General features: G+C 38.9%; 5 protein-coding genes and 1 long non-coding RNA gene across 11 annotated transcripts; 5 read left to right on the top strand and 1 right to left on the bottom strand.

Moving 5' to 3' along the window:
* The first annotated feature begins 19,341 nt into the window (after nt 1-19,341).
* On the top strand, nt 19,342-63,012 carry LOC122651351 (E3 SUMO-protein ligase SIZ1-like). 2 transcript variants are annotated; one of them, XM_043844715.1, is made up of 17 exons: nt 19,342-19,537; nt 20,665-20,745; nt 21,444-21,486; nt 28,264-28,339; nt 29,140-29,293; nt 35,086-35,216; nt 36,398-36,466; nt 42,542-42,629; nt 42,730-42,805; nt 43,825-43,898; nt 44,172-44,279; nt 46,625-46,786; nt 60,184-60,288; nt 60,376-60,456; nt 60,532-61,705; nt 62,256-62,643; nt 62,727-63,012. In XM_043844715.1, exons 1-16 carry the CDS (start codon nt 19,514-19,516, stop codon nt 62,399-62,401), a joined length of 2,592 nt encoding a protein of 863 aa, XP_043700650.1. In that variant the 5' UTR covers nt 19,342-19,513; the 3' UTR covers nt 62,402-62,643; nt 62,727-63,012. The 2 variants fall into 2 exon arrangements, with proteins under 2 accessions (XP_043700650.1, XP_043700649.1); XM_043844714.1 differs by having other exon boundaries at nt 19,344-19,537; nt 60,532-61,732.
* Nucleotides 63,013-71,248: 8,236 nt separating this feature from the next.
* LOC122653244 lies at nt 71,249-76,283 on the top strand. Of its 3 annotated transcripts, XM_043847210.1 has the most exons (5): nt 71,249-71,263; nt 71,628-72,237; nt 74,117-74,580; nt 75,608-75,905; nt 76,006-76,283. In XM_043847210.1, the coding sequence occupies exons 2-5, from the start codon at nt 71,685-71,687 to the stop codon at nt 76,215-76,217; spliced, it is 1,527 nt and encodes a 508-aa protein (XP_043703145.1). In that variant the 5' UTR covers nt 71,249-71,263; nt 71,628-71,684; the 3' UTR covers nt 76,218-76,283. The 3 variants fall into 3 exon arrangements, with proteins under 3 accessions (XP_043703145.1, XP_043703146.1, XP_043703144.1); XM_043847211.1 differs by lacking the exon at nt 71,249-71,263 and having other exon boundaries at nt 71,551-72,237; nt 75,608-75,910; XM_043847209.1 differs by lacking the exon at nt 71,249-71,263 and having other exon boundaries at nt 71,552-72,237.
* A 4,632-nt stretch (nt 76,284-80,915) lies between these two features.
* Nucleotides 80,916-82,151, top strand: LOC122649892. Its single transcript, XM_043843148.1, has one exon. The coding sequence runs from the start codon at nt 80,998-81,000 to the stop codon at nt 82,033-82,035; it is 1,038 nt and encodes a 345-aa protein (XP_043699083.1). The 5' UTR covers nt 80,916-80,997; the 3' UTR covers nt 82,036-82,151.
* Nucleotides 82,152-86,745: 4,594 nt separating this feature from the next.
* Nucleotides 86,746-135,088, top strand: LOC122651324 (alpha-taxilin). Of its 3 annotated transcripts, XM_043844676.1 has the most exons (12): nt 86,746-86,861; nt 86,895-87,274; nt 90,350-90,438; nt 105,570-105,684; nt 111,379-111,446; nt 127,959-128,036; nt 128,114-128,178; nt 128,808-128,874; nt 128,978-129,160; nt 132,867-132,923; nt 133,048-133,143; nt 134,871-135,088. In XM_043844676.1, the coding sequence occupies exons 1-12, from the start codon at nt 86,767-86,769 to the stop codon at nt 135,036-135,038; spliced, it is 1,461 nt and encodes a 486-aa protein (XP_043700611.1). In that variant the 5' UTR covers nt 86,746-86,766; the 3' UTR covers nt 135,039-135,088. The 3 variants fall into 3 exon arrangements, with proteins under 3 accessions (XP_043700611.1, XP_043700609.1, XP_043700610.1); XM_043844674.1 differs by having other exon boundaries at nt 86,774-87,274; XM_043844675.1 differs by having other exon boundaries at nt 86,775-87,274; nt 105,576-105,684.
* Nucleotides 126,313-126,793, top strand: LOC122651326. The gene is made up of 2 exons (XR_006331436.1): nt 126,313-126,475; nt 126,725-126,793. It is a non-coding gene; the product is annotated as an uncharacterized LOC122651326 (long non-coding RNA).
* A 4,037-nt stretch (nt 135,089-139,125) lies between the features above and the next one.
* Nucleotides 139,126-142,824, bottom strand: LOC122651325 (general transcription factor IIH subunit 2-like). Its single transcript, XM_043844677.1, has 4 exons — nt 142,357-142,824; nt 140,947-141,408; nt 140,482-140,857; nt 139,126-139,623 (listed from the first exon to the last, which is right to left on the bottom strand). The coding sequence occupies exons 1-4, from the start codon at nt 142,690-142,692 to the stop codon at nt 139,475-139,477; spliced, it is 1,323 nt and encodes a 440-aa protein (XP_043700612.1). The 5' UTR covers nt 142,693-142,824; the 3' UTR covers nt 139,126-139,474.
* Nucleotides 142,825-144,179: the final 1,355 nt, after the last annotated feature.

The raw sequence follows: 144,179 nt of genomic DNA, 5'->3' as shown, positions 1-144,179 counted from the left end.
GGTGGCCAATATTGGCCCTTGAAGCAAAATATTTTCTTGTAGAACTCTGATTGAATTGATTTCGGTGTCATCGGACCTCCCTTTCAAAACTATGTGGTTTAGACCTGGGAGTTTGTAATTTTCCATTGTCCCCTCACAATTTTCTTGTTAAACAATGATGACACTTGAAACGAAATCTTTTCTTGTAGGACTTTGATTGACCTAATTTTAATGTCATTGGATCTCCCTTTCAAAATTAGGTAGTTTAGACTTAGGATTTTCAATTTTCCAGGGTCCTGAGAACTTTAATCGACTGTTCTAGAATGGTCGGAATTGTGATCAGTCATAATCAATTCCGATATGAATTGATCAAATCAACCGAGGATTTTAAATTTGAAATTGGAGATCAAATCGGTCCCAAAGACCTTAGGATTGACCCTCAAATAAAAAACCCATGTCCAGTCCCAAAAACCCTAGAATCAGTTGAATTGGAACAAATAAATCGGGATCGATCACGACCAGTTCCAATCCCAATTGAACAATTCGACGAAGGATTTTAAACTCAAATTAGATATTGAATTAGCAACTACCCATACCAATCCAAAAATCAGATTGGAATTGGCTGGAATTGGCGCCAAAAACCCCTTGACCCTTAATTTATAATATAATTATAAAAAATCCACGTGTAATCATTATAATTCTACCAAATCTATAATACTTGCCACTTGTCATTGTTCTAGAATTTATCTTTCTTAAAAACACTAGCATGCTTAATACAATTGATTTCTTTAAAGAAAATAAGAAATCTGTCATAATTAATAACTTGTAAATAATTAATTTTATCTAATTTAATACTTTATATATTTTATTTTCCTGACTTCAAAACCAATATTGGATGAACAATAGTATTCTTTTTATGTAATTTAGGTGTTTTTTAATACATATGAGACATTTTGCCCATTTTTTTTAAAATTTTTTATGATGTAATCTGCATGACCATTGTCATTTGCACTTTTTGTCCATAATTGCCTTAATTAACTTTTGTATGAATCTATCAAAAAAAATAAAAAATTTGTATGAACAGTTTAATCAAAAGGATGGGTTCGAATCACCATCTCCTTGGAATATGTTTTAGTCATGCTCATGTTCCAAGTGTTCTACTAATTTAAGTTAAAAACCCATAAAGTAGAGTTTTAACTTCTACAAGTAATCATGAGGAATGCTGATTAAAAGTCTTCCTCCAAACCCCCCCCCCCACCGCACCCCAAACCCCAAACCCCCTTTTTCTATCTCATCCTATGACATGCTCTTTGGTGATATGCTTAGTAAACAATTTCAATAGCATTTTGTTGATTGTTGTCTATGGATAAGAGATCTAGTTTGACTCATAACCTTTATGAATCAATTTGAGATAAACAAAGGTTTTGTCTAGGATGATATGCTTAAGTTGGGCTGTGGTTTTAAAGGGAAGAGAACAGGGGTAGTGAATAATTATCCCCTTCAATTCGTGGGCACCTCCAATTCGTTTAATAGCAAGGGAGTGGACCCCACCTTGGACAGTGTGTTCGGGCAGAAGGTAGGGTGGTCATTTCTACCCCCATATGAAGAATTGGAGGAATCGAAAGAGGCAGCAAATTGGCAGGGATAACATTCAGGGGTGGTTGCCTTCTGACTCCACTAAGTTTTTTTTTTTTTTTTTTGGGGAATAATAGTTTCATCTGACCATTTGAACACTAAAGCCACAAATTCACTTCCCCCCCCCCCCCCCTCCAAAAAAAAAAAAAACCCCAGAAAACAAAAGGCACCTTAGAACAGGGAACATCTATACTTAAGGAAGTTCACACTGAGTACTTTCAATCGTCTTCACTACTTGCTATGTTTGAATCCTTCTTATGTAGTCCCCATCTTTTGCGACCTGATAAAATGAGATTGCTACCCCCTTCTGCTATAACTTTGTATTATATTTGGGTTTTTCGTAATAAAGTGCGACTTTCAGCATATTGATCCTAACACTTGTCTGACTGTCCAAACCATTTTCAAGTGGATAAAGGATTTATCTCTTTTGTGATCACCTACTTCTCTTGAAGATCCTATCACAAATTGTTGTGTCTTTGTCTGAATACCAAACACTGTCATCTATGGAACTTCCTATTTTAATTTGTGATAGATGCATGATCAAGCTATAGATAGAGTGGATTGGGCTTCTTTTATGATGTTAAACTCTCAATTTTCTTTTTGTTACTATGGGTTTTGGTTTTTCAAGGAGCGTTCCTCGATACAACGATAAGATTACTCCATTGCAACCTAGTGGTCGTGGGTTCGAAAGTGGTGGTAAGGCTGCAAATATTATGGTCCTCCCCAGACCCCGCAGTGGCGGGAGCCTCATACACTGGGTACATCCTTTTTTTCTTCCAAGAATTGAAATTCGTATAAGACTTGCAAAGGGTCCAGGACAAGGGATATAAGGGACTAGAGATTTGGGTTGATATATGTTAGAACAAACACCAAAGAAAACACAAACAGAAACAAAAAAAAAGAGCAAGATGACACAGAGATATAATGTGGTTCACATACTAATGTGATTTGCTACTATCACAGGTCTCAAAAAAAAAATCTCATTTGGGTCACTACCAAAATATGTCAGATCGGGTCTATCTTCAAAACGGGTACAAGAATTCGAAACACACATAACAATATAGTGTTTGTATATAACAATGTGACTTACTCAGGGACCTCAATCTGCATGGCCATGGGAGTTGTTTCAGTATCCAATGAACATATCATCTCTTTTGCATTCTCATGTTGCTGTAAATATTATAATGAAAGATAAACATTTTATTTCAGTAGCAAATAGTTTAACTAATCAGGCTAGAATTGATAGACAAGATCTGTTTTTCTCCCACAATGTAGCCCATAATTTATTTCCTAGAAAAGAAAAACAAAACAAGCAAAGATACAGTGTAAATTTAGAGTATTAAGCCCGAACCATGCAATTTTTGCTCTGTGATGCGGTAAAGCTGATCCATCATCTCAGGTGTGAGGTAATTTGCTGAATCTCCAACTTTACCTTCCCTGAATAAGGCACTGTTTGGGAAAACAGGGTAACTTGTTCCAGTTTTATTCACTTCCAAATTGCTTAAATTCCCAAAACTGCAAAGCTTTATTATTTGATGAACAACCCCTTCCTTCTCTTCCATTGAAGAGAAGGGACACCCCATAAACTCTGCCATTCTTTTTAAGTGAAGATCTGGTTCAGCCACCATCTCTTCATACTTGAGGAAGAGCACATTTTTAGGCCTTTCTAAGCTTTCCTTCCAGTACCCCAACACATGATCCCAAAATGGCCCAAATGCAGATATCCCTTTACAAAACAACTCAAAAATGTATTCAAGTTTTACAGGCTCCAAGGAAACATTATTGCACCTTATCTGGTTGACAAAATGCCACCATGAAACTATATCCTGGGTGTTCCTGCAAATATAAACAATCCTGGATTCTGAAGCCACAGTTTGTGGTAGCGATGTGTAAGGCATGTGTGTTCCAAACAGTCTAGGCGACCAAAGGATTTCGAGGTTGGGAATATGGTTGCCATTGAATTGGTTGTTATATAGCCTTGTCTCCATTGTTGGTACAAGATCATGTGAGTTGAATGTGAGCAAAGGGTGCTGTTGTGCTGAAGGAGGATGGGTTTTGCGATTCATGACAGCAAAGGCTAGCGATTGCATCCAGGTTGAACCACACTTGGGGGAGCTAGCAATAAGAATGTCACTGGGTTGTGGCTTAAAGTGATCTTGAACTGCCATTGGTCCAACACAAAGTTCAGAACTGTACTAAAAGCCTTGGTACTGGTAGACTGGTTTACCTAACCAACCTTCTGTTGTGGGAAGTGTAGCAACAATCTCTTCATATCTTTTGTAGATTTTCTCATCTTCTTCCTCTTCTTCTCTGCTCTTGGGTACAAAAAATCTTTTGTAAGGACCATTTTGAGCCATGAGTGAAACTGTGAAAGTAAGAAGATAAGTTCTGTAGGGGAGGATATATAGGGGAAGACTGAAGAGTTACCTGGTTGTTGACAAGGCTAAGCTATAGGAAGATTTGGGGCTAGATTAGGTAAAATATCTCCTTGGTTTTGTGGCCAGCTCATTAAACATTGTAGATTCTACCCAATACATATCCGTATAAGATCATATGGAGAAACTCTGGAAGGTAAGGGCTTAGCATTTAATTTGAGTTTTATTTCCAATCCTAAGAAGTTATTGCATTCAAATATGGGTCAATAAACGGTTTATGAGTTGGGGGGTATGAGTAAGGGTCTAAATCAGTTTGGAACCGTGTATTCGGTCTGGATTCGATTCAGTTTCAGAGAATGTTGTTATGATCCAGAACCGAACCAAGAACCGTATCAATTCTGAAACTCCATACTTGAGCCAAACCTGCGTGGTTCAGTTTGATTCCAGGATTCAGTTCTTATACGGTTCAGTTATGGTTGTTGTACTCGGTTCATATATTATAATATAGTAATATTATACAATATAATACTACTATATCTCACACACTCATACAATGGAGAAGGAGGAGCTCTAACGGTGGATTTCTAAGGAGAAAAGGAGAGTTAATTGATGTGGAATAAATTCTCTAAAGAGAGAGAATATTTCTTACTTTTTGGCAAGACTCAAGAGAGTTGTCACTCCCTATTTGCACAATACAATCTTTATGAAAATCTTTTAGAAAATTGGGGTTTTTATAATTACCATCTCAAAAACTTTGATATCTATTATTACCCCCTTAAAAATTTTCAAACAATTATTACCCTTCCTTGGTGCATATTAATAACTAACTGGCTCCCACTATTACATTTTTGTAACGGAGAGAGTTAGTTGTGATAATGTGCCATTGTTACAAAATTTTTAAGACCAAAATGTCCTTTTGGGATGGTAATTGTAAAAAACCCCACTCCATCACCGTCCCTTCTCCTCCTCCTCTTCCTCCTTCTTCTTCTTCCTCCTCTGCTACCCAAAACAGACTCAGACAAATGGCCAAATTGATCAAGGTTTAAAAAACCAGATTTGTCAGATCTGAATCGGCACAGAATCGGCTTAAACCCTAGAAATTAGAATCACGAAGAAGCAAAGATTTGCTCAGATCTGTGATTGAGTCAAAATACTTGCAGATCTTGCTACATGAGGTAAGTTTCATTGACTTTGTGCTGTTCTACTCGCTAATAAAAGGGGGGAAAATGGACACAAATGAGGACCCAAATGCATTCATGGGTGATACGAAAGAGGATTGGGAAATTGAATGGAATCAGGATGAGGACCAGCCGATTAGATTCACCCGATTTGATGTCGAGTTTTGAAACTATTAGCGACTTTAGTTGCTCCAATGTACATTTTCAAATAACCTTTGGGACTCATTCTTCCCGAAACCCATTATAATTAAAGTAACTCAAAAACATATTAACTTACTTACAAGGTTGAGACCACAAATGGACATCGCCAGAAGACTACATACTGGCAACAACAGAAGGGAGCTCTGGTTCCTCTTCCGACTCTCTATCAGATTCTTCCACAGTTCTCTGAAACGCCAAACCCATGTTATCATCTCATAATATCTTCAGGAACAATACGAAGGAAAAGGAAACAGAATATATTTATTAAGATATTTAAGATATGTAGTGATTTTTAAAGACATTAAACTGAATAAGACTACAATAAAGCAATATAATCAGGTTTGGGGTTGCAGAGGAGGAAGAAGAAGAAAGAGGAGCAGGGACGTTGATGGGGTGGGGTTTTTTTTACAATTACCACCCCAAAAGGGCATTTTGGTCTTAAAAAATTCATGACAACGGCACACTGTCACGACTAACCCTCTCCATTACAGAAATGTAACAGTGGGGGCCAGTTAATTATTAGTATGCAACAGGCGAAGGTAATAGTTGTTTGAAAATTTTTAGACGAGTAATAATAGATATTAAAGTTTTTGGGACAGTAATAATAAAAAGCCCTAGAAAATTCAGTGAGTTTGCTTTCCAAATTGGAACCAATGACAAATCTCCTCTAAATCATATCATTATGGATCTAATTCAAAACCCTTTTTTTTTTGGGTAAACATTTATGATATAACTTAATAGCAATTGAATTCATACTTCAAAAAAGTGTAGCGAAAAGATTCTCTTTCGCATCATCTCCCCCTATCTCCCCCTATCTTGATGTGAGATCTAATCTCTCATCAAGATGTTCATCCAATGGGTTATAACCAAAACACCATGGCCAATAATAAACCTACTATATAATAGGGAAAGGATAGGATCTCATTGAGATTCCACTTAGCTTGCCACATTCCCAATGTGGTATTAAACAACGTGTACACAGCCAAGTAGGTGTAACCAATAATTTTCAAATTAAGTAGATAATTATGCGTCATTTCCTGTGATGCAATATTGCATAATAAATTATAGGGCATGTGTGAAATTTAAGGGTGCCAATTGGGACAGGTCCATAGCGGCATCGGTATCACAGGTGCCAATCCGAGTACCGTCCCATTTAGTAAACAGGACCAAACCTAGGTCCCAGTACCGATTATTAATGAGACAGGACGGTATCGATTCCTAAATGGTTCTAGGCCCAACAAAGAAGAGAGAACAACTTTAATGGTTCAGAGATTATTCAATTATTAGAAAACAACTTAAAATATGAAAACAATATGAATTTCATGGTTTATTTCTTCAAACTCCCTAAGATCAGATGTAAGCTTCTCAAAACAATGTCTACAAATTAAAGAGGATAAAATAAAGAATGGTTCTATTACTATCACAAAACAATTTTATAAAAATAGAACTATAGATCCATTAGCTGAAACCTCCATAAGAGAAAAAAACTAAAATACATCTAAGTAAAACTATAAAACTTCGACACAAGAATATGAAATATACCCTTTGAAAAGGGTACTAATAGTTCCGATACCAAACCAATATTTCGGTATTGGTACCATTGGGAATCCCATCCAAGTACTGTCCCGTCCCATTTATTATTTGGTACCAGAATCAGATCCCAAATCCATCCGGTTTATTAATGGGACGATCTGATATTGGGTTTTAACGGGACAATATGGGGGCAATTTCGGTTCTAGTCCCAAATTGACACCCTTAGTGAAATAACTGTCATAACCCTAGTCTATTGACTTGTAGATGATTTTCCTTTTATGAAATTTTTGTTAATAGTTTCAATTTTGAGAGGTTTGTTTGTGTATGTTAGGCTATTGAAAAACCCATGAATTTTAGTTCAATAAAAATCAAAGGGAGGCTAAAGATGTTCCTAGATATAAGAATGTCCAAGAAATATGTGCTGATATGAGGTTGATATTCAAGAATATGATGACATATAATGATGAAAAAAGTGATGTTCATGTGATGGTCAAAACTTTATTGGCAAATTTGAGGAGAATTGGCTTCAACACCAATTTGGATCCTCTATGGTCGGGCAGGTAGCAGCCATTGTGCTGCTTACACCCAAACAGGGGCGTGGAATCCACCCGGGAAGGGTGCTTGGGTAGTGGGTAGGACAGTCAATTCACCCCTATCTGGGTGTAGGCAGCACAGTGGTCACTACCTGCCCGGCCGTAGAGGATCATATGCCTAATTTACTAAAGAGATAAAACTACAATAGAACTTTCACCGGGATTCACATATGGGAATTCTCTTGGTCATTTTCTAATAAATTCTGTTATTCACTACTCATTTGTTGACCCAGATTTGCATGATAACTTCCAAAATTGATTACTTATAGGAAACATAGCGAAAAGAGGAGGAAGCAGAGGCAGAGTTAGATATGCAGCTTGCCCAAGAAGCTGCTAAGATGTAAGTGCTGAGGTTTGATGAAGCTTAAGTGCCTTTTTATGAAGCAAACTTGAATGTGAAGAAATTTCTTCTTAGAGAATATAAAAGTTGATTTGGAATCGTTATTGAAATGGTGGTATGTGATTCTACAAAGGAATTGAGCTTTTGTGGGGAAATCAAAGCGAAACAAACATGATGTGAAGAAATTTCTTCTTAAAGAATACAAATGTTGATTTGGAATCCTCATTGAAATGGTGGTATTTTATCCTACAAAGGAATTGAGCTTTTTGGGGAAATCTTAAGTGCCTTTTTATGAAGCAAACATGAATGTGAAGAAATTTCTTCTTAGAGAATACAAAAGTTGATTTGGAATCGTTATTAAAATGGTGGTATTTTATCTTACAAAGGAATTGCGCTTTGTGGGGAAATCTTAAGTGCCTTTTTATGAAGCAAACATGAATGTGAAGAAGTTTCTTCTTATAGAATACAAAAGTTAATTTGGAATCGTTGTTGATATAGTGGTATTTTATCCTACAAAGGAATTGAGCTTTTGTGGGGAATGATGAGGGCTCTGACAATGTTTTTATTTTTTATTTTTATTTTTTTATGAGTAAAGAGAAATATATTACTGAAACGATAAGAGAGTCTATACAATATTATGACGAATGACAATATGTTTATTCCTAACAGCTACATAGGTTGTCAAAAAATTTGCAAGACCATTGATATATATGTTTTGAGAAGAGATGATTGGGATGCCTTTAGCTTTGTCAGCCGCTTGTAACAAAATAGGGATCAGGTGCCAGGGCAGCACCGAAGTAGTTGGGTCTTGGATCATAATGGGTATCTCCTTGTTGCAACACCATATCTCTTGGATGTTGTAATCCATCTGAGACACATGTTGAAGACCCTGAGAAAGTCTGAAAAGTTTTGTCTCCAAAAAATTGTTAGTACCCAAAAAACCTACAGCTATCAATAAAGATTGCTCTTCCAAAAAAATGTAACACATTCATCTTGATCTCTTTAGGAGAGATTAATTGAGTTGTTCCTACGCAAATCAAAATAGGATAATGTAATATGGGCATAGAGTTCAAACACACTAGTAAAGAGTTATCACTTAGACCACAAATAGACATATCAGGGGGCAAAGTGGGGTTGGGGAGTGGGGAAATATTTAAGTCACTTAACCATTTAAGGATGTTTGTAAGAACCCCATAGGATCCGATTGACAATGTTACTCTAGATGGTTTTCAGCTGTATAGGGTTGATGTGAATTTGAAGGAACTCAGAGAATAGTGATTCAATTATGTACATCCATTTGGCTCTCTCTCTCATTAAGTTATTCTTTGCTATCATAATGTCTCTGTCTCCTAAAGACTGTAGGTAATTTGCTAATTTTAGTGCACATGACATTTCAGATGCAAACATACACTTTATTTGAGGAAGTTTATAAGGCTTCTACTTATGGGATTTAAAAAACCACTATGAGGCGGGACCAATCTGATGTGTTGGTTTAGAATTTTTATTGTGTCCCAACTCCCACCCGTGAAGGAATCGTTATCCTCTCCTGTAACCGCATGGTGCAGTACTGCATCGTGCGGTGCAGCAAAGGCCATGTGGCATAGTGGACCCCACATGATGCACATGGCCTCTGCAGCCATCGCACAATGCAGTACTACACCGTGCAATAACTGCATAAGATAAAAATTCACCCGTGAAGCCCGTACTTCTTTGCTTCTCAGGCTGGAAGGTTAAAAAGATTTCAAACCGACACATTCTATCGGATTCAAACCCCTCCACCCAGCCCTCTCTTGTTAAGTAAGTTGGGCCATATCTTTTCAGCATTATGTTACAGAAGTGTTTCTTTTGCAAGTTGCTTGTGCATACGAACAAAGACCGGTCCGAAAGTGTTCATTCTAAAAATGGGTTTTCTTCCGGGTCTGTATGCCTAGTGAAGTAGGCTTAAAACAGGCTGTAAACATGTCGGGTTGAGTAAATGGGCTCTAAAAGTGTTTTAAACATGTCGGGCTAGTAGTTGGTTGGTCCTGGTCTGGCACCCGTTGAGTAGCACTCTTGTACCAACATGATCGAATGTTAGTCAGGCCAGGGTTGAGCCTGACACGTTTAATAAACGGATTGGGCCGATTTCAGGTTTTGGCAGTCAGGCTTGGCAGTGCGGGCCTGGAATTGATATCTCTAATCCCCCTTACCCCCACGCCCCACCCCCTGTGCTCCCCGCACGGGCTGCCCCATTGGACGTCCAATTAAATAAATTTGACCCCAGAGTGGGCATAGAAGTGGAAGAAACAAATAACATGGTTCCATACTGATCTTTGACATTTATTAAAAATAAGGGGAACAGAACGCTATATGGTCGTGTGTGATGCACAGCTCTTGCGCTTAGACACTGGGTCACGCGAAATGACTATCGCTCTCCATGGAAAGACAGAAATCCCTAAGGGCACCCTATCATCTATAATCCACATGAACCCGTCCAATTAACAAATGGGCTATCATCGGATCATCTTAGCCCACTTTAACCAGCTCTAGCACTGACGTATAAAAGAGATTAAAAGTTTGCACTTTGCACGCCTTCTCAGTGCTCGCTTGTCCTCTTCATACTTATGTCCATAAATTCTATTATCACTTTCTTTCTCTTTTCTTTTCAAAATGAGATTATCACTTTCTCTTTTGTTTAAAACATTTTTCAATTCATTGGTTCAGACAGTGTGATTAAGAAAGGGTTTCCAATGGGTTGGATTAAGTTGACTTATTCAGCCCATTTATTAATTGGGCGTTTCATGTTGGGCTCAAGTTATGTTATCGCTTGCTCTCTTTCTCTTTCTCTCTTTGGTGGTTTTGCTTTTCTAATCAATCAGAATCGGCAGTGATTGATCCCGATTTTGATCTATTAGATAGGATGATTCATAAACCGATTTTAGGGTTCTTGGGGATTAATTCCGGCTGATACAAATCCGAATCAGATCGGAATCAACATCGACCGATTCCACATTTAAAAACCCAGTTCTTAACCCACTCGAAGCTACCTAGATGATATCCTTGGCATGGCCTCTTCTAGGGCTATGAATATAGAGGATAGCATAGTTAGGGTTGAAGGATATCCATATTCATACCCTACTAATTGATGTGAAAACAAATAAACAACCTTAACATATCAAATACACACCCCATAAAATCTCATGGAAATATTCTTCTGCATAAATCAATATTCACCTCTTTATGAATGGATTTAAGTGATAGACCTAGGTTGCCAATATCAAATGCATTATTGATTTTTCTTTATGGGAAAAAGAAGGCTGCTTGGTTGCGGCCCTATGCCCCCCATGTTGGATGCTTGGACGTGCACTCCCATTGGTCCCCACGCTGGTAGAGGGGCCACACGACCAAGTATTATTCTTTCTCCCTTTCTTTATTTGGTTAAGGGTATCTTTGGTATAGTTTTTATTTTTTATTTTCACCTTTAAAAACGTTTTTTGGTTGCGTTTGGTATCGTTTATGGAGCTTATTACTATTTAAAAAAGATTGAAAAAACCAAAAACAAAAAATAAATGGAAAGCTGTTTATGGTTTTTGGTTAAAAAACTGTTTTCCACTATTTGTGTGGACACTTAATGAGCATATGCTCATATACCCCCAAAATTGAAGGTTAAAATAGTAAATTGCTTTTGTTTTTTAAAAAGGCAAGCCTCTGACCCGTTCTCCACTTCTCCTCCTTCTTCATCGATCAATAGAGAGAACGAGGAGACCATGATCACAGCTAATGCGACCAGGTAAAACCCATTCAGCGGTCCTAGGGTTTTCAAGCGGCTTCAGGCATCTGGCATGAATTGACAGAGATTGAAGAGTGTTCCGACTGAAGACTTGTTCGAAACCGAGAGATGCAGAGGAGGGTCGTCCAAGGAAATGCAATCGGTGATTCTTGTCGTAGCAGGAAGGAGGCGATTGAAGGGCAAATTTCAGCAAAAGAGAGAATCGTTCATCGCAGATCGCAGTAGGGTGGAAATTGCTAGATTTGGGACAGGCTGACATAAATTAATTGAAGAGGGTTTTGTTGGTTTCTGATTTTTCTTCTGTTGTTGGTTCTTTGTCTCCATCAACTGCTTCTTGTCTGGACTCTTGGATTTGGATTCTCTGGTTTGTTTCTTTGACCTAGAAGGTGAAGAGATTTTGGATTTTGACTCATTGGTGGTTTGATTCTTGTCTGAGGCTTTGGTCCTAGACTCGCTGGTTTTCTTGGTGATAATGAGTTGGGAAGTTTTGTTCTTGTGAGCACTGGAGTTGTAATCTTTAGGGCAGAACGAAGTCAAGATTGTTCGTTTTGTAGGGTTTTCTGAGGAATAATTCAAACTATCGACGGAAGCCTTATTCGGCCTTCTTGGCTGCTCCTCCCCAGGTTAGGGAGGGCCGGCCACCATACCCTATTCCTCAAGCCGGTGAATTGTCAGCTTCTTTTGCAAGCGTGGTTTCTAGATGTCTTGCGATCCTTCCTGCCTCGGTGGAGTTGAAGAGGCCAGTTTTGCACTCGGGCTCACCAGCGAACTTTTTCTCCTCAAAAGAGATCGCAAGATTTGAAATCCCTTTTCAATTCGCACTTGTGTGTCTTTCCCATTAATTTGAGCTTCTTGTCATCCCTTTCCCTTTTCCAGGAAGGAAGATGGGTGAAGAGGGAATATCTTCACAGACCATTTCTTCAAAAAACTATTCTACACATGACTATACCAAACCATTTTTCACTTTTATATTCCATTATGTCTAATGTTTACCAAACGATTTTTAGGTTTTGATAAAAAAAAATGGTTTACATTAATGATTTTTGTTAAATAGACAAAAATAAAAAATAAAAACTATACCAAAGATACCCTAAGTCATAAATAAAAGTTGGGAAACGGCTGGACACGCTGCCATGGTGCCTAGCATGTGTCTTCCATTCTCCACCCCCTTTGAAAAAGACCCTCTTTCATTCTTGTGTCCAGTCTAGTGATTGGTGTATGCCGCTAGGTTACCAAAAGTTGGTGCCATGCCCAATCCTTGATAGAGGGGCAAACAAGTTTGGCGGGTATTAGTGGGGTGAGAATGAACAGTGAGGGAGGTTGTCAGAGTGATATTGTTTGGATACATGGAGTGGGAGAACTGTGAGACCAAGCTCAAACGAAACAACAGGTCTTCCTGTTAGGAATGTGTCATCTCCGCCACATCCATTTCAAAGTCATGCCGATTTTGGTGGGACTCTTGTTGTTAAGATGGGGGGATAGCAATTGCCATCTCATTATCTCTCACTTCTCATTAAGTCATTCCCTTCTTCTCCCAAAGGTATAGGATATTTTAGTAGTTATTGGATGCTTAGGTAATTTTGTAGGATATTTTGGTAATTTTATAGGATATTTTGGTACTTATCATATTTTATAAGATATTTTGGAATTTTATAGCAAAGTTTCATATTTATCGGATATTTGAGTCATTTGTAGGATATTTTGGTATTTATTGGTTATTTTTTAATTTTGTAAGATACTTTGGTAATTTTGTAGGATATTTTGGTATTTATCAATTTTTTTGGCATTTATCAGATATTTTTATAATTTATATGATATGTGGGTAATTTTATAGGATATAATGGCATTTATTGGATATTTTGACAATTTTATAGGATACTTTAATACCTATCGAATATTTTGATAATTATATAGGATATTTTGGCATTTATCAAATATTTTTTTGTAATTTTATAAGATATTTTGACATTTATTGGATATTTTGGTATTTATCAGATTTTTTGGTAATTTTATTGGGTATATGGTGCTTATTGGATATATTGGTAGTCTTATAGTTTTATAGGTATTTATCTGATTTTTTTATATTTATTAGATATTCTAAAAATTTAATAGGATATTTAAGTATTTATCAAATATTTGGATAACTTTATATGATATTTTGCTATTTATAAGATATTTTAGTACTTATTGGATTTTTTGGGATTTATCTGATATTTTAAGAACATTTTGGTACTTATCGAATACCAAAAGAGTTTGAGGAAGAAGCCGGTGATGGGGAAGGGTCCTCTATGATTTGGTGGTTGACACAAGGACTGGGGCTTTGCGATCATGGGCTTGTTTAAGGAGGGAGGTTAGTTAGCAATGGCATGGTTTTGTAAATTTGAATAAACAAATTGTATATTAATAAATGTGGGAAAAAATTTTGTTTAGGGGTATTATGTCTTTTTTTTTTTTTTTTAAATGAAAAACAAACACATTATTAAAAAAGAAACTTACAAACATTATCTACGACCACGACAGACAGCTTATCAGTACGAGCCTTATATGTGGGCAATATGTATAATATCCTTGGTTTTCTTTACAATATTCACCGATTGAAAAAAGATCTCAACATGTAAGAGGTAACAGAAGAAGATTGAACACCTCCCAAGGCCACCTTTATGATGTTCCCTAAGTAAGCCATGTTACGACCTGCTCACGATCCATCCATACCATTAACGACATCCACCCATTCTCCTTTGCTTGCTACAACCCTTAAAACATTCCACAAATTGATTTTTTATTATTGTGGTAATCGTATGAAACCATTATTCATTGCAGCCATGAAAATTTAAGAATCATGTAGGAAAACAGTTGACCATCCGACCATACCTGAGTCTGGCTCCAAACTACAATCACAAATAAGCAAGCACTCTATCCTTGCAGAAAATATTTGGTAACTTCTAAGGATAAAAGGACATTAGAGACTTGGGGAACTAAGTTTTATTTAGGGGGGAAGAAGAACATTTAACTCATAGGTTCACTTATAAATAATTTGAACAATGTTGACAAGGTTAGGCTTTTCTATCCTAAAAAGAATATAATTCTAAATTCTAAAGCATCCATATGAAATAAAAGATGATGGTTAAACTGTTAAAGTAGAAATAATACATTTCCCCTCAAATTTACCAGAGGTAGGGTCAAATATAAGTGAAGCAACCAAGCCATAGATTGAAGGTGATGGAAAGAATTCCATCCTCAATCCCAGAGGTCCAGTTGCAAAGATTTTTTAGAAACCTCACAGGACAAGAACAAATGCCACCCACTTTCGACTTTCTTATTACAAAAACTACAACAGCGATCAATTGATAAGAAAGACTGGAGCAGACACTTGGTTGAAACAACATCCACAAGAACTTTCCACAGAAACATGCAAAACTTTGGGTGAATATTCAATTGTCAAACAAAATTCCAAACCTTTCTACACCTAAGGCCCCGTTTGTTTAGAGGGGTTTTAGTGGGGTAGAAAAATACAACTTTTGCAAAAATAAGGAAAAATTTATGTGTTTAGTTTTATGTGGGGTGAGGGAGTTCCTAGATAACATTGGGAAAAGAGCTTTCCCTGTTTGGTGACATGAACTCTACTCCATCTCCTCTTGCGGATGGAAAAGTTGTAATGACTAACATTTCCATGCCCTCACACTTGTCTCTCCTCTCTTGACCACCTCTTCTGCAACCCCACCCTGACCCACGACCTGCAACTCCCGCCCCAACCTTCCTCCTGCAAATACCCAACCCCTTTTGCAACCTCCACCCAAAAACCCTTCTTCTGCAATCCTTCCACCCCAAACTTCCATGTTGCGGCAGCCATCTCTGTACACAACGATGCATAGACAGAATCGAACTTCGCATCGTTGTGATGGGAGATTAATGTCCACAACAACACCTCCATCCACTGCTACAATCCACCTTTCTCTCTCTCACGCCAAGCAGTTTTTTCTACGCATCTTTTCGTCGTTTCCCACTCACTCTCCCTCAGTCCTCACTTTACCTCTCCCCGACCAACCAAACCAAACATACGTGTGGAATGATAAAGTTAAGAGTAAACATCTAGTACACCCCATGAGGTTTGTTCACTTATTCTGTAGCCCCCCATCATTTAAAACCTTACTTACGGACCCCTGGGATTGACGGAATACCCATTTCGTTAGAGTGAACCTGTTAACTGATGATGTCAACAGGCCATAATTCTTAAAAGGCCAAAATACCCTTATGGTGATAGGAGTTTACCATAATACCCTTTTGGATAAATTAGAATCTATTGGAAGAAAAAATAGAGTTTCAGAGTGTTTGGGGTGGTTGCAGTGGCCGAAAAAGAGGGCGGCGATGCCTTCAGTTTGGACGATATTGACGCCAACGGCGATGGAATCTATTCTTGGCGGTGGAACATTTATGATGCCTGGAGCGGTGGTTGCATATGAGGCGTTAAAAAATCTAGAACATCTCCGACCTCTGCAAACTGCCACGTTCTTTTCCGGCTTCTACAAATCGCGAAACAAAGAGGGAGACTCAGATGGTGAAGTTGATCTCCCTAAGCCAAGGGACCATCATAGAACAACATCCACAACAGCATTACTTCTAATGCTTCTTTCTCAGGTGGTCTCTACCATCCCTATTTTCTCCGATGAAACCCTCTCCATTTCCCATTTAACCAAACCTGAAATCACCAACAACCCATCTTGTTCATTCCTGATTTTCTCCATGCGATAATCGCACCCTATCTCCATCAACCCCTCAGCCTAAACCCACCGACAGAAACCATTTCCATCTCCCAAATCCCTAACCATTTCCATGGCCGAATACCCCTCCGACTCTTCTTCTTCTTCTTCTCATAGTTCTTATTTTATTTCGGTCATTAAACCCCCAGTGGCCATGATTGAGCTCTCCAAACCCAAACCCTATCTCTGATTCTGCCATCTTTGAAACCAATCTCACCATGCCATCTCTCCTTCAGTCTCTCTTCGGTACAATACAAAATCTTGAGAAGTCAAATTGGGCCCAGAAATTTGCCTGAAAACTAGCATTGAAGCTTCATTCAGATGGCATTTAAAGTACATATCCAAAAGTGAATTTAACACAAAAATATATTGAGAAACAGTACTGTTCTTAATCAAGTAGCCATGGATTTGCTGCCTGAGGTGGGTGGAACACATGGCAACACAAGCCTTGAGGATATAAGGGAAGGTGAAGTGGTCTGGAATGAATTCCCCTAGAATAAATCGAACATAGAAGAGGATAACTAGCTCAAAGTGACCGTTTCTGGTATAACCCCTTAGCATGGAATTATAGAGGATGGGATCAGGTTCTTCGACATAGTTGAAGAGACAACCTGCATAGTCCGAAGAAGCTTGAGAAGTGCTCACAGTTTCTAGTTTCGAATTTGAATGCGATGTTTCACAAGACAAACTGGATAAGGATAAGATTAGAAGAACTCTAGAGTTGAAGATTCAGTGGGCCCAAGACAAAACCATAGTTTACCCCATGAGCATTACAGGTGAGAGAGAAATAATTTCATTATCTATAGATCTGCTACAAGCCAGCGACGGAGGTTGCAGGGCCACGGAGAAGAGAGATCTGAAGTTGGGAGAAATCGATTTGCAGAGCCCTTTCACAGAGAGGGAGGAAAATCGCCAAAAATGGTTGCAGAGCTTGTGATTTTGGTCCTATTGCAGATCCATGGAGAAGGGAGGAAGAAGACGACGAGATTTGGTTTCAAAAGGCCCTCTCCTTCACTTAGGGGTTTTTTTTTTTTTTTCGGTGAAGATATACAAAGGCTATTTTGATCTTTTACGTTGTATAACTAACACCTAACTAACACCGTGAGGTTTATGAGTCTGCAAGTAAGGTTTTAAATAATAGGGAGGCTACAAGATAGGTGAACCAACCTCAGGGGGTGTCCCAGATGTTTACTCTAAAGTTAATGGTAAAGTAACTTTTCCACTTCTTTCCCATCTCGGTCCTTCACCCCACCTACTGGAATCTTAGTGTCGAAATTGCCAACTTACTAAAGGGACAAATCCAAGCATCACGTAGATTATGAGTACCAAGAGGAATATGACAGATGTAGGGGTGTCAAAATCGGGACTGAATTGGGTAAACCGTCTCGAAACGGATCGAAATATCCTAAATTGAACTGAACCAATGCCTTATTGGGCATGTTTTGGATTGGGGTGTTACGAACCGAAATTGAACTGAACCACATTAAAAACCAAAAGAACCCAACATCGAAACTAAAGCTGGCTCATAACTCCAACCGAAACTTAACCGATCTACCTAGATAAGAGACTGATAACAGCCAGAAACCCATAAAAAAAGTTTTTTCAGAGTTTTGCATAAATATGTATATTAAAATGAACCCAAATCGGGCCGAAACCAAAGTCGACCCGATAAACCGTTACGAATCCAAAACCAAATTGAACAAAAAACAACACTAAATCAAAGCCGAACTTTTCTTATTGGATTGGTTTCAGAATCCTCACTCTCATACAAAAATCAATTGAACTCCACTGAGACTGGCTCGAACTAATCGATGACACCCCTAGGCAAATGGCATTAACTATATCAATGGGATTGGAGAACGTTCATAGTCCAAGACTCCAAAACCATTCACAATTAACTCGTTAACATTATTAAACAAGGGGTTGGGCTGAATAGAATCAAGATTACCTTGTCATTCTTTTGTGTTTTTTTTTTTTGGTAGAAGATTACCTTGTCATTCACCCAGCAACATGTGGACCCTATTCCTCAACTTCCCACTAAACAAACGGGGCACTTCTCTCGTAAGGAGGTAACCTAAATTATTCTAGTCCATTATCGCTAAACAAATGGGGGGTAGAGTATGGATCATTATCGTTTCCTGTTTTCTGCCTGGTACAATGGTCTAGTTCCTCTCATAAGGATAGAAAATGATGACCTAACCCCCTGTCTGAACACACTGCCCAAGAAAGGTTAAAACGTCATTTCCACCTCCCCATGAGAGGAACAGGACCAGGACCAGTGTACGGGGCAGGGAACAACCAGGACTGGAAAAAAAATTCATATGAGTATTCCTCGTAACAAAGTATACTCTTCTGTCCAGTTACAAACGTTTTCCACGCTGGCAACTGAAAGATTCCTTAAGGCCTGATCTCACGTAAAAGCAAACACAAAACACGGAAAGAAAGTTCCAGTTAAAGTGGCCCATATGAGATTGACCTTGGTGCGTATCTGACTCCAATAAAGTACGGTTCTCATATGAGATCGGCACCATGGAATCGGTTCTCCCAAAAAACGGTCCGGACTTGTTTTACAATTAAAGCTGATTGTATAACTGTCGACATGTCCGCTCCATCGTAATTGGACGAGTTCCAAAAAATAAAAAAAATTAAATTAAAAAAAAAAAGAGAAAATCCGGAAACGCGAGGAATGGGAGAAAGTCGGCGTGAAGGATAGGCACTGGAAAGTTGAAACCCTTGTAAATTGATCATCCTTCACATATTCCATTCCTTTCCTAGCTCCAGAATTCGTTTTGATTTCATCAATTTTGCTTGACGCAGTACGTGTGTAAGGATTTCATCTCCAATTTTTTTTTTCTTTCAGAATTCTATGCGATTTAGGGTTTCGACTTAATTGGTTCTTTCTCATAGGGTTTCTCCGTTGTTTGTGATAGTATTTGATTTGTTTCGTGTTATGTTTATCGTTTCGAATTCGAGTAGTAAACCCTTCCTGATTGGGTTATTGGTGTTTTGTTTCTGAATTTTGAGTAGATCAATCGTTGTTTTTGGCTGTTATCACTTGCTTCGGATTCTTGTCTACTGTGGGAAGCTGGGAGCTTCCGTTGCTTTGCCGTTCTATATTTGGTGGCCATTTTTGGTGCTTAGATACGTGAGCGGATGGACTTGGTATCTAGTTGCAAGGTAATATCGTTATTATGTTTTACTTGTTCATTGTTTTCGTGATGACATAAAGTCCTACTTTTTTTTTTTTTTGTTCTTTTTGATTTTTGATTATGTGAGCCGACTTATTGATACTGTCTACGTTCGATGCTGATATAGTTCATCCTCCCTCCTTTTAACAACTTGATTTTTGCAGTATCTTAGGATGGAGGCCCAGTTTAGTTGTCATTAATTAAGTTTTGTATCACTTACCTGACTGAAGCATGTCAGCTTGGGCCATGGAACTAGTTGCAGGGTGTTAATTGGGAAGAGCCATAGTTCCATTATCTGCCTATGCTTTTTATGTTAGCTTCATTCACAATTTCACGCTTAGCTATCCGCATTGCCTCCGTTTTTTTCTTCTTATTTTAATTTTATTTCATGCTTTAATATTGTTTCAGCTCGGATTTTGGATTTACTTCAATGATTTTTTGACTATTCTTGTAATGGAGAACTTTTATGACTTGAGTCGGTTAAATTTGATTTACCACTGGTTATAACTTTCATGCCATGTTCGCTCTTGTAAATGAAAGGATATTTTAAAACCTCTAACGGTGTTGTCTCAGTTATATTCAGACGTGATGAATAGACGATGTTCTATTGTCAGTGAGTGTTCCCAATATAAGTGTGAAGAATAGACAGTATTATGCTGATGGTTTTTATATTAATGGGAGAGTACCTTGACCTTTATCCTCAGTGAGAGTTCTGAGTTTGGGAAGGCAATGGTCTATTGCCAGTGAGTGCTCTCAATTTAAGCCTGATGTATAGGCAATATTATGCTGATGGTCTATCATGTTATGGAAGAGGACTTGACCTTTCATTATTGTCAGTGGGTGTTCCCCATTTTATGCTCCTACTGTTCTCTTTGTCGAGGTTTTCCGGTTCCATAGTACATACTTTTTTAGTTTTTTATTTTTTTATTTTATGGTCAACATATTAGTGTGATGGCTTTGTTCTCCCCGATTCGAAATGATTAGGTTTGGGTGGACAACATATTTGTGTGATGACTTCATGTTCCATGATATTAAATAATTAGGGTTAGCGCTTATTATTAATGTTGTTGATATGTACTTATGTAAACTGTTATGGTCAACACATTTGCTTTTCAGGATAAATTGGCATACTTTCGGATAAAAGAGCTTAAGGATGTGCTCACTCAGTTAGGCCTTGCTAAGCAAGGAAAAAAACAGGTATTCTCTCAGAATTACAGTGTTTTTTTGTATGCCCCAAAAGCCCCAAAAAATTGCAAGGAATATTTAGATATTATCTTTGGATGCTTCTTCCAAAATTGAATAGACTGTTGTTCCCTAAAGGAAACAACCAATTGACTCTTGAAAGAAAATCCTTATTGAACGAAGATAGGCTAAAACCCCATGTTGCTCTAACAAAATCATCATGATCCACTTCCAAAATTGAATAGGCTGCTGCTCCCCAATGGAAAAAACAAATATACTCTTGAAAGAAAATTCTTATTGAATGAAGATAGGCGAAAACCCCATGTTGCTTAACAAAATCACCATGATCCACTTACATTATTTTTGAACATCATTTCTCCAGCCTGGAGAATATGTATATTTTGCCTTTTTCATTGTCTCCAGAAAATCTCCTATACCTTCAAATCTGTTTCTCTAGACAGTAGACAATGAACAGTGAAGCTTGATAGGTTCTTTGCACCATAAAGGACACCGCTTAATTTCAATTGTTTGCATGGTTTTCACTATTAGGACTATAGTAGCTTTTGGTTCTAGATATAGATCTTTGGTTTTTTCGTTTTTCTCTATATATACCTGCTTCAGACTTGGCATGCTGAACTTCAAGAACTGTTTAGGATTCTGCAGTTTTGTCTGCTTACTTGTGGATTCTAAGTTGTTTTACTTGCATCCTGCAGGATCTTGTGGATAGAATCTTAGCTGTGCTTTCTGATGAACAAGGTAATTCCAACTGTAGGTGATGTTGCTTAGTGCATAGCTTTTATTTTTTCTTGGGCAACATGATTTAGCTCGGCAATAAAGTAGAGCCACTCAACGAGACATCATAGTGTAGGCCAATCAACCATGTCCAGGTGGTTGTTATGGAGGAGAAATTTTATTAGATTAATAATATACTGAGCCGTTTTTCCTAAAACTCTTGAGTTTAGGGAGACTTGAAGACCAGGGTATCCAAAGTAAATCCAGATCAGCTGAGAGATGATCGATGCTTCAACGCAAAAGAAACAAAAATCGGATGCCAAAATCACAATGAGACTGCGAAACAAGATACTAATCAAGCTTTCTCTTTTCTTTAATAATAGAGCAGAGAAGAAGAAACGAAAAGACCCCAGAAGATATTGATTTCTTTTTCTATCCTCTTTTCTTTAATAATAGCTGAGTGGAGAAGTTTTAAAGAAAAAATTAAAGATTATCCTGATCTGCAACATCTTTCAGTGCATGAAGAAGATATGAAAAGAACCCAGAAGATATTGATTTCTTTTTCTCTCCTCTCTTCTTTAATAATAGCCGAGTGGAGAAGTTTTAAAGAAAAAATTAAAGATTATTCTGATCTGTAACATCTTTCAGTTCATGTGAAGTTAACTTGATGAGTCCACTTGATTTTATGTGCTTTTAACTAAATTTTATTTCTTATTTGAAGTTGTTTCTTAGGATTGCTAGATCATCTGTCTTGGTTCAGGTCGCTATTTGACTCGAGCCTGATGTTATACTGGAAAAGTGTGAAAATAAAAGAGAGAAAATAAGTCTTGAGCACTTTGCAATACTCGAGCAGTGTGTTTCTGGGAGTGATTCTCATATAAGAAACATATTATTTAATGACTTGTTTGAGTGAATTCACAAGCCATTGAGCGCAATCAAATTAAATGGATTTTTAAGTTGGGTTTTGTATTAAAATCACACTACAACAAACTCATTCTATTTGAGCAGGGCGGGCCTTGGTGTAACGGTAAGGTTGCTCCATTGTGACCAAGTGGTCACTGGTTCGAGTCTGGAAACAGCCTCTCTGCGAAAGCAGTGGTAAGGCTGCGTACATTATGACCATCCCCAGACTCCGCAGTGGCAGGAGCCTCGTGCACTGGGTACGCCCCCTCCCTCCCCCCCCCCTTTTTTTAATAAACTGAGGAGCATGCAGTGCTTTCTTATCATTTCCTGATGTCTATGGGCATGCATCTGTGTTTTGTTACTAAGTGGTCTTGTTATTTTTTACATGTGATTTCAGTTACGGTTCACAAGTGGTGGAAATAGTTAGCCACATAGACATACAACAACAACTGAGCCTTATCCCAACTAAATGGAGTCGGCTACATGGATCCTTACAAAGCAAAGTAGGGAAAACAGAGGAATGAAAAATAAAAAAGAAGAAATGAGATAAGAAAAGTGATAGATGGAAAAATGAAAAATGGGAGTAAGAGGAAAGAGGCAAGCCCAGAAAATTAGGAAAATCTCAGCTACCTGGTGTCTACAACGTGGATCCTTGCCTTATAGGCTCTATCTGCTGTCATACTTGGCACAAGACCCAGATTCTGCGTGTCATTCTTCACAACCTCACCTATGGTCATTTTAGGCCTATCCCTAGTTCTTTTAGCTCCATCATTCGGAATCAGGTCGCTCCTCTTTACTGGGGCATCTGCAGGCCTTTGTTGCACATGGCCAAACCACCTCAGACAACATTCTTGGAGCTTGTCGTTGATCGGGGCAACTCCCACATTGGTTCTAATCCTTCCGTTCCTCACTTTATCCTTCCTAGTTTTGCCGCACATCCATCTTAACATCCTCATCTTTGCAACACATAGCTTCACTATATGGCACTTCTTAATTGCCCCATATGTCATAGCAGGTCAGACCACAGTCCTGTAAAACTTTCCTTTAAGCTTTAAAGGAAGTTAGCCACATAGGCAAAATTTTTGGTAAATAATTCCTTTTAGATGTAGAGAGGGGAAAAAGACTAGGAGGACGCTGCCCTTCGAAAGGGAAAAACAGCTCAATGGCTACCCGCCTAACCTCCTCCCTCCCCCAAAAAAATTCAAAGAATCCAGAATGGGAAATTAATAATGGAGGCCTAGTCCAAAATCGTCCTATTTTTATTTTATTTGGTATGGGTCTTTAATTTTTTTGGTTTTATTCATAATAGGCTGAATTATAAACCCCAAAAGCAGGGGGTATAAAGGGTTGTACGAAAATATATATTTTATTAGTATTGTGGTCCATCAGATAGTGTAGTTGGTGTTAGTTTAGTCGTTTAAGAGTCCTCTTTTGGTTTAGTTGTGTGGGGCCCAAATTATCTACAAGTTATCTAGAAGATTTAGACTTCAACGATTTGAAGTAATTTAGTATTTTAGAGTCTTTGTTAGTTTAGTCTAGCTGCGTAAGAGTTTTAGAGTTAGGAGACTTTCTTTTGTTTTCCTTATAAATATTTAACCATCCCCTGTCAATTAGAGTAAAATTAAAAAAATTTATTTGAAGAGTGTGCCAAGTGAGGGCCCCTCCATTCCCCCTTCTCTCTTTTCCCTCTAGCAGGTCGTTCTTTTATCTCTCTCTCTTTTTCTTCTTAGTTATTATTTTTGGTTACTGTTCCATAGTCCCAAAACAGTAGACTTTTCCTTACACTTCCCATATTTCTCTTCTGTTCCTTAAAACTGTAATCCATTCTACCCTTTTCCCACTACCTTTCTGTTGTAGTTCAGCCCTAGTTTTGAAAAAATAGGCTGTCCTATGTCAAGGCACTAGGCAGGTAAACCATCTATCTATGTTTGTTTGTGTGAATACCTAGGGTGTTGTTTGGGCTAGATATCTACTGTACTGTAATGGTTGGGCACATATTCAGCTAATTTTCTCTTCTCCATGATGCAGAAGAGAGAGAATAGATGGATCTTTTCCATATGTGTGTATCTCTGTCCGTTGTCAGGGTAATTTGGTCCCATTACCTGTATAGCCTCAACCTTCTTTTTTGTCCGTGTACCCTGCTGCATCTGGTTCAGAGGTAAATTTCCTTTAAATACGTCTTTGGAGAGACTGGGATTTATGGGTGAATGGAACAAGAGTATTTCCAATAGAGCAAATGGTTCGCGTTGGTTGCTCACCCTGTGCTCATTGTTGGTCTGTGCTACATAGGGGATCTTGGTCCTCTTGCATCATATGCATCTTCAAAAAACTTGAACTGAAATTCATCCTGGCATTTTAAATTGTTGCATCTCTCTCTCATGCTCAGGCGCAGCTTTGGTGGAGGAGGTTTATTGGAACTGAAACCAATGTTTGGACAGTTGGAGAAATTTTAGGAACTGTTGCGACTCTGACTGCCTGCGGTTTCACATTCCTATTCCTTTTGAAAGGAATTCCATGTCACTTGAAAAGCATTTGACCCTTGGTTTGGGTGCTTCAAATTTTCTGGTTTTGACTTCCGTTTCCCCCTCTTTTTCCTTTTTTGTAGGGAGGGAATGGTCCCTCATAAGTTGGTGTGGTCCTCTTTTTCATATTAATATGGATGCAAAAAGATGTAAAATACAGGTGTTTTTTTTCTTCGGTAAGTTAAGAAGCTTTTTATTGAAGGTACACTAAGCTAATACTCAAGACCTGATAGAAAGAGGTTTACAAAAAGACAAAAAGACTTGAAAATTACGAAAAGCGACCTCCAATATCTTCTGATTTTGGATATGAACATGTTAGAAAATTCTCTACAAGTTGAAGCCCAGAGAAGAATCTTATCTTTAGCCCTGGCAGCAACCCTATATGCTGGTTCTGTATGGTTTTGAAATGCTCTTTCATTTCTCTGAAGCCACACACTCCAATTTATTGTCTGGGAATAAAGACCACATTACTTCTTTTCCCTCCAGTTTGTCTCTCATCTTTCCAATGAGAGAAGGATGAAAGAAGACATGACCAGCTCGTTATTATAAGTTATAACTTCCTTTAAAGTGCGCCCCAAACCTTAAAACAGTATGGGCAGTGGATTAATAAGTTAGATTCAGCAGATCATAGATGAAAAAGGTAGGCCTGTGGAAGGCAGAAACCTCTAGAAGTTAGTTGATTGATAGTAAGAATGCAGTCCTTGCAGCAGTCCATAAAAAGAATTGGATTTTTGTGGGGACTGCCTTTACCCAAATCACATTAGGAGAAAAACCAGTGCACCTGATCCTTCAAGAGCTTAAAAGCAAGACTTCACAGATAAAAGTATCCAAGTTATTACGGTCCTCATCCTTTATTTTGCTATCCCTGATGTAATGGAGTGTCATGGAGAAGCAATTCCATCTTTGCAGTTCCCGAGCATTAAAATTTCTCTGAGTGGGAGTTCTTATGGACAAGGTTCCATCCATCTGAGCATAATCAGCTACTAGTGCCTGTTTGTTCTGAGCCATCCCATATGTATGAGGTAATATACTTTTCAGATGGACATTAGTGCACCAGATTGGATGGAATATGATGAGAGGTCGTTTCACAACTAAGCAATTCCGTGCCTGGTGAAGATTTTTATTTTCTTTCTGGAGATGTGGTGTTTTTTTCCTGCTAGCTGGTGGATCTCTTCTCTCTCTCTTAAAACCGTGCAAGGGACTAAGGGGCCCAATATTGGATTATTCTATTTTAAATGTAATCTTGTTATAGCCAATGAAAAAAAGAGAGACAAGCATGGTGATGCAGATTCATCATCGAAATGGGCTTATTTCTTTAGAAATAAGTCTAGGGTTGGGATATATATATGTTGGGTCTTTGATCCCAAGGATTTTCTATGTAATAGGCTACTTTAATGGGCCTAAACTAGGGATACATAGGTTACATACGGGATTAGTCCAATACTTAGTTTATTTTTCGTGTTTTAGTGTTTTAAATTGAACCGGTTGAACCACTGGTCTATTCCTATTGGCTAATAGGGTCTTATATTCTATTGGTTACTTCGGAATCTTCTTAGTTGAAGTGTTTTAATTGGTTTTAAGTTGTTTATTCCTACCCTTCCATGATTTAAGTGAGGGAAGTGTTTAGATTGTATTAGGATTTGGCTATTAGCCTTTTATTATAAATATTAAATCGTGGGAGGCTCACCCACAAGTTTTTTGAATTAAAAAAATCGTGATTGCTGCCATTGTTGCTGCTGCTCCTTGTGAGTGTTGCCTTGTGGTTCTATCAAGGAAGAAGGGTAGGTAGATCTCCTACGACTCCTTACGCCGTGACGGTTGGGAGGGTCCCTAAGATTGAAGGTGGTTCTATCCTTCTCTGCTGTCCAAGCTTGCTGCCAGTAGATTCTACCGTAAGTTTGAGACCCGATTCTGTTTCTAACCCTCTACTTCCCTCCCCCCCCAATCGATACCCCTTTGTTTTTGGTTTGAATTTCATAAACCCTAATCACCCTCAATCCTGTCCAGCATTAACCCCTCATGAGAATTTCTTAAGATTTGGATCATAGCATCCCCAACACTTTCCCTCCACTCGATGTTCATCTCAGCCCTACCGAACCACCCAAACCCTAAATCTCCATTAACCCCCATTGAAACCTAAGAATCTAAAACCTGCTCGGACCTAACCAGACAACTCCCATATTTGGATTGAACATCCCCCTCCCTACTTGGAAAACTCGATCCCAATCCTAGCCCTAAACTCCCATTAAAAACCCTAATTTTAACTTAAATTCTAAAACCCGAAACCCTAACCCTAAATTTTCTGAAATTTAAATTCTTGTTTAAATCTAACCAAACCTAGCTCATTAAATTCCCTAAAGCCTGCCTAGTTTTATCATATAAACCATATTCTCATTACCCTACCCTAACCCTAGAAATTGACCTAAAACCCTAATTCTGCCCATTCGAACCAGCAGCCCCCTTTTAGATCCTGTTGCTTGGCCTCTAGTAGGATCCTTCCCCTATCTAGAGCTACATTACATGGATTGTTAATATTTGGGCTTTTTCTGTTTTAACAGAATTATTTATTGTTTTCTGCTAATACAAAGAAAGTCTAATTCCAATGATTAGAAATATACTGATGGCATGTGATCCAACTTTAACTTGTACAAATGCATTCTAAACTCTTTCTAGTACTTATTTCCCCCCCTTGAACTTGATTATTCAGAGTTCCCCCCCTCCATTGCTGTGGCACTGGATTTAGATTTTACTGCACCTGCTCATGTTATTGGTAATCAGTGCTTTGATAATTCTGTGCTTCTATTTAAGGCTCGTTAACACAAGCTTTTTCTATAATCTATATAATATTTGTTTTGTTATTGTATGACTTAGGAGCTAATGTATATATGATGAAGGAAATATGGCTCTAACCTTTTGAAATGTAGTGTTTACCTAGCTGATTGTATTATGTGTATTATAACTCTGGATATGGCCTTTTGAACTTTTTTTTGGGAACATGCATTATAGCACCCAACTATTTATAATAATGTTAATGTTTTCATGGTGTATGCTCTTGCTAGCATGCCTATCATCATTATTATCAGGGGTTGCTTGTATGTACATGCCAATATATCTTCCTATATTTAGTGATTATCCATTGCTCTGGCTCAAGATGTTTTAGATTATGCTGATTATCCTTTGTATGCTATTGTGAAGTTTTCTTGATTATTTTAATTTTCCAGTTTATGCTGTACTCCAGCTGAAGTGACTATTTTCTGGCTGATTGGTTAGATAATTCTGTATTTTGTACTTCTCTTTGATCCACAAGGACTTGAAATTGGGAACTGATGGAACTTGTAGCAAACATTTCAATTTTTTTCTTCTTCTTGTTTTACAGTTTCCAAGATGCATTGGGCAAAAAGAAATCCTGTTGGGAAGGATGGAGTGGCGAAAGTTATCGATGATATTTATAGGTGATTTCTCTTATTGTGTTTTTAGGTCTTTGCATTAGCTAGTACAACTAGATAAAGTGTCTTGATATTCGTGCATATCTTTTGTAGCAGCAGATGGGCCGAAACGCCTAGCCCAGTCTGAACCACAAGTGAACCTTGTATGAATAACCCAAACCTAACTGTGAAAATGCTGTGGGTCTGGGCCAATTTAGTGGGTTGTTTGATAATTCACTTTTTTTTTTAATTATATTTTATTTTTATAATAAGCTTGGCATGTTACTTTAGCTATTGTTCTGTATATATTTTTATATGGGGATTTGATGCAGTGAATGCGCTCCATGGTCAGGAATGGGAGGGGAGTTTAGTCCCACATCGGTCGGGTAATGTGCGGCAGTTTGACTCATGACCTTAGAAGGGCCTCTCCACCCTGAAGCTAGGGCTTTTGGGTTGGACGCCATCAGGATTTCAGACTACAAATTCATGATCCAAAGCTTTTTTTCTGCTCACTTGTTTTGTTTGCCACTATGTGTATTTTTAAATAGTGGCAAGCCTTGGCACAACGGTTAAGTTGCGCATTTGCAACCTGTTGGTTGCCTGTTCAAAACTTGGAAACAGCCGCTCTTGCATAGTAGGGGGTAAGGTTGTGTACATTTGCCCCTCCTAGACCCTGCAGTAGCGGGAGCCTTGTGCACTGGAATGCTCTTTTATGTATATTTTTAGATCTTTTGTATTGTTGCACATGCTTTTATCTCATGCTTAGATATCATGTTTTCAACTTATTATGCTACTTCTAGATTGATACCATTTATTTTTCTTGCCAGAAAAATGCAAATTCATGGTGCTACTGATTTAGCTTCAAAGGGACAAAGTTGTTCAGATGTGAAGCTTAAAGAGGAGGAGGTTGATTCTTTTCAATTGGAAATGAAGATCCGCTGTCCATGTGGAAGTTCATTGGCCACTGAGTCAATGATTCAGGTTAGACCATGTCTGTGACCGTCAGAAGGGTGCAAATGTGCTGTGTGAACATGCATGTCTATTCATAAATCCCTTTCCTTTTTTATATTGACACATCATGTCTATTTATACTCCTTACTAGTGTAGTCCTAGATAGACAAAGGATCTACTAAGAGCCAAATAACAAGGACCTTTCAAACTGCTGGCCAATTGGACAGGTTTGAGGATTTAGGTCAAATTTAGGGTAATGGGGCAAGTCTTATATGGTAAAGTTAGGCTGGTTTAGGGGAGTCTAATGAGCTAGGATTATTGAGGTTTGAGTGAGAATTTAAAAATCAGAAAATTAGGGTTTCGGGGTTTGGGTTTTGGGAAATTGGAAAATAGGTGAAAGTGTGAAACTAGGGTTTAGGATAGGAATTCTGAGATGGGCTTTGGATCGAATGCTTGGGGCAGTAGGGAGGTTGTTCGATTGTAATATGGGTGGGTTTTGATGGTTGGATTAGTCTAGGTGGAATTTTAGGGTTTTGGGGTTTTGTGGAGATGAGGGGGATTAGGGTTTCAATGTTGGGATGGGTCTGAAACTAAGGTCAAGTGGAGGGGATGATCCATAGTTCGAGAACTGGTGAGATCTCGCCGAGATCTCGCTGAGTTTCTCGGTTTATCGAAATCCCGAGACGAGATGGGGGTCGAGTCATAAAAGTACAATATCTCTCCGAGATCTCGGATCTCGGTCGAGATCTGTTTGAGATCTCGGTTTGACATAGGAAAATGCCCATCTAGGTCCTTTATATGAGTGACAGATCTTGAGATCTTGCTGGAAAATCTTGGTAGACAGACACCTATCTATGCCAGGAACCAAGACAGACAAGACAGACACTTATTTATGCCTAATATCATTTAAGTAAATGGTTTTGTATTTCATTTACTTAAGATATTATTCATAAATAAGCAAATACCCCCCTATTTGAATCCAATAAAAATAGTTAAAAAATCAAATTCCAAAAGGAAAAAAAGTCAACCCCCCAGTTCAAGAACAAAACTGGATTTTCGACGGTAGGTGCAATTTTCAACTTTCTAATGCTAGGGTTTTTCTCAAATAAAAAAATTTCAGAAATCTTATTATGGTAAAACATTGCTAAAAATCAAAAGTGCGGTAAAATATTCATTTGTTTTGATGTCCAAAAAACTATTTTCATTCAGAGCGATTTTGACAGCATTCGCGCACACCGAATTAAGTTTGACCGGTACATAACTCTTTCAATATAAATCAAATTTTAGCAATCTTGGACTTGTTGGAAAGCTTTGTGTTGAAAGCTTTCCAACAAGTCCAAAATTGCTTAAATCTGATTTATATTGAAGGAGTTATGTATCGGTCAAACTTAATTCGGTCTGTGTGAATGCTGTCAAAATCGCTCTGAATGAAAATATATTTTTGGACATCAAAACAAATGAATATTTTACCGCACTTATGGTTTTTAGCAATATTTTACCATATTAAGATTTATGGAATTTTTAGATTTGAGAAAAACCCCAGCATTAGAAAGTTGAAAATTGCACCTACCGCCGAAAATCCAGTTTTTGTTCTTGAACTGGAGGGTTGACTTTTTTCTTTTTGGAATTTGATTTTTTAACTATTTTTACTGGATTCAAATAGGGGGGTATTTCCTTATTTATGAATAATATCTTAAGTAAATGAAATACAAAAGCATTTACTTAAATGATATTAGGCATAAATAAGACTGTTTGTCCTGTGTCTGTCCTGGTTTTTAGCAGAAGTGTCTGTCTTGCTTTCTCACTAACTGAAACTCCTATTTGGACTTTGTTTATGCAAAATCTGATAGTGTCATTGTGTTTAAATGGCCTAAAATAGGCTAAATACCAACTTTCAGACCCAAAAGAGGTCTAAAACCCACCGAGATGGGCTTCCGAGTCGGAAAAAAAAAAAGTGCACAAACTCGCTGAGATCTCGCCCAACTCGGTTTGGGGCTGGGCCGAGATGGCTCTGAGACCCGAGTTTTCGAACCTTGCCTGTGTCTATCCTGGTTTCTAGCATAAGTAAGTGTCTGTCCTGCTTTCCCACTAAGTGAAACTCCTATTTGGACTTTGTTTTGGAAAAATCTGATAGTGCCATTGTGTTTAAATGGCCTAAAATAGGTTGAATACCAAGTTTCAGACCCAAACTAGGTCTAAAACCCACCGAGATGAGGCTTTGACTCGAGAAAAAAAGAAGTGCACCAACTCAGCGAGGTCTCGACTCGACTTGGTTTTTCAAGGGTCCGAGTTGGCACCGAGACCCGAGTTTTTGAACCTTGGGATGATCTAGGAAGGCTGTGGTGTGAATCTGAAGTGATTCTAATGATGGAATTGTACTGGACAGATTATAGATGGTCTAGGGTTTGAAGGATCGATTGGGTTTAATGGAGGAAGGATAATGGGGATGGATGGAGCTTAGGTTAGAGGATTAGAAGAAGGAGGATGAATGCTGAGACAGTAAACTACTTACTTGAATAACAAATCTTCAATGGCAGCAGCTTGAAGATAGAAAAGAGATCCTCCCGATCTACAAGATGCAAGGAGTCGATTGGAGGTCCACCAATCGCTTCACCTTGATAGAGTCCACAAGGTAACACTCACGATGGAGCAAGGCTGTAGCAGCACTAGCAGTAATAGCAGGAAGCTAAGTTAATTTTTAAAATCTGAATTGTGGGGGAGCCTCCCACGTTGAACTTTATTTATAATATGAAGGCCAAAGGCCTAAAACCTATTCAGCCTTGGAATTTGAATCCTAGGCTGAATTCCTATTACAAAACAACTCACACCCTCTTTAGAAATCATGGAGGGGTGGACAACTTAATTAAAAGCTAAAAATCTTAAAAAATTCCCTAACTACCAATAGAAAATATTCACCTAACAACCAATAGGAATTAATCACTTAAATTGGACCACGGTCTGAGCCGGTTCAATTTAAGTTTACAATTAACTGAAAAATAAACTAAGTATGCAAAACTAAGGCTCCTAACACTTAGCCCTAATCTTAGGGCTGCTTCTTCTTCTTGTGGATGCTTGGACCCGCATCACTTACCCACGTCACGACTTAACAGACGGACACTAACGGCCTGATTGTAATAGATTATACACTCTAGGGGGGGGAGTAATAATTGAAAATAGAGGGGAGGAATTTATAATTGGTGCAAAGTACAGGGGAAGGGGATGTAATTTTCTCAACTAAGAAAGAGACGAAAGGAAGAAAAGAAAAAGGAAGAAGAAAAATAGAGGAAAATCAAATCAAGAAGAGGAGGATGTGGGGAAGGAAGAGGGAAGAAGAAGAAAGAACTAGAAGAACAGAAAAGAGCTGTGAGGGAAGGGGAGAGTTGAATGAAGAAGGGGAAAAAGAAGGAAAGCAGTGACTTAACCTGCTTCACCGTTTGCTGGTAGCCTTTGAGCTCCCTCTATTGACTTCTCTCCGATCGAGCTCCATCCATAGTCCTCCCTCTCTTGGATTAACATATCCCCTAATCAGCGCCTTAAGAATTTGTTTTAAAATTAATAACTTTTAGCATATAAGACCCTGCAATTTCTAATATTTTCATCAGTCCCCTTGTATAATAATACATTAGTACTACTATATCCCTGATGGGATAGAAGAAAACTATTTCATGTATAAAATATTCTAACAGTGAACAACTGATTGCTCAGTTGGTCGGTGGCTCGCCAGTAGAGTGCATGCCCCCAGGAGGTCAGGGGATCAAGTCTCTTGTTTCACTTTTGTGCCATAAGGCACCCCTCCCTCCCCCCTCCCTTATAACTTCGGTTAGAAAATCTCTTTTAATTGTAAAAGTCCCATTGGGCAGTTAGATAGGAATCATAGGATAGACCCAAAAAGAAAAGAAAAAAATTATCTAACACTTCACTTGCAGACCTATGTGTTATATTTAGTTGTGCATAATCATATGCATCTATCATATATGTAAATAGCATATATAGATACCCATTGCACGAGGTTCCTGCCACTGTGGGACCTGGGGAGGATCATTATGTACGCAGTCTTATCCCTGCTTCGCGGAGAGGTTGTTTCCCAACTTGAACCCACAATCACTAGGTCGCAATGGAGCAACCTTACTAAAGGGCGTACCCAGTGCATGAGGCTCCCGCCATTGCGGGGTCTGGGAGGGTCATAATGTACACAGCCTTACCCCTGCTTTCGCAGAGAGGCTGTTTCCAGACTCAAACCCGTGACCTCTTGATCACAATGGAGCAACCTTAACCGTTGCGCATATATATATATGGAAAAAGAACACTAACTGGTCGCATGGTTCCTGCACCCAGACACGGGACCGTTTGAAATTACGACCAGACACGGGCAACCTTACTGTTGTGCCATATATAAAAAGAATGCTAACTGGTTGCATGGTTTCTACGCCCAGACACGGGAGCAACCTTACTGTTATATATAGGCGCAACAGTAAGGTTGCTCCTGTGTCTGGGCGCAGGAACCATACAACTAGTCAGCGTTCTTTTTCCCTATATATATATATATATATATATATATATATATATATATATGAACACTTGATGAATTACACTTGGACTTGAAGAACACTTGATGAATTACACTTGAAGAAAATAAAATTAAAACTATTTGAAGAACATTTGGTGCAAGAGAACTTGAAGAGCTGAGTTACAGCGATGCTGCGTACTTCTATTTTCCTCTTCAGAAATTCTCCTCTTCTCTTGGAGAATACGAGGGGTCTTATAGAGCTTTGGAGGCTTTGGACGCTTTATTTTTCCACCGAAAGTAACCTTATCTTGAAGGAATCTTTGGCAGAGCGTAGTAAGCATGTGGGCGTGGGCCCAGACTGTTGAAATTTGAGGCAGAGTCTTGACTTTGGAGGCAAAGGCGCCGAAAGTAACTTTGGAAGGTAGTGCTACAGTAAAAATGACTTTTACTATTCACTACTTTGTCGGTAGGAACTGTTGAAGAGAGACTTCAAAAATCACACCGAGGCATTCCACGTATAAAAACACTGTTTTCTTCATTGGTTTGGTTTAGACTGTTCACTGTATTGGACTGGGCCCAGTGGTGGCTTGACTATCTAGGACCAAAGATAGTAGCTGGGACACGTCTTTGGAAACAGCCACGTGTCAACTGCTGTGCCATTCTTTTGGTGTCGTCATGGCTGACGATTCTCCAACATCAGGGTTTGGAGACTAACCCATGGGCTTATGGCCCAGTTTCCTAGATGTCTGGCCCATAGAGCGTCTAGTGTATATATATATATGTTATTATTCATACATTTCCATATGTCCAACATTGGGGTCATTGCCATGTTGAACACCTGATTTCTGTGTCTATATAACACATGTATAGCATGACATATTGACTTTCTGAATTTCTGGATGGTCCCTGTATATATAGGTTGATAATTGATTTTATTAGTGACAGGTTTGTATTATTTAATATTTGCACTTTTTTAATTTTCTGTTGTGTTTCTCTCCAACTCTCCCCTCCCCCCATGTACACACACATGAGGGTGTCCTGTGTATACATGCACTTCAATGTGTCTGTCATTCTAAAGCATCTGAAGCACTGTTGTTATGGTGTCTTGATGACTTTTTCTTTTTAGTCTTAATGTATCTTGATATCACATTAATATATTAGTTGACTTATGTTTGTTGTTTAGCATGCTCCTATTCTGTATTTGCCATTTCTGATCTCATTTGCTAATTTTGTACATGTGTTCATCCAGGTATCTGTTGTTTCACTTCCCTTTCAAGAGTTTATATTTTTCTTGGTTCTTTTTTTTTTTGGGCAGTGTGAGGATCCACGATGCCATGTCTGGCAACATCTTAGTTGTGTTATTGTTCCAGAGAAACCTATGGAGGGTGTTCCACCAGTTCCACCTCAATTTTATTGTGAAGTATGCCGAATCACTCGAGCTGACCCGTATGTCCTACTCATTTTCCTTTCATGTTTTTTTCTTTTACAATGGATTAATCAAGGAATACATAGACATATATATATATATATATATACACATGTAAGAAAAATATTTATTCAATGCATATTATTATTGCTGATGGTTGACTTGTGGCTTTCATCTGTGTAAATTTAGTTGTCAACCTCATTAACTCTTTTTTTTGGATGCCCCCTCTAAATTTTTCATAAAATGAGGTCGTGGAAGTTTGGGTTATCAATTTGTTCTTTACCTTTATGATATACGATGAGAGAGTATTTGACATATGTCTTGTGCATAATAATTTCTGAAGTAAAGAACATACAATTACTCTTTTTTCTTTTTTTTTTTGAGATTCAATGCATGAGATCTTAAGTAGGAAAGTTACAAGCTAGACAGAACTCTCTCTCTCTCTTTCACACACACACATCCACAATATGGTGGGATGCTGATATATTTCCACACATGCACAATATAGGGTGGGACGGGTGGGGGAGAGGTGGTTATTAGGGTCTTTGCCTAGCGGCCTTGCTTGGGAAAGAATTCGTAGACGTTCCTTTGAATGATTTAAGGACTAATTAATGAATGTAAAGAAATTGCAGTTCTGTTGGAGGATAGTCATTCTTGTTTTCCATAAGATAAAAGATCTTTTTGGGAGTCACGAAATTCTTAGGCTGTGTAGTAATTAGCAGTTGCATTCATTAGTTCTCCTCTTTGGTTTGGATCTTCTTTCCTGGAAATGGTAGTCGTTATTAGACCCCTCTGATGAGAATTGGAGGCATTTTTTGGACAGTTTGTGGTGGTTCAACATTTATATTATACGATGGTTTTCTCCTTGAATTATTCCAATTTTGGATAAGTTGCTTCTCCCTTGTTTCTTTTTTCTTTACATTTTTATTTTCACAAACTTTTAATATTGTTATCTTCAATAAAAGGGCCTAGTGGTGTCATTTGTGTCGTGTGACAAAACCACTAACCTTTGAATTGTTGATTGTTTGACAATTGCCATAAGGTTTTCTCATTGTGGTTTCCATGTTTGGCTCTGTTACTTGTGTGAGAAATGTTATTTTTTGTTCATTTTTGTAATGATGGATCGATAACAATCATTATCTTCCTATTATTAGGGGATTTGTACTTTCTTGTTTGTGCTTACATCATTTGCATTGGACAGTTTCTGGGTGACGCTCACGCATCCTCTACTCCCAGCTAAGTTGACAACTTCCAATATTCCAACTGATGGGTGAGTTCTTTGTTTTTCCAGTATAGCTTTCATTTATCTTCTCTTTCTAAAGTCATCTTTCCCTTGGTCCTTTTCTCCTTGAACAGAAATTCCTCTGTTATTTTTATATTGAGTTTAATTGGTTCTTGTCAATTAGTTGTATCATATGATTGCGATGATTATTGTATTGAAGAATAAGCTAAACTTTCAGATGGTCTTTTCCTTGTTGAGGAACAGTAAACTAACTAACCTTTCAACCAAAAAGGAACAATTAATAAACTTACTAATTTGCATTATATTGAGCTAGTAGATTCTTGTTGTGTTCTGTTTTCACCGATAAGATGTTTGTCTTCATTTTTAGGTTAGTAGTACGTATGATGGTGTTTTTTTTTGGCCATGCTTTTGTTTTTATGAGTTGTGTTAGAAAGTTAGATTTAGTCCAGTGAATTTTATTAAGATGTTTTATTGGTAGTTCTGTAGTATGGAGGCCTTTGATAGTTGATACTGGGTAGATTTTTTGGGGAAGATATATTTAATTATGAAGATTCTCACAAATTCAAAGTTGTGCTACGATTATGGATTTTCAATTACTGGATGTAGTATGATTTGGGGATATGTTGTGCGGTTCAGAGTCTAGAATAGTCTAGATGATTACAGAGGCTAGAACCAAACTTCGAACCGGGATCAGATTTAAGAAATTTGAAGAATTGGACCGAAAATTTGGAATTAATGTAATTTTAAGAAGAAAAACAAGTTCTTTTAGTAATTACAAAACACTAACTAGGGGCGGTACTAAGAGTAAATACTCATGAAATTTCAGAAACAGAAGGGGAATCTAGACTGTAAATAGTGGCTGGAAAGAGTCCACTGTAACTTGTTAAAGACATATTAGCCTGAACTGTTACTTTAGGGAATGGATCGATTTTACCTAAAGAGTTGCTCCAACCCAGAAAAAAGAGTGTTATAAAAGATTAGAAGGAATGACTGGACAGTTCATAAGTAAACCAGAAAATAGAGCATGAGAATGAGACCCATTGATAAGAGTAGAGTAATAGTATGCTATTGACAGAATTCAAGAGAGAATGAAATAACCAATTTTCAGAACAAACAGTCGGTATTGGATGAGATATGTCAAATTTAAGCAGGGTGAAATTTGACCGAAAAACAAAGGTTCTGCCTGGTATAGGAGAAGGAATAGAAGCGAGAGAAGAAAAAATAGGACAGCAGGAAGATTGGATGATCACACCTGTATAGTAGGAATGATGCAGATCACAGCCTGTGGAAGGAGAATAATTTTGGATTTGGGTTTGCTTCAGTTTTTGGGGTATCCATAATTGAATAAGTTATGCCCAGTTTTAAGTCCCCAATGGGTTATCTGACCTAGGCCATAGGTGAGAGGTCTTGGTCATATCCCCCTCCCCTTCTATTCTTCCATTAAGTACTTATTCCCATCGACTGTAACTTTCCCTATTTCTAGAGTTGTGTTGCTGATATTCTGTGAGTTCTGTTACTTGTTACATCAAGATCAATTGGAGTTTGTATAATGCAATCTGAAAATTTGGACTTGGATCTCAGATGCAAGCAGTCCCAATAATCAAATCTATGACCAGATCATAAAGGAAGCAACTGCATTGTTGAGGTAAGAAATCAGTTCGATGGAAGGGGAGGGAATAGAGATGAGATTGATCTTCTTGGGAGGAAGAAGAGTAAAAAAGAGAAGAGAAGAAATCAGGTTTGAGATACCAATCCCGTTTGCCCTGCTTAACAACACCAAAACTCTTAGAAAAAACCCATTCTTTATTCAATTCATCTCTAATTGATGTGGGATGTATACATATATATAGGCCTTCTAAAATTCCTAATTTGACTCATAAAAGCTCTCCTAATCACTCTAATACACTCAATAAAGCAAATAAATTAATTCAAAACAGAACTGTATGTAGTTTTTAAGTGTCCTAATCTAACTCAAACACTACACTACTAATCCCATGCACTAACTTTGTGGGCTTATAAATTAGGCCCATTACATCAATAAACCCAAAAATAAGAAGCCCAAGGTCCATAGAACCAACCATGGGCCAAAATAAAATCTTTTGAGGCTCGATTGACCCAATTGGACAATCTTAGCATCATCATCACTGACACCTCCATACCCTGCGGCAGCGTTTTCCTGGAGTTCTATTGCAGAAACTTCTCTTTCCTTATCTTTCTCAATCTGTCCAGCAGATCTTCGAGATATTTTGGAGAGTTCATCCACTGTTAGGATCCTTCCATCGACCAGAAGTTGTACCCCAACTATTGGTTAGTTCTGCCGAAAATTAACAAATTACTAATTCTGAACCTGCTTACTAATTTCAGAACTTCGTTTAAATTTCTTAATCTAACTGTTGGATCTCAGCCACACGGCCCACACTTTAAGGAGTTGTTAGCCATATTAGAAGCCTGATTGACCTTGTTCCCCATTCTACCTGAGTTCTGGTTTGTCAGGCATCAATACTTTCCACTCCTGGTTCTGCCCAAAGATACCCTGCGCTTCTACCTTGTGGGTGGATTCTGTAGTTTTTGTTTCTGAACCTAGAATCCCATTGATTAGAAACTATTGACATGGCTGAGGATAACTCTAGTATCCAAACCAGACCCTTGATTCTAATGCACAAGTAATTTAGATGTTGAAGCAGTTGACTGAACACATGACAATGATGCTGCAACGTATTGGTTCTGCATGTACATATTATGCACTTCCTAGGACTGATATTACAACAAAAAAGGTGAAGTTAGAAGTTACTCACTTTGCTGGACAGACACACCCATGCCTATTCTTTGATTGGTTAGATACGACTGGTACAAATTGATAGAAAAGTGGAAGCTTAGATTTGCTTACTTGCGATTGACTGTTCATGCTAAAGAATGGTGTCAAATCCATGAAGAGAGGCTCAGAATTAGAAGACGTGAGCTTAGGACTTGGGAAGAGATGAAGCACAAGTTGAAGAACAAGTACCTACCATAACATATCCAAACAAAGCTCTCTATTCGACAAGATTACCACCAAAAGGCATTCAAAGCTGAAGAGAACTTGAAGCAGTCATCTATAAAGTTCTGTTCACAAGTCGGAGAGTGTTAGAAGTCTGACACCAACAATGTTAAGGTGAAGGTTGAACCCAAATTTACACTACCAAAGGAAATTGAGAGAGTGCTAATCGAATAAAAGGAGCCTGAAGTTGAAAATAAAGCTGAAGTGATCTCAGTAAACTGTGATGATAAAAAAGAGACAATGCTTGAAGCTTCATTGACGAAAGATCAACAAGAAGAAGATTCTACTGAATGGTCTACATTGCAGACAAAGCTGAAACAATGGAAGATGAGGTCGTGGTCAAGAACACTCTACGAGAAATCTTCAGCATTCATAATGCTGTTTTTGTAGAGGTAGGGTTCATGCCTCAATTCTTCAGCAAGAATGTCCCAAAGTTGAGGACTCTATGGATATGACATTCACGGTTGATACTGATTCAGAGATTGACTGATCGAGCACCTTTGTCATACCACCAAAGTTCTTTGAACAGAAAGTTCCCCGCCTCGAAGGCTGCATTCCAAATATCCATGGGCAACCTTAGAAATAGAAAGTTCCTAATCTGAAGAATAGAAATAACTGAAAAAGACACTAATCCCTATTTTCGTGTAGGCCCCAAAATCCATCCTATTTAGGCTTATTGACATTCACGGTCGATACTGAACCAAATACGGAAATTCTTCTTCTTCCAGGGGCTGTGATCTGCATCAAGGAATCAGAACTGAATAAGTAGAGGAGGGAGATGATCAGCCATACCAGAAGCTCACCAGCCACGCATGCTTAACATCAACTTAAAAACTCAGAAATCACTGCTCATTCAATTCTGTAATCAATGGGATGGGATGCGTACATATATATAACTGCTAGCCAAAATGATTTTGTCTCACACTGGAACATCCTATTTTAATCTAAAACTGAATCTATGTTTATAACTAAACTGAGCTCAGAACTCTCTACTGCCAACTCTATGTACTCTCATATGATGATTCAAACACTGGAACCAGATCCTATGCTTGCCAACCATCGATTAAAATAGCTTCAATTACAATATTTGATCCCCAATTACCTGTAAAAGACTAAACTAACCCTGTTGGAAACCGATGACCAAATTTAGGTCTGGTTCTCCTTGGCCTGGGCTTCCAAACCGGCTAGTGCTTATCCAGCTGGGCCTCTGGATAGTGCTTATCCTGGGTAAATTATCTGTTCCAACATCCAGACTGTTTGGACTTCTACCCTTGACCAGCCAATTGACATTCCAGTTCTGGTGAAAAAGTTTGTTAATAATCACAAACTTCCCCATGGTAAACTTTGGTTGGGTTCCTTATGATATGGCTCCTTTGGTTATCTCTAGAGCTTCATTGTTGGCCTTGGGATTGATCTCCATCTGGGTGGAGAGAACTTATGGACTAGAAACAGATGGAGGCTCACCAAATCAGCCATTGGATCATTTTTTTTTATCATTTAACAACACTTTAGTGGTGGTTCCAGTTTCATAGGAGGCTCAAGATCATAAGGGCAAGTCAATGTGTGGGAGTTATCTCTCTGGATTCAGATTCAGTAGGGTTTCTACTCCTGGGCTTTGGAAAAATTAACCTTTTCTTATAGATGGTTTCATCCCTCTTGCTATTGATCCATGCCTATTAAATTAAACCGTCTGCTTTAGAGAAAGCAGGGGTAAGGTTGCTCCATTGTGACCAATTAGTCATGCGTTTGAGTCTGGAAACAGCCTCTTTGCGAAAGATAGGAGCAAGGCTGCGCACATTATTACCCTCCCCAACCCCGCAGAGGTGGGAGCCTCGTGCACTGGGTACACCCTGCTTTAGAGATGCTGATGCAGTTATCATTCCAGACCATAACCCAAATGTGGTCTGTTCTCTGCAGCAAATGTTTCGATGGAAATTGTTTAAATGCAAAAGGAAATTGTATTGGGAAACAGAAATTATTTTACTAAAATGCAATACACAAGTTTTGCAAAATGATTTCCATTTTAAATTTCTGGATGTTCTTTTCTAAAAAAAGTGCTGTATCTGGGTCCATGAGACACCAGATATGATGGACACCAACCCCATCATATGGTTGAATACTTTTCCTCATTCAACCATGCCTAAATATGCTTCATTGTCATCTATGGTCAAAGAAAGAGGAAATGGTAAAGAAATACTAAAAGTTTCTATATGAAAGACGAATTCCTGGAAAATATTTCCGTTGAAACAAATGGAGCCTTAAATAACGCATAGGACCCTGCATGCAAAAGAATATCACAAATATGCATGCGTTTCTGTTTACTGAGCCTCATTTTATCTGATGGAAGAGGGGACGCTAGCCTCTTGGGGATGTTCTGGACCTGTTGAATTTTGGGTCCCAGCTGAAAAACCTTGTGATGTCAGACATGGATGGAAGGCAAAATAGGAATAAGCCACCCCCTATTTTATGGTCAGATTATTTCTGAAGGAATAGGCAGTAGCTTGACCTTTTGTACTGGGTCAAAATGTATGAATGGCATACGAGGCAACAAGTGCCGAAATGACTTTAACCATCCAGGAGCTTCAACCCGATCTCTGATGGTGAGATAAATGCTTCCTGATCTTTGTTTGCATCAAACATCTTTATCGTACAGAACCCTCACATGAGCTTTCCCTTCAGGCATGACCCTGGTGAATTTCATTTTGACCCTTATTTTAGAAGATTGGCTGTTCTATGTGCTTCATAATTTACCCATTGTTTCTTGAACTATAGTCTTTGTTGCTTCGGCTGCTTGTCAGATTGTTATTGGGATGTATGAGGGCTGGGAAATGTGATTGCATCTGAATAAACATCGATATTGCTTCCTTGGCTAATAAGAAATGGGTGTTTCGAAATTTCTCCCTTCCATTTACCCTTGGCACCCTATGTAAATGGCATGCAACTTTTCTGGGACACTGTTATTGTCATGGTTTTCTTAGTTTCTGTTATCTCTATTTACTGGTTGAATTAATAAGCTGTTCTATTAAATTTATGTGCAAATATGCTAAATTACCGATATCTTCCAGGACAAACCCAGTGCAAAATGTGGAAAGAACATTCCAATTGACAAGAGCGGATAGAGATTTATTACTAAAACCTGAGTATGATGCCCAGGTTTGTTCATCATTCTTTAAATATCATTTTGTTTTTATTGAGAGATTATGGTCCTATGATGCAATGTTCAGATTATGTAAAATATTATTTTGTAATTCAGGCGTGGTGTATTCTTCTCAATGATAAGGTTTCATTCAGGATGCAGTGGCCTCAGTATGCTGATCTTCAGGTCAATGGTATGGACATGTCCGGTCAAGTTCTTATTTTTTTTAAAATTTTTTGGGGTCATTCAGTGACATTTTCATGAAGTAGACTAATGTTAATATGTAGTTCTTCTGACATAACTAAAAGTTATAAATTATTATTGCTTCCCTTGCTGATCTTTTGTTGCTATTGCTGTTGCTTCTGATGGTGTGATGACAACGATGATGATGCTATTGTTGTTTGAAGTGGAGAAACTACTTTAGGTTGCAATAGTGATATCTGTTTGAAGTGGATTTGGAGACTAAATAATGTTCTGATGCTGTTTTCTATCTGAAGTTGATCAGAATCTTTGGGACCTCAACTATTAGCCAAGAAGAGATGTAAAAAGTAGTGAATTCAGTAATGGCACAATAAGTCTGTATGGTTTTGAATTTGGGCTTGAGCTTTATTTATATACTTGATCACAGGGATGATGTTGTGTCTTGATGTCCTATTAACTACCAATCTATCCAAGGCACAGAGAGTCAGGCTGATGCATAAATGTGGTTCTAGACTTCAGTTTCTACTTTCTAGTAATTACAATCTGTTGATGAGTTTTTTACTTAAGCTGATTTAGCCATTTGGCCTTTCTTCTTCTTCCGCCAACCCCCTTCCCCAAAACTGTAGTTTAGTTATTTGTAACAGGAAAAATAATCCTGCAGTCCTTTACCACATGTTCAATTTGTATCGATGATCAGTGTGGTGTCAATGCCATTTCCCTATAAGTGCAATTGAATGTATCTATCAGTAACTTGTTATTAATCCGTGCAATGAGAAGATCTGAAAAAAGAAAGAGCTGCATGGTTGCTATTTATTATGTATTTTTTGTTTGTCCTTGTTCAATATAAGATCCATGCTCATTGTATGCCCCTTTATTTTATCTGAATGGGTCAATTGAACAGTGTTTTCTTGCCCATCTATTTTTTTCCTTAATATATCTCTCTTTTATTAAAGTATGTCCTATGTACTTATCAGTGATTATCTTTCTTTCCTAATTGATAATATCTCCCAGGTGTGCCAGTTCGTACAACCAATAGACCTGGATCACAGCTGTTGGGAGCTAATGGTCGTGACGATGGTCCAGCAGTGAGTCTTCTTCACTATACTTATAGTTAACTTTTTTAGATGCTAATTTCTTTGTAAGCATTCTTCCACGTAGCTTGAGCACTGACTTTCTTTCTTACTTTCATTTTATTACTTTTCCACTCATTGAGGGTTTTTTCTGCCCTTCTCTCCCCGGCTCCCCCTGCTCCTCTCTCTCTCTCTCTGACCGGTTCACACATTTAGCTGCTTTATGTATTCCTGGATTTTGGGTTATAAAATTTGTTTATTAATTATTATTATGTATTGGTTTCTCAGATCACAACATGTACAAGGGAGGGAATTAATAAAATCACATTATCAGGATGTGATGCTCGAATTTTCTGCTTAGGGGTGAGGATTGTTCGGCGACGTACAATTCAACAGGTATCCTTTCTATCACTCTTTATGTGGGAAGAATATTGAGATATTATGAATGCCATATCTTTTGGTATTTCACTTTACTTTGCCCATATGCAAGCGTTTTCTTTGATCCTCCCTTCTTTGTGTTGTAATGTTTTGAACTTGTTAATTGATAGTATTATTTTCGCTTTTCAGTGCATCTGTATTATTTTCAGTTCACCTTGGCTTCCTTAGCAAGAGGATTGTTATCTACATGGTTAAATGTGGTGCAGTGCAACAAGAAAGCCATAATTACTTCTATCACTTATTTTTAACCAAGAAACCTGGTTATCATGCAGTGAATCTCTCCAGGTTTTAAAAAAACAACTGTGTTAAATCTGGTCAGATTTCTCATGTATCTATTTTTGCACAAGTCAGTGAATTGCTTTCTTGCTGTTCCTTGAATTAGATGCTGAATTTGAATAGTCAAGTCTTTTATTTGTGTATTTAGTGTACTCAATTGTTTGTTTCTGTACTCTATGCGTCCTCGGATACCTGGTGGAGTTACCATTCTTTTTCCCATTGTATCAGTTTGAAATTCTTTTGGTGAATTGCATGGGTCTCTGTTTTGGGTCTTCCCCTTTTTGCAATAATCTAAAACTATTAGTGAAGCTGATGCAGGAGCACTTCCTTGGACCAAGGCACACCTATTTGAGAGCCCAATTGAGAACCGGGCCTAAAGTCGGATTCGAGTCTTGTGTAGGATATTATAGTTTATATATTTGGGTTTATCATGTAATCTTTTATTTTAATTTGAGTAAGCTACATAGTGGTAGAGTTCCATTCCATTTGTAGTCTTAAGAGTGTGATTCCATTATAGTTTTAGGTTGGAATTAGGAATCTTTTATATTTTTCTTTACATATGCAGCAAGCAGTGTAGCCAACGAACTAAGATTTGATAATGGAATGATATTGGTTTTGTTTGAGTTCCCGCTTGGCCTGTGCATGTCCGAACTCCCCCCTTTCTTCCCTGCTCGATTCAGATCTGGTTTTCTCTCTCCCCTAGATGTGTTCTTTTCTCACTCGTATATTTTTTCTTTTTCTTCCAGTACTCTTCTTCCCCTGTTGGCGGTACTGCTAGCCTGAAAAGAAAGTGCTGCTGACCCATCGTCCAATTCCAATTTATCCTGGGATTTTGGGTCAAATCTTCCCCCTTGCGCAACCCTAGCTCTAGTTTCTCTCATCCTTAATCCAAGTATCCAACCCTGCTGTTATATATCAAACTTGAACCTGCAACTACTGCCAGATTATGATTACAGAAATTTCCTGTAGTTATTACCAACTATTCTGGTCTGGCATTAGTTGGAATTAAGAGATCTTAGGGTTAGCTATCGACGCTTAAAGTCTCAACTTGTTTGGAGTTGTATGTGAGGAGAGGTGTGCATCGCAAGCCATTCCTTCTGTCATTTTTTCAGAGTCGGGACTCGGGATGTTGAAAGAAACCTCTCGTTTCTTTCCGCCATGATATTTTATTTCCTGTTTTATTGCCCACTTCCAAAATTACCCTTCCCTTTAACCTACAATCCACCTCTAGTCTTATTTTGAAGTTATTCCAACTCTGCCCTCATTCAGTAAATAGTAATTCCCCTCTTGTCCATTCCCCTATTTAGTTACCTAGTTGCCCTTCAAAAGTTCTGTTTTGTTACAAGATTGCCACTTCCACTTTGCAACTTCATTATAATTACAGAATTGCCATTATGCCTTGCAATTGAGTGATCTAGTACTTGAATGGGCCCATAAAGAGCCCAAACAGGGTTTCTGAACCCCGGGATCACCTTCAGAAGCATACTGAATGCATCTGTAGACCTTGTTGATAAGAAGAGAATGAAATGATCCTTGACGTGCTATCTTGAGATACTACTGTTCCATATATTTCCAACCTTTTGCTCCATTAGCAGAACTGCTGAAATATGTTTATATCTGATGAGAAGATGGAATGTCAGAACGTGATCATGTGGCTTACCTCAATTAGGGTTGTAGGGCATTATTGAGAACAGAAGCTAGTAAATTAATTTAGATCAGGAATTTCAGAGAGCATATCAAGCAGCCACCATTCTTCTATTATTTTATTGCATGCCTATTATATTTTGCTTCTGACCTTCAATTCTAGCTATCTATTTGCTGAAAAGTTTTCACCTCTTAGCCATGGTTATCAAGTTATTTATTCCTCATAGAAAGACAATTAATAGCCATGTGGGACCAAACATTTCTATTTCACTGCCTGAGGCCATTCTCAAATGTTGTTTGATCCATTTTATCCGTCTTTTTTTAAAAGAAAAAAATTGTTATTACTACTAACTGGTTCATGTTGTTATACATTTATTCTCTAGGTTATGAACTTGATTCCAAAGGAGCAGGATGGTGAGCCTTTTGAAGATGCGCTTGCCCGTGTTCGCCGTTGTGTTGGTGGCGGGACTGCCACTGATAATGCAGATAGTGACAGTGATCTGGAAGTTGTGGCAGATTCAATCACAGTCAATCTCCGTTGTCCTGTAAGTCATAATATATGTTTCATTTGAATGTATATGCTAGGTGGAACTTTATTGATTTGATTTCTTAAGGTTATGATTGTCACTTATACTAGCTAATATTCACTCATTCGCATCAAAGTTTGTGGTGTTAAATATTTTTTGTACTTAATCACTCACACTTGCAAAATCTTTATTGTCCTATTTGCTGTGAGAAAGCTTAATGTTTCAAAATTCTGCTCTGCCAGTGACCTTGGTATCCTTGCTATCTTGGTCACCAACACTTGGATTCTATATAATGCCATATAATTCACAGCGGTGACTGATATATTGGACACAGATGTGTGTCCCTCTCCTTTTTAGATAGACTGTTTGCATGTGGTTGGTTCATTGTGCGAGACAGATTAAATATTTAGTAAATGTATAGGTTTAAGAAGATAAAAGTTTGAGGCTTATCATATAAGGTTGAGGTAACTTATAGCTGATCCTAAGTGGTTCAGACAAGGCTTACTTCATGGAGTGGAGTTGAGTTGGTTGCAACTTGTCTATTTAGGATTCTTCCTGTTTTGTCCCCACTTTTTGGGATCTGACTTGGCTTGGCAGTCCCATCTTATGCCTGGATGGGCTGGCCTGAAATCTGGCCAAGGCTTAATTTAGGCTGTGAGCTGGCTCCTCTAGCTCCAGGCCCTGCGATAAATTAGTTTATGTTATTTATTATTCTATGTTATGCTTGGCCTCCCCCCCCCCCCCCCCACCGACAAGAAAATGTTGCTAGTTTTGTTTAGGTCAATTGGCTGGACCCAGTTCCCCAACATAGATCTTAGGGTAGACGGTTCTATAAGGACACAACTTTTTTTAAGAGAGGGTGTAAGAATTGTGTTACCATAGGTTCCCACCAAAAACTAAAGAAAAACTGTGCAGTCAGGATGATATACAAGCTGCTATCAGTCCTCAGCATTACTGAAGCAATCTTTTATCTCTGGAACAAATGGGAGACCGGTTATTCAGTCATTTCACAAATCCACTTTTTCCATCCTTCTCCCTCTCTGAATAAGATTATCAGCTCTCAAAATCTTCTCCAAAGAAAGCAACCAACGTGAAAAATGCAATACTGGAGGAACTTTACGATTCCAGATCAAGAGAACTTTTTTTTTGAATAAATTAGAACAATGCAATTTTCACAGCCCCTCCCCGGTCGTCAATTTCTAGTGGATTCGTGAAGGCCCTGAGACATGCTTTCTGTGGCTGAAGCCAATCGTTGTTCCAAACTGAAGTATTTTTTCTGGGCTGGGCTACCTCAGCTCAAACCTGGCCTTTTTTTATTTTCTCAGAACAGTAGTCATACAAAAAAAATTCTTGTTAGTTTCTCTCTCTGGTGCAGCTTAGATAATGAAAGAATCTAACTTTTGAAGTAGTGGTGAATGTGCGATGAACTAAGCATGTTCAATGCCGATTTAAAGTTTTAAATAACGATCTGTTAACATGCAGTGTCAACTTGTTCTGGAAACTTCTGTTCCTGAAATTTAAGTTCAAGGTGATACTTGTCTGAGAACAGTCGACAGAACTAATCCATACTTGAGCTACTATTTTCACCTAGTACTACTTTTCTCGAAGGAGTGAGAGGAGAGAGGAAAAAGAGAGAACAACATGAGAGGCATCACCAATAACCAATAAACATCAATTGTTTTTCTGATATGTTCCCTATCAGGTGTTAGTAATATTCTACTCTTGAAAGAATAGTTTCAAGTATTTTAAAAATTTTATGTTGGATAAACGATTTTATAATAGTTGAATTGTGAAGAACAAAAAACATTTTAACAACTATTAGCTTTTCAGTTAGATATATAATGCCTAATTTTCTTAAAATGTGGTCTGCATGTTCATCTGCCTTGATGTAAATCGGATGTCTAAACCAGCCACAGGTGTAGGGAAGCAGTAGTGTAGGTTTAGGGATTCCCCTACACCAGCACTTATTCGTGGGATTAGGTTTAGAGTTTATTTAATAGTTACTTAGTTTTTTATTTGAGTTCTATTTGGAGTTGTTATCCTAATTGGGATTTAGCTTTGAATCCTAGTTGGGAATCCTAGTTTTTGTTTGAGTCCTAGTTTGAGTTTGATTGTAGTTTCTATGTCCAGCCATTGTGGCTATCAATATAATGTAATTGCTCAGTTGAGCCCACGAATTAATGAATACAGAATTTTTGTTTAATACAATTGTGAATGGAAGTGTGAGACTCCCATCATCATACTTGATCCCCTCCCTCTCCTATTCTTCTATTTCTGCTACTGGTTCTTCAAGGTGATCCTCTAAAACTTCAATAGGTTTCTTATATCAGATTTGGTGATTGTTTTCAACCACTCAAGAGGGCTACTCGATCCATGTTGATGAAGGATCAAGTCACAGATCTGGTTGGAATCTGATTTCTCCCATTGAATTCTCAAGTTACTTGATCTCCAAGCTTCTTCTACTGCATCTTCTGAATTCTACTTCAAGTTATTGAATCTGGGTTTGGAGCACAGCCTGCAAGCATTATCTTCTCTTCTCATTCCAGATCTGATATTCAATTGGTGACTGGTTTGTCTGAAACCCTAAGTTTCTATTTTCATTCTTCTACTTTCTAATTCTGTGATTTCACCATAACTTTACATCAGACGATCAAAATCCATCCAAACTTGGACCGAATCTCCCACACGCCTAGTGGGAAACTCGATCTTGGTTAGAGGCCCAACAGACAACCCTAAACCCTAGATTCCATCATTATTCTCTTTCCAGAAACCAAAGGCCTGACCCTAAATTGCTGCAATTCAATTCCAGCACACTTGACACCCCCCCCCCATTAAAACTTGACCAACCTTCATTGATAGACTCCCCTACATCAACTTAGCCTAACCCTACCATCAAACCCTAGGTTCCATTCAATCCTAACTCTAATTTGACCAAAAATCCCAATTTTGACCTGTCCAATTTACCTGTTCATAGCAGATCCTGGTTACTGGCTTCTAGTTGGCTGATGAGCACATTTATGTGTGAAATCTTAGGGTATAAAGCATGCATTTTACCACATTGGACAGAGTTACTTCGGTGCTTTCTTGTGCTTTTCAGGTTTTTGGGCTATTTATTGCTATTCGGGATTTTCGGGAGTTGCATGTCCAAATTTACACGTAAAGCTGCCCAATGTTTTTGCATGACTGTGTTCAGTGCTAAATTTTGAGCAAGATGGACATGACGGAATTCAGTTACGCATTCGTTTAGGCCTCCATGCAATTGGTTATTCTTTTCAGGCTAAGAAAGGATAATAGGTCAGAAATGAGCTGTAATGCAAGCCTATACCCATTCTACCACTTCCCAATGATATTTTTGACATTAAAGAAGGCATTTCTAATCAATGGTTGAGATCCACTGCAAGTACAGGACCGTTTCGGCGATTTTCCAATCTTGAAGAGAGAGAAGAGCTGCCATCCACATGGAGGGATCCACACGCCACAAGATTCCACGATTTTTTAAGGCCCACAGCTGTCCACGATTTTTAGAGGGTGCACACAAGGCTACACGATTTTTCTAGAGGGCACATTGGGCATTTTATTAATTCCTTGAGTGGAATCCTAGTCGTCATCATTACTCTCTCTCTCCTCCAACTTTCCAAGGGCACTTTTGGGATTTGACTTTGGATAGATTTCTTTTGAAAAATATTCTCTCATCCTTGGAAGGTTGAAAAGTCAAAGATGCCTTGATCACATTACTTGGAGAAAATTCCTGCAAAGAAAAGGAAGCACAAGATAGAATTAGAAAATTTACTTTTTGAAAAATAGAAGGTTTATGGACCAAGCTTTGTATCTCTCCTACCTTCTATATTTTTTTTATTTTTTTGTGGATTCAATCTTTTTGTAAGGAAGGAGAACTGAATCTTTTTCTTTGAGAGATCCTCTCCTCCATACCTCCATGGTTTTAGGAGAGAAGCCCCTAAAACCGTGGAGGCCTCTCTCCCTCCTCCCTGTTCTCTCTTCTCCTCTCCTTCCCCCTATAAATACCCCTTGCTTTGGGGTTGTAAAGAGTTAATTTTAGTTCAATTTCAGTTCAATTTTTAGTGCAATTTTTAGTTCAATTCCTTAATGAAATTTCTCTCTTCTTCCAATTTTTGGCTTTCTAAGTTTCTAGTTTGATTTTTGAGCTTAGTTTAATGGTTGTAATAGGTTTAATTCAAGCTTTAATTTATTTATGTCTTCAATTTGGTTTTAATATTTTAATTCTAGTTTAGTTTTAAAGTTTTCTAGTCTAGGCTTCTAATCCTTGTGAGAAGAATTAGAGACTTGGAAGAGAAAGCCATGCAAGGATTTTTCAAGTGTTCAATCTTCTCCAACTACATTCATGCAAGGCCTAATTAGTTTTTGCACTTTCAACTTTGGTAGAAGGGAGTATTAGTTCTTAATTTTATTTTTAGTTTCTCCTTCTTCTTTTTATTCTCTTAATTTTATTTTTAGTTCTTCTTCTTCTTCTTAACCTTCTAATTCCTCCATTATTTTTATTTTAATCACACTCTCACCACCTCTATTCTCTCCATTCTAGTAGGACTCTCATTCTCCACTTTTTATTTTTTTTCTCATTCTCTACCTCTCTAATTCTATCATACTTTTAGGATTTTATTTTTTAGTTACTCTTATCATTATGCATTATGGTAGGATTTTAATTTAATTATATTTGTTTTAATTTCAGATTTGGTATCGCCATTTCAAATGTGAGAAGCAAACAATTTCAATCCGGTTCGAGTCCCGTCGGGTTTTACATCTCTAATCTCTTAGTCTCATTCTCCAAGAATGAGGCTAAGAGATTAAAGGAGTGAAACCCAAAGGTACTTGAACCGGACTGAAATTGTTCATCTACCACACTTGAAATGGCGCTACTAAATCTGAAATTAAAACAAAAATAATTAAATTAAAATCCTAACATAATGCATGATAATGATAGTGAATAAAAAAATAAATTGCATAAGCATGGAAGAATTAGAGAGGTAGAGAATGAGAATGAGAATAAAAATGGAGAATTAAAGTCCTACTAGAATAGAGGGATTAGAGGAGATGAGAATACTAATAAAATAAAAATAATAGAAGAAGAAATTAGAAACTAGAAGAATTAAGAGGTTAAGAAGAAAGAAGAAAATAAAAATAAGAACAAATACTCCATTCTACCAAAGTTGAAAGTGCATGAATTAATTAGACTTTGCATGAATGTAATTGAAGAAGCTTGAACACTTGAATAATCCTTGCATGGCTTCCGCTTCTAAATCTCTAAGTCTTCTCACAAACTTAGGAACTTAGACTAGGAAGCTTTAAAACTAAACTAGAATTAAAAGATTACAATCATATTGAAGACATAAATTAAAGCTTGAATTAAAATCAAAACTAAGACTAGAAAGCCAAAAATTAAAAGGAGAAGAAGGAGAAATTTACTAAGCAATTGAACTAGAATATGAACCACTTACAACCCCAAACCAATAGGGTATTTATAGGGAAAGAGAGGAGAAGGGAGAAGAGGGAGAGAGCCTCCACGTTTTTGGGGGCTTCTCTCCCTCTAAAAAACGTGGAGGATGGAGTAGGGAGGAGAGAATCTCTAAAAAATAATATTCTCTTCTCTTTTTCCCTTTACAAAAAAGCTTGAATCCCAAACAAAATAAAATAAAAAAAATGGAAGGTAAGATGGTACAGGCTTAGTCCAATAAACCTTCTATTTTCCAAAAAGTAGACTTTCTAATTCTATTCTTGTGCTTCCTTTTCTTTGCATGTGTCTTCTCCAAGCAATGAGATCAAGGCATCTTTGACTTTTCAACCTTCCAAGGATGAGAGAATATTTTTGAAAAGAAATCTATCCATGGTCAAATCCCAAAAGTGCCTTTGGAAAGTTGGAGGAGAGAGAGAATGATGATGATGACTAGGATTCCACTCAAGGAATTAATAAAATGCCCAATGTGTCCCCCCGAAAAATCGTGGAGCCTTGTGTGCTCCCTCTAAAAATCGTGGATAGCTTGTGGACCTTCGAAAATTGTGGAATCTTGTGGCAGTGTGGGTCCCTCCATGTGGATGGCAGCTCTTCTCTCTCTCAAGATTGGAAAATCGTCGAAACGGTCTTGTCCTTGCAGTAGATCTCCACCATTGATTAAAAATGCCTTCCTTGATGTCAAAAATACCCTTGGGAAGTGGTAGAATGGCTATGGGCTTGCATTACAGCTCATTTCTTACCCATTATTCTTTCTTGGCCTGAAAAGAATAATCGATTGCATGGAGGCCTAAACGAATGCGTAACTGAATTCCGTCACGTCCATCTTATTCAAAATTTAGTCCTGAACACAGTCATGCAAAAACACGGGGCAGTTTTACGTGTAAATTTGGACATGCAACTCCCGATAATCCAGAATAGCAATAAATAGCCCAAAAACCTGAAAAGCACAAGAAAGCACTGAGTAACTGTGCCCAATGTGGTAAAATGCATGCTCTATGCCGTAAGATTTCACACATAAATGTGCTCATCAGGTTATCTACCAATCTAGGACTACATCACCTAGGGTCGTTTACTTTTATCTCATTGATCACAACTATTTTACTGATAATTTTGGAAAACTACTAGGATAAATCCTAAATAAAAGCCTTCATTTTGCTGAGCAGTATGAAGTTTGATTCTCAATCTACCCACAATTTTAGCAGTCCAAGATCTTGTTTGGTCATGCCAGATGTTATGAAATGCCCTTGTGTTTAAGGAATGGTGTATAGACTACTAGCTCGAAACATGCTTACTCTCTCAAAGGAGGAGAAAGAAAAGAAAGAGATGAAAAAATATATATATATTGGCTGAAAGTTTCTGCTCCCTTCCTATTGAACGTAAAAAAATTGCTTTGTAGCATAAGTTTTGAACCACCGACGAGTTACCCAACTCCTGAGAAGTGCTGGGCTTTGGGGAATCTGTGTAAACATTCTCAATTTGGTTAGAGGTTCAGCCGTCTCAGTTTGCAGTTCTGTCTTGCTGTACACCGTCAGAGAGTAGTGACACTGTGAAACTTTGAAACTTGAATCTTTTTTCTCCCTACTCCGGAGAATGTCTTGATTTTGACGAGTGATATTGGTGGTGGTCATCAAGCTTTTGCTGAGGTCGTCAAGGATATTTTTAGGTTGGAATTTGGAGACGAGTAGAGGGTAATGTGTTTGTTTCCTTTCTGGATTTCCTAAATATCTGTCACATTGAATGTCACATTTGGGGCCCAAATTTTTTAAACAAGTGGAACTCTAGGTCCCACATGTCAAGTTTCAGCCCAAATGGACCCATCCAAAAAACCCAATCTTGTTTTTTTTTTTTTGGGTGGAGTTAACTTTTCTTTATGATTTTTAGATTGTAAATGAGAAGTGGTGGTGGAATTCTTTTCTTTATGATTTTTAGATTGTGAATGAGAAGAATAACTGGCGATGTATGAGGGCGGGGGGGGAACCATGATGTATTGTGACATTTATTGACATTTGAACTTGTTGAGACCTCTCAGCCAAATAGGGAAGCAGAGAGATGGAAGATGCCAAGTGAAAATGAGAATGCTCCTCTGATGTAGGATGGTTAGTCCTACCTCCTACCATCTCAACTAGGAGGAATAAGTGACAAGGACTATCTTTCTTCAATCTAGGCCTTTGCATTTTCCAAATGTAGAATTGTCAAATGGGACACCAGAAATAATGAGTCAAATGCTCGATTTTCGGTTAGAAAACTGATGTAAGACAGGGTATAACACTATGAAGGATTTGGGCCAAAAGTAGGTGTCGAGAGGAAAAATTTTAAAAACTATTATAGAATAAGGTCCAGATTCAAAAAAATTGAAGAAAGAAAATTGGAGTGGCAAAGAACAATGGAAAGAACTCTCTAGTCATTGTTATCATGGCACCAAGGCCAGCCATGGCGATGACCGTCCGCCTTCACACCTAGACAACATCTTGCGAGGCCAAGGTGAGTGCCTTAAGTTATATTCCAAGCCATATTTCTGAGTATTTTTCATCTTAAAGATGTATATCATATATTTGATGTAAGGTTATAAAGGTCCAAATGTGGAGCATAAGGAGAGGTAAAAGCATAGTTGTCAAGGCGCCGCCTTGACCTCTAGGTGTCAGCAAGGGTCTAGGTTTGTCAAGGTGCCATAAATGGGAAACAAGTGATGTAGTCCTAGATTGGTAGAAGACCAACTAGGGGCCAGTAAACCAGGATCTGTTATGAATAGGTGAATCGGCTAGGTCAAAATAGGGTTTTTGGTGAAATCAGGTTTAGGGTTATGTCAAGTCAAGGTAAGGTAGTCTATCAGTGAAGGTCCAGAGATGTTTTGGTCATAGTTATCAAGGCGTCGCCGTCCAGATGCTTTGGGCGCCTTTCCACCATGGCGGTGTCACCTTGATTTTTTACCTTCTAAAACGCCATGGTCGCCTTCCCGCCTTGATAACTATGGTTTTGATGGGTGGAAGTGTTCAAATTTGAATGGGCAGCAACATAGGTTTAGGGTGTCAGGTTTTGGAAAAGAGGAAAAGAGGGGGATCTAGGGTTTAGGATGGGAATTTGGGGCTAGGGTTTGGATCGATTATTCCTAGTGTAGGGAATGAAATTTGTTTCGGGTATGGTGTGTTTCTGATGGTTGGATTGGTCTGTGAAGAATTTGGATAATGGGATGATCTCCAGAAATAGGTGGGATGTTGTGGTTTGAATGGGGTAATGGGCAAACAGCTTGGTTCGAATATTCCAATTGGGCAGGAGAATACTCGATCCAATTATGTGAAGATGTTGTTAGCTGAATGGTTCGTTAACAATTTTCGGAGATGGGATGGTTTCAAGACATGGGTGGGAAAATTAGGGTTTTTGGGTGGTTTGGAAGATTAGGAGAAGGGGTATTGATGGGATGATTCAAACTTACTCTTGTTGCAAGAGCAGCTCAGTTGGTGAGAGGATCGTGAATAAATCTTGAATTTTGAACTTGAACTTGATCAAGATCTTCAAAGAACTTGAGGGAGAGCTTCCAAAGAACCACATGGGCTTCACACCGCAAGGTGTCGATTGAATCAAACACCAATCCCACCAACGAACCACCCGGGTCCACTACAAGGTGTCAATTGGATCAAACACCAATCCCACCAGCCTTGATCAAACACAAGACACAAATCTTCAATGGAGAAGCAGAGCAGCAAAAGCTTTTCATTAATATCAAAATTCGTGTTCAATGCTTGCCCACCTTACAACCTTATATAAAAGACTCAAAAATAGACTCCACTAAAAATGAAAGGCCTAACCCAATCCTTAACCTATTAGGTAACTTAGACTAACTAGGAAACTGAAATAGACTCAAATAGAGTCCTAATCCAGCCCCATTAAACACTTGAAAGAAAACTACTAAAATCACTTATTGAACATTTGGTTGAACAGGTTCAATTTATGAACAAAAAACACCAAAATAAAAACTAAATATGGAACTAAAACAACTAATCCCTTATGCAACCTAATTATCCATATTTTAGGCTCATAAGAGTGGCCTATTACATAGAAAACCCATGGGATCAAAGGCCCAACATGTTTATAACCCAACCCTAGACTTTTTCCTAAGCAAAGAAGCTCAATTTGGTGATAAATCTGCATCAACAAGGGGAGAAGGGAAAAAAGCATGGTTTGAAATTTTGATTGAAATGTTGAAGTTTCAGCTAGATATTGCGGTTTTGACATTGGTCTAAACAATATGGCATGCGAATTTAGGGGTCTTCAATGTTTCGTCCATAGTCGGTGGTATATTTCGGTTTCAACCAAAATCGAAATCTCAGCCGAAATCTTGAACCTTGACGAGAAAAGGTCAAAACCGTAGGGGAGAAAAGGTTAAAACTGGGAGGATAAAAAAGGGGGAGAAGGAAGAAGAAAACGAGAAAGAAAGAGGGTTAGGGAAGCAACAGCACTGATATTGCTACCTCCAGAGTTGCGCAACAGGAGCACTTACCGCTGCTACTGCTACCACTGGCCAGAGCCATTGAAAAAAAAGGAAGGGTACAGCTTTGCAGCTGCTGGTACTGTCCTTTTTCGATATATTGCAGTCATTCGGCATTGAGGAGGGAGAAGGGGAAGATGTCCTCCAAGTCTCCAACGAGAGTTATTTTATAAATTTACCACATTATATTTCTTATTTTATCAAAGGAATTAAGTTTTTAATTTTACTTATAAATCCTCCTCAAAACTTAGTATTTTACATAAACCACCTTAAAAACTTAATTAGTTTACACCCCCCCCCCAACTCTTTAGGTAGCACACCTTGCCTTTTAGAAGGAGAGGCAAGTATTTTCTTATTTTACATATTAATCCCTATATATTTATAAGCAAAAGGGACCTACTTTCATATTTTACATGAGACCCTTTTTGAAAGTAAAACTAAGAGAAGAAACTCTATATTTATGCCTAAACCCACATTTTCTATTTAGTGCCTAGGCGTACCCCAACAGCTTAGAATCGCCTTTTCACCGTGACAGGCACCACCTAGACGACTGTTCACCTTTCTTGTTTAGGGTGCCTAGATAAATACAGGAAATGGAAGGGATGATAGGGTGGAAATTAGGAGAAAAGGGAGGAAAAGTGGGGAAAATTGGGAGCTGCAGCGTATGGAGGAGAAGGAAGCAAAAGCACTGCCGCTACCTTTCCAGACCTTCCCGAGAAGACAGTTTGTCTTATCTGCAACTCGAGAGTCAGGATGATAAATTTTTGGTAAATTTTCTTATTTATAAATATGCCCTTTTGTATAACCATATTTACATAGAACCACTTTGCTTGCCTGGGCAACATCTAGGTGCCTGCCTAGGGCTGTAAACGGATCGGATTCGGCTCGGATAGTGCTATATCCATATCCGCATCCGCATCCGATTAGCTATCGGACGGATTCAGATAGTGCTAAACGGATACGGCACGGATACGGATCGGATATTTTATCCGTTTACATGTAAATATAGCTTTTCGGATAGCTATAGCCTATCCGTATCCGCATCCGTTTAGCTTTCGGACGGATTCGGATAGTGCTAAACGGATTTCGGCTATTCATTTACACCCCTATGCCTGCCTAGGTACCTAGGTCCCTACCACCGATTTGGGTCACCTAGACACTAGTCATGCTACGACAACTATGCTCATCCTCATTGAGCTTTTTACTATGGAAATCATGAATTGCCAATGTGATGGCTGTTGACTTAGCAAAATTGGGTGTACTTCATCCTAGGCTATGTTTCTACACTGCAGTGCCCTTGGTGGCTGATTCCTTTCAGCTTTTGGTGCTTATTGTATCTTTTCTCAATAAAGCATTGTTAAACCACCATGAATCTGCATGAGAAAGGCAAACAAGTGAGCTGAAACAAATCAGTTTTGTCTGCTTAATTTGTTGCTGCCATACCCATAAAAATGGCTGGTTCCTACTCGGAATGGGCTTATTTATATACCAGGCATATACTCAGTTACATAATTATTTAATGCATAGTTGTCATGGCGTTGCCATGGCGCCGCCATGGCATCTTGGCGCCACCATGGCATCCTGGCGCTGGAGGTCTATGCATATCGACCTACGCCATGGCGTTCTGTCTCTCTTTCCCTCTTCGATTTCTTCTTCTTTAATTTTTTGTTTCTTCCCCAACCTTAGACCCACTCCCTGCTTCCCTAAATCTCCTATTTTAACCTTGGTTTAGTAACCTGCAACTAACACATCCGCCAGATCTGATTTCAGATCTCACCATTCGGTTGCCAGTAGAATTTTGGGGCTATTTCTCGTTGGGATCGGCAGACCTTGGTACTGCGATTTTGTTCCAGAAATTGCAGGGAGAATCGTCTTCATAACTAGGAGTTTCCTCTGCTGGAACTACTCCAGTTCACCGCCTCTTTGCCTCTCTTTCTATCGTGTTATTGCAAGGTTGAAGAAGACATTAAGTCTTTAAAATTGCAAGTAAGGACAACTTATATTATTTATATAAAACCCCTTATATTCTCTATTGCTATTCTGTTTAACCCATTGAGTTTTCTCTTTAACTCCATTAAATTACAGTTCTGCCACTCCTTTACAACTTCAGGTTAATTACAATTCTGCCATTGCTCTTATAAATCTTGATTTATATACTAGTTTGCCATTTAACTTTGCCATTCAACTTTGGATTTAATTAAAATTCTGCCATTGCTCTTATAAATCTTGATTATCTACTAGTTTGCCATTCAACTTTGCCATTCAACTTTGGATTTAATTACAATTCTGCCATTGCTCTTATAAATCTTGATTATCTACTAGTTTGCCATTCAACTTTGCCATTCAATTTTGGATTTAATTACAATTCTGCCATGGTCGACATGATCGCCATGGCAATGGCGGGCGACGTGTCGATATATCAATCAAACACCCCTCCACCGACTTGGATCGCCATGACGCCGTGACAACTATGATTTAATTCCATTATAATTTTGGTAACGCTGCAAGATAACACAACCAAAACCCAAGAGTACCCTTAATGACCTGGTATTAGAACTCATGGAATTGACAGTACTGGACTGCTGGCAAAAGTTTTCTTTCAAATTAGTCTCTAACTACTCAAAAGATTAGAAAATATTTCAAACTGAGATACTACTGACCAAACCTTGTGACTACGTAATAACCACACCAAAAAAGCTCCATTTGTGGGCCCTTTGATCATGAGCCAGGAATCAAAAGCTTGCTGCAAATTTGACTGGCCCACTTCATTTTTTTTAATTGCCCCTTCTGTTTACGTTGTCATTTGTACAGTCGAAAGTAGAAGACCACTGCACTTGGAAATTTTAAGTAATTTCCACAAGTAACCCACGTTACTAAAATGACATAATTACCTTTAGCAAGTGGTACTCTTTACACTGACCTACTCATTGTGATTAATATTTTATTCCGTGCTGACTATTGTTTTATTAGCGGCTGGCTTCTTGGGAGCCTAAATTTGGTCATTGAGTGAGCCAACTTAGATGAATTGCCAGGGTATAAAGACCATCTTTGTGGGAGGTTCTTTCTTAACTATTTAAGCGTTGAGAGTTGAGAAGTGATGTTTGTTGCAAATCCTTTAAAACCAAGATGTTTTGTAGGCCATTGTCATTGTACGAGTCCTTTGTAGGACCACTAACATGTCAAGAAGTTATTCAGTGGCAGAAATGTGAATTCATCCAATCAGCTGGTCCTCAGAAGTAGCTCTGGGACCAACTCCAAACTCAGTTGCATGTAGCTGTGGGTTGGAATAAAACAATTTCCTAATAACCCTTCTGTTATTTAACTTGAAACATCAATTTTGCTAGTTTGAAGCCCTAACTTTATAATCTAGTGAACATAAGATGACAGGGATTCTGTTTAGCAAGTTTTTTTTCCAATATCTTATTTTTGTGCCTCTGTGAATGTCAGATGAGTGGGTCTAGAATGAAGATTGCTGGCAGGTTCAAGCCCTGTGCTCATATGGGCTGTTTTGATCTTGACACTTTCGTTGAACTTAATCAACGTTCCAGGAAGGTAAGAAGTTCATCATGTTATATTCTTTTTTCTTGTCTTCATTTTGCTACTTAATATATTTAAACTAGATTTGTCTTTTGGCTGCAGTGGCAATGTCCCATTTGCCTCAAGAACTACTCATTGGAGAATCTTATCATTGACCCATATTTCAATTGCATCACGACTCTGGTAGTGCTTACTCTTGCCCATCTGAATTGCGGTCTGTGGTTCATGCTTTTCTAAATATTAACTTTGGTGTAACAGATGAGAGATTGTGGCGAAGATGTTAATGATATTGATGTGAGGCCTGATGGTTCTTGGCGTGTAAGGAATGAAAATGAGCGTAGGGATCTTGCACAATGGCACTCACCTGATGGCTCTATTTGTGTTACTGAGGTTGACATGAAACCCTTGGAAACTTTAAAGCAGATCAAACAGGAAGGTGTTTCAGAAGGACATACTGGTCTGAAACTGGGTATAAGAAAGAACAGTAATGGACATTGGGAAGTTAGCAAACCTGAAGAGATGCGCACCCTGTCCTCTGGAAATCGACTACAAGAGAAGTTGGAAAACAATAGCCCGAAAGTCGTGCCTATGAGCAGCAGTGCTACTGGAAGTTGTCGAGATGGTGAGGATCCAAGTGTTAACCAAGAGGGCGGTGGACATTTTGATTTCTCTACCACCAATGGCAATGAGTTAGATTCTATTTCTTTGAATTTTGACTATACATACGGAGTGGCCAACAGAAATCCTTCTGCAGCGAGTGCAGATGTTATTGTTCTCAGCGATTCAGAGGAAGAGAATGAAAACTTGATTTCTACTGACACCGCCTATGAGAATGTTCGAGCAGATCCCAGTGGAATTCCTTTTTCTGTCCCCCACCCTGGAGTTCCTGACTTGTACCATGATTCAGATATTGCCACAGGTGGTTCTTGCTTGGGTCTCTTCAGTGGTAACAACAATGATTTTGGGATGCCTCTGTGGCCACTACCATCTGGTACTCAGGCAGGTTCTAGTTTCCAACTATTTGGTACTGATACAGATGTCTCAGATACCTTAGTTGATGTGCAGGGTACTTCTGTTAATGGTTATGTGTTGACTCCAGAGACGGCTGTCGGAACTGCTATAAGAGTCCCAGCTGCTTCTGTTTGTCAGCCCAATCCTGATATAAATGATGGCTTGGTTGATAATCCGTTGGCGTTTGGTGGGGAAGACCCCTCTCTGCAAATTTTCCTGCCCACTTGTCCAGCAGGTGCCTCAGCAGAGTCTGACCTGAGAGACCAACCTGATTTGTCAAATGGTATCCGCACAGAGGACTGGATTTCTCTCAGGCTTGGTGGTGGCAGTGGAGGTGGGACTGGGAGTGCGAATGGGGTCCAAGGTAACTCTGAAGCTACAAATGGATTGAATTCAAGAGATCAAATTTCATGCCAGGAGGGTAGGTTGGAATCTTTAGCTGATACTGGTATATCCCCCTTCTTATCAAATTCCAATATTTTAATTTCCTTGCATGCTTGTTATCGAAGAAGTGAATTCGATTGTTACAATACTCCATGGCTTACAGGGTGTCTCTTTACCTTCTAACAACTGACAATTCATCTGTTGTCTTGTCTCATAAAAAAAGAGAGGAATGCCAAGGAGACCATAGTCAGCACTCCTGACCTGCCTAGATCAGGATCAGATGTGTCCTCGGGCTACTCTAGATCATTTGGTTGGCTTCTTTCATTCTGAATGAAGGCCCCTTGATACTATTTAGCATTCATCATTGTGAAAAGAGTACATTGGTCAATGATCCCACTTTATATTTAAGAAAACTATCTTGAGTTTTTTGATATGCTCCTATAAATTCCTGTACTTACTTTTGCAGACCATCCAAGTGAGATGAATATATAAAGCCCAGGATCATCTTGTCATCTTAAATTGCCTATCATACACCAAGTTGTCTCTTTGCTGACTTGGATGGGCCTTTTTCTTTTTCTTTTTTGCAGCTACTTTGCTTCTGAGTATGAATGATATCAGGTCGGAAAAGTCAACTAAAAATAGGCAAAAATTGGATAGCCCTTTCTCTTTCCCTCGCCAGCCACGGTCTGTAAGGCCAAGGTTGGATCTCTGTATAGATTTGGACTCGGAGTAAATTCCATTGGCAGTGAGACGCTGGTTCTGTTTTGGAGATATTGGGGAGGGTACCTATGGAAGGACTTTTGTGATCAGCTCTCTTTATGAGTTGCGGATTGCTGTATTAGAAATTGTGAATATCAAACATTTCCTCCTCAAGACGGGGCTTTCGGTGGCATGAAGTCTGTCTCTGCACGGTCAATCTAACTGGATCCTGCGACTAGAAAATTTACCAGGACTAACATATACATTTATCCCTCGGTGAGTCTTGATCTTCATTTCTGTCTGCTTGGGGTTCATTTAACCTGTTACCATATCTCTAATGATGTTTCTTGGCCTACCAGGGCAATACAAATTTTCCTTTTATGGTTTCCCTTTCCCCCAATCTGAAGTTTTGCAGGTCTGGCGATGTCACATTTGCAGTAAATTGTACAATAGAGAAGAACATTATGAAGGGGCTAAATATAGTAGACATCCTGAAAGGTGCAAGCCCTTTAGATTCCTACAGGGAAGCCTTTTTCCCTTCTGTACCATACCTGCTTCTTTGTTCAGCTGCTGGTGGGGTGCAGTTAGCCTGTAAATGAATGTCTTCCAAGCCATTTTATTTATCAATGAATATTTTTTTTACAGAGAAACTGTGCCTTCGACCTGCCTTTCCTTTTAGGTATAGATCTGTACATTTGGATAATTTTTAACTCTGTTAAAACTTAAAAACTCAGACCGAGAGCAAATCTTCTGTGTTGCATCTAAGAACTAAAGTTTTGAAAAGTTTAGTGTTTTTTAATTGGACCAAGTTTCCCTCCACCCATAGAGGACAGTCTACCCACCATCCTAGGATTTTAGTATGTTCCAACATACCTGCCAAGTACCCTTTCCTGCCCTCTCCCATCAGCAGTGAATGGGATCCCACACCCGATCCCACTCACCGTGGTTGGAGGGAAATTCGGTCCTTTTTAATTTATTTTTAGAGAGTTAAGCAGTAGATCGATAGGTGTCCCTAAAATCAAACAAGTTCTAAAAGCTGGCCCGGTCCTCGACCTGCTAAGCCCGTTAGCTGGTGGATCAGAGGTTCTACTGGCCAGATCAACCGAGTTGGCCCATGAGGCAAAAAGAAAATCACTGTAAAAATAGAAGAAAAAAGGGGAAATTTTGGAAACAAGAAGTAGAATTTAAGGAACAAATAATTCAACAATGAAAAGATTGCTTTGATAGAACAGGGTTCACGATGTTGAAAACACTTGTGCAGGGAAAGTACTCAAGGTAGAAACTTCAATGTTCTGCAAGTATCCATTTTCCCTTCTCTTCGATTTGTCTTTCGTGAGGTCAAGATATTGTAGGCACATCCCCCAGGAGCTCAGATAATTCTTTGTTACCTCTGTTGTGATCTTCATGGGTGTTGCCATTGATAAAGTTGTGAGTTACAGTGTCAAGTCTTGTTCAGGATTGAGTTTTGATTTGTGAAGCTTGGATGATGCGGCAGTGATTAAGCTCAACCTTGTAGTGGTGGAGTGGTGGTGGTGGTGAAGCTCAAAGATTGATTGGTTCAGATGGAACTACTGCAAGAGGCAACCGTTTTATGAGAGTTGTATGCAGTCTGGTCGTTACTCCATTTTGATGAGTTTGGTTTTAAGTTAATAACTAGCCGCCGGACTTTAAATTAGGGTGGACGAAAACAAATTAGAGGAGAAGACAAGTAAGAAATGGTTGGGAGTCTCAGAGGGTTTTGTTTTATTGTGGTTTATTTTATCCAGAAAAACCCATTGCCTACTTGGTTGGTGTTCGATATTCTTTGTTCAAGAGGAAGAAGGGAAAAATGTTTTTTTTTTCAATTTTTGGTGGCTCTAAAGGAAGATGTATCTATGATGAGTTGGAATGAATTTCTTTGGAATCATGAAAATACTAGAATTTTGTTTCCAAGAAAGAAAAAAAATGGATCACCTGGATGATCCACCCAAATCATATCTGGATCCATATTGATGGAATGTCAAGTTTCATACTCAAATTCAAATCTAATATTGCCTTCCATATGTTGGGCATATCCCTTCATATCTGTCCATGAAACACCTTAGTAGTTATAAATTCTTTTTAGGGAAAAAGATTATTGCTACACTACCCACACAGATTCTTTTATACCCTCTCATATATGGGAAAAAGAACTCTGCATGGGAGTGTGGCCTACAACCAGCACTTCCATTAGTCTATCTCTCTCCTTCCCATATGAAAAGACACCTCTGCCCCTTTGTTTTGAGTAGGTGAGAGATAGACTCATTGGAGCGCTGACATAAGTTCCACTCTCGGACAGAAAACTATTTCCCAATGAATATTGTAACTATACTGACATTTCTCTTTCCTATTCTGACTATGTGAGTCCCATATAGATTATACCATTTCTCAACCCCTAATTGATTGTAGTCTATAGATTCCTTCTTACACTACCCTTGGAGGAAATCCTCTCCCATTCTTTTAATGCATTATGTTGACACCTGACTAACTTTGATTATACTAAAACTTAAAATGTGGATGAGGGATTTTGGGATCAACTTGTATCCAAAATTTTTGCCTCATCAAATTTTCTTGTAATTGAGGCATTTAATGTCTGGTGCATAACTGAGTGGGTTTACCATGACATTACTTTGGAGGGGGGAAAAAATTTCTTAAATGGCTAACACGAAAAAATCCAAGGAGAAACTTTCTCATCATCCATGTTGACGAGATAGATTCCTTGTCAATGAATTGGTTACAATATCTCCTCCCATTGTACGAAGTCTCGAAATTGATGGGTTCTCCCTTTGCCGTGCGTAAAAAGAAACGCGGTCCAACGTTATGGGTTCTTCTCAATACCACTGCATTTTTTATGGACAATCATTTTATGGGCTATATTATGTCGGGTAATAGAGTAAACATGTATCTTACCTATTGTTTAACTCTTAAGTCCCCGTGAGCAGGGTTTTAAAGAGCGGAATCAGGATCCGGATCGAACCTGGGTGATTTTAATCCAAATCAGATTGAAATTGGCTGGAATCATTTAGGAATCGGCTACAATTAGATGAAACCTGCCCTAACCATAGATTTGGGGCGGGGGGAAGGGGCAATTGACCGAGCTGGATAGACCGGATTGAAGTTTGGACTTTCGCTGATTCAATTCTTGAATCCATGCCCGTGAGACTATGGTTAGAATCCAAGTATTCAGACCGGTGCCTGTATGGCAGGAAAGATCTCCGACTTTTAGGTGATATTCTTGGTCGATCTTGAAGCTATCAGACCATTTGGACCAATTACGCACAGCTGGCCAAACCCAAGACCTAATTTGCTTTAAAAAATAGGAATATATAATATGGGAGAGGGATTTACAAGCTGCCTGCTATATTTTACATGCCAAACCAATAGCAAAGAGCAAAACAATAAATTTAGGGCAGGGGTTGGGCATGCCACCAGCTCACTTGCATGCAAGCGGATTGGCTAATAGACGGGCTGGACGGGTAGGGGGTCTTTCTATCGGGGTGGGGAGAGAGACAAACATATGTTGGCAGCCTGGCAGCGTACTCAACCTTTTCCTATAAATTTAATAGAGAGAGAGAAATCATACCAAAAAAAATAGGGCAAATTTCACGGATACCCCCTATAACTATTCGAAAAGGCAAGTACACCCTAAATTTTATCAAAATATCAACCTTCCCCCTGACGTTAAGCAAGGTTACCCCCAAAAGATAAAATGACAATTTTACCCTCTTAGTAAGAGTTACCATCCAAAGTGACAATGTCGATTTTACCCTTTTAGTAAATTTTTCTAAAAATTACTAAGAAATCTATCATCTTCCACATTTCTCTTCCCACTGGAGCACGTTGAGGCACCGTAGGAGCGCACAACCACCGTGGGCGGCCATCACTGCTCTAGCTCCAGCTGTTGACAATCAACTCCGGCGACGATTACTTGCATCAACTCATCCACAAAATAACTTATGAGCTACCAAATCAGCTTCCATTTTGTTGTTGCAGCGGATCTTACTTCATTTTGGATCCAAAAATCTAGCGGGTGGAAGTAAGGGAAAGTGAGAATAGAGGAAATAAATAACGGAGAAAGAAGAAGAACAGAGAACTCCATGGTGGCATATTATCCCCACTGGTCTCCATCAGAATATCTTCATAGCCATCAAAGTTAATGCCACCGTAGCCAGGCCGTCCCAGATCAGACCTTGGACCTCCCCAACGATTTCCACCTAAAGCAGCATCAAACTTGGTCGATCATTACTGACGGAAGAGCCATTGAATATGGTGGCCGGTGGCCGGTTACGGAGGTGTGGAGGAACATAAGACACTTTTGCAAGACGTGAAGTGCTACCAACTTCTTCTTCTTTCTCCTTTTGCATGTATTTCCCTAATCCCCCTCTCTCTTTCTTTTCTTTGCCTCACTTCTTAAGCCTTTGCAACTTTCGACCTCTGCAACTTTGCATCATCAAGCAAGCAAGCATTATTCTCTCTCTTTGTGTCTCACTATTCATCTTAGACTCAGAGCTTGCATTTCATACAAGGTTAAAAGAGCAGGGTGGGGTGGAGTTGCAAAAAGGGGTTGCAAGAGGAAAAAGAAGAAGAAGAAGAAGCCCCATGGCCCTCTTCCCTGTTCTTGCTTCTTCTGCCGTCAATCAAAGAGAAAATGAAAAGGGTTTCAGATGTTGGAATACCTTCAGGCATTCCAGTGGGTAAAGCAGATTCAACTGTATCCAGAATTATTTGACACTCTTTTGCAGCCTCTGCGAGAAGATGGGGCTAAATATGTCAAAACTTTTCCTTTTAGAACATATGATTGAATTCAGAAAGTTAATAGAAAACTAATGTACTCAATATAAAAACTATAATTCACGGGTCCAACCAGGATACGTTGACTGCAAGAACAAACCAGACTAGATAAGATATCTAAGCCATCTGATATATCAATGCCTACGAGATCGGCTAAGTGTTGAGAAAGTTTAGATCACCCAACCAAGCTGATCTTCAGCCTACGAAATCGTGTGGAAACAAAATATCCATGAGCAACATCTCCCTGTATTTAAAGTAATCATACTGTCTATATTCAGGAGCTACCATATCAGTATGGTACTCCTAGATGTCCTTCTTCCCCTTGGGTTTGGTTGAGTGGGAGTGATAAAGAAATAAAAGAGGTTTAAATAGGGTGTTAGAGAAGAAAATGGGACCAGTGATGGTATTTTGCATTTCAGGAAACAGAAAAACAAATAGACAAAATGGAAGAGAAAGTGGGTCAGTGGGTTCAGTAGTGTGGAGAAGAAATAAAAGGTGTAAGAGAAGATGAAGAAGATGCAGCGACAGCAGCAACAACAGCGGCAACGGCAACGGTTAGCGGCAACGACAGTGGCAGCAGTCAACGGCAACGGCAAGACGATGAAGAGACTGATTTGTATTTGAGGTTTTAATCTTAAGGGTATTATGGAAAGTTCACATGTGATAAGGGTAATTTTGTCATTATAAAAGAGTTAATAGTGACTTAATTATGCAGGCCGTTAGAAATGGATTAAGTTGAAATAAAGTCATAAAGTAAGGGGTATCTATGATATTTTTATAAAATTTAGGGTGTACTTGCCATTTCGAATAGTTATAGAGAGTGTTCGTGAAATTTACCCAAAAAACTAAAAGAGAAAGAAAACCCACATGTTTAATAAGGAAAGAAGAGAGAGGGAAGTATTTCCTTTTTAGGGTTTTTCATAATTTAAAAAAAAGATAGGTGTTTAGTTGTTTGGGTGGAAAACTAAGTAGATAGCCATCCATGAATTAAGGAAACCTATCTGATTATGTGACAAGTCATTTATCTAACTCTACCCTTCTCCAAAGTATCATCGTTTTGGATAGAACTATGGGAGAACAGGTGTGGTGATCATTCGCGTGCACCTATGTCAGTTTGCAAGGGCGGCGTGTCTAGTGCGATCAGATGACGTTCTTTCTCCTTTTCTTCTTGGGAAAGAGAACGCCACTTGATCGTGCAACATGCACACTGTCATTGCATCCTAACAGGGGTGCACGAAATGACTACCACCCCCAAAACCCCAAAAATGAGGGTATGACATTCATTTGGTGAGCACTTGTGTCAGGACACAAAGACGATGCGTCTAACACGATCGAGTGGCATTCTTTTCTTTTTATCAGCCAAACAAGCGGGTCTTATGTTTTGCACGTTACGTACTTACGTTGTCATTGACAGTCAAACAGGCATCGCAGCTAGACTGAACCCTGTGATGCTCAGCGTTCCTGGGGTTCTTCTAAGTTATGTCCTGTGTAGGATTGATTTGATCATTCCAGCTTTTCAACCGTTGGATAAGATGGATACCTTCTGGGTAGTGCCGCGTATCATACCCCTTCAGCCACTTTCAGTACTGTCTTGTTATCATTTTTTTGCATGGGCTGTACTGGTATGACGCACGGGAGGATGAAATATCATCTTCAAATCTATAAACGGCTTTTATCATGGCTGTTAGACTGTTAGTACATCACACCTCAGAAAAAAAATATATATATTTTGGGTAGAACTTCACAAAAGCAAAAGCTGAGAGAGGCAAGCTAGGGCTGTAGATGTGATGGGTAGGGTCGAATATTGGCCTTAGTATGGGTGTCAAAGTTGGGACCGAACTGGGTAAACCGGTCCGAACTATACCAAAATAGCCCGGCCCAAATCGAGTCAGTGTCTTATTGTGCTGATTTCAGTTTAGGGGATCATGACCCCAAAGTCGAACCAAATCAAACTGAAAACCGAAAGAACCCAAAACCAAACCAAAATTGGATCGAAATCAAACCGATCTACCCTGATAAGAAACTGATAACAACCCGAAACTCATTTAAAGTCATAATTTTTATGTAGTTTTATATAAATGTGTATGGTAAACCGAATCCAAATCGGGAGGAAACCAAAACCAACCTGATATTAAACCGATTTAAACCTGAAACGACCGAACTTTCCTTATTGGTTTGATTTAGGTTTCACCATTCACTCACTGAAACTGACTCAAACTGAATCAAAACTGGCCTGAAGTGACGATTGACACCCTTACTTACACTCCAAGGTAAATTACACTTCTTTCTTTAGTGAGGGTAAAATTTGTCATTAAGATCCGCCTGCAATCTGAAAGAGGAAATCTCTCTTTTTCCATACCGCCATGATCTAAACGCTACTGAAAAGCAAAGTAGTTTTATATGTATACTCGAACAATATGCAGGATAAAAACATTATATAAGTACAATGTCAAAATATTTTGAAAACTTTTTGTAGGAAAAATGATAACAGAAAAGGAGAGGATGATGAGATTGCCTGAGTCGAACGAGCACGTTCTATCCTTAAGACAGTATTTGCACCTTTATTTATGCACTTGGTTACAGTAAACCTGCCTCCCAAGATAAATCAGGCTTGGACTTGATTATTGATTTGCAGAAACAATAATCAAATGAAACTATGAGAGAACGAATTTTGTTACTGCCCAATGACTGATTTTGTGGGCTATTTATGGGCTTGCACATGGCTGTTCGGGTGGGAACAACCATTGGACTCACATGGTTGTTCGGATGAGTCACAACCAATGGGCTCAATGTTTATTTCAAGGGCTGCACCCTTGGTTCAAACACTAATCCAACGATCAGATCCTTCCAGAATTTACAACATTTGATTCAGACATCAATCCAACAGTAAAATCCGAACCATCACACTGATTCACTGATCGAGGATCCAGAAAAGGTTAAGACGCCTCATTGCAACGATGCGTACGCGCAAAGTGCATCATGCACGTGTATACGTACACGCTTGGAATGCCACCATCCTCACAAGTGCACCTTAGAATCTCTTCTAAATATAACATGTGGTAAATGATCAGTAACATATATAATAAATAAGAATTCTTTCTTCATAACCGATACATCAATTGTTTTGAAAAAATTCCAACACTCTTTTTTTAAGCCTCAACTTAAAAAACTTAAGAATATACTATAACCAGAGGAGGTGAAATTACCGCCCCACTATCATAAATGGTGATAATGAATATCCTATTGATACCATTGTGCACTCTCCCATTGACCCCCATACACCCGTAGAAATCATGCTCCCCTACATAGAACCCCCATTATGATATATAAACACATACGTATATATTTTTTTCCCGAATGTCCGAAAAAGTCTAAGGGAGAGTAAAGAGTTAAAGCTTCAGGTGAGGTGGCAGCCCAAAAAGGATCACATTGTTTTTTGGTTGAAAGAAAATTTTATTTAAAACATGGGACACTTCTCATGCGATCGGTGCCTTTCCACGTGTCATTTTCCTAACATGACAACGTGTATGAAACTATAATCTCAAAAGCTCCGTTTCGAAAGTCCAAACCAGAAAGTCACCTAATCCGCCTAAATCGATTTACGTCAGTTTTTACGTGGCTTAATAGTATTTTCTATTATGGTAAATTACACGTTTTCAAACGAAACTCAAATCATTCTCTAATTTTTTAAAATATTTAAATCATCTCCTGTATTAGATCCCAATATGATAAATTAGTCCTTAGTTTTATGTTGTTAAGTAATAATATCAGTTAGTTAAATAAATTTAAATCTCTAAATTAACCTTAACATTCAAACATAGATTCTGAAGATAATATTATAAATTTAATTATAATGTTTTAATATAAAGGTAAAATAATATTTTTATATTAATAACTAACAGCAAACTAACACCGTTACCGTAAAAGGAGATGGATGAGTATTTAAAATAATAAAGGAGTGATTTGAGTTTCGTTTGAAAACCAAGAGGTGAGGTGTACCCTTTCTATTGTCACTAAAAAGAAGACCATGAGAGAGAGAGAGAGAGAGAGAGAGAGAGAGAGAGAGAGAGAGAGAGAGAGAGTGTGTGTGTGAGAGAGAAACCGTTCAGATTTTAAAAGTGGGAGGAGCAGAGTTTTAGAAAACGAAATTTCGAGCGGGAAACACATGAGCTTACAGTGACAAAAACAACATTAACTACTTTAATAAGTATTTATGAAGTCGTTAGAGAATTTAGAAGGGACTCTCTCTCTCTCGTCTGCAACTCTGCATTTTCTGCGATCTCCAGACTCTACAACTAGAAATAGCGAATAATCCGTGGGCTTTCCTTGTTTGATTCATTCCTGCGTTCATTTCCTCTCTCTCCGTCTTTCTGTCTTTCTGTATCTACCCTTCAAACTTTAAATTCTTCCCTAATTTTGAATTCTGGATTCTGTACTTAAGTGTGTGTGAGGTCATCTCTGTGATCCAGTTGTTCCAAAAACCCTAGTTTTGCTGGTCTCAAATCTAAATGTGGCAGTTTTTATTAGCCGCTGCGGTGGCTGGATCTAGCTACTTCGCCCAACGCATGTTTTGGAATGGAAATCCCGAGATGGCTGAGAAATCTGAGCAGCAGGACAATGACGTAGTGAAGGCTGAGGAAGAGGTAGTACATGTTGATCCTGAGAAACCCCCAGTTCCGCCCCCTCTGTTTGTTTCATCTTCTGTGATCTCAAGTGGATTTTGTCGATTTTCTGATTCTTTGAACTGCGAGGTGAGGAGTTCAAAGACTGGAGAAGGGAGTATCTTCAGATTCTCTAGTTTGGGTGATGAGGGTGGAATTGAGTCTTCATACGGTTCGAAGGGTTCGCTAAAAGCCGGTGATGGGTATGATGCATGGAAGAGAAATGATGGTGTTAGGAGAAGACTTGGGTCTAAGAAATACGAGAAATCAGCTTCTACAGGCCGTTATGGAGGTGTGGTGGAGGAATCGAGGAAGAAGGGAAAAAGGTATTTCCTTTGCTTGAAAAGGAGGAGGACCAACAAGAATGCTACTGGGAGATGCGAGCCATGTTCTTCCACAGGTAAATTAAAATTTTATTTTTATTTTTTTCCTTTTTTAAATGGAAGCTCAAACTTAAAATTGTGGTTGCCAAGGTCTATATTTTGCCTTCTATTGTACTGAATGGACATGATCTCTGTTGCCCTAAGAGATTTTTCAAGTTTGTTTTAGGTCCTATTCGTTGAATTTTCCTGCATCTATGTTCTAAAGCAATACTCGGAGGACAATTCTACTTTAGATGTGTTCAATGATTTGAATTGTTGATTGGCCAATGCGCATTTTGAAATTGGGAGGAATAGATCCTCCAAAATGAATTGAGAAAGGGACTGCTGGATCCCGCTCTTTTCTTGTCTAAGGAATTGTGCTTTTTGAGTTTGTATTGGATTTTGGATGGTACATGATACTATTGATTAGTGAGAAATGCAATTTCAGCCTTTTGATATTCTTTATTTCTGAGATTTTAAAGGATAAAACAACCATCGCACAAGAGAGAGAGAGAGAGATGTGTGGGTTGTTCATTTGGTGATAAGTAGATGTGATGTGTAGATGTGGGTTGTTGATTTGGTGTCTCTAAAGTGTCCGGGATACCATTGTTCTTTTGAAAATTGACATGTTCTCCTTTACCTGTGAACCATTTTGTGTTGTGCCTATTCATTAACCTTGGATCTTTAGCTCAGCTGATTGCAATTAAGATGTCCAGCTTAGTTGTGCAGGATATCAGTTGACTTACTTTTATTGCTTAGCAAGAATGTGCTGTGTTTTTGTATGAGTGTATGATTACCTGCCTATGTCGTAGTTTGAGGCTTCTTTTGCCTGTCCCATTTTTGAAGGTCTATACAATTTCTGCTTATATGGCTATTCTTCATTGATAATTAGTATAAACTATATCTAAGTATTAATGCATTGCTCATGTCAAAATCAGAGCCAGGCCCCTTTACACTATTACAGCAAAGAACTAATATAGCGGTCAGTGACAGCATTCCATTACTAGTTACCTTTATTTTTGTGCTTATGGTTAGAGATGGCAGTGGGTTGGATTTCGCCGACTCTGAATCTGACCCTAACCCAAAGTTTAGGCTGGGCTCCATTTTATTGTCCACAAGTCTGGATTTGAAGCTTTTGTTTCTTTCAAAATAATGGTGGAAAGTCAACTGAAAGTTCTCCACAAAGTATGAAAGGCTATGAGGGGAATCTATCTAGGACTTGCCTACCATACACCCATTAGTTAAGGTCAGTGAAGGTTTGTTACTTTGTATGCCAAAAAGGACCTATGGTTCTACCTGAAACCAACACTGAGAGGTCCTGTATTCAGTAATAAGAAAAGGCTTGAAGATTTTACTTTAGCTAAACATGTGGTCCTTGATAGAATGACGGCATTCAGTCCAGCAACTAATCAAATAAAACAGTTTACCCAGTGCACAAGGCTCCAGTAACTAATCAAATATATCCACCAATTTGTTATGGGTTTGTGGCTTATGTTATCTAGATACTTCAAGGATATGGCAGTTCTGAGTCTAATAAGTCATTTATACTGAAATTAGAAGTATGGACATGGTGTGTGACCCATTTTGAAGTATCCAGGTGACATATGTTATCATCCCCTCAAAGAGCCCTACAAATAGGCCAGATCAGTGAATGTACTGGTTGAACCTTGACAACCTCAATGGTCAGTGAATAGTATAAGAACTTCAGTGGATCTAAATTTGTGAAAACAGTACTCTTTCTATAGTAACCACCATTCAAACAACAGAATGCTTTTTGTTTTTTGCTTTTTGGAGTACAACTGAGATGGAAGTTACTTTATGTTTTTTTTAAGTCTTTTATTCCCTTGAGTTTGAGCTTCACGTTTGTGCATTTGTGGATACGTACATGCTTACCATTTTCTTTTTCAATTGACATAGGTAGCACATTATTCAGCTGGGGACTCGGTGTTGGCATTATGTACATGGTATCAGCTGGGAAATCTGAGATCAACAAACTGAATACCACTGTACACGAAACTGCAAAAGTTGTGCAGGAGTTACAAAATGAACTTAATCAAAAGAAATCTTATCGTGATGCGCAAAATGCAAGTTGCAAGAGTAAAATTGATTCCACTCCCAGGAATATCAGCTGTATGCATAAGCAGCAAGTGGTTTCTAATTCAGATGCAGAACAAGAAGACTCCAATTATCCCAAAGATTTGGGTCTTCAAGTTACTGATGATGTTGACTGTGTTAGTAGTGTTCTTACAGAAGAGCCAGAGCCAGAGGCACTAAAAATGGATCAGCTTGAAGCAGAGCTTGAATCTGAACTGCAGAAAATTCCTTGGTGTGTCGCAGAAGAAGCATCTAGTTATGAAGGCAACTTCATAAATTTGGGAAAGGTGAGCTATCTTGGTGCAAAAAAAATAATATATATATATATATATATATTCTTTCTTCTTTTGCATAAATCAGTTCACTTGGCAGATAATACTGTGTACTTAAAATCTTCATATGTATCTGTTATATTGAGGTGGTATTGTATGTCATATTTTGTGTAAAGTCAGACTTGTTGGCAAGGAAATTGAGAAAGGTTGAGCCCTTGATATGTTAGATATAGCTGCCTCCCCTCACCTTTTGCAAATCTACATGGGACACCCATCCGTACTTTCGCAACTGAAAGTCCTTTTCACCTAATGCTACCTGTACTGGTTATTATAACCAAGGTTCTAAATCTCGGTTTTGAGGCCGGTTTCGGTCAGGCGTGAGATGTGCCAGATCTCATTTCGAAGTTTCGACCCTAGGCCTCTCTGGGTAGAAACCTAGGGTCGAAACTCAATTTTCGACCATGGGTTTCATTTCAGCCAGGCCCGAAACCGAGACAACTCAAATGACTGAGGTTTAGTTCCATGATTATAACTGATGGCTGAAGGGTGAGAACGATGTTAAACTAGGATTGCTACCATAGGTTGGAGAACCGGAGGAGGCTCTCCACATGAACTGGATTTGAATGGAATTGAGCATTTTGATGTTTTGGCTCCACTGAGGCAGATAAAGCTAGCTGAACCATTTCCTTTTTTATTTACTGGTTTGATGCAGACATGCTGGGAAAACCAGTTCAACTGCAAAGAACTGCTAACCAGACCTCGCAGCATGCCCCCTGCATTATTTTCCCATTAATTTGACTTTGGATACTCATTGATAAAGCTGATTGTTTACTCTGGCATTGATACATGAAAGGTCATGTGGTAAATACAGTAGGGCATGAATACATGTTGGGCTTAAAACCTTCATAGAGCTCATCTGCTCCCCTATACATTTGAGGGACTGGTTTTTGGCTCTGGAAGTTGTTTCTCAGCTTGACCTGATGTATGTTGGGGAACAGGTTTAAGTTCAATTTTTAACTGACTGTAAATGTTATGTACTCAGCTTGAGCCGGAACATTCTGTGAACATCATGAACACTGAACTCTTGGCTGATAGACTATCAGGTCCACACAACCCAGAAGGCATTTATTTTGACTCTCACCAATCCCATGGAGTTTTACCATCTGAACTGGATCAGAAACTGTGTCATTTGCTCATTGAGCAGCAGGAGAGCCAGATCCTAGTTCTGGAAACTAAACTGCAGTCAAGCCAGAGCAAACTTCATGAGAAGGAAACAGAACTCCAGGCATTGAAGGACTGTGTTCGTCACCTCACCGAACTTTCTCTTGAAACAGTTTCAGGCATGATATTCTAGCCACAAATCTGTCCATGATATTCTGAGCAAACTTTTCCACTATTTCTCTGGTTGATTTAATCTAATACATGCATTTTGTTCCTTAGATGAAACTGAGGAGGCTGAAACACAGACCATTGGAAGAGACTGGAACAATTGTACCAACTCATCATTATCTGCAGAGTTGCTTGGTGATGGTGCTAACAATATGGTGGGAAAGAAATCAATGGTTGGGATGAAAAGAGTAATGGAGTCCCAATCATGTGATTGTCATTTGAGAGAGAATGCAGGCTCTGTATGTGGGTGGGGATGCATGTAATCTTTCAGCCTTTATATTTTCCTTTAAATTTTATGTAGGTTGAGCATTGTTAATATATCCAACAAACTGTAGATTGAGCATTGTTAATTATGTTGAACTTGGGTTGCAGCCCATGGTTGTATCCTATGGAGAAAAGGGAGTAGGTTTACCATAGTTCAAGGAATCAGAATTAAATCTGGTGAAATCGCTGAATCTGAACCTGATTCTAGTCTATTCCTGCATCTCTCTTTTGAATTGCCCATTATTCATGTTTGATTCTTGTTTTTGACCATCATTTCCTTTTAGTCAATATAATAGCAGAAATGAGGCTTACCTCTTGTAGCAAAAACCTTTACTTTATTGAATTAATAATACTAATATATTACATATTTTGTGGAATATTTGCTTTTTCTTCTTCTGGATTCCAATTTCTAGGGTTAAAACAGATTCGATTGGTTTCGGATCAGAATCAATGGAAGCTGATGCATATTTGAATCTAGGTTCTTAAATTTTATTAATTTATTCTATTCCTAAGGCTTAACCCACTTTTTTTTTTATTTGGGGGGGGGGGGTTGTTTCTCTTATTCGAATTAATGCTAGGCCCCAGTGATGTTTTATGGTTCACTTCATTCATTGTTTCACTTGGCAAGAAATGAATAAGAATTGAAAAATCAAAACTAAATTGTCTTGTAAAATCTTATAATTTGAAAAGAAATTTTGTAAGAAAAAATAAAGCATTTCATATTTGAAAAAAAAATTATTTCAATTTTCTTTTTGCTAAAAAATGTGGTAGTATATAGCAATGCTTATAAACACATCCCAATTCATTTGAGTCACATGGTTGATGATGTGTCAATATCCCACTATATGAATAGGTAAGGGCCTCCATGGATTAGCCAAATATGAAATTATGTGTAAAATTCAATTTTATGTCCTACTTGCTTTCAATTTAGGTTTAAGTTTTCTTTTTCCATGCTAAAGAGGGAATCTTTTCATCCAATACTTTTTGGTGATTGGTTAGAACAATATCAAAGGCATTTCAGACCTTTGTATAATATGAACAAAAAAGAATTGATGAGAACCTGAAACCAAAATGAATCGAAACCACAATAGATACGAAAGTTTTTTCTTATCTTATTGATTTGGTTTAAGATTCACCTTTGCGACATTGAAATTGAGTCAACCCAGATTATAACCGATCCGAATCAATTGATTGACACCTCTAACAAAAATCCTAGTTCAATCACAAGGTTAAATTATCAAATATGGGATTCTTTCTTCTTTGGATAAAGGAAAACTGAAAACTTTATGCTAGGCTGTGTTTGGTATGCATTCTAGGTTGATTACGAATTCTTGAAAAAATAAAAACAACTATTTTTATCATTCGAAAATATGAAATCAACCTAGAATACATACCAAACACAACCCTAGTGTTTCTTATCTTTCCTAATTTGCTTCTCTGTTGGGCGAAACAAACATGGCCTAACACTACTCCACAGTCCACACTCCACAAGTTTGAAGGAGAAAAGCAGATGGTGTGGGTGGGGCAAGTTCCCAGAGGGACACCCCATTTTCCTCCGCGGGAGAAAAGCGAGAGACGTTAGAGGGTCACGTCAACACCCATTCATTGTTTAACTTTCTTCGTTTCCTTCATTTGCTTTTTGAAGAAGCCGAAGTTTAAAGCCTTTATCGTTCTTTTTGGTGTCGTCGTTTACTCCTGTTGCTTTTGTCAACTCAAATACTGTGATGGATACACACTATCACTATTTCACAGACACCCCCCCCCCACCTCGTCATGTGTACCTTGTGGTCTAAAATGGTGATGGGACTGAGACTTAGAATTCTAGAAACCCTCCTTGGGACCGCAGCAGCCACTCTGCCTTAGCGATCTTCTTAGCTTTTTAGGGACAATCCAATATGGTATCTACACAAAACCCATTTCATACTCAACATGTAGGAACTGTTGGATTGGAATTTTTTACTATTATATATATATAAGGATATTAAGTGGCCTATGCCAGCACTCCCATGCGTCTATATCTCTCCTCAAAAAAACAAGGGAATAAGGAATTAAGATCATCTTTAGGGAGCAGGGAACGCCTAGGGCGCTGCCAACCATTGGGCTGTGCCGCACACATCAACCGCTAAAAGCCCCCTGGGGGCACGCCACCCTGAAGACGAGCTAAATTCGGGGATAGATATCTTTTCATATGGAGAGGAGAGAGAATACTCATGGGAGTGTTGTCGTAGGCCACCCTCCCAAGCAGAGTTCTTTTTCCCAAACCAAAATCAAAATCGTTTATTAAACAGTTCTTGTTGGTGAAATCAAAATTATTATTAAATGGTTTCGATTTCTCAATTCTAAACAGTTATAGTCTCAATTTTGTTATTGAATAGGTTTATAAACGGTTTTTCAGTTTTAAACCCCTTTCCAAATTACATTGAAGTCCAGTCAATCTTACTCACTGTAATCTTAACAAGCCACACATTACTGTCCGATCTTCGGGTGCTTTTATCTTAGATTATGAATACCTCCATGGCAGCCAAGAAATCCTAAATAAGTGATTAAGGGCTTCTTCCCAAATATTAATTGTGACCTTACTGCTAATCAACCATAATAAATAAAGGGCAAGAGATCATTGTCTAGTCGTGTAGCACCTGCATAAGGGCTAATAAAAGCGCATGTAGAGCATTGGACTAAATGGAATTTTTTAATTCGCAGAGGATTGAGCGATAATTTCATACGATCTTATATCTTGGTGCATGAACCATGTGACCAATTAATGTTTTTTTTCCATAAAATAAAGCACCATTTATAGCTTGGGTTGCTTGCAACCTCTATAGCTTTGATTAACCATCTAATCCAACCCTATTGGTTACCTGCACTCAATAACCATTGTTTTGTTGATTGACTAACTAGAGAGTTATATCACTATACCCAATGAGATGCAAAGAAGAAACATCACATGCAAACACTTTTGTTTTTTGGGGAGAAAGTAAGAAAAGTATACCCATCTAAGATTATAAATGATTTGCTCCCTAAACTAATCGATAATATCTCCCAATGGTCTCTAATAATCTTTGCACACCATTTGAACCCCTCTAGTTGATCATATCGCTTCTTAGTAATAGGTTTATGAGCTGATCTATGAGCACAAAGGTTAAAAAAAAAATAATATAATGCAGTATTACATGTCCACAAAGGTTAATATTACTATATACAGTATATTCGGTTCAGTTGCTCAAACCAGTTATTGTAGCGGCATAATTGGTTTATAAGCGGTTTAAAAATAATGACTCGGTTTAAAATCGAATCCAACCATTTAATAAATGATTGTACTTTTTTCAAACTAGAATCGAACCATTTATTAATCGGTTTGACGGTTTCAATTTAACGATTCAATTCAATTTGGATAAATGTTTCTATCTACATTTGACACCCTTATCTTCAATCTCCTTGGACTGTTTGGAAATTGAAACACCACTCAAAGTTTAAGTTGCATGGAATAAACCGGGTCATAATCAACCCTTAGGAATGGTTGGATTGGAATCTTAGACTTGTTAAATAGTTTGGAAGGAAATGGATTAAAATCCTCTCCAATTTTCCCGTGGTGGAGTATGATGCAGTTTGGGGTAAGGATGTAAATGGATAACTGAAAATCCAAATCCAATCCTCATGCGTATTCGTTTAGGGACATCTATATTCGTTTAGAGATATCCAGAAAAAAATCCAAATACTTACTAATAAAAAAATTAAGTAAACAATGATCTTGAGGATTTTTTAAGATTCAATAGGCTCCAAAATATGAAGAAAAGCGATCATGATCTAATGGATTGAAAATGAATTGTATCCGCTAGGGGAGGAAGGGTCGGGTTACACAAAGCAGAGATGTAAATGGATGATTAAAAATCCGAATTCGATCCGCATCCGAATCCGTTTAGAGGTATCCGTATTCAGAAAAAGAATATCTAGATTTGATCACATCCGATTTGTATCCGATTTGTTTCAGGGTGGAGATGTCAACATCTGACAGACGTGACATCCAACAATCCAAGCTGCACAACCTCGATTTTTTTTCTTCTTGAACTCGGCACCATTGGATATCGCACCTGTCAAGTGTTGATATCTTCACCTCAAACTGCACCGCACTACACTTTTAAGGAATTAGAGAGGAAATTTTTTTTTTTCCGTATGGAAATCAACCGGATCGGGTTAAGGAGAACCAATCCAATGTGTACCGAATGCAAAGAACCAATATCCATATTCCATATCTAACATTTTCTCCTCAAAGAAACCTAGAGACTAGAGTGTCCATTACCTCTGTAGTTGATGTTAAGTGTTGCAGAGTTACAGTTAAAGGAAGCTAAGAAATAAACAATAATGTTAAAATAAGTGAAGAGAACCTCAGAAAGTGAAACAGAACCTGTTAAACTCGAAATAGAAAATTCCAGATCCGATTCACCCATCCGTGCGACTTCTTAGAAAAACAAATAGAGAAATATATAAAAACATCCATGTATAAAGATAGCAAAATTGAGCCTTTCTTAGCGTTACAACTCACTAGTCAAGGCAGAGCAACGAAGGGACGAAGCAGAGAGAATCATAGAGAAAGATATTTGGGCAAAGCCAGAGCTTGTCGGTGATGGTTCGAATTCGAAGATTTCAAATGGAAAAAGCTGCAAGACGGAGCTGCAGATAAGAGAGGAGGAAAGAGAGTAGCCGAACGACTTCCACTTCCATCGCAGATCGCAGCTTTTTTTTACTTCTTTTTTTTTTTTGGTTTTCTGGTTTGGACATTAAATGCGGCTCTCTTCGAAACCCATCTCGAGTCCAGGTCGTGCAGACAAGTTTCCGCCTCCATTAACAAGGTTTCTGAGAAGCAATGTGGGAAGTAGAAGCAGGGGAAGGTCTCGTTCAAGCCCTATGTTTGTGCGAAAGAAGAATGCTTCTACGGCCGTTGAAACCCAAGAACCCTCTTCCCCTAAGGTCACCTGTATTGGGCAAGTTCGTGTACGAAGATCCAAGCAAGCTGGGGCTAAAAAGCCCAGTCGAAGCAGTGCCACCGCCAGCAAACGCGGGTTTCGGTGGATTCGTAAGGCTTTTATGTGCAACTACTCCGTCAGAAAACTCAAGCCTAAGTCGTCTCGTTCTCGTCCTATATGGCGGAAATGGTTTCTGTTTCTCCAAGTGGGTTATCGGAGAAAAGTCGATTCCGCCAAAGATTCTGTGGTCGGAGAATCTAAACGAGAAGAAATCGATGAGGATTCTAACCGAGGAGACGAAGACGAAGAAGAAGAAGAGGAAGAGGAAGAGAAAGCAAATGTTTTTGTTTCTTCTTCCCCACCGAAAAACGCTTTACTGCTCATGAGAAGCAGATCAGCTCCATACCGAGCTTCCTCTCTGGCTAATCGATTCTGGGGTTCACCTTCTCCGATTGAAGATGCTGGGGATGGTAAGAAAGAGCAGGAATGCGAAAACCGCGTCGAAACCGAAGACGGAAAAGAAAAAGAAGAAGAAGAAGAAGAGAGACCCACATCGGGAAAAGAAGTCACTTGCAGAGATTCGGCTGCAGAATCAAGAAAATGTTCAGAAACAGATGAAAAGTTAGGATTTTCCGATGGATTTCAAAGCTCAAGCAGTGAACGAAGTACCAAAACCACCGGAATCGGCATTGTACCGTCGAAACTAGTGGAAGGAGAATCTGTCCGGCCATTGGTACTAACCAGATGTAAATCAGAACCGGCGAGAAGAACAGAAAAGTTCGATCCAGAGATGTCATTCTGGAAGAAAAGAAGGTTGCGTTTGGGTGAGAGATGTCCACCACATGTTTATGATTGACTTTTAAATTATCTTTCATTTCTCTGTTTTTGGTTACTTGGAAGTCATATAAGTCTCAGAGAGAGACAAACTCTTTTCACTGTCTCACACACACACACTCTGTCTCCCACTCTTACCGGTCTTGTTTAATTCTTTCTTAATTTCTCTGTGTTTTCATTTTTTAATTAACATTTTTTTTTTCAAATTTGGGTGTAAGAGAGAATCTCTAAACAAATAGTGACATATTATTTGTATTTTAAGCTTTGGTAATGGTAATTAGTGTACTAAGGTATATTATACAAAGTGTTTAAACCCATTAGTCCATCCAGATGACTTCATGGCTGGTGCGACAGTTGACTCGGGAACCAAACTGTTTGAATTAATTTCTCTTCTCCTGGGTGTTTGTGTTTGTAGATTAATAATGGTCAGATGGGCAGTATGCGCCCACACTGAGCTCTTGTTGAGTTTAAAGGGTGTACTAGTATTTGCTTGTTTATTTATGAGTAATTTACATGTACCTCTCCTGTAGTTTGATTCAATTACAAGAAACCCCGATGCTTATTTGAACAATTACATCTGGACTTATGAAGGTTGATAGTGTTAGTGAGGTGTAATTGTGTAAAAGATAGTTTTGCCCTTTCTTTTTTCTTCCTCCTTGTGCGACCCCTTTCCTACAACTCCGCACCCACCGGATCTTTATCACCTCCAGTTTGCTGACCGGCCCAGTTCCTCAGTTCCTCTAACAAAGGGGGGCTGAAATGACCTCTCTACCCATGCCCAAACACCCTGCCCGAGTGGGGTCCACCATCCCCCTATTAGAGGAACTGGGGAACTGGGCCGGTCAGCAAACTGGAGGTGATAATTTTCCCACCCACCCCTGTCCGTTCCACCTCCCATCCCTGCCCCCACTCCCTGTTGCCGGTTCCACACTTCCACCATTATTAAACTCCAACTCCAACCCCTTTCTTCTTCTTCCTCCTCTTCTAAGCTGGAACCCCTTCTTTGCAAAATTTTATGGGTAATTTACCACCTCTGAGGTTTGACGAAAGTATAGTTTTACCCCCCCAATTTTAGATAACTCTGTGTACCCCTGAGGTTTACAAACGTTAACACTTACACCCATTCCGTTAGTTTATGACTAAAAACGTTAAAAATACGATATGAACCGATAAAGTTGCCCTTGGCAATTAAAAAAAAAAAACCTATAACTCATCTTCCCCAAATCGATTGGGGAAGATGAGTTGCAGGTTACTGAAATAGTGTCGTTTCTAAACAAGAATTTAGGGTTTATTCTTGTAAGTGTTCATGAAATCAAGATAGAACACAGGGCCATAAAAGTGATACCAAGTTGAAGATTTTGACATAGAATTAATTATAGTTGTGCGTGTGGTGTTTTCAGCTCTAATATTTAGAAGAATTGGTTTAATGCTGAGTCAATCATATTCTTCTTTAAAGCTTTGAAATACTTACACTAATTGGAGGTTTAATGCTAAGTCAACCTTCTTATATACATAACTATGTAAATAGAGATAATAAGATGAATATTATAATCTAGTGGGGGATTGTTAGATCGATTATAATAAGGGGTTTCAAACCCATTAAAAAGAGAGATTAAACGGTCATGACTATTGGAATAATCATGACCATTTCAGTGAATGGTGGCCAATGAATGGAGCATTGCAGTGAATGATTTCCAATTAATGAATTCCAATAAATGGGTTCCAATGATTGGGTTTCCATTGAATGGGTTCCAGTGAATGGGTGCCAGTGGGTCTATATAAACCAAGGCTATTCAGCCATTCGATACATGACGTTTTTAGTTATTCTCTCTCTCTCTCTCTTGCAACCAGAATCTCTTTAGAATTCTAAGTTAGTTCTTCAGTGCTTTGTTGCATCTTGAAGGTGAATTTATTTCAATCGTGTGGGGGCAAATATTTCTTTTAAGACAGCGAATACGCATTCAATGCAGTTTATCGTTTCCTTCTCCAAACGGAATCTTATCTAATAGAAAATAGGTACCAAAGAGAAACATTGTCTATAGATTAGCCCACACAAATGGTTTAATTGTATAATGATGTACTGGGGCCATGATTTGCTTCAATTCTCTATGGATAGGATTACTAAATAGTAAATACACAGATTTCAACTGAAGGAACGGCTCAGAATAGTCATCATCTTTTTCAATAGTTGAAATCTTTAGTGCACATGTTATCAAAGGACTTATTGCAATGAGATGGTCCTGATAATGTTTACAAGACGAGCTTGATAGGGGTTTGGATTATTTTGTACATATAATTTCTTTGTAAATACTCTAGTGCATGTCACCTAATGCTAGCTGCTTGCTAACTTCAAATTTGATCAAATGTACGCTAATTTTTCTACGTGTCTAAACTACTTATCTTTAGTAAAGAAAACTATCAAATCTTTTCTCACTACATATTATGGATGACAATTCATTGTGGTTCAAGTACGTAAACAAATTGATCTAAACCGGTATTAACCCAATGCTGAAAAATAAAAATAAAAAATCTAACCAAAACTGACTGAAACCTGAAGTTCCTTAGTAATTTGATTTCGAACTCACTCATTCTCAAATATAAACTGATTCTGCACGATCAAAACCAAGCCGAACCGATCGTTTGCCACTCCTCTGTGTGACGAAACAGGAAGGGACCCACAGTCTTCACCGAGTCTCTCATGCCTCACGAAAAACCCATTCCCCATTACGCTATTATTTTTGTCCATACTCCACAGTCCTCTCTCTATTTACCAGAGAAGATCCGAGCCAAGGTGACAAATTTTTGCCTTTTGGGTTTGGGTTTGGGTTTGTCTAAGCATTGGTGAAAGGGTGAGTGGTGGCAGAACGTACGCTTTCCGAACCTAATCTCACGTCCTTCATTTATAACCATAGATGTTACTAGAAGTTAGTCTGAACCATTGATTTATTTTAACTTTAATAACCAGTTCCCAGCTTTTACGGTAACACTCTCTCTCTCTCCACCACCTCCTCCTCCGCCATTAACCCCAAGCAACACCTCTGCTACTCTGTCTTCCCCACTCTCCACAACACTCCATCCCCCTACACCTACTGCGCTGCCCCAACCCTGTATGTCGTTTCATGCGCATCCTACTCATCTCTGATTCTTTTGCGATTAATTTCTGTCATTTTTTCTCTCCCCTCTTAGATCTGTAAATCACAAGTTTGAGTGTGTATGTGTGAGAGAGAGATATGCAGTTCTCTCTTTACTTTTCATGGGTTTTGGTTTTTTTCGTGAGATTCAAACAAAGTGAAGGATATCTTACAAAGAACTAAGAAGGCTTTTGCAAGGAGTTTTAATTTTTTGATTACAGCTTGGGTATTGGGGTTTTTTCTTGTCTTTTTTTGCAAAATCGGAGAATCCAAGCATCGAATTTTTCATCTTCTGCATGTTATTGTGCTCATTTTTTAATAGTAATAAAGTTATTGTTTTGGCTTTATACAATCCGAGTTGGCTTTTGAAGAAGACTCCTCTTGGTTCATCTCGTTCGATCGCAACTAAAGATTGTAAAGAAAGACACCATACTAGTTCGTTGTTAGGAATTAAATTTCTTCGAATTCATAATTTGAGATGCAGATGATGTCCAAAGATGAGCTTCCAATTCCCACTTTCGTCAGAGGTTTTGCTCATTAGAAAACCAAATCCAACCTTAACCCTGCCCCAAATCCCCAAAACCTCCCTCTAATATCTCCAAACCCACCACTTTTGTTTGTGTCTGGAATTCATGTTCTCAAAACCAAATGCCAAGACCCTCGTCTTCAAGGCTTTTCAAGGTGATCAACCATGGCTTCCCCAATGGAGTTCATCTCCAAAATAGAATCTGAAGGGTTATTCTCCATACCACCGCTTGAGAAAGAGAAAGCTGGCCCTATTGAAGCAGGGAGGTTGCACCGATGGAAGGGGGAGTTGCAAAAGAAAAAAAAACTGGTCAAACGGAGATATTGGTTGCACTGTAGTGGGGAGGAATCCGGTGAAGGGTGGAATTCCAGTTGGGAGGTTGCGCCTGTAGATAAAAACGGCAACAGACAGTCTCGGTTAATTGAGATAAAAATATTCAACGACTGAGATTTAATTGAATAAATCAATGGTTGAATTTAATCAACGTACTGCAAAACTAATTTTATCCACGTACTGCGACCTTTTAAAATCGTGATTTGGTAATTGTTAGTTAATACCCGTTAAGACCAGCTGCTGACGCTTGTTTCATTTTTATTTGATTTATATTTATATTTTCGTTTTCTTCTTTTTATTTTTTTCTTGAATAAATAGTTTGTTCCCTCCGAAGGACCAATAGCAGAAATTTTCGTCAGTAGAAGAACATCTCGAACGATCAATCAGTCGCCATCTACGTCTCCTCCACTTCCTCCCTTCTCTCGGTCGTTGCAATTTCATTGATTTTATTGTCACGGATTGTTCCTTCCATTTGTATCGATCTCGCTTCGTTTGATTAAAAATTTTCGTAACCGGTAAGAAACTAAGAACAGTTTTTTTTTGCTTCTATTATTGTTAATGCATGATCGAACTCATATGTCGACTACTACTGTTCGGCAATGGCCAAGTTTTTTCTTGACGGAAATTCAGATCGATTGATTCAGCTACTTCTGTCGATCCTCAACCCCACATTTAACATTAGACGTTTTGGAGCACGTGGCTAGGGTTTCTGGTTTCTTCGTTTTTAATCGGTAGCTTTTCTCATGCTTTTTTAACTTTGAATATGAACACTCGAGAGTTAAATTGCAGTGTAATGGAGAACTCGCCTGCAAATCAACTTCCTGAAGTGGATTCATTGCCAGACGGTTTTGTCGAGAGTTCAGCGGAACCAATGGCTCCTCGAACTCCAACATCAGAACAGGAGAAGAATGACGCAGATTACAAGGACACATTGTCGGAACTTGATCTTTCCAATGAATCCAGACATGAGTTGGCTTCGGCTTCCCCTGACTCCTCTGCGGTGAATGATATTCGATTGGCCGAGAGCAAGGCCGAGACGACAGAGAAGACTAGGACGTTCCCTGTACCATTGTCTGAGAAGGATAGCCTCGACGCTTGTGGGGATTCACTGGATGCAGCCGGGAAGGTTTGTGTCGGAGACAGTGAAGTTGGATCAAACATGCATGAAATGGCCAACTCTGCTGCGGAGTCTTCAGAGATGGTGTCCTCATACAACGAGCTTACCACGGATCCATCACATATTGAAGGGGCCTGCCAAATTTCCGATAGACGTAACTATCTTTACCGTGAATGCTCTTTGCCATTTGAATTCCTTAATTTAAAGAACAGGAGCGGTAAAGAACTGTATTTTCCTGCAGGAGGAATAAAACTCTTGGTTTCTTCGCTTTAGTTTATTTAGAAATCAGATATATTTATTCTTCTTTTGCGCATAAGACGAAGGCAATGACTAATAAGAGGTGGCAAGAACAGCCACCGGAAAAAAGTTAGGAAAAACAGAAAGGGAACCCCATCCTTGAGTCAAATTTTATGACGATGGAGGTGGAAATGTCCAAATTTACTTCCATTTTTTAAGCTTTTGTCCTGTACCAATGGAATTTTGTTTTCTCACCCTAATGCTAACTCGACCTCAAACCAGAGAAGATCTCTCACTAGGATCAATAAAATAGGGAGAACAAAATTGAATAACTCAACTTTTCTTTATTTCTCTTTTTATGTTTACATATGAAAAAAGAACATAAAAGGATATGGAAGAAGAATAATGGGATATGGAAGGGGGATAGGGTACTCTCTCAGTCCAGGGTCTCTCCCCCGCGGCCTCTCACCTTTGCTGCTTCCCACAGTCACCCCCCTCTCACAGCTTCACGCCATAGCTCTCTATTTTCTTCAATCGTCAATCGTCCCCTGTATTCGGCTTTGCTCCTTATTTATATAGAAGAATGGGTTACAAAAATAGAAAGTATTTGCTAACAAGTAGCTTACAACCAAAATAGAAACTTCCTATAAAAATTTAGCTGCCATACATCAAAATAGAAACTTCTATTTTAGAGAACAAAATAAAAATAGTAACAAACTGAAATTAGAAGCTACCTAAGACTCTATTGCAATGAAATGAAATCTACTTTCTAAAACTGAAAATAGAAACTAAACTATGGCAGCATTAAGATAGAATCTTTCTCCACTTGATGGGCGCACAAGATCTTCTAAAAAGCATCCCCCCACACAAGGCAAATATGGGCTGTGACACTGTTCATGTGAACATCATGGTGAATAGTGTTTTGGTCTTGTTTTTTTCATATTTCGATCTACATCACACCATTTTCTTTTCTTTTTCCCCTATTTCATTTCATATTCTCAGCACCAAACTTTTGAAATTTTGAATGTGATGGGGATTGAATAATTTTACCTAGAGGAATGCTAGCACTTCGAAAGAGTTAGCCTACAACTCTATGAATCTGCACACTTACACATGGGCTTTGAAAAGTGTGAAAATCAAAAATTAAAATTTCAGAACCCACATGCACAAATGCAGATGAATTTATTGTATGGTAAGAAATCCATTCGTAGTGATTGCTTTTCTCTATCTCATGAATGTACTGTGCGTGAAACTTGTTCCTTGGGGCTTTTTGGCTATGCATTGCCTGAGTTGCACCTTGGGCCTTAAGCCTCCCTGCTGCTGAAATATGGTTTCCATTACTTGAAATTTGATCAGAGAAAGAGACTGTTAGATTATTTTGCTAGTATGCATGATATGTTTGATAGAGTAGCAGTGTGAAACTGGATATCTGTTGCCAATTCCATCAATTGGGATAAGGTTTAGCTGAGTTGAGTATGACAGATTTCTGCCATTTGATTTTTATTAGATAATGCTTGATGGTTAATGTAATCTTTTAGATTTCCTTACCACAAATGTAACCACTGTCCAATTGTTCGGGCATCTTAATTAGTTTTGTATAATGCAATTCTTATATAATCTATGAGAGGGCGTACCTAGTGCACGAGGCTCCCGCCACTGCGGCCATGGGGAGGGAGGGTCATAATGTACGCAGCTTTACCCTCGCTTCGCAGAGAGGCTGTTTCCCAACTCAAACCCGCGACCACTTGGCCACAATGGAGCACAATGGAGCAACCTTACTGTTGCACTGAGGCCTGTCCTCTATTCTTATATATTCTATGTTTAACAAAATCAATAGGAATTATCCCAGGGAGAATAAAATCTATTTTGAGTTAGATTTTGATTTTGATTTTTGAAACTATACCTCTTGTTCTTCTTTCAGCCTGAATAGAGTTATTAGGGTGAGAGGTGCATATGAATTCACCTAGGTCCTCCTTGTGCTTGGGGCACAAGATGCAAGGTGTGGCATGCATCTACCTAAAAGTGAGTCACAATTTTTAAAGTTTTATAGAAAATATTAAAATACAGTGAAAAGAAGTATAATGCTCTCAAATAACTAGGAAACTATGAGTTATCCATTAAAAAAAAAAACTATGATACTACTCATCGACTCCCTCCATCCCAAAAGGATTTTTCCTTTGACCCACCCCAAAAAAGATTGTTTTCTTCTGTGTGTTGTCACTGTCTCAATATGTTTGTTCATGGTGTTAATCTAGGCATGGGTGTATTGTAGGGAAAAAAGAGTTGTAGGAGTGGGGTTTAATGCTTTGAAAAACTCAACTTAAAATGTGTTTTCTTTTAGACAAGACTTCAATTTGGGAAGGGAGCATGAGATAGTCTACATCAACATTTCCTACATGTTGATGTATTGCTAACTTCCGCATCTGTGGGGCTTGCAGAATTTAATATTAAAAACATTAGCATGTTCAAGAACTATTGTTTTTCGTTTTTTAGAGATTAGGATTAAATTTGATTTGATTTTTGGAGTTCCTATCAGTAGGATGATTGAAGATGCCAAGTTGATTTTATTTTCTTATTCTTTTCCCTTTCCAAGGGGTTTTGTGCTGATGGAGTGGTCCAGATCAAATGGATGACGGACTGCGTGTACAGCATTGGGATTGGGCTCATTACGGATGATGGCTTAGGTCCATCACACAATTTTATTACTGTAATATTGTTGTCCTATGAGTAATATCCTTCTGGCTGCCTTCTTAAGGTTCGTAATGAAAATATGACTTGTTGTGTTTAAGATTATAAAATTTTTCGCATGCATGGAGAGAGGAACTGTGATGGCTAATAATCTGGGAAATCTTTGAATGATGTATATGAAACCTTACAAAATGTTCTAGAACTTATTTGGCATGTACATGATACATAGCATAATTAGTATATAGCTACGCTGCTTTGAGTTTTGACATTGTTATCTTTGGTCTTCCTGCCTTTCACTTCACAGTAACTGAAGGTTGCTCAGAGTTGCAAGCTACCAATCTTAAGGAAAGATCTGCACCAGAAAACACTGAATCTCAGAGGAACCGAAAGCTAGTAAGTGGTACTCCGTTACTTTAATGCAATTATTTTTTTTCTTGAATATTGAGGAAATATGTTAATCAGAGATGATGTTATGCAAATGCTTAGCTTGTGAATAGCCAATTACGAGTTCCTTCCATTTCTTGTTAATAAATGGTATGATGGGTGTTTCTACACTTGAGCAAGGTTGCATCATTTCAGTTACAACTGAAACCAACATATTTTGGTGGAAACTACTATAATTTTTAGATGAATTTGATTGAATTATTGAAGTCACCAAATTAAATAGGTTTCAAGAGATACTTTTGGTTTCAGGCCCTGTTGAAACTAATATATTTTGGTGATTTTGACCAAATTTGTTTAAAATTGAGAACCATTCATTGAAGTACAAGTATGTTATGTCAAACTTCTAATGAAATTGAACTTGATGGATAAGTTTTTTGTGTTTTTAATTTACCTGTTTAGTGTTTATTTCCCCCATGGGAGATAAACTTCTACCTAAAAAGGGTTCATATTAATTACGGTCACAAGAAGTAGTTACACAGAAGGTGTGCTTACAGCTGCACAAAAAGTTTGGCATCCAGATTGTATATCCTCCACAGTGTACTGACTAAGATCACTACAGTCACAGCCAATACAATCATCGAAAGCTCTCCTGTCTTTTCTAGCCATTAGCACCAAATGACAGCAGCTGGAGCCATCATCCAGAGCTTCCGCTCTCATCTACTCCATGCCTTGAAGACCAGGGTCTGAGGACATCCCTGAGTGTGCCAAAGCTGTAGGAGCTCGACCTCAATTTTCTCTAGTTATGAGTAATGATGGAATTATATTAGGGCCTTTTTTAAACAGCACCCTGGCCAACCTGGTTTGAGTTGCAACCGTAATACATTATATTCTAATAATATGTATGGCTTCCTTTCCCAATTTAGGCTCCTTGTGGTGTGAGGAAAATTTCCTTGAATCTTGGTTGGTTTTTACATTTTAGTATGAATGTCGTAAATATTGACACCTATTAGAAATCTAGACAAATACTGATACATCACTTTGGGCTCAAGTGAAGCCCAGGAGAGAAAAAATGCAGCATAAATAAGCAAAATACTGTCAGGACTTGAGAACCCAGATTCAATCCCATATAGATCTCTGAAGATATTGTGTTGTTCTGACTTGGCAACCTTTTGGCTAGGGGTGCGTGCAATTTTGGGTGGTTACCCAGGTTTTTGAGAGGGCTGGGCTGGCTTGATCAGGTTTCAGGGTTGGCTTCGGCTGAGGAAATGAAACCCTGAGGTGATGTAGATCTGAAGACCTATCGCAGGATACCCAAGAAGGGACAAGCCTAGCGTGGCCCAGTTAAGGACCCGATTTCCGAATTTTCTGACTTTGTGCCTGAAGAGCTACCAGATGAGTTTGCTACTGATGCGTTACATACAACACACAATTGATTTGTTACCTGGCTCAGTGGTACCAAACTTACCAGCTTACAATCTTAGCCCTATGGAGCATGAAGAGTTAAAACGATAGGTTGATGACTTGTTTACACAAATGGTTCATTCAGAAAAGCTTAAGCCTGTGTGCCATATGACATTATTTTCTTCTAAAAAGGATGGCTCGTGGCCCATGTGTGTGGACAACTAGAGCTATCAACAAAAATAACACAACTTAAGTACTAATTCCCTATTCCACAACTTGATAATATGTTAGATAAGCTGTCAGGAGCTAAGGTCTTCTTAGAATTGGACCTTGGGAGCGGTTATCACCCAGAGATAATTAGCCAGGAGACAAATGGAAGACCGTGTTTAAAACCAAAGATGGATTGTTCTAGTGGAAAGCCATGCCTTTTGATCTAACTAATGCACCTTGCACTTTAATGAGGATCATGACATAGGTACTTCGTCCTTTTATTAGTTGTTTTTGGTTGTTTACTTTGACGATATCTTGATTTACTACAAGCATCCAGATGGCCATCTTGATCATTTAAGACATGTCTTTAGAATGCTCCGCTTTAAGAAACTCTACATCAATCTCAAGAAGTGTTCTTTTATGCTGTCTAAGGTTATATTTCTTGGATTTATAGTATCTTCAAAGGGAGTTGAAGCTGATCCAGAGAAAGTTAAAAGCATTCTTGATTGGCTAACACCAAAGACCATCACTGAGGTCCACAGTTTCCATTGTTTAGCATCATTTTACAGAAGATTCATCTATAATTTCAGCGCAGTCATGGCTCCGACCACTGAATGCCTGAAGCAGAATAAAAGCAAATTCGAATGGACTGTAGCGGCAAACAAAGCCTTTCTTCTTGTCAAGAAGAAGATGACAGAGGCATCCGTATTAGATCTACCTGGCTTTGATCGAGTATTCGAAGTTGCTATAGATGCTTCACACTTCGGTCTGGGAGGAGTACTCATGTAAGGTGGACATCCTATCACTTTCTATAACGAGAAGCTTAATGATGCCAAAGGATGCTATTTGACTTATGATCTGGAGCTCTATTCCGTAGTCCAAGTGTTATGCCATTGGAGGAACTATCTCATTGTTAAAGAGTTCATCCTATACATTGATCATGAGGCGCTTAAGCACCTTCACTCTCAAAAATCGAGTGGGAATCAACATGCCAAGTGGGTGGCTTATCTACAAGAGTTCACATTTGCTTTGAAGTACAAAGCTGGAAAGGAGAATATTGTTGCTGACAGACTGAGTCACAAAGTGTTGGCACTTGACACCTTTTCAGCAAATGCAGTTAACATTGATCAGATACAAGAAGAGTATACATCTGACAAAGATTTCACCCAAATTCATCAAGAGTTATAGCATGGCAGACAACACCCAAAATATTTCATCCATGATGCCATGATGGGTACTTGTTCTTGAGGACTCGACTATTCAATCATAACTCATCCCTATGACATCACATTATTCAGAGTTACATGGGGTAGGTTTGGGAGGTCATTTCAGAAAGGACAAGACTCTTTTTCAGGTCATCGATTGATACTACTAGGCACATCTATCAAGGGACGTCAAACATGTGATTAAAAGATGTTGAGTATGCTAGCCTGCTAAAGGAACTAAGCAAAAAACATGTTTATATGCACCTTTACCTATTCCTCATGCACCTTGGGGGAGGTCTTAAAGGTGAGCAACAAGCCCCCAATAAGGTAAGATACCAGATTTATAAGCATCCTTGGGTTCCAAGTGGAACCCTAGGTCAAAACCCCCAACCTCAACGGCTTCTTCCACAAATCCAAAAGATTTTAAGAGGAGAGAGAGAGGCTGTTCAAGAACTCACCTAAACTGAGTGGCCAAGTGTTCCGAAGGCTGAGCTCCATGGCCCAAATCTTCCTCCAATCTCCCTCCTTCCTTTCCTTCTCTTCTTTCTTCTTTCTTCTTTCCTTTCTCTTGTTTCCACGGCTCTGGGTACGTTGCTGAAGTTATGACCATTTAATGGTCATGACCATAGTTGTTATGGCGTCACGGCGATCCAAGTCGGTGGAGGGGTGTCACGTCAATATATCAACATGTCGCCCACCATGGCAACGCCATGGCGAGCATGTCGACCATGTTTTATTTTTTATTTTCTCTATTTTTAATGTCATTTAGTATGCTATAATATATGTCCTATAACATAAAAAATCAACATGAAAGTGTACTACTAATATACTATGGTTTAATTCATGAAAGTGTAATATCCATTAGTGTATATGAAAGTATGAAAATATAGATTAGCCTATCAAATAATTGAAAGCAATAGTAAAAATCAAATGATAGGCTAAGTGGCTAACCTATTTACTGAAGCTTGATAGCAATAGTCTTTCTTCAGTGTGTGTGATTTGGGGCAAAGCAACCTGAACAAAGTAATAGGTATATATTAATATATATGAATTTGATGAAAGAGGAGAGGAAATTATGTATTCTAAAGCAAAAAAATAATTTAAGATAGATAACTGAATATAGTAATCAAAGATCAAAATTTAAAGTCAAGTAATCAACCAAAATACCAAATATAGATAACCTTAAGTCCTTAACTAATCTTCAAAGATCAAAGTTTAAAGTTCAAACTTCAAAGTTTAAATAATCCATAATATCCAAAAGGACCAAAACTAATTAATTATCATATTCATCTAAAAGATCTGCATTTGGCAGATTTTCTTGTCGTGGCTCTTCGACACCATCATAGTCATTTACGACATTCTCGTCGTCATTCACATCATCTTCCTCTTCTTCCTCGACTTCATTTGGTTCAGAGTCATCCTGAACATTAGCCATCCTTGAGCTACCTCTCCCTCTACCATGTCCACGGCGTGAATATGTCACATCGACTCTAGAGGTTGATGCTTGAGTTCTCCTTGGTCGGATGGGGGCTTCAATCGATGCCCCCATTGCTCTACCAACATCGTCCCACGTGAGATCATCATTGGGATGGACTAAATCTTCCATTGGCTGGGTAACCATCCACTCACTAGACCAATCTAGCTCATCAAGAATTAGTGGATCATATTTTTTGTTTTTGCCTTCCAGCTCATGTCTTTGTTGAAACCTTTCTTGGGGGCGACTATTGTATTGAACATAGACTAGATCATTCAAACGAGAATGTTCCAGTCTATTCCTCTTCTTGGTATGAATCTGAATTCATAAACAAGAGAGAACAAAAAAGTCATTTTTCAATAAAAGACATAACAAAAGTGAAAAAAAAAGTCTAAAAAATAAATTAAATGTAAATGTAACCATGTAAGTTAATACTTACAAACTCAAATGTGCTCCAGTTGCGCTCGCAACTAGAAGAAGAGCAACAGAGGCCTAATATGCGTCGTGCAAGCTTTGAAAGCTCAAAAGCACGACCTCCATTTGTACTCCACCGAGTAACTATAAAAATATAATAAAAAAATTGAATTAATAGTAATACATCATAGACATAGTAGCATACAAAGTAGGTACAAACTAAAAATACCAAGTTACTTACTAGGATTTATGGTTGTCCGTTGTCTAATCGCCATATCCCTCCTGAAAGAACCCTTTGAAAATCTATAATCATCAATTTTCAAAGTTATCTTGTCTTGTATAGAAGGGTCATCCACCAGTCTGGTCATGACATCAATCAATGAGATGTGTAGATTGACAATCAGTTCGCCATTTTCACTTTCCTTGAACATGAAAAATTTTCCGGGATTAAGAAATAGTGCGGCCCCATACAATGGACGTTCCATCTGACACTCCCAACGCCTGTCAATGATATTTATAATTTTCTTCCAGAGCCGTTCTTTATGTGATAAATGTTCACGGATTTTCTTTTTTGCCTCTTCCATAGCAACATAAACCTCAGCCATAGCAGGCCTCTCATCACCATCAACAATCCTCAAAACAACAATAAGTGGCTTCGATGCTCTAATAAAATCTTCCACAGTGTTCCAAAATGGTACAACAAACACCGTTTCTTCCACTTTCTTTCCAGCCTCTGTCTTTGACAAACTGGAACCCTTCCACTCATCAGAAATAAACAAATGCTTCAATGCATCTTTATGCTTAACCAAACTCTGACATGTTAAACAAGCAGTTGCAAATCTAGTAACTGCAGCTCTCACAAGATCCTGTTGTCCAGTTCTTTTCCTCATTGCATCAAGAAGACGTGTGTGCCTGTAGATGAAGGTGGTTATTTTTTTTGCCTTACCTATCACATTCTTAAAGTCTTTCAGACCACCTATATCCTCTAACATTAGGTCTAAGCAATGGGCTGCACAAGGAGTCTAGTATAGCTTTCTTCTCTTTTCCGTAAGCATTTTACCAGCCAACTTATAATTTGAAGCATTGTCAGTCACAACTTGAATGACATAGTCCTCACCAATCTCATCAATTTTGCTATCAAGCAATTCAAATAGCATTTGTGCAGTTTGAACCATACCAGATGCATCAACAAATCCCATGAAATAAGTCCCCTCTGGACAGTTAACGAGAAAATTAATTAAGTGCCTTCTCCGTTTATCCGTCCATCCATCAGACATAAGAGTGCACCCATACTACTTCCAATACTCTTCATATTTTTTCTTCATCTCTGCAGTTTCATTCACAACATTTCTTAACAATGGCACTCTCACTTGATGATATGAAGGTGGAATATATCCAGAACCATATTGTGCAATAGACTCGCACATCACCTCAAAGGTCCTTGCCTTAATAGCATTGAATGGGATACCTTGATGATACATCCATTTAGCAATGTGATAATCAACTCTGGCTTTTTGTTCTGGTGTCCTAAAATGGTTCTCTATAGTAGTCTGAGTAGAACTACTATTAAGCCTCTCATTGACTACTTGCTCAGGAGTCCGTCTAACATGAGCATCCATGGGACCCTTTACTTGAGGCTGAGTAACCTTTCTTTTCTTAGCAATTGTCCCAGAGCTAGGAGCCACCCTAGCAGCTGTAGGAGTCTGGGATTGTCCTTCTAGTGTATCTTCTGATTGTATTTACCCTCCAACTTCTACAGCATCATCATCACCATCATCATCATCCAATACTTCTGTAATCTGTTTCTTCTTTTTTTTATTTAGAGCTTCCCTCATCACTTGAGAAATAGAATCATTAGTCTTGGTACACTTAGTAACGTCTCCATATCCACCCACCAAATGTTGCTTCAATCTTTTAATTCCACAACTCATTTCTTTGCCACAAAGGGTGCATTTAACAACATTCTTGTTTGTTAGATCTGGCCAATACCCAAACTTCCACCCAGGGTCATTTGATTTGGCCTTTCTTGCTGGGTCTTTGCTTGGATCATATCCTGAAGTAGCTCCAGTACTTGCAATATTTTCACCCCCACTACTATTTGGTGTAGAACCATCCATTAGTTGAGTGAAAGAGACTACAAAGGTAACAAAAAAAAAAAAAAAACAATTAAACTGGTTTTTAGCATATTAACATTAAGCTGAACTAGGATGGAAAACAGTCAAAACACAAAATCCAAGTACCATAGTTGTCACGGCGTCACGGCGATCCAAGTCGGTGGAGGGGTGTCACGTCGATATATCGACATGTCGCCCGCCATGGCGAGCATGTCGACCATGTTTTATTTTTTATTTTCTCTATTTTTAATGTGTTAATAGATGTATACTCAAGCCATGTTTTATTTTTTCTCTATTGTTTCTCAAGTTTTAAGAAGAAAATTCAGAAATCGAAGAAGAAATCGAAGAGGGAAAGAAGAAATCGAAAGAAATCGAAGAGGGAAAGAAGACAGGAAGAAGAAATCGAAGAGGGAAAGAAGACAGGAAGAAGAAATCGAAGAAGAAATCGAAAGAAATTGAAGAGGGAAAGAAGAAATCGAAGAGGGAAGAAGAAATCGAAGACAGGAAGAAGAAATCGAAGAGGGAAAGAGAGTCAGGAAGAAGAAATCAAAGAGGGTCGCCATGGCGTAGGTCGCCATGCAGCCCTCTCCAGCGCCAGGACGCCATGACAACTATGCCAAGTACTGGTTTTTAGCAGATTAACATTAATGGATGGAGGGGAAAAAAAAAAACTGAAATTATGGAGTTGAATATGTGCTTGCTGCTGTTGTGTGTGTGACACTGTGAGTCTGTGACTGACACTGTGAGTGAAATCAGTGAATAGTGATGGACTACTGGCTGTAATAACTATTAAATCCCTCCCCCCCTTTCTCTCGACTCTCTCCCTGTCTCTGTGTGTGTAAGTGTAACTGTGTATGTGTGGGCCTGTGGCTGTGTGCCTGTGTGCAAGGTAAGAAGAAGAAAAAATAAAAAACAAACACCTTCTCTGTGATTGTGCAACCCTGCAACTGCAAGGCAAGAAGAAGGAAAAAAAAAAAAAACAGAGATAGTTCGGTTGTAATAAATCCCTCCCCGGTTCTGTCTCTCGACTCTCTCCCTGTCTCTGTGTGTGACAGTGTGACACTGTGTGTATGTGTGCACTGTGCAGGGCACGAAGAAGAAAAAAAAAAAATACATTCTCTGTCTATGTGGAAGCTGCAATCGCAAGGCAAGAAGTCCCAAGTCTCATGATCAAAGCAAGCTAGTTGCAAGGCAAGAAGAAGAAAAGAAAAAGAAAAAGAAAAAAACCGAGAGGACTATGGTCAGAATTCACTGACTGGAATAAATCCCTCCCTCCTCTGTCTCTCGACTATGTCCTTGTCTCTGTGACTGTACAAGCAAAGAAGAAAAAAGATAATAAAAAAAAAAAACCGAGAGGAGTCGAGGACTACTAACTGAAATAAATCCCCCCCTCTGTCTCTCGACTCTCTCCCTGTCTCTGTGTGTGTAACTGTGGCTATGCAAGGCAAGAGAAAAAAAAAAAAAAATGATACTACTGGCTGTAATCACTACCGGAGGCTGGGAGGAGAAGAACTGAAGAAGAAGTTAAGAAGAAGAAGAGGTCTGCCTGGGAGGAGAAGAACTGAAGAAAGTACTGAACTGAAAAATCGAGTTGCCGGAGGACTGGGAGGAGGAAGAAGAACCAAATAAAAAAAAAATAAAAAATTTACTTACTTGGAGTCCTGGAGGTTGCCGGAGAAGTTCAAACTTCGAAGGCTGCCGAGAGTTGCAGGAAGCGAGGAACACAAGTTCCGTTGCCGGAGTCACGATCCTCTGTCTCAACTCTCACGAACTATTCCTCTGTCTCAGTGTCTCACGAACTCCTCTCGATTTTCCCTTTTGCAATTTCTATTTTCCCCCCATTAGGGTATATGACTAATGTTATTATGTTTAATATTTTTAATTTTTATGATAATGTGTATTGCAGGTGTAACTTGAAAAGTTACACCTCCAATACACATTAACGAAAAAGCATCTAAGTTATTAAATGGTTTTAAAAAATATATATATATATAAGCCTGACTTTTATACATTAAATGTTTAAATATCGATCAACATTCCCATATATCGTGGTATGGCGTCCATGGCGACGCCATGGAAGCCATATCGCTCGATATTTATACATATATCATGGCGGACCTCGATATGCCCTTTCCCCCAGCGCCAGGATGCCATGGCGACGCCATGACAACTGTGGTCATGACTTCTATTTATAGCTAGGTTTAAGTGAGGGCTTGTTTGTTTGGCCCTTAAGTTCAAAATTCATTTTTTTTGTTTAAGTTGGTTCCTTAGGTCCGCTTTTAAGGTCCAACATAAAAAGAACAGAAGAGGGTGGGGTCCACCATATCTGGGGACACCACAACGAAGTTTGAGACATGGGACAAGTGGGTCCCATAAAACTTTACCCAAAATTAAGTCTTACAATACGGGTGGATTCACCCCTGTGAGTCCAGTCCAGGGTCCAGCCCTGCAGTAAAAGGGTAAACCAAGGGAAATAATCCTCGGACTTTGGCCCACCCTTCGAGGGTTACGAAGGGAGCACGTACACATAATATTTAAGGCTTAAATGCTCACCTTCATGCGGTCACATCGCCCATCAGATTGAAATTCCACCCTTTTAATCTAGTTATCCCCTTGACTTCCACGACCCAAGATCACAGGTGTTGACCGTTGGCAGCGTCCCAATATTTATTAATGAAAGTTCAACTTGGCCCAGAGAATTAGGGTGTATTTTGAACGCGGGTATAACAAGGAATATGTACATTCTAAAGGTATAAAACTATAATTCATAAATGTAATGCCATGCCACCCACCAGGGTTTAACTGTTGTCTAGCCTCTACTGTAGCTTTTCGACCGAAACTTACTGTGGTCTCTCTAAAGTATTAGATCTGTTTTCATTTCAAATTTCAAATATTGTTAGAGGCATCAGTATTTACTATTTAGTAATTACATTCATTTACTTACTACCAAAGTATCAAGTTCCATACTCTCACCTCATCATTGCACTCAGCCTGTGTCGATGCATTGGGCTCCAACTTCTCAATAACATTTTGAAGTGCATTTGTCAAATTTGTGTCTAGCCTAAGATCATACGAGTACTGATACTTTAGATTCAGATAGTATGCTGGTAAAGTGGATGACTCAAGTGCTTTATGTAATGTAAATGTAAAAACTCATGTAAAGTGTAAAGTATGTTGAAGTGTTGAACTCACCAGCTTTATGTAATGGATGACTCAAGTGCTTCTTCCATCGCTCATCAACGATGTTAATGTATGACCTTGCACTCCGGGGTATCGCAGCTCTGGCCATTTCCTTCATCTTCTGAAGGACATCATAAATGTGGGGCAAGGTAGGCTTCTCCTCTGTATAAACCAACCTTAATTCTGCCACCACTGGCTCTACTATGGCAACAACTTTAAGCAAGTCCTTCCAAAATTGTTCACTTGCAATGGTCTCTTGTGCTGCCCTCCCTTCTTCTGAATTAGACCCCTGCTAATCAAACCATTGTTCACTTGCAAACATAGATCTCAGACCTATCTTCTTCGTCCAAAAGCTCTTCAATGCAATATAATTGGTGGCAAATCGAGTGACACCAGGCTTCACTAAATCACCATTGCATTTTTCCCTCATCATGGCTAAAGCATAACCATGGTTACATACAAATGTGGTTACTTGTCTTGCCCTCTTGACCATACTCGCCACCAAAGTTTTCTTCCTCATGCCCTTGAGCATTAGGTCAATGGAATGTGCTGTGCATGGAGTCTAAAAGAGGCGGATCCTCTTACTCTTCTTGTTAATCAACTTTTCTCTAGCTTTTTTAAACTTAGTACCGTTATCTGTTACAATTTGGATAACGTTCTTTGGTCCTATATCATCCACCACTTACTTCAGTTGCTTATATAAGTATGATGCATCCTTTATATGCTTCGATGCATTGATAGACTTCAAGAATACTGTCTTCCCATTGCAACTCACCATGAAATTGATAATGGACTTTCTAGTAGGTCCAGTCCAACTATCAGCCATAAGGGTAACCCCATACATCTCCCACCTTGGCTTCAGACCCTCAATGTACTCTTTCAGCTCATCTATCTCCTTAGGGAAATATACATTATATAATTCGTGTGGTGTAGGCCCCTTCCATCCTGGGCCAGCTCTCCCTGCAGCGTCAAGGAATGCATGGTAGTATGTTCCTTGTGCTACATTAGCTGGAATGCCATTGTAGGACATGAACTTACTAAAGGCATTCCATGCTTCCTCTTGTTTACCACCAAACACTTGCGGGATGGTTGGCTGGTAGGCATCTTGTTGCCTAAAAAACTGATGGATCCTACTAAAAAATGGGATCCGGGGAATATACCCGTGGTAGGGTTGGGGCCCATAGGATATAGGGATTTTGTCTTGTGTTAGTGCTTCTCCTCCTCTCATCTTGGTCCACTGGTGCAGCTGAGCTAGATCCACTAGCTCCTAAATGCAAACTTTGTCTACTCTCTGCCAAAGTCTGCCGGTAAGTTCTCCACTTAGCCTCTGATTCGAGCTCACCAGGTGAAGGCCTATATTCAGTATCATCTCCACGTATCTCTACACCAGGCTTCTCTAGCACTGCATCATCAAACTCTTTTTGTTGCCTTTCCCTCTCAGCTTTCTTTGCTCGTCCTCCTCTCAAGTGTTGTGCCATGGCCTGTTGCACTCGGTAAGGAACATTTGCGCATTTGGTAACGTCCGTACTTGTACCAGACAAATGGTTCTTTAACCTAGTGGCTCTTCTAGATAACAACTTTCCACAATAGTTACATTTGGACTTCTTTTTATCTTTGGACATCGGGACTCCATTTTGCCATGTTATATCAACACGGTCTCCCATTGTGTACCAAGTGTTTTACTTTTTACACTGTTACATAAGAAAGCATGTATTAGTAATTATTAAAGACTTAAAGTAATGTATTAATGACTTAAAATATTGTATTCGTAACTATTAAGCATAATGTCAAACTACTAGAACAATCAAATAGCTATATCTTATTTATCCCCTAACCCCAGTATTTATTTCTTAATTAAAAATAAAATTTAGAATTTTTATTAAAAATTGAAGTATAAAACATTATAATGTAATGATGTATTTGACACCTTTTGAAGTTGGACATTATGTACATATGTTGGACATAATTTTCCAGCAAAAATAGGTATTTTTCCTTAATATTATATATTTTTGAAAATTTTAATAATATTTTTATTAATTCTAAAAAATAAAATAATTTTTTAATAGGTGAAAAAACAAAATAACTCCATGAGGCTGTAGAGCATCCAAAGTTGTCCAACATACATAAAAATCACTTCCAAACAATCACTATTCATCCTATTGTTTTCAATTTCTTTTTTCAAAAAAATCATTTTTTTTTGCAGAAAATATAGTAAAAAAAATAACAATAGAAAAAAAATTCGGACTCCATCAAGGGATGGATTGCCCGAAGTTATGTAATATATCTTAAAATGACATGAATCTACCAAGGTTTGAACAATTTTTTTTGAAAAAAATAGATTTGGGGAAAAATAGTTTACCTTTGAAAAATCCTTCAAATTTGAGATGAATCTTGAAGATGTGTAGCTGAATCCTTCAAATGTGCAGCTGAATCAACTCTCCCGCAGGTTACAACTTCAAATCCAGAACTAAAATAACTCACAACCTTCAAATGGAGAAGAAAACAGCTTTTGGACAAAACTCGATAGAGTTCTGGCGAGTTGTATCGAGTTAGGTGACTTTTAAAGAGGTAGATGGGTCGAGATCTGGGTCGACCCGAGATCTCGACCGAGAAAGTGTAGTTTTTAAACTCGTATACCAACTCAACTCGACTTCTCAAAAAAACGAGATCTCGCGAATTCTCGAATTTTGATTGTGATGTCAAATCTATGAGGTACTTTTGGAAGACACTATAGCTGAAAACTAACACCAAACTGAAGTTTTCAATTGCATTCCATCCACAAACTGATGGACAGACAAAGGTAGTAAATAGAAGCTTGGGAAATTTGTTGAGGTGTCTCGTTCGAGATTATGAGAAGACATGGCCAGCCATCCTCGACATTGCTGAATTTGCATACAATGGCTCAGTGAACAAGACAATAGGATGTACTCCATTTGAATTACTTCTTGGAATTCAGCCTCAACTGCCTATTGATCTTGTTCCATTTCCACCCCAAGCTTGAATCAGCCTTGAAGCTGATGAGTTCTTGCGCCATACTACTATGGTGCATGCAAGCAGTTGACGACGGATAGCTTTAAGCAATGATGTGTATAAGGCTACAACTGATCGTCATCGATGATATGTAGAGTTCAAACTGGGAGACATGGTGATAGTTTGTGTTAATCTAAAGAGGTTTCAAACTGGTGCTAATACTAAACTCCACCCCATGAAGATGGATCCCTACAAGGCGCTGAAATGAGTGGAACCAATAGCTTATGTGCTTGAGTTGCTTGATAATATGTCCATAAGCAATATTTTTCAACATGGCTGATCTATACATATATGTGGGACATCACTTAGATGACGGTGATGCAGAACATATGCTGAGGCTTCCCCAATCATAGCCGCCTATTGATGAGGTCTTGGATGATACTTACAAGACAACTCAAAGTGGATTGGGTTATCATGGTCTCCTCGTCACATGGAAATGCCATCCAAGACTCGCAACACTTGGATCCGTGCAGATGATTTCAAACATCTCGATCCGGATTTATTTGAGACTATATGTCATTCACCCATTCATCGGAGACGAATATTTTTCAAGCCGGGAAGAGCTGAAGCAAATCTGAAGACCTACTGCAGGAGAATCGGAGACCCAAGAAGGGCCAAGCCTAGCGTGGCCCAGTTGTGTTCAGTTCTTTTTCCTGTTTTTAAGTTAGTTCTCTTATGTCAGACCTGGTTGGACCGGTGTTTTGTTTTGGGTCAATTTAAGTTAGATATTTCTTTATATCTTTATTGTTTTTAAGTCTTTTAATTTGGGTCCACATCCTTTTAAAGACCAGATAGGCTTTTAAAAAGATTTATTTGTAATTGGAGTCGGCTAGGGATTTCCTAAACCAACTCCAACTCTGTTTTATATTTTTAATATATAGAATGCGTTGGGGGGGGGTGTTCTTCAGCCCACGATTTGCCTTTGAAACTTTTGCTGTTCTGCTTCTTGCTTGGAAGAACTTCCTTGTGTTTGATCAGGGTGTGGTTGGGGTGTGATCCATCCAAACACCTTGTGGTGAGAAGCCTGGATGCATTGCTCTTTCTTTAATCTTCTCTAAGAAGCTGAACATTCTTACTATATTCAACTTCTGTTTTCTGCAATCATCAATCCAAACTGCCTGCTTTCAAAATCTGTCTTCAATTCCTGAGTCTGCTGACTAAATAGAGTCCTATTCATACTAGGATTGCTTGATTTTGGGAGTTCTATATTGCTGATCTCGATTCTGACGATATTGTTAGTGTTCAAGTTTTGTTCTCAGTTTTCAAATTTATTGACTGCTGACGGAAATCCTTTTACAAGTAGGTTTGGTTCTATACTTTCAATTGCTGAAACTGATATCTGTTTCTGTTGATCTGATTCTTCTGAGTTTAACAACATAGGTATCAATTTGGAGTTGGGTTTAATATTCTACAATCTGATAGTTCATCAGAATTTCAGTTTGCCAGTTTTGCCTTTTTCCTAATTGCAGTAGAAATTCTCCATAGAACCAGATCCACCAATTGGATCCTGCTGAAATTTTCAGAATTTTCTCATGTTGTTTGAATTTTGTTCTCTGTTTTTTATTCTGTTTTGGTACTGTTTTAATCCTTTAAATCAGTATTACATTATGAGATCCCTTGTGATTAGGTTGGGAGGCCTTCGGTAGCCCTTCCTAACCTGAACCAAGGTCTTACATACAACAGATTGTTGGTGCTTATGTGTATAGAGAGATATATATATCATTCATAAACATTACTAACCTAATGCAATTGGGTGGTGGGGGGGGGGAATGGTTTGGTTATGAGGGATGAAATATATTGGAGTTTTACCTGTGCATCCTATAATTTACAAATATAAAGATAAACAGAAGTTGGGAAATCATTAATACCCTGGAGACTCATACCCTGTAAACCCTTATGAGCTTGAACCACTCTTGTATTAAAGGTTGTGGGGCATGCATTTACTCTTCAACACTTTCTCTCAAGCTAGGATTGCCTCTCTTGCTGCCCAATAATATCAACTTACAGTCTTAGCTTCACTCTGCTTGTCATGTTCAGATGCTTGAATTTCTGCTGTTTTATCCAAGTGGGTAAAGTCAGTTCTTAATTTTACTGGTTCATATTTATTTTGAGACTCAGGAAACTGCTGAAGGAAAACGCAAAAGCGGGAAGCGTAGCTTGAAGTCTGAGAAGGAGTTCCTGGAGTTTACTTTGAAGTATCAACAAGTTATTGCAGAACGAGATGCAGGTAAATGGAGTAATTTTATCACCATGTTAAGGGTCTCTACATAAGGTGTCTGAAGATGATTTCTCTGTGGTTCAATAAAATACACTTTTGGTAAACCTAACTCTGTGACTCTGTCAGTAACTCTTTGTGGTGTTATGCCTTGAACATTTTTAATCTTGACAACATGCTTGTCAAGGCTCTGAGTTGAGGGATTGGACTGTCTGCTTGAATCACAATTTAGATTGGGAAAGATGATCTGATCTAATGAAATGATCTGGCAATTTGATGGGAGGATCATCCATTAGATTGACTCTGGTCAATGCTTGATGGCTTGGTTTCAATGAGTGCGTATCAAGGAACCCTCTAGTGTATTTTGAATCAGGCCTGACTTATCCTGATCTGGAATGGACAATCTTGATTAGAATCAGCTGCGATCCTTCAACCCATGCTTGACAATTAATTTTAAGCTCTTATGGCTTCTTCTCCTAATTATTTGGTCTATACTTAAAGTTTGTGATATCTCTGGTTATACTTTTTACGTTCTAAATTTGATGCATGTAATATGAAGTTATGAACAAAGTATTCGTTGCATACCTGCACCCTGTTTAGAAGTTTATATCACACTTCACATTAAACATTTCCCGCACCCTTCACGCTGGCCAGCTTTGAGGCTGGTTTTATGAGTTGATGGATACATGATATTGGTTTCCATTTTCCTCCCTCAGGCCCATGTTTTTGGACGACTTGGGAGAGAGGCAAGTCTAGGAATGAGGGATCTACTTTGATGCTTTGACAGTAACCTTAGAATGCAAGATAGGAGAGTTCCCCTCTATATTTGTGCTCGCATACAGGTTGTGGAATTCTATCAAAATCCCTCTGGGACCTAGTCATAGAATGAATAGCAAAGAACCCAGTTACTTTGAATAGTCAGTTGCTCCTTCGGGAAACAGCCTCTCCATGAAGCGGGGGTAAGGCTGCATACATTATGACCCTCCCCAGACCCCAGAGTGGTGGTAGCCTCATGCACTGGGTACGCCTTTTTTTTAGTTGCTCCTTGGAGTGCAGGTCACAAGTATGAAATTCACATTCAGACCTTTCTCCTGATCTTGTCTTCCAAACAATAAAAAATATTTCTGTATATATATATATATATACATTTCCTTAAATTCCTTACGCCTTTAGTTACTGACTTCATAGCATACATAGGGACCTTTTGTTAGGCTGATGAGGTCCTGGTTCGGTCTTGGCGACAAAATCAGAATGCTTGCTAGATAGGATCATAGGGAAGTGAGAACAGTAAAACTGATACCACTTTATGTGCCGTTTCTTCCTTCTGATTGCCAACCAAACACCTTCTGGAACAAATATGTGAATAACTCAAAAATTACGGGAACAAGGAAAAGATAAGAGGATATGACCAAGGCTTCTCACCCAGGCCTTGGTTAGAATCTCACCAAACAACTCTGTATCTCACAGTTATGTAGGCAAAGCCATGATTTCATTCAAATTCTGTTCTTCTATTAGCTTCGACTCCTTAGAGGCAACTCCTTATATAGAGTGGCTAGGAGGGTTCTAAACTCTTATGGGGACCTCCTCCTAGACTTTTTGACCAATTATTGAACTTTACATTTTATAGGTCTTTCACAATTAATTAGAAACTGACATATTGACTGAAGGTCTGAAACTTCTTGACTAAGTTTTGGACTGGATTCAATTGGTCTCTTTCTCAGCACACATGCATTAATTACTATTGACCCATCTTGACTGCAGTTAACTGAAACTTGGGCTAGAATATGTAGGACTAGAGAGTCTGGCCTGAACCAACTGAACTTAGTTTAGGCCTGGTTTCTCCCTTCTTGTGATGGTACTGTTTGGAGTAGAATGTATCTGCATCATAAGGGGTGGCATTTGGTATATTCGTAATGAGTATGGAGGAGTTAAGGTGTCTAGGATGATGAAAGTGGGTGATAAGCTGTATACTACATAACGTAACAGAAATAAATTTCTAGATTTGGATAGGAAAACAGGAATTTCTGGGGAGGGGTGTAATGCCTTGAAAATGAAGATGAGATCTGTTGTGAAATTCTGGGATGGCTTTTGAAGGGATTATTTTTGGATCCTGGGAAAGGGGGGTTACATGGTGAGATTTGTATCAGAAGCTTGCTCTTAGCTAAGTATTCAACCTCTACAAGACACTCACAAAGAGAAGCAATTAAATTTGAGAAAGGGAACTCCTCATTAGTGACATCCAACTGATCTCACCCTTAGCTGGAGACTCTGTTCCTAATTAAGTGACCTAAGCACCCACTTGCATGAGATAGATATTCATAGTTCGGGTGATTAATTTAATTCCTTTCGCTCATTAGGATTGGCACTGAGATAGTGAGATCTACTTCCCTTTGTGGTGTCTTATCAATCGCCACCAAATCTTGGGTCATCTTTTACCCCCCGACTGGGAATTCTTAATTATTGAGTGAACTTTAGACTTTGAAGAAATACTGAAAATTTTAATGGGATTTCCGATACCAGAGTGGCTGAACTCAAATGTGTGTGATCTTGGCTCTTGAACATCCTGGCATCCTGCCAGTTCCGGATGGGCTTGGGTAATGCGAGGAGCTAGCACTGCAATTCAGCTTTATCTTTTGTTCTAGTGGGGGTGGGGGGGGGGGGAGGACGGGAAATCACTATTGATCATTTGATTGTAATAATCTATAGTGTCTCCTGGAATGACCTTATGAAATTTTGTTTTATTGACAGTCCGGGAGCATATTCATTCATAACCTTGTTGATGGTGTGACTCCAGAATTTTTAACATGGCTAATTTTATAAGTTCACAAGGTGCTGCTCTAGAATGGTACCTTCTGAACAATTGAGTGAATGAAATGATGATTAGTTGCATGCATGGGTCAATAGTTTGGGTTGCGGTCATATTTCGACCGAAATCTGTACCGTTTCGGCTGCAACTTTAGGGAAACCCTAATTAAGCATCTCTAAACATATTGGAACTTTTAGATTGTTAAAACACACACCCAAAATGGTAGTTTGGTTTCAGGCCCTAGTTTGTTAGTGTATGCCATAATCTACTGTATACTTTCTATATTATAACCTATTTTTACACATATGGTAGTATTAAGAATACACAAAATTCAATTAATACTACTAAAATATGCACTAGGAATGAAGGAAAACCATTAATAGTACACATAGGAGCAAGGATTAAAGTATCGGTATCGCGTATCATATTGGTGGTTTTAAGAGATGTATTGTATCTTACAAGGTTCTAAAACTCAGGTTTCAACCAGCCAGAAACCGAGATATGGTCGAAACAGGTCGAAACCTGGTCGAAACGTGTGATTTTTGCCCAGCTAACTCGAGCTGGTGGTTTTGAGGTCCAAAATGCTTTTTTTGTTCTTATTTTTTGTATACTGCCTATGTTTTTTGGATGAATAAATAATTCAAATACCAAAGGGAGAAAAGGGGGGAGGGGAAGGATATAAGCAAAAGCCAACACTAAGCCCTACCAAAAAGTACGGACAATACAAAGGGCCAAAGCCCTACCCAAAAAAAAAAACACGCAAAAAGATAACACACCTAGCAATCCAAGGAACCAAGCCCGGCTCGAAGAAGGCCAACTAACCCAAGTCAATAGGCTCACCACTTAGAGCGAAATTTCTGATATCCAAATTAAAAGACGAATTCAACTCCAGAGTGGGTAGGGAGTAAGAAAGGCAGGGACGCTTCTTAGGAAAAGGAGGGGAGCTGGGGTTACGACGACGGAAAACGTGAAGAGATGGGGAGGCCGAAGGGTGGGGAAGCCGAGTAGAGTTAAGGGTTGTGAGAGAAGAGGGATCTGGCTCATTAGAATCAGATGGGCCAGGCATAGAGGAATAGGAGATGGGCTGGACCAGAGAAGAAGAGGATAAAGGAGAGGGAACTGGCCCATTTGAACCAGATGGGCCAGCCAATGAGGGATAGGAGATGGGCTGTGCTGCAGAGGGAATGGATGAAAGGGGGACCACAATGATGGAAGGGGGAATCAAAGAGAGAGAAGGCCTAGGGGATAAAAATCCCTTAGTCTTCGATTTGAGGAAGTAGGAGATACCGAGGTGTAAGGGGAGATACTTTGGGTAAGTAGGCTCAGCAGGCTCGGCAGACAAGATATGTGCTGCAGGCGTAGGGTCAGAGGAGATCAGAGGTGAAGAGGCTAGCTCATCGGGGGAGGGAAAGCTGCATCAACGAAGAGGGAGGCACTCTGGAGGAGAGAGAATCGGTTTGAGCCTACGGTAGCAGGGGGAACCATTTGCTCAGAGGGACGACAAGGAGAAATCAAAGCCGGGAGCTCCTTCCGACGAGATTATTGATGGCGACTTCTTCTCCAACCACGACTAGGGTTGCGTGGCTACCCTTCATTTCAGACCTGCCTAGCAAATGCCCAGTATCTGCAGTAGATATGACAGTTTGAATGCCTCCAGTAATGTTGACCCTTTACAATAGTCACAGCAGCACATATAGAACAGTTACAAGGCAACCATAATTTTCCATGTGTCCTATGTTAAAGGATTGAGACCTGTCATTAAAGAGGCTGAAAATTATGTGAGAGAGAGAACCATATTCAATTAACATTACGTCGTTAATAGTTCTCTGAGTACATAAGTCATTAGTAGTTTGCTGCTTGGTGCTGGAGGGTTCTGGGAGATGACGATAGAAACATGGAGGACTAAAATCTCAAGATGATGGAAGTGAAATGTCAAAAAGGCAAGTAGAGTAATAATCTACTTCAACATCAAAGAATCAAATCCTTTCCACGATTATTACTCCATGCTACTCAATATCTAACAGGTTAACCAGATTAAACAGACAAATCAAAGAACTCGTTTCTGAGTTCAGGAATGTGGTTAACCTGTTAGATATTGAGTAGCATGGAGTAATAATCGTGGAAAGGATTTGATTCTTTGATGTTGAAGTAGATTATTACTCTACTTGCCTTTTTGGCATTTCACTTCCATCATCTTGAGACTTTAGTCCTCCATGTTTCTATCATCATCTCCCAGAACCCTCCAGCACCAAGCAGCAAACTACTAATGACTTATGTACTCAGAGAACTATTAACGACGTAATGTCAATTGAATATGGTTCTCTCTCTCACATAATTTTCAGCCTCTTTAATGATAGGTCTCAATCCTTTAACATAGGACACATGGAAAATTATGGTTGCCTTGTAACTGTTCTATATGTGCTGCTGTGACTATCGGAAAGGGTCAACATTACCGGAGGCATTCAAACTGTCATATGTACTGCAGATACTGGGTATTTGCTAGGCAGGTCTGAAATGAAGGGTAGCTTACTATATTTAAACGTGTCAGCATCTGAATTACATTGTAGGCTCCGGGTATGGGCTTCCCTAGATCGGATCTCCTGACAACCGTATCACTTGCATCACCCTTTACTTATTCATTTGCATATTGGAACTACATTTTTTCTATTTATTTAAGTATTTTCTCTTCTAATCTCTTAGTTGTGATACTTCTTCTTTACTTGATATTTTGTTTCCATTTGTTTTCCCTTGTTATAAAAAATTATTTAAGAGGACTCGTATACTGCTGGTTGATCTTTGATACATTTCTATTTTCTTTAGAATTGCTTTTCTTTCCGGTCCAAATAATAGCTGTATTTCTATCTCAGTAAATATTTCTTTTTAATGTGTGTTTTCCCCAGCCATTGCTGTGCGGGATAAGCTGGAATCACTATGCAGGGAGTTGCAACGACAAAATAAAATGCTAATGGTACTTTTCCCCCCTTTTAAGAGAGAGAATGTTAGAAAAAAAGGGCGTACCCATTGCCTGAGGCTCCCGCCATTATGGGTTTGGGGAGGGTCATAATGTATGCAGTCTCACCCCTGCTTCACGGAGAGGCTGTTTCTCAGCTTGAACCTGCGTCCACTAGGTCGCAATGGAGCAACCTTACCATTGCGCTGAGGTCCGCCCTCAAATGGGTTCTCTGTAGTAGATGTGTGTTTTTTGGTAAATAACTTGAAAATTTTATTGCATTAAGTGTGAGGTTCTATGTTTTTGTCTATTTTGTATACATGGACATCCAGGTAAGTGGTAGTAGAGAGGAATTTAAGGCCTCAAGAATGCATTTTGTTCTTCTCCGAATTTGGTTTCTGTACACAACTTGCTTTGTACCTGATTTTCATAAATGCCTGTTATTTAGTCCAGGATGTGATAAATATCACTTCTTATTTGTTAGGAACTCTATGTAGCTTGAGACATTTTTTTCAGCGAATATGCGTTCTTGTCTTTGTAATGTCTATGGGCCGGAATCTCTTCTACTCTGTTACTATATCAATGATATTGGCTGAAAAGGTTTTTATGCTTCAGAACTCTCTTTGGGACGATGCCCGTTGGTTTATCAGTGTTTTTTTGGATTTCAAAGTGGAAGAGATCCAAGTGAATTCATTTTCCAACATCCCAATTATGTTTTTTATTTTCTTTTCTGGGATAAATTACACCAGGACTCCTCATGTTTGGGGAATCTATGATCGGAGCCTTCATGTTTCAAAAACTGTGGCTGTAGTCCCTAACACTTGGAAAAGCTATGATCTGGATCTCCCCTCATTAGATTGGCATTTGTCCAAGTAACAAGATATGCTCTTGGGACTTTTATCTTCCTCGATTATGATTGTTTTGCAGGCCTTGGCCACCTTGTAACTAGTTAGATCTTTGGTTGGTGATAAAGATCTCAGTTCTGTATAGGAAGTAGGAACCGAAACATTGGTGGGTTATTTCCATTGAGCAAAACAATCAAATTTAAGAATTTTATATCATGTGAGTATATCTCATGATTTGAACTAATTTAGGTCTGAAGAATGGACCTTGATTGTTAGTTATTCCAAACATAAAAGACACTAATCGTGGTTTCTAAAACTTGATGGACATCAAAATTGTAGTTTCCTAAAACACAAGTGACCTTGAGGTGTACCATAGCACTCATTCAAATGTTGTATAGTGAAGGAACTTGCATAGGTAAGGTTTGTAAGGAAATGTAACCATACACACATTTATTATCTTCGAAACTTTAAAAATTCACTTGCTGCTAACCAAAAATTCAATTCCATCACTTTCTTTGATATATATTAATGGGATATCTTGTACTCCATCACTATATACCAAGGATATTGGCTAAATAAGGTTTTCAAGTGTGGCATTCATAGTTATTAAGGCGGGAAGGCGACCATGGCGTTTTAGAGGGTAAAAAATCAAGGCGACTCCGCCATGGCGGCAAGGGGTCCAAGGCGACCAAGGAGCCTGGACGCCATGACGACGCCCTGATAACTATGGTGGCATTATGCTTCAGAGCTCTCTTTGAGCTGATGCCATTATTTTATCAAAATTTTCCTTGGATTTCAAAGTGGTAGTGATTCAAATGAAGTCATTTTCCAACTTCCTGATGTTGGTTGGGGAGGGAACTTGCATTGGTTTGCAAATATGTTATGATACATGCATTTGTAGTCATAAAAACATAAAAATTGTACTTTCTGCAAACCAAAAAGGGATTGCAAAAATGCAAAACCACCAATTCTTTTTTAAAATTGGCTATGTTGCTAGAATTTGAATCCTTCTGTCCTGCAAATCTTAGGATATTGTGGCTCAGCCCTCAAGTATTGTTACCTGTTGTACTGATATAGGGAAATACCTAGATCTCCACAATTGATCTTAATAATACCGACATGACTCATTTTAGACCTTTCCTGAGAATTAATACTGATATTGGGAAGTAAAAGATGGATTTGGCTCTTGCGTTGAAACAATTCAGGGATGTAAAAGATTATAATTGGTTTTAGTGATTACCTTTTTGTATACTTGTATAGAAGATTAGATTTGGTTGAGTACTTTTTTTTGAATACTTGTATATACTATACAAGTACATGAATGCTGTGTATCTCTTTTTATAAATGAATTGAACTTTTGTTTTTGCCATTTTCTTTAAATATTATATGAATCTGCCAAGTGCATGACGGTGTGTAGACCTTAGGAGCCAGCAAGGTGTATGTTCAAAATTTGATGTTCAAATATTATAACAATAGCAGTTCCCTTTTCTTCTATACTTTTGTTTACATTGGTCATTTTTGGCAGGTTGGCAAGGGGTGTGTAGGAGGCTAGTAGAGTGTGGTATTCTAAGCGATGGTTGGGTGGGTCTGCTGTAGGTAGCTGTTGGAATATGTAATCCAGAATACTGTGGGGGTATTCTGGTCCTTTTGGGGTTAGTTTATTTATTATGTTATTAGGTACAGTCGGCTATGTGGGTTTTAGTCCCACATCGCCTATTTCAGTCCCTTTGTAACTTTCCCCTCTATTTATAATAGAGGGGCTTACCTATCAATGAATCTAAGTCATTCCGTTCTCTCAATAGTCTTCTTTCATCATTTCTTCTCTCTGTTCTCCTCTCTGAAGTTACTGGTTAGGGTTTTCTACAGTAGCCTTAATTTTTGTTGGGTAGAGAGCTGTGATTGTCTCTCCTGCTCCCCCCCCCCCCCTCTTTCCTGTTGACTTCCTCTGGATCAACTTGACCTTTATGGGAACTCATACCACTCAATCAATACATTTCTATTTCTGGTTGTTGATTATAAAAAAAGAAGAGAGAGTTCACAATTTTGTTCGTGTATGTGCCCAAATAATAAGTACATAACAAATCCAGCAATAGTTGGATGAAAAAAGGATACTGCTTTTAGAGGATCTGATATACATCCCTTCCCAACAGCTACATTTTTCCATGTCCTACATAGTTTTTTTAGCAAAAGAAATGGTGATCTCATAGAAAATGAAGTCGACATATGTCAGGACCTTAAGACTGCTTTCATCAGTCCCAAAGTGAGTACCTGAATTCTCTGAAGCTACTCTATACTCTTTTGATAATTCTATCTTAGTATGCTTGCTAGCAAATATTGATTGTTGGATAATTTTGGATGTTATCCCTCATAACAGCAATTCAAAAAGATTGGAATAAAAGAAGCAGTTTACTAAAAATTTAGTGACTTCTGTGTCGAATGCTCCCATGACAAAATGGAAAGGGAAAAAGGGAGGCAGTATGATAACCTCGGCTCTATTTGACAAAATGTAAAGGGAAAAAGGGAGGCAGTATGATAACCTCGGCTCTATTTGACAAAATGTAAAGGGAAAAAGGGAGTCGGTATAAATTGTGATCATACTGCACTGAAATTCTGTCTCAAATGCTCTCATGTCTCAGTTCTTTCTTCCACCTCCCAGCTTCTGCATCTAAAGGTTTCTGACCCTGCTGGAAACTTCTGATTCTTCTTTACCTCCATATATGCTGCAAACTGTGCTACGGAGAGATTCACTCTTGGCAGATATTTGCCGTATTGCCCTCTAGGCTGGCTCTCTCTCCTGGGCCTCCGAAGGGGAATTCAATGTTGTGTGGTTTGCCTATGAAAAACCAGGAGGTGGCTTGGTTAGATGTCCCCTCCGTTGATGCTTTTAATGAGTATATTGGGAACATTGCAATGGATGATTTGAGATGGTCAGCTCTTAAGTTATCTTGGCACAATAAACGTTGTGGTGATTCCAGAACCGGTTGCGAACTTGACAGATTTTTTGGTTAATGTAGCCTGGCTCACATCCTTCCCCTCCTCCCATGCCTCATTTGATGTCCCCGGTATTTCAGACCATAGCCCTATCACTGGCCTTCTCCATCCTTACACCTCCTTTGTCCCCAAACATATCAAGTTCTTTGACATGTGGTCCTCCCACTCCGACTTTCTTTCTATAGTCCGTGATGCCTAGAGTAAGCCAGTTTATGCTCCCTCTTCTCCCCTCATTGCCTAATCTAGAAAGCTTCGGAATGTCAAAAGTATTCTTAAGGAATGAAACTCATCTTCTTTTGGTAACATCTCCTCTCGAGTTGGTGATTGCCGTGCCAAACTTAATTCTATCCAGTCACGTCTCTAGTCCAACTTTCACAATGTCAGTCTAGTTACTGATGAGAAATCTGCTTCTTCTGAGCTTCTTTCTTTGTTGGCCCAAAAGGAGAGCTTCTTCCATAAAAAAATCTAGATTCAAGTGTGTTAGGACTTAGGAGTAAGGGGGGAGGAATCGGGAATAGAGCTAGCGTCAGCTCTCTATTCACGATTCCCCATTCAGGGGTATTTTTGTCTCTGTATTATTTTTATTCAAAACCTATTTTAATATACTGTTTTGGGGGGCAGTCCAACTTACGGCTGTAGCTCCTAATTATGCAGCAGCTCTTCTTCCTCCTTCTCTCTTCTTCTTTTCTATAATTATTACATGGTATCAGAGCAAGGACTGTAGGAGTCGAACAATCCTTAATCCTTCTCTGTTCCCTGCGTTTTACTTTGAACAACCTTGCGGTTTGAAGACCTAAAGGTTTGGGACTTGCCGTGATATTATCTTGAAGGGGATGCAGCACCCTTTGCTGCAGTTTTGTGAATTTATTGGAGACTAGTTCATGTCAATATAGAGGAACTAGGTCTCGGCTTGAGGTATGTATAAAGGGTGAGATCAATTCAGGTATTGTTTGCGATTTGAATCTGGATCGAGTAATTGGTGGTGATTTTTGTTGTTGGCTGGATCGAGTTATTGGTGATGTATTGATTGTTGCTGTTGGCTGGATCAAAGTATTGGTGGTGTATCAATTTCAGAAATTTTTTTCGTGATTGATTGTGATATTAATTAAGAATGGGTGATGCAAAGACTACTGTGACTGAACTATCCTCCTCTTCTCATTGCATTACTGAAAGGAAACTTGAAGGGATTTCTAATTTTCACCAACGGAGAAAGGTGGTTCGATTGGCCTTGACGGGGTGTGATCAACAGGATCATCTAACGAAGTCAAAGCTTGAAGGAGACATGACATGGGATACGGTGGATGCACGAATATTGAGTCAGATGTTGAACTCAATGGATAATCAGATTGCAGACCTGGTTACTCACATTGACACGGTAAAGGATTTATGGGAATACTTGAATGTGCTCTATTCTGGGAAGGACAACTTGTCTCGGATTTATGACATGTCCCAAGCTTTTTATAAAGTGGATCAGAAGACTCTGTCTGTAACCCAATATTTTGCAGAATTCAAGCGACTATCTGAGGAGCTGAATTCCATTCTTCCTATCACGTCTGATGTGAAAGAGATGCTGCAACAGCGAGAGCAGCTAGCTGTTATGGTATTTTTGGGTGGACTTCGAAAAGAATTTAAACCAGTACGGTCTCAAATCCTTGGTGGGGATAGAGTCACCACACTTCCAGAAGCTTTTTCTCGACTTTTACGGGTTTCCCGTGAGAGCAGCCAGGATTCCACCCATGGTAATGAGAGTTCAGCACTTGCAGCCTTTCCCAACCGTGGGTCCAGTGGTGGGACAGGTACGAGTAACAGTGGGGTGGCTGTGGTCGTGGGTCAAGGAACAGTAAAGTCCCCATGTCTGGCACTTCAGAGACTTCAGGACAGGTACGCACTTGTCATCATTGTGGTAAGGTGGAACACATTCAGCATTTTTGCTGGAAGCTTCATGGTAAACCACTTAAGTTTGCAAATTCAGCCAGCAGTGATCCGGTGGTTACCCCTCCTTCCAAGCCTGAGGGTCAAACAGTGACTATATCTGATGAAGATTATGAGCGATTCACTCAATTTTAGAATTCTCAGTCATCTCAGTTGTCCACTGCTACACTAGTTCAGCCAGGTAATGCTATTGCATGCCTATCATCTACTTCTCGTCCCTGGATCATTAATTCAGGTGCTTCGGACCATATGACTGGAGCATCAGGTATTTTTTCTTCATTTCGTGAGTCTTCTTCCAATGTTGTGTTAGCCGATGGATCTCTTGCTAAAGTTCAGGGTACAGGCACTGTGTAAGTTACCCCCTCTTTCTTGTTGTCCTCCGTTTCTTACTTGCCCAAATTTCCTTTTAATTTATTATCTATTCGAAAATTTACCAAAGCTAACAATTGTTCTATTACCTTTTTTCCTGATTATTGTGAGTTTCAGGATCTCCAGTCGAGGAAGACAATTGGTAGAGGTCGCGTATTTGGGGAACTGTATCTTCTTGACGATGCATCCACTGTGGCATGTTCGAGTGTGGCACTTCCTCGTCAGATTCATTATCGTTTGGGTCATCCTTCGTTGCAGAGTTTGAAGCTCTTAGATAGTCGGTTTCAGTCCTTGTCTAGTTTGCACTGTGAGTCTTGTCAGTTTGGGAAACTTTACCGTGTCAGTTATCCTCCTCGAGTCAATAAACGGGCTGTTCAACCCTTTTCTTTAGTTCATTCTGATGTGTGGGGTGCGTGTCCTGTTACTTCTGTGCTAGGTTTTCGTTATTTTGTCACTTTTGTAGATGACTTTTCCAGAGTTACCTGGATTTATTTAATGAAAGATCGTTCTGAATTGTTTTCCATTTTCTGTACTTTTTTGCTTGAAATTCAGAATCAATATACTACTTCTTTGAAAGTTCTTCGAAGTGACAATGCAAAAGAATATTTTTCTGCGCCCTTTCATGAGTTTAAGGTTCAGCATGGGATCATTCATCAGTTCTCCTATGCGGATACACCTCAACAAAATGATTTGATGGAAGTTACTCGATCTCTTTTATTTGAGATGAAAGTGGCTTAAATTTTTTGGGCTGATGCTATTTTAACTGCGTGTTATCTTATTAACCGCATGCCTTCTTCTGTTTTGAGTGGTGGTATTCCATATTCTTTGTTGTTCCCTTCACATTCATTGTTTGTCTTACCGCCACGTGTTTTTGGGTGTGTTTGTTTTATTCGGGATCATCGTCCTGGTCGCTCTAAGTTGGATCCTAGAGCTCTTAAATGTCTTTTCGTGGGGTATTCTAAAACCTAAAAGGGTTACCGTTGTTATTCTTTTGATTTAAGAAAATACTTTGTTACTGCTGATGTCTCCTTTGAATCTACTCCATTTGTTGCATCCTCGCTGCCTGCTTCAGAGTTGGATGATGATCTACCTCTTTATGTTATCGATACTTCTTCTCCTGTGCATGATCCTTTGCCTCATGTGCCACCTCCAACACAACCACTAGCTGTTTTTCGCCGTCGCCCACCCGATGAGCCGACCCATCGCATTACACCTATGGAGAGATACAGTACCCAGGTAGTACCATCTCCCACGTCCTCCTCGCCTTCAGATCCACCTCCAGGTAATTCCTCCTCGGCTACTGTACCTCCTATTTTTGATCTTGATGTTCCCATTGCTATCCGTAAGGGGGTTCAAAGTTGTACCCAACATCCTATAAATCGTTTTGTGTCCTATGCTCATTTGTCGTCGTCTTTTGTTGCTTGTTTGTCTACTATTGACAGTTATCCTATTCCTTAATCGGTGGTAGAGGCCTTGGCTCACCCTGGATGGAGGGCTGCCATGACTGAGGAGTTATCTGCTTTGCAGGAAAATCAGACATGGGATCTTGTTTCTTTACCCTCTGGTAAGTCTGCTATTGGTTGTCGCTGGATATTTGTGGTGAAGGTTAATCCTGATGGGTCTGTGGCTTGGTTGAAGGCCCGTTTTGTCGCTAAAGGCTATGCCCAGGTCTATGGTGTGGACTATCTGGATACTTTCTCTCCAGTTGCGAAACTTACTTCTGTCCGCATTTTGATTTCCTTGGCTGTTATACATCACTGCCTGTTGTTTCAGCTGGACGTCAAGAATGCATTCTTGCATGGGGACCTCCTTGAGGAGATGTATATGGAGCAACCTCCTGGTTTTGTTGCTCAGGGGGAGTCTGGTAAGGTTTGTAAGTTGAGGAAATCTTTGTATGGGCTGAAATAGTCACCGCGAGCATGGTTTGGCCGTTTTATAGATGTTGTGTTGGAATTTGGTTTGACTCGGTCTGAGAGTGATCACTCAGTGTTTTTCAGGCATTCAGATGCAGGGAAGATATTTTTGGTAGTTTATGGAGATGATATTGTTATCATAAGGGATGATTCTTCAGGTATTGAGAGCTTGAAGACATACTTGGGACAGCAATTCCAGACTAAGGACCTCGGACGACTGAAGTATTTTTTGGGTATTGAGGTAGCTCAATCAAGGAAAGGGATTTTGCTTTCATAGCGAAAGTATGTGCTTGACTTACTTTCAGAGACAGGATTACTGGGATCTAGGCTTTTGGATACTCCTATGGATCCTAATGTGAAACTTCTGGCAGAAGATGGGGATGTTCTGGATGATCCAGAGAAGTATCGAAGGCTTGTAGGGAAACTCAACTATTTGATTGTGACTAGACCTGACATCTCTTTTCCAGTCAGTGTGCTGAGTCAATGTATGTCCGCCCCTCGGACAGCTCATTGGCAGGTAGTTATAAGGGTATTGCGATATATTAAGGAGGATCCAAGGCGTGGTCTCTTATACTCTAATCATGGCCATAGAAGGATTGATGGATTTACTGATGCGGATTGGGTAGGATCTCCTATTGATCGAAAGTCTACGTCGGGCTATTGTGTCTTTGTTGGAGGGAACCTAGTTTCATGGAAGAGTAAGAAACAGACTATGGTAGCTCGATCGAGTGCAGAGTCGGAGTATCGGGTTATGGCTCATGGCACTTGTGAACTAATATGGATTAAACAGTTGATGGCTGAACTTGGATTTGGTGATGAGTCTCCTATGCTGTTGTGGTGTGACAGTCAGGCTGCTATTCATATTTCTGAGAATCCTGTGTTTCATGAGAGAATGAAACACATTGAGGTTGATTGTCATTTTGTTCATGAGAAGCTGCAGCAAGGGATTATTTCTCCTTGCCATATTCGCACTGGGGAATAGCCTGCTGATTTGTTCACCAAGCCTTTGGGAAGTATGAGAGTAAATTATATTTGTACCAAGCTGGGCATGATTAACATCTATGCTCCAGCTTGAGGGGGAGTGTTAGGAGTAAGGGGGGAGGAATCGTGAATAGAGCTAGCGTCAGCTCTTTATTCACGATTCCCCATTTAGGGGTATTTTTGTCTCTGTATTATTTTTATTCAAAACCTATTTTAATATACTGTTTTGGGGGGCAGTCCAACTTGCGGCTGTAGCTCCTAATTGTGCAGCAGGTCTTCTTCCTCCTCTCTTCTTCTTTCTTCTTCTTTTCTATAATTATTACAAAGTGGTTGAACCTTGGGGACTCCAATTCTGCCTATTTCCACAGGTCGTCGAAGGTGAGAGCCAACTACAATTCGATCTCTAAGCTCTTGGCTAGTGATAGTTCCCTACTCTCCTCAATTGAGGAAATCAAAACTGAATTAGTACATCTCTTCTTCAACCTCTCATCCCTCCCCCCCCAGGTAATGCAAGAATCGACCTCGAACCAGTGAGAGATCAATTTTAGCCAGGATCAACACGATAAGGATCTATTAATGGTGTGCAACAACAGCAATCCTTGAAGATGATTGGGAATTGGATTTGGTCTTCACAAGGGTATCTTCACAATAGTTTATTACAGTCACAGAAACAGCACAGTAGCGTATATCAAACAGGAAAAGGAGAAGACAAAGAAGAGAAGATAGAAGAGAAAAGGGGGGGGGTAGGGGAATGGCTATCTCAGCCTGGGTCTCTCACCCACAGCTATCCCAGCTGTTGAACAGGGGTTTTACTCCCATAATCGAGTGCAAGAATGCCTCAAAACTTCATTCAATAATTCTCTGTCAATCAATTACAATAGCTGCCTTTTTATAGACCGAGGCTAAGCTACAAAAATAGAAAGTAAAACTTAGCAACTATTTGGAAAATAGAAACTAATGAAAATAGTAACTAATGGAAATAGAAACTGAATGAAATTAGAAACTACTAAAAGCTTTATAGATCCAGCCTTCTAAACAAGCAAGGAAGCAAAAATAGAAACAAACTGAAATTAGAAGCTACCTAAATGAACTAAAATAAACTTTCTAAAACTGAAAATAGAAACTAAACTTTGGCAGCATTAGGATGGGATCTTTCTCCAATTGATGAGTCCATAAAATCTTCTAAAAAAATCTCCACACTAGGAAAATATGGGCCGTGACACTGTTCACGTGAACAGTGCCGTGAACAGTGTTTTTTGTCTTTTATTTTCTTCATGATTCACTCTGGGCTGGGGCTGCCTTAGGTGATGCTCCATCGAACCAACAAAAACTTGCCACATCATCAGACCAGGCTGCTTCTCATAGCAGTCGCATCCCACAACCTTGTTGGGCTGGTTTTGGGGCTTGTTCTGCGGGTACATATGGGCTTGTGATCTACATCAGATCTCCTCATCTTGAAAAAAACTCGCCTTGAGTTTGGTGGAGTTATCGAATCAGTTTTGCATGATGAATCTTCAATTGGAAGTAGAATGCAACAACCGTCGATTGTGTCTACCACCTCTCCTTAGCTCTGATACCAAATAATGCAAAAAGTCGACCTCGAACCAGTGAGAAACCAGTGAGAGATCGATTGAAGCCAGGATCAACACGATAAGGATCTATTAATGGTGTGCTACAGCAGCAATCCTTGAAGATGATATTGGATTTGGTCTTCAAAAGGGTATCTTCACAATAGTTTATTGCAGTCACAGAAACAACACAGCAGCGTATATTGAACAGGAAAAGGAGAAGCAGACAAAGAAGAGAAGATAGAAGAGAAAAAGGGGGGGGGGGGGTAGGGGAATGGCTATCTCAGCCTGGGTATCTCACCCACAGCTATCCCAGCTGTTGAACAGGGGTTTTACTCCCATAATCGAGTGCAAAAATGCCTCAAAACTTCATTCATTAATTCTTTGTCAATCAATTACAAAAATAGAAAGTAAAATTTAGCAACTGTTTGGAAAATAGAAACTGAATGAAATTAGAAACTACAAAGGGCTTTATAGATCCAACCTTCTAAACAAGCAAGGAAGCAAAAATAGAAACAAACTGAAAATTAGAAGCTACCTAAATGAAATAAAATGAACTTTCTAAAACTGAAAATAGAAACTAAACTTTGGCAGCGTTAGGATGGGATCTTTTTCCACTTGATGGGCTCACAAAATCTTCTAAAAAAATCGACATACAAGGAAAACATGGGCTGTGACACTGTTCACATGAACAGTACCGTGCACAATGTTTTTGGTCTCGTATTTTCTTCATGCTTCACTCTAGGCTGGGGCTGCCTTAGGTGATGCTCCATTGAACCAACAAAAACTTGCCACATCAGCAGACCGGGCTGCCTCTCACAACAGTTGCATCCCACAACCTTGTTGGGCTGGTTTTGGGGCTTGTTCCTGCTGGTACATATGGACTTGTGATCTACATCACCCCGGTTATCCCTGATGGTCTCCTTGACAAGTCCATCCCCCTCCCTATTTGACTCCCTTCATTCTGTCCCTCAGAGGAGGAAATCGTCTTGGCTGTCCTCTCTCACAAAGCTAATAGATCCTCCAGCGCGGATGGCTTTAGTATGGGCTTCTTCTCTTCTTGTTGGGACATCATCAAGTAGGACCTTGTCAAGGCTATCCGAAGTTTCTTCTTCAATCCCAGCTGGGTTAAATGTACCATTACTTCTTGTCCCTCATTCCTAAGAAAGAAGGTGCCTCCACTTTATCTGACTTTCATTCCATCTCTCTTTGTAACCTTCTATATAAATTCATTCCCAAAACCCTAAACCCTTGCAAACCGTCTCAAGTTGGTGGTTGATTCCTTTGTCAAAGACAATCAATTGGCTCTTAAGTCTCACCCCTCAGATGCTCTCATGAAGATTGACACCCACAAAGCATTTGATTCTTTGTCTTGGAACTTCATTGTCAAAGTTTTGCATAAAATATCAGTTCCTCCTACCTTTGTTAATTGGATCTACCATTGTATTTCCTCTCCTTGTTTCTCTGTGCTCATCAATGGTAGCTCTGATGGTTTCTTTGCCTTCTTTGTTGGGATTCATTGGGGTTGTCTCCTCCCCTCCCCTCTCCCCATATATCTTCACTTTGCCCTTGAAGTTCTTTCTAGAAGCCTCCAATCTTGCCTGGACCAGCGCCTCATCTCTCCCATGCCCAAATACATGGCCCTCAAGGTCTCCCATCTAGCCTGTGCTGACAACCTCATGATCTTCTCTAAAGTTGATATACCTTCAGTTGACTCCATTTTGTCCTATGTGCACCATTTTGAAAGTATGTCAGGCCTCCGTATAAACCGTTCCAAATCTCTCGTTCCTAGCTGGAGTTCGTGAGGATGTCAAGTCTTGTCTGCATCAAAAGTCTGGGTTCTCTTTGGGTAGTCTTCCAATTAAGTATTTGGTCTTACCTTTGATACCCCTCTAGGTTGAGTACTCACCATTGCTCCCCAATTATGGATCTCTTGTGTAAGAGGCTCCAGCTTTGGAAGGGCAAGCTGCTTTCCTATGTCGGCTGCCTTGAGTTGATCAGTTATGTGCTTTAGCCCTCTTACATTTGCTGGTCCGGAATTTTTGTCCCCCGCAGTCCATCATTTCAAAGTTGAAGTCCCTTATGTGTGCCTTTCTTTGGAAGAGATGTGAATCTTCCAGATTCCTTTACCCGATCAATTGGTTCTCTGCTTGCCTCTTACTGCTGAAGGGGGGCCTTGATTTGAGAAGGATCAAAGATGTCAATCCTGCTGGTATTCTAAAGCTTGTTTGGGAGCTTACAGCTAGGAGGAAGAGCATTTGGGTTGATTGGATCTATTCCCGCCTCCTCTACAATGATTCTATTTGGACTCTCTCCTCACTCTGATGCATTCTGGGTCTGGGGAAAGATTTTGCTTCTCAGACCTCTTGTGTTAGGGGCTATTATTTCTCAGATTGATGAAGGTTCCTCCACCAGATTCTGGTTGTACTATTGGCACCCACTCAGGGTCCTTCTTCACTCGGTTGGAGACAGAGCTATTTACAGACATGGTTTTAACAGGTTGGATTGGCTCTCGGACATCATTCAGTTTGATGAGTAGCCCCCTTCTCCCCCATCCATCTTGTCTTCCACTTGGGATGGTCTTCCAAGTATCTGTAGAAGGCCCTCTGGCAGTGGTGATATGGTTTCGTGGTCAGCTTCTTCTTTGGCCCTGTTTAGTGCCAAGTCAGCCTGGGATCTTATCAGGGCTTGAGGTTCCACACTTCCACTAAAGTTTGGAGCAGTGTGGTTTGGTTGAAGAGGCACATCCTCTGTCACAGCTTTACTGTTTGGAGAGCTTTCTCCTGCTGTCTCCCAACGCAATCCTTTCTTATTGAGCATCAGATTTCTGTCCCTCCTAGCTGCTGCCTGTGTTGGAATGCTTCTAAAGATGTGGATCATCTATTCTTCAAGTGCCCATTCTCTTCCTCTATTTGGAGAGGCATTCTTTCCAAGTGTTGGCTTAGTTAAAGAAGAATCCTGTCTTTTGACAGAGAATGGATTTGAGATAGGTCTTTTGCAGGGAAATCTTGTTGTGATGCGGTAAACTGGCTGGAGTGCAACCTTGTAGATGGACCTCCAACTCTAGATTTTTTCAGCATATTTGGGACTCCATCCTCTTTGATGTTAAAGCAAAGATAGATGCTGCACTCTCCCGGTGTGCCGACACCCCTATAAATAGGCTTATTGTTGACTTCTGGGGTCTTTCCCCTTCTATTGTTGAGGCCAATGCCTTTCCTCCTTTGTAAAGGCAAGGCCTTGTAAGTTGTAATCTCTTTGTTTTTTTCTCTTCTTTTGGGAATGTATTGTTTATTCTCACTAAAATAGACAGAAAGTTAGGGATGCATGTCAAACAGCCACATAGAAAATGTAGGTAATTTAATGAACAAGAAGCATTATGCTTCAGGAATCGATTTATCAATTCTCAAAAGCTGATGAAAGTCTAATTGGGGGAAACTATCATATTTTGGGGATGGTTTGTAAGCAAATTTTTTATACTTGTAGTATGCAAGTGTGTACAAGGCTTTTACATTGTACTGTTCTCAAGTATATGAGAAGGTAGTATTGGGTCTGTTGGCTGAGGCCTAAAAGGTAACTTTGCATGGTCTTGGTACTGATAGATGAATTAAAAGATGGATGTTAGAGGGGAAAGAAGGAATACCTTTTCATTTTCTCGTCCTCACTTGTTTAATTTTATACACTCAGTAGAGAAGCAAATTCTATTAAAATTAATTAAATGAAGGGAAATGTACAAATTTAAGGAGTAAGGAATAGTGAAGTCCCAACTATGGAGGGCTGGAGAATCAATCTAAAGTGTTGATATGTGTGCACAACCTAAGCAGTCTGCTGTCTCATTTGCAGAACTCGGGACATGGGTCATCAAATTTCTCTTTACTGGTCGACTTCCTATTGCTTAATGGTTGAGGTTAGTCTAAAATTATCCTTTTCCAAAATCCAAAATTTTCTTAGTTACTCTTCCAACATCTGAGCTATTGTGTGGCTCTTGTTGGAGTTCCTTGTTTTCAATCCACAAATAAGGACTGATACATTGCTTTTGTTGGACTAGCTTTGCCAAGTGCCCCCAAAGCATATATTCCTTCCCCATTGAAGGGCCCAGATTTCCATTTCAAGTATCTGGCAAGCTTTAGCTTAGAAAGCTTTCTAAGGTAACCTTGTTATCTTTAGAAATGGAGAAATGGGAGAGAAACCTCCCATTCCTTTGGTGACTCCATTCTGGGGGCCAGGCTGCAAATTTCGGTCGAAACATAAATTTACCATCAAAAGTTGCGAAATGGGCTCGAAATTCAGTCCATTTCACATGTCAACTCGAAATGGCCATTTCAGTGGCTAAAGGATGGAATTTTGCTCTAAAACATCTTGTAGTGCCTATTTAAGCATGTTTACGCTTGTTTGAATCATCAGATTTGAAGAAAAAAACACCAAAGTGGTAGTTTGACTTCAGACCCTAGGTTTTTTGGTTTTTTTTTTTTCTGATAGTTAAGCCCCAAGAAGAGTTGATCTCATGACTTCTTTGGACCCTAGGTTTCTAGTGTACGTTGTAGCATGTTTACACTTGTTTTATCATTAGATTTAAAGAAAAAAACACAAGTGGTAGTTTTACTTCAGACCCGAGGGGTTTTTTTTTATTTTTGATAGTTAGGCCCCAAGAAGAGTTGATCTCATGACTTCTTTGGACCCTAGGTTTCTAGTGTACGTAGCCCTATTGTATCATTTTCCTTATGTAGCCTATTCTACAAATAATTTAGTTCTATAACATTCAACATTCAACAAAAAAAATTGAAACATGCTATAGGAATGGAGAACCATAAAATTGGAAAGCATTACTCAATTTTGACCATTTCGAGTGAAAATTTAACCATCTCGGTCATTTCGTTTAAATTTCGACTGAAACCCCTTCTAAACCTGCCAAGTTAATGGTGGTTTCGTTTCAATCAGGGTCGAAACCGAGATAAACCGTCGAGGTGTGCCAGGGACTTCCTAATATCATTATATTCTTATGGAAATTGCATAAGCCAATGGAAAGACTTCGAGAAGAACATATCCTTATCTTCCTTGTTATTGTTATTATCATTATTATTATTAGGTAAAGGATCATCATTGTTATTATTATTATTATTATTATTAGGGAAAAAATTACAGCAGATGGCGGAATGACCGCCATGCCCCCCATGTATGGTGGAAATTCCATCCCCTGTTGTTCCACTGCGCGCACTCTCATTGGCTGGCGCGTGCGGCGTGGCCCCTGCGTCCCACACAGAGAATGGCTTCCCATATTATTATTATTATTATTAATTTATTATTGTTTGGTAAAAGGAACACAGTATTTAATTCGATGACCCAAGCTGTATTGTCTTCCATCAAAGGACAGACCATGAAAATCCATATTATTCAAGATTCTTGAAAAACTCTTGATATTGTCAAATACCTATGGTTTGATTCCAACATAAATTGGCAGTGAATGAGAGACAGCATTGGGCTTTTCGGGCTTTAATCAATTTTCACACAGGAACAGTGACTCAAATGGTCTCTTTCCTACCAATACCAGATATACTCCCAATGTCTCCCATTACCCAGAATGGTGTTGCATTCAATAAGAAAGAATGGTGGAGTTAACACTCTACTAAGTCTTCACAAATTTACTGTTAACATCCCATTCAAAAGGTTGAGACCATAAAAGCTATGATATTGATGGCAATAGTGAACAAGATGGTGTCTTAGCATGGTTGTAAGATTCTAACAGTAAACTACTTGGCTATATTTAGAATGCGTGGTCCTTCAACTCTATTTGATAAACTTTCAAATAATTATAAAGTATGTTTTCTGTTTCTGTTTTTTTTTCTTCCTGTAAGTATGATCTATTCTGGTTTCTATTTTGAACCTCAATTGTTTGTGTGGAGGTATTGATGGCTTTTTCTTGCTCTTGTTTTTCAGGATGAGTGCAAAAGAGTCTCAACGGAAGGGCAAAGCATCAGGCAAGATCTTTCTACAAAGTTCCATGATGCAATTAAGGTTTGTATTCAATGAGTGTTTTCTCTTTCTTATATCAAAAATATTATTTAATTAGTTCTTCTTTCATTCTGTTTTAGGATGTAAGCAATAAGCTTGAAGAGCAGAAGGATGAATGCCTCTCTCAACTCAAGGAGAATGAGATGTAAGAAATTGGAAAATCTTGGGGTACTTCATTATTTTCTATGCTATGTGGATGACATTAAATCCTGCGTGATGAAAATACTTTCCATGTATACAAACTTTTAGCTGCATCGTCCTTAACCATGCTTGCTTTCAAAATTCTAAATCCTACTGCATTTCGCAGCAATGTGTGAAAATACTTGTTGCGCTTCTTGTCCAAGGTAGTTTTAGTTTTAAAATGGATGCTGGTGGATTTTGAAGGCAAGGAGCTAAGCTCTGAAGTATGGGCTCAAAAGTACATGTTTGAACTGGGAAAGTGTTTGCCGGTAGCCAGCTCACTGCTTGAGTTGCAACATGCTCATTGGATCCATTCTGGTCTTGATTTCCATCATTACTCATGTTCTCTGTTACTTGAAAGTAATTCATCTGTTGCACGAGCCTGATTATGCATCTACTGAGTTGTCAGGACTTTTTCTATTCTAAAATCTTGTTAGTTTTTCTTTTCGGTAATTAATCTCTATTTTGTTCATTCCTTTGTTTTTTAATATTCTGGGTATCAAGTGACCAAAATATTTTCTTCTTTTAATTGTGAACTTATTATTTACGGTATCTTTGAGTACATTGAGTAGCATGCATACCATTCACTTCCAGGCTAAGAAACAAGTTGAAGCTTCTTGCGGATCAATATGCCATCACTGAACAACAATTTACTCATAAGGTATGCATTGATGGTACCACAATGCACGTACTTTGTTCTTCTGGAGGCTTTCAAACTTGACCTCTTAATATTGACTTTTTGTGATTCTAACTTGAATGTGTAGTTGAAGCAGAAAACCCTGGAACTTCAGATTGCTGATCTTAAAATTCACCAACATGAGGAGAAGTTGACCCAGGAACAATCTCAGATGAAATTGTATGCTGAACAGGTGTCACAACTACTCGCAACTGAAAAGAATCTGCGGTTACAGTTAGCAGCTGATGGGGAAAAGTTTCAGCAATTCCAGGTATTCTCTGTACATTTTCTTATATCTTCTTTTCAAACTTCTTTGGATTACTATTATATTGTATCTGTCATCTTTAGAATTTAAATTTTGCAATTCGTGAAACTTCTTTAAGATGACAACAAAACCTAATGGATCAGTTCTATTTTGGCCTAGAACTCAGAGCCCAAGGAAGATTGGCCAGGTATGCAGTGGCAATCTGTCTTCTTTATGTCTCTGGTTGCCTTGTGAGAGAGGTTTCCTCTAACCAATCTATAAAAACGTTCTCTGTTTATATTAAGAAGCTGAAATTTGTTCGAGATTGTAGAATGCATGCTTTAGTAGGCATCCTCTGATGGCACTAGATAAGCTTCTACGTAAGCCCTTGAAATGTGTGGTTGACTAGTCCTTGTCAGTCAGCCTACCTCAGTCTCCACCACCTGACCACCATGTCTTAAATGTCCTTACTTGTCCATAAACTTGAGAGGATAAGCATATGCAAGCCCAATAGTTATCTAGAGACTTTGTAATGTAGAAGGAGTTCAACTAAGAACCACTCTACAGTGGGATCGATAATAGTTGCAGCAGAACACCAAATTAGAAACTAAATCAGAATTAGTAACTTAGTAAATAAGGACCAAGCCAGCAGCAGGAATGGCTCCAAAGTAGGATCGAGTAAAGGCCTAGGCAAGGGTGGTTTGTGCTCCAAATATCAGCCAATTCTAATAGGCTAATAGCTGGTTGTGAAGTTATTCAAGTCTGAAGTTTGCAGCCGATTCTGGGCAGAACTGAGATCGCAGGTGCAGCAGTCCTTCACTGGATTGTGTAAAGAGCAGCAGCAGTACTTGGTGATGATTATGGATTGATTCAAGTCTTCAAAGAGTTCTCCAGCGGCAGTTTATTGCAGTCACAAGATGGCAGCAACAGTAGGGGTCGATTGGAAGAACAAAAAAAAAAAGAAAATAGAAAGAGGGATAGGGATAGAAAGGGGGGGGGGAGGCTATCTCAGCCTTGGGTCTCTCACCCACAGCTATCTCAGCTGTTGAAAGGCAAAGTCTTTCTCAGAACTGAGGCAAGCATTGCTTGTAAGTTTCATTAATCAATTGGTTACTCTTTCGTACAATGGGTGCCAATTTTATAGCTTAGGCAACCTTACAAAATAGAAAGTAAGAAAATAGAAACTTCCTAAAATAAAATAGAAAGTAGGAAAATAGAAACTACCAAGGCTTTATAGGATCCAGCCTTCTAAACAAACAAGGAAAAAAAAATAGAGACTAACTAAAATTAGAAGCTACCTAAATGAAATAAAATAAACTCTCTAAAACTGAAAATAGAAACTAAACTTTGGCAGCATTAGGATAGGATCTTTCTCCACTTGATGGGGCCCACAAGATCTTCTAAAAAGCATCCCCACACAAGGCAAATATGGGCTGTGACACTGTTCACGTGAACAGTGTTTTGGTCCTTTTTTCTTCATATTTCGATCTACATCACGTTGTTCTATGCTGACCAAGAAAAGATGCTTAGAGGACTTTGATAGCCTGGAGAGTTATGGAGCTAGCTGAAGGGAGCCTGGTGAGGGTACAGAGGGCTGGAGCAAGGTGCAAGTGTTTGCATAAGCCTGGTCCTGAGTGCAAAAGAATCTGAGCACACATAGGGTGATGGCGTTAGGCATAGGTTTAATTAAGGATAATAATGTAATTTTATTTTCTTTTATCTTTATCTTGTTAGAGAGTCATAGAGTTAGAATTAGAGTCCAATTATGTTTCAGTTTCAAGATAGGAATAGGACTGGGGTGTTTTTTTTTTTTTTTTTGAGTCTTTAAATACTCTTCATGTAAGCATTGTAAGATTCATAATGAATTGAAAGAAATTGGATTTCACTACCTGTGTGGTGTATTGCATGGGCTTGCTGGCCAACTGTGCGTTCCTCTAACATCTCTCCCCTTTTCCTTCCCAGGTATTTCTTTCTTCTCCTTCTTCGTCTTTTCCATTCTCCTTCTATTTCTTCTATTACTTTTCCTTGTTCTAGTTCCAGGCGGAACCCTGTTTTACCTGCCCAACAGTTATTGAGATCTACACACTATATGTGCTTCATTACTCATTGATTTGTTCTCAAAGTTAGTAATTAATTCTGTCCTTCGTCTCTCTGAACTTCTGTTTATATTAATCAGTCTGCTTTACTATATTGTTGCGTCCACCAGACCTTCCCTGTTTCTGGTTTTTCCGTCTGCAACTCTTCTTATTATTGCTATTAAAGCCATATTTTAAGTTATTTACAAAGAAGCCCCTTATTTCATTAAATTATATTCGTTACTTTCCTTATTTTTTGACATTCCAGTTTCTTCCTCTTTGAACTCAATTACTATTCTGTCACTGTTTGTTTACTCTTCCTTACAGTACTTTGGACATCAGATTATTTACAGTTTTGCCACTAACTTGCTTGTTTGAGTTGAAATAAGTTCATGTGGGCCCACAAGCTACTCAATAAGGTTATTCCAACCTGGGTTTGCACCATAGGGCTTGATCCATCCCAAACTACCTCGACTTTCTTTACTCTCAGTCCCTCCTGGAAAAATTGGGACTGATCCCTTTGTAATGGTTTCCATTTCTATGTTAATATCTTCTGTAAAAATCCCTGTCACTCAAAATCCATCTAGGGTGGATGGAGTTCTCAGATCTAGTGATGGTGCTGTCTTGAGAGCACATTCTGATCCTGTTGGGAAAGGAAATCCTATAAGGGCTAAAAGCTTCTATCATTGCAGACGGGTTTGGAGTATGCTTTGAGAGAGGACTTCACCAATCTTGTGGTCAAAGGAGATTAAGATACTGTTATATCTTGGATGAAGCCACAGTCACAAGCTCCATGGGGTTTCACTCATATTATTAGGTATGTCAGATTCTGGGCCTCCAGATTGAACCAATTATTCAATTGGAGGCCTAGATCTGCTAATAATGGAGCCACATCAGTTGGCCAAAGTAAGCATTCATAGATTGTCCAATGTCCAGGGGTTTGGGGGCTTTCTATTCCTGTATCAGATCATGGGTTTCTTCTTTTGATTCTTTTGATCTAGTGTTGATGGGCCTTCTCTTTGTTTGTACTATATTCTTTTTTGGGCCTTCTTGTCTTATAAATAATTTTTACTCTATCAATAAAATATTTTGTACTGTTATCTATCGAAAAAAAAGGCGCTTGCCTTAGCACCATGACAACTTCGCATGAAAGGCTCAGCTGGTAATAGTTCTATTTGTTTATTAACCATCCAGACTTCATAAAACATATTTTGATCTCAATGTAAGACATTTTACATTTAGAAGTCAGAGTTCCTACATTCTAAGTAAACGAGTCAAGCTAATAGACTTAATTAAGTGGGGCATACACTTCTCATCATATGAGCTTGACCAGCATGTGAGGTGAGAAATGAGATAGCTAAAGCTACGAAGACAGGTGAAATTGGAGCAAAAGGAAATCCTTGTTACATTACATTCTAATTAGAGCTTGCAACTTTGTCATCTTCCCTCTCCTATCCGAAGGGAAGTACACTTGCAGGTCCTCTGTGTGGTCTTTTGTGTCAATTTCCTGCTTTTAGACTCCAGTGAATTTTGTGCCTTGTTGACGCAATCTCCTTTGTTCGTGAATGTGTCATTGTTAAATGTGTCTATGGAATTATGTCATGTATATGTCTATGTCATCTATGGATAAAAACTCAAATCAGACTACATCAATGCAGGACGCGTTGTCAAAGAGCAATGAAGTCTTTGAAACATTTAAGCAGGAGATTGAGAAGGTGCATGATTTTTCCACATTCCACAAGGATTATGTACATATTTCTTTTGCATCTTAATTGTCTGCAACTTTATGAACTAACTTTAGTTTTTTAACTTTTTACTTGATATATATTTATCATTCAGATGGCAAAATCAATAAAGGAGCTTAAGAAGGAAAATGTTTTCTTGAAGAGCAAATGTGAGAAGTCTGATTTTACGCTAATAGAACTCGTTGAGGAGGTAAACTTTAAATCCACTTTTGCTTCTTCCTAAATCTTCCACTAGTCAAGGATATTTTATGCATATTTATTCTGTTCAAAATGTGATTCCTTTCAAATTACTATTTTCTTTTCCTAACCAATGAAGTTTGAAGTATTCCCCTTTCCCCAACTAAAATAACTACTGTTCCTGAGGCATGTATGTATATCATGAGAGATTCTGTTCCAAATGCTCCATTAACAATGAACTTAAAATGGAAAATGCCACTGATGTTGCTATCTTAGATAGGGAATAAATAATAGTCTTCTCCTCAATGAAAGAATTTTCTATTTTCTATGAGCTGGTCTACTTCCATCATTTGGACATTCCTTTTGTTCCAATCAGAAGCCTAAGAAATGTAACAGATGTTTTTGCCTTGTGCCTGATCTGCTGCTTCATTCTTGAGCAATTTCCTCCACCATCCAACACCGGTAAGGATGCTTTCTTTAGGTTCACCTGAAGCACTTCCGTTGGGGGGGGGGGGGGGAATCTGATATTGTAAATGAGGAAGTGTACTCATCATCTTTGATTTTAAACCTTGTATCTTATCACTTCATGACTTTGTTCTCCTATCATGAGGATCTAAAGGATTCTACGACATTAATGGAATCTAGGAAGAGAGGTATCTACTTTTTTTTTTTTGGGTATTTGAGAGGTATCTACTTTGACTTGTTCCTCTTGAACTAGAAAAGTTTTCTTTAGAAGATCTGTTTATCAAGATTAAGTGGCCAACGATAAACACCTCCATCCAGTTCGTAATTTGACTCCATAATCTTTCTATTGTGTCCCATTCTACATGGTCTTTGGTGGCCTTTGTAATTAAATTTTGCAGGCAAATCCGGATACTCCATTCTACGAAATCAATCTGATACATATGTTTGCTGTTAATACACCATTCTGGTCTTTATTCCCTGAATATTCTCAAACTGCTGCCATACCTGTTGAACCTAGGGGTGTCACAAACTTGTCCCAACCCACCATTAGGTGCCCAATGGGTCATGTGACTCACCGAAACCCGGCCAGCGTTTTTTGATTGGTGGGACCCACACGACCTGCTCCTACTCATTAAATAAGCTGGGATGGGTTTGGGTGAGTTGCATGACCCAGGTCTCCTCCTCCCCCACCCCCCAACCCGCTCTTCCCCTTCCTCTCCCTGCTTCCCTTCCCCATCTCCCTATGCCCTCCCCCTCCCCCCACCTCAATCTACCGCTTACTTTTTCTTCCCCTTCTCCACTTTGATCTCTCTCTCCAATCCATAGAGCCATTGATTTTTTATGGGAACTTGTTTCTTGTGTATCGTAGAATTAGTGTTTGCTTTAAATTCCTCTCCTGTACAGAGGAGTAAAGGAATGGATATAATAGTATGACGTGAACCAAAAATAAATATGTATTATAAATTCATAAATAAATAACATGATCCTTCTGCAAATGATGGTGCCACCCTGTTGTAGCTTTTTCCATGTGTGACATGATGCTCAAGAGACTTACCTTTGAATCCCCCCTTCTTATTTTCATCCCCCCCAAAAAAAAAAGAAAATGGTGCTTCCTCTTCTGCACCTCCTGTTTCTAGGCAATTGAGCTTATTTATAGTTAGTACAGCAAATCCTCCAAGTTTTCAATTTCATTCACGATTTCTCCACGTTATATATGTTGCCATCCATTTCTCTGGTCGTCATGATAGTGAAACTGCTTCTTGATCATCGTTGCAGCGTGAGCATCAGAAGAAACAGTTGGAGAAAATGAAGAATCAGAAGGAGAAGCTTGAATCTTTGTGTCGGTCACTACAGGCCGAAAGAAAGCAGGTGTCACTTGGAAGTAACAATACTAACGATGTTCCTGTTGAAGTCAAAATGGTTTCCCCCACAGCAGAATCCTGAAACAATTTATTGTAATTTACATTGCTGAATTGTCTAGGGAATTTCAGCATTTCTGCCTTGAAAGATTTCATAATAGTGAAATTATCTTAGTTCATTATTTATTTCTTGGTTTTCTTTTTTGGTTACTTTGTTTATCATTATTGCTCTGTTTGGTTGCAAGGGAAATGAAATATGGCAGGACTAAAATGAAAATTTCCGTAATCATTGCCCAACATTATTGTGTTATTAGCTATATACTTTCCAAATTTGGTAATTAAATTTTATTAATATTTTGCAATCAAATTCATTGGAGTTGAAAAGGAAGATAAAGATTTTATTTAAAAATTTTAATTAAAAGTTCTCATTTTTCTTTTTGAACTAATTTTGCTTCTTTTATCTTCCCTCTTTTTTTGGTAGAAACTTCTTTTATCTTCCCTTTATTTGCAATGGATGGTGGCTAGTGAGCCTTCAATAGAAGGCAAAATGTGCTTTACATGGTCTAATGTTAGCAAGCCTGTCTTCAGAATCCACCTAGTTTGCCATGTGGTAGGATAATGTGGCCATTCTGAGTATGTTTTTTGGACTTTATTTAGCCACTTGGCAAATTTGATTTTGATTTGACGCTTGACATGTGGGCAGCAGACATTGAGGTTAACCTTTGGTGCCATATGCTTAAAAAAGCAAGGATTTTATCCATAAACTAAACACTTGTCATGACAGAGACACGCTCCCCCATCGTGAGTAGCCTTTAACCTAGACCAGTTGGCAGATTTATTAAGTATGATTTGATAGAGGTGTTGAGTTTCATGGAAAGGACCAATTGGAGAAGGAACCACCAAATCACAAATTTATTACTTTTGATCCTAATAAAGCACTGGAAGAGATCAAAGGTACAGGTTAATAAGTTGGAAATTTCATCATCTTTGTAAGCTGTTGGAAATTTCTCCCATCTGTTCTAGTAGGAAGGCTGTCAATCAACTTTAATAGGAGAATTTCTCTTTGGATTCATAAACTTCCAAAATTGGTGATGGTTCCAAAACTAGTATTTGGGAAGACCCTTGGATTCCTTCTGCTTCTTACACCACACTCAACCAAGTTATTGGCAGCAACCCAATGTACAATCATGTCAAAGAGGTAATTCACAATAGGTCTTGGAACTTACCCCTTCTCCAAACCCTTTTCCCTACCTCTATCTGCAACGATATTCTAAATCTACCATTATCTGATTGCATTTTCGATGACCATATTTTCTCTCCACTATAAAAATCTGGGAAGCTTACCACCAGGAAGATTGCAGCTTCTTTAAACCATCATTGTGTGCCGTTTAGGCCACTGGCTAACCCTTTCTGGAAGGAACTTTGGAAGTTGAAAATTCCACCCAAATTCCCTCTATTTTTATGGAGATTACTCCATGATGGGATCCCCACCAAATCTAAATTGTACTAGATAACTCAAAGAGGGGATTGGTGTCCTCTTTGTCCTTTTTGCAGGGCCCAATCTGAAACACCGTGGCACCTTTTCTTGTCTTGTGAGTTCACAAAGAGAGTCTGGGCAGCAACCCCGCTTGGCATTAGAATTGAATTTCTTCAAGGTGAATCTTTGCTGGACATGGTTACTAAGATATGGAAGGGTGGTGCTGCGTCTACATCTCATGCTCACTATATTCTGAGTTCTATTTGTATCACTGTTTATTTTATTTGGATCCTTCGAAATCAGGTGGTCTTTCAAAATCAGCAGGCCAGCCCTCACATTGTGTTAAACAATATTCATCGCTCGATCAATGACTTAAACCTCTGTCCATCGATTGAATTGGGGGAACCGGGGCATAACTCTTTTACACCTGATGAAAATAAGCCTTTATCATCAGAGAATTTTCCTTTATCATTTTATTTGGGCATGGATTCAACTGACACTGTTTTCCTTATTCGGATGGGAGTTACAGCCTCACAACCTCTCAAGGTGGGTGGGGCTATCTGCTTATTTATAACCAAAAATTGTTTGCATCATCTATGACTTATGGACATGTAGGCTCAACCCAAGAAGCAGAATTGCGAGGACTCAAAGAAGGGCTCCAGAAGGCATTTTCATTAGAATGTTAACAAGTGATTGTGTGGACTGATTCACGGGAGGTTCAGAATTGGCTTACCAGCTCGGCAGACAATCCCTGGCCTTATTACATCATTACTTGGTTATATGATATATCCCACCTCATTACATCCCTTGGGACTGTAAGGATTATTAAACAATCTAGGTCTTACATTGCACCGGCTGACAGACTTGCTCGTTTTGCTAGGATTAACTCTATTACTTCAGACTGTTTAAAGGATCTTGTAAATATTATGTTGAATTAGTAAAGGTATTTTCGTTAACCAAAAAAAAAGTTAAGGGAAAAGGTTCTTGAGCGCAGAGGGTACACTAGCTCTCTCTCTCTCTCTCTCTCAATGAATTCTCTGCCCCCTATTTACCAAACCGTTTTAACTGTTTTATCACTCTTCATTGGTATATACCCCTATGCCACTTGCTCAGAGAACCCTCTCCTGTAAGTGAAAGACTCAAATTGCAATCCAAGAAACCCAACACATAAGCATAGCTGAGCCCAAACATCAAAGACGCTAGGTCTGAGAACCCTCTCCTGTAAATTAAATACTTAAATTGCTATTAGTAAGGCAACCAAGAAATCCAACACATGAGAAGAGCTGAGCCCAAACATCAAAGCCTTTATGACACGGACTGAAGAAGTTTTTAGGTGGGAATGAGAAGAAATGGCGTAGTTCAGTTGGCACACAACCAAAGCAAATATCATATTCAGCTTCTCAAATGCAGTATTAATACCCCGGGAAATATCAGTGAAAAAGGAGGGGGGCGGGGGGGGGGGGATCTACTCTAGGAATAAGTGCAATGGATAAGGGCACTCAGCAAACCACCCCCACCCTCTTTTTGAGAATGGATCATCTGCACGTATCAACAGGTGAACATACATCTCAAAGTCAATCACATTTAATTTTGTTTCCATAAAAAACCCCTCTTCCCCTTGTAACTGGCAAAAATAGGTAAGGTGGTTGGCTCTCACATGTACGTTCACCTATTAGTCCGTGTAGAGGAACCAAACTCCCTTTTTCCCCCTGTCAGATAGTTAACAAGCTAATCGACAGGAGACGAGCAACCACATAGCAACTAATATGAACTGGAAGAACTCCACTATGAAACAAATTGTAGTTGCACTATAAAAAAAAGGATGTACCCAATGCACAAGGCTCCGGCCACTGCGGGGTCTGGGGAGGATTATATGTACACAGCCTTACCTTTGCTTTGCGGAAAAGCTGTTTCCTGACTCGAATCCACGACCACTTAATGACAATGGAACAACCTAACCGTTGAACCAAGCCCGCCCGCTTCAGTACTGTAGTTGCATTCTCAGTCCTGAAAGATGCTACAGAAGCAACTACTTCATTGTACTGAAACAAAATCTTCCCCAAGAGTGTAAGATTTCAATTAAAATATCTGATAAGCTACTTATAAGATCATTTACAAAAACATTTTGGTCAATCAACGCATTTATATCATCCAAGATTCACTTCAGTTGCATGAAATTAAATAAATCAGATCTGAAAGAAATAGCTAAGATGCCTAACAAAGAGAAAAGATAGAGCAAAGAATCCAGTCAGCAAACTAAGCAACATAGGAATAGGATTTTTCTCAGGAGCTACTTAATCAGCAAGGATTTAAAAGTTTAGAAATACAGTGCATGATATAGAGTACACCCCTCATATTTGGAAGAAAGGAGAAAGCACATCGAAAAGAAATGAGAGAAAGAGAGAGGTGCCATATCCTCTACAATATAAATGTTGATATACATTCATCCAAAAAAAAATGTTGATATAATAAAACAATAAGGTTATAGCAAGCTAGAAAATGTTTAGAAAGATTTTGTACTTCTTTAATAGTATATAGATGTATAGATGCAGATATAGATAAGAAATACTTCCATAAAGCTGCTCATTACCAAATTGTTTCCCTGAAATTGATGGATTATCGAATATCACATTTCTGTTCCATAGAAGAACTTCTGAAACCAAACCCACCACCAAAGCAGATGGCTCACACAAGAGGGGGGGGGGGAGAAGAAAAGGAATTTCCTAATTATTGAAACATAAAATGTAGTACAATAGTAAACCTCAAGATCCAAGAGAAAATGGACAAGATACTATATTTGAGTATTTGATTTATCTCATTGAACTATTCTCCAAAAATGGTGATTATAATGGGTACATCAATCTTCTCAGTGTATCCAAGTGAGCAAGGCTAGACATTGTAACTCAAAGGTGAAGCAGGGGAACCTCTAGCGCCGTAAATGTCCTCCCATGAGATTTTTTAATGTCGTCTGTGAATTACTTACACTTCTGAACAAATGTTAACTGCAGATAAAAATAGCTAATTCGGATGTCTGCAGCAGTCAGTCATTCTTCAGTTGAATTCATTGTCTTTGAACGTCGGAGGCTCTCACAACCCGGGCAATTATGCAAGCTCTCATGGATATAAATATCACAATCAAGGCAAAAGTGCCGGTTGCACTTTGGGCAAGCAACACGAAAGCTGGATTTATTTCCTGCATTTGAAGGCAGCAAAGAATTGAGGAGAAAGACAAGAAAAGTACATGACACTTCTTTCAGGTGGTGAACATGTTAAACTATATTTGATTTAGCTGGATCATTCTCAACTCAATGCATGACCCTTTTTCAATCTGTACTTCAAGGAATAAAGAGTAAAAGACACTAAGTTCTCTCAAGATTAAACTTTAACAAATTGGATGACAGGCTGGCTGAGCAAAATTGTCGTGTTTTTTCGGTTTCTGTGATACCAAATCACATCACATGGTATTGGGCAAGTTACTTGCCTGTATCACGGTAAGCTTTGAACAAGTGTGGCATTCTCTCACTCTAAAAGTATACCAAGTTGTACTAAATGAATCTCACTAAGAAATGGCACTTGCACAAGTCAGATGATGGATCATATCTAATTGTTGCCGGAGATAAGATCATGAACGTGCTAGAATAAAATGTATATATCTCTAGTTGTATCTAATGCTGGACCAGAAAGTCACAAAATCAGAGATAAAAAAGGGTAAAAGTGAAGACATAACCATATCTCAAATTCTGATAAGATGATGTCAACATGCCAAAACCATACCATATTCCTAATAAGGTACTGAGAAATTCAACATAATATTTGAGACATTACTTTTGGTAGATGGCCAGACAAAATAATGATAATTACAATAATGCTGTTAATCAGACGCTATTCAATAACAAATAAGAACATTGGGATTATAAATGTAGAAATTACAATATGATACTAACGTCAGTAGATTATGAAACTTTTAATGAAAAAGCAGGCACTTGTAATAAAAACTATAGCTCACTGAAAACAAAATCACTGTATTTGATCTAACTAGATAAGGACTTACCAGAATTGAGAAGAGACAGCTGGCAACCAAAACAAATTCTTGGTAACCGGTGCTGTGGATTGTTCAAAAGTGAGGAAGGAACCTCATCAAATGGTGTTATGGGAAATAGATGATGATATGACCTAGCCAAATGGGGAGATGAAACAAGCGTCAACCCACAAATCCGACATTCAGTAGGTAGCTCACAAACACGTGCTTTGCATCTTGGACATGTATAGCCGCCACCAACCTTGGCTTCTTTGTGGCAAGCGCATATAGAGACAAAACCCTCTGCTGCTCTTTGTGGGAAGCCCATCTTGATCAAACTAGCAACAGCAAATTCTGCTATTGCAGGAGGTGGAGGAGCATGCTCCAGCAACAAGTCTTTAAAATGTGACTGCATAGAAGAGAAAACGTAACAGTTTTATCAAATACACCAAAAAATGAGGTGATATAACCCTAACTAGGGGGGTCTCACACTCTCACCTCATCCAGTGCCACCGTATACGATCCTCCAGTTTCTTGACAAAGATGTTTACATATATAAATTTCTGCAGAAAGACCAACAACTGAACACCTTATTTTGGATTTCTTGCATTTCTGGATAGTCTCCATTACATCCCCTGGATCGCAGGTACTGAGAGCAGAATATAAGATTAAGACTTCGCGATGACCATAGGATGGGATTTGGTTCAGATAGCCGTGAACAAGATCTAGAGCATTCTGTAGAGAGGAATCACCTGAGCACTCCAGTTTACCCATCAATGCCTTTACATGGGATTCTGGACTGCCACCTAAATCTGTTAAGCACTGAGCAACCCCATCTTTTATAGTTACCAGGCCAATATGACTAAGTGGGTTCTGATCAAAGAACTCTCTAATGAAGGCTTCTACTTGTTTTGCAACTACAACCATCCGACTTGGTCGGAAGTCCATTTCCGCAGCTGCCTGCACATGGTTAAGAAGAGCCAACCCAAGATTAGCATAGGCTTAGACTAGAGGTTTTTTTTTTTTTTTGGGTTGGGGAGGGGGAGGGGAAGGACAGAAATAGAAAGAAAAAAAAAATCAGAAAAAAGCCAAAGCCTCTAATCAAACAGTCTTAAAGATGTAGACACATGAGCCACACAAACCACTTTTGCAGTGTTCTGAATCTACTTCATTCAGATGGACCAGGGTTCAACTTGTCAACCGATACCATCCACAGAAAAGGATTTTTCAGCTTAAGCACCTAAATGCACAAGAGCAACACGGCAAAAATGGGGACTGGAACGGCTACCATCTCCTCTACTGAATAATGGGGTAGGTTAACCAATCCCTCTATATGGGTTTATGCATACAACCTGAGCAGCTTTAGTTCAATTTTGATGTATTGGAAGGGCATAGAAATTATTACACAAGCCAATGCTTCCAGGACCTTCAGATTAGGATTTATTTTTCCTACAAACATATATTCCAGCAAAGATTAGTTCCCTATCATTCGATCTTCAAATCGAATCACTCTACGCCTGATAAAAAAATTTCTAGGAGATAAAATTGCATCTAACATAGTTCAATTTTCATAACTTTTGAACAAAGAAGCACCCAAAAAAACCAACTGTCTTCTCTTATTTGGGATTGGCAATCAGATTAGTTGTTCGTAGCCCAAGATGGGTTTCAACCCATGTCTATAATGTTGGATTCAACATCTTAGAAACTAGCATTTTCCTCGTAACGGACCTGGAATTACTTGATCAATCAAATTCGCTACGTTTCCAGAACTTCCAGCTCAGTATAGCTTCATCAGCACCCAATTCCAATCTAACTATCAGTTCATTAAAAAAAAAAAAAAAACCAAAATTGCAACGAGACAGATGGAATAATTGTAATCCGAACTAATGCGAAAGAAGAAAAGGGTACCCTGGAAAGATCGATGACAATGTAAAGGTAGCGAATGAGACCCTTCTGGATTCTGGAAGATGTGGTAGATGAGGATAGGGCGCGTAGGCGGCGGCGATACTGAGCATGATTAAGAATATTACTGTCGATGGGGCGAAGACAGCCGGACTCGTCCTCTTGAAGAGACTCCCAGGATCTCTCGTCCGCGTAAGCTCTCTCCCACGCCTCCATACCTCTCCCATTTCCGCCGTCGTCGTCTTCCTCTTCTTCTTCTTGGCCGTCTGCAGCCAATCGCTTCTCATCACCATTGTAGGAATTTCTGGGTTCAAATCTCCTGTCGATACCAATACCGCTCATGTTTTCTTCTTTTTGGGTTCTGGCGGCTCCTTATTTATAGTGGATTTAAGCTCTTCAGTGTTCTCTTCTCTGCTTGGACCCAGAGAGAGCTGAACAGAGGATGGAACTCACTGCCAAACCATATGTCTGTGACAGTGAAAATAGCTCTACCCCTCTCTACCCGGATCTACCTTCCTATTTATTATATTTTTTTTTAGCAAATTACATGTAACACCTGGTGTTTGAAATAATAACAAAACACCTCCCTAATTTCACCTTTTACGTGTACCCCTGGATTATTGGGAGACTTACAAATAAACCTCTTACCGTCAAGTTTAAATCATTAGTTGTAATTAAACTTTTGAAAAATTCTATATTACCTATCAATTTTTTTCATAGACCATTTGACCCTTATGAGACGTAAGGGTAGCCCAAACCCATCTCTCCCAAATAACGTTTCATTTTAATGCCTATGCGGCGAGGGTTCAAGAAATGGAAACGAAAATGGAATCGGAATTGAATCGGTAAGTGCATCTGAATCGATCAAAATGAGTTGGATTCGACATGAATCAACTGACAAGGGAAAACGTTATAAATTTGGCAGGAATTGGTCCGAATCGATTGGATCATGTGGCCTGGCCGATCCGATCCGATCCAAATCGACAGATTAATCAACCCGATTCATGATTAGAATCGTGGTTATAGTTAAACTGTAACAATGTCCTTGATTCTCTCACATAATTTTCACGTGTGTACAAATCTTCAATGCAGTCTTTCCTTATTTGTTTTAGATTCTTTCATAGTTATACGTATTAGTTGTCTTGTATTTAAGATACTTATGACCTTTCATCACGAAGAAGAGCTTCTTCATCTCTTTTGTATTTAAACATAGGGGGAAAAAACGCTACCTGGGTGCATGAGCTATGCTGTGCCCCCATAGAAAGGCAGAATTTCTTAACGGTGCGGTGGTCATTTTGTGCACCCCTGTGTCTGGATGCAGAGGCAGTGTATCACACGCACCCAGGTAATTTTATCCATAAACCTCATTTAAACAAAGCAATTTTAAATTAAAATATTACAAGTTGGATCAACCTTTAATTCAAAAGTTTTCAAATCCATGTTGCTATGTGTTTTAGCTGAAATCATTAAAATGGTTGAAACTAATAAAAGGAAATGAAATAATCGAAGCATAAAAAACGAAATGTTTCATTGAATCAATTGTTTATTTCTGGGTAAAGAAATGTAGAGTGGATAAAAAAAAAAAAACAGTGACAGTAAGAGAAGAAATTTGTATACTTGAAAACATGAAGAGAGAGAAATTTCTATAACTGAAAACATGAAGAGAGAGAGAGAGAGAGAGAGAGCATGATTTTAGGCGTTGATATCGTATCAGTTGATCCATATTCGTATCAGCCATGATCAATACCAATACAACACTTATGCATGTCGTTGGTATTAGTTAAAAAGGTGGTTCAACTTTGGATGAACGAAATCCAAAAAAATATATA

Source organism: Telopea speciosissima, chromosome 2, assembly GCF_018873765.1.
Source record: "Telopea speciosissima isolate NSW1024214 ecotype Mountain lineage chromosome 2, Tspe_v1, whole genome shotgun sequence".
NCBI lineage: Eukaryota > Viridiplantae > Streptophyta > Magnoliopsida > Proteales > Proteaceae > Telopea > Telopea speciosissima.
Note: the sequence above shows the minus strand (reverse complement) of the source record. Positions and strands in the feature narration are given on the sequence as shown.

Excerpts from the sequence above, each read along its gene's own strand:
- LOC122651351 (XM_043844714.1), top strand. The coding sequence starts at position 19,514 with ATGGACTTGGTATCTAGTTGCAAG. Across the intron at positions 36,467-42,541 it reads TCCAATATTCCAACTGATGG|GACAAACCCAGTGCAAAATG; the intron begins GTGAGTTCTTTG and ends GATATCTTCCAG. Across the intron at positions 42,806-43,824 it reads TGCTGATCTTCAGGTCAATG|GTGTGCCAGTTCGTACAACC; the intron begins GTATGGACATGT and ends AATATCTCCCAG.
- LOC122653244 (XM_043847210.1), top strand. The coding sequence starts at position 71,685 with ATGTGGCAGTTTTTATTAGCCGCTGCGGTGGCTGGATCTAGCTACTTC. Across the intron at positions 72,238-74,116 it reads CGAGCCATGTTCTTCCACAG|GTAGCACATTATTCAGCTGG; the intron begins GTAAATTAAAAT and ends CAATTGACATAG. Across the intron at positions 75,906-76,005 it reads TTCTCTTGAAACAGTTTCAG|ATGAAACTGAGGAGGCTGAA; the intron begins GCATGATATTCT and ends TTTGTTCCTTAG.
- LOC122649892 (XM_043843148.1), top strand. The coding sequence starts at position 80,998 with ATGCGGCTCTCTTCGAAACCCATCTCGAGTCCAGGTCGTGCAGACAAG.
- LOC122651324 (XM_043844674.1), top strand. The coding sequence starts at position 86,797 with ATGGAGAACTCGCCTGCAAATCAACTTCCTGAAGTGGATTCATTGCCA. Across the intron at positions 87,275-90,349 it reads CTGCCAAATTTCCGATAGAC|TAACTGAAGGTTGCTCAGAG; the intron begins GTAACTATCTTT and ends TTCACTTCACAG. Across the intron at positions 133,144-134,870 it reads TAATAGAACTCGTTGAGGAG|CGTGAGCATCAGAAGAAACA; the intron begins GTAAACTTTAAA and ends TCATCGTTGCAG.
- LOC122651325 (XM_043844677.1), bottom strand. The coding sequence starts at position 142,692 with ATGAGCGGTATTGGTATCGACAGGAGATTTGAACCCAGAAATTCCTAC. Across the intron at positions 140,858-140,946 it reads ATACGGTGGCACTGGATGAG|TCACATTTTAAAGACTTGTT; the intron begins GTGAGAGTGTGA and ends TCTTCTATGCAG. Across the intron at positions 139,624-140,481 it reads GCTGTCTCTTCTCAATTCTG|GAAATAAATCCAGCTTTCGT; the intron begins GTAAGTCCTTAT and ends CTTCAAATGCAG.